This window comes from Chaetodon trifascialis, chromosome 14 (genome assembly GCF_039877785.1).
Source record: "Chaetodon trifascialis isolate fChaTrf1 chromosome 14, fChaTrf1.hap1, whole genome shotgun sequence".
NCBI classification, from domain to species: domain Eukaryota; kingdom Metazoa; phylum Chordata; class Actinopteri; order Chaetodontiformes; family Chaetodontidae; genus Chaetodon; species Chaetodon trifascialis.
Window position 1 is genome coordinate 9556232 of NC_092069.1, and position 144179 is coordinate 9700410.

The 144179-nt window shown below is 40.9% G+C and overlaps 1 protein-coding gene across 1 annotated transcript; it reads left to right on the top strand.

Annotated features, from left to right (window-relative positions):
• The first annotated feature begins 1174 nt into the window (after positions 1–1174).
• On the top strand, positions 1175–77789 carry sntg2 (syntrophin, gamma 2). Its single transcript, XM_070979139.1, has 17 exons — positions 1175–1521; positions 23500–23637; positions 23753–23809; positions 23950–24007; positions 25797–25840; positions 27595–27636; positions 28704–28791; positions 30802–30890; positions 44330–44454; positions 52655–52784; positions 54581–54619; positions 55508–55624; positions 61548–61619; positions 61920–62129; positions 75276–75368; positions 75905–76015; positions 76254–77789. The coding sequence occupies exons 1-17, from the start codon at positions 1453–1455 to the stop codon at positions 76380–76382; spliced, it is 1611 nt and encodes a 536-aa protein (XP_070835240.1). The 5' UTR covers positions 1175–1452; the 3' UTR covers positions 76383–77789.
• Positions 77790–144179: the final 66390 nt, after the last annotated feature.

A 144179-nucleotide genomic window follows, 5' to 3' on the forward strand; every position in this document is an offset into this window, starting at 1 on the left:
TTCGTGGTGCTTAGGGCTCCTCTTTTCTATTCTAGTCGAAGCAGAAACTTTATGAGTTAACACAGTTGCCTTGATTATTTTTTGAGGATGTCAGTTAAGTTTTCCTGTTGTCAGTGTATTTACTAAATGAACCTCACTATGTACAGAAAGGGTGTTTTTACCTTTGCGGCTCTAGAAACGTCAGTTTAACTTTAATTCAAGGCTGCATAGCAAATTCCACAAAGTCTGATTTATTTGCAACAGGCAACAATAAGTTGGCAGATAGATTTTGCTGCAGCCTGAAACATCATCTCATCAGGTTTCTTCAGAAAAATAAAAATTTCCAGATGCTGAGTGGGTGCCTGTCATTGAAGTGTGAAGCTAAAGCTTTCCCAACAATCACACTGTTTTCAATCCTCTGATGATACCTTTTCATGCTCTCGGATGGCGGTGCTATGTGTGTATAGTAGCAGTCCGTCATTGTTACCCTCCCAGATGCACATAAAGCTCTAATCCTAAACATAAAAAAATACAAAGTAAAAGTGCGTCACTGATTATAGGCCTGCAATCATACAAAGCACAACCACCTCTCAGGTACTGTGAGCAGTGTGCTCTTAGCTGTTTAAGAGCCTCTATTTATAACCTCCACTGCTCCTGTCAGCGTGGTGGTTAGTGGGAGAGGTATCATATTTTGGGTATAAACCTGTCCAAACCACTAAAATCCAGTATAAGTGAGATTGTGAGTTTGAGGGTTGTAGGAGTCAGATAGCACCAGCTCCCTGAGGCCAACTATGAGGAGTCAGCAGTAAGACTGGCTCACAAAATCATCTCTGACCCATCTCCCCTCCTCCAGAAAAATGCATCAAGGCCATGTCCACAGAAATTAATTTGTGCCAGTACCCATGAAGATTTTAGCATGCCTGCTGTCAAGATCCACCCCAGCACAGAGTAGATGGACTGAGCTCTGGCTTAGCCCTGTATTGATTTTCATGTTGTTGTTTCATATCTTGGTGATGTTTCTCACCAGAGGCAGCAAAATAGCCCAGTGCCACTGCTGCCACTCCTTGCACTCATGACACACGCAAAAAAATCATGAACACCCCCTTGATATATGCTGAATAAACGCCATTGCGCTCTCGGGATGAAAATGCCAGTGAATGGGTTAATGTGCTGTGGTTTTGACGCAGGAATGGTTAATAGGAGCGCAGGCAGCAGGTGGAGAGACATGCAGACTGATGAGCAGCAGAGGAGCCACTGTGCGCTGGGCTGAGCCGTCCCCCGTTCGTCCCTGCAGCAGGCACCAACTGCTCCACTTGCAGGAGAGAGGCGGCTTTTTGAAGGCATGCTCCGTCCGTCTGCCGCTGCTGTTGGACGGGACGCCGGTGAATCACGGTCGCAGTCCGTAGCTGCGTAAATGACTTGAGAAACTCTCCGTCGAAGTCAGCGGACAGAGAAAGCGGCTTTTCATGGGAAATGAATGTGACCGGGAAACAGCAACCTGAGCTGATCGAGCGACCCGCCAGTCTTTTGGTTCCAACTTCGGCAAGTAAAACCTGCTCATTTAGATTCATTTGCCTGCTCTCTCTTCCCTTGAGATGAGCGGTATGTGAGGGGATAATAACAAAAAGCGTACAAGCCGTTTTAGTCGTTGAAGTGGGAACTCCAGACTACCTTTAAAAATGCGACTGTTTACCGTTTCTTTGCTCGGAAATACTTGTGTATACTTGACAGGCTTCGAAAGAAAAATATTTTCCAAATAAATATCGATATCTGCATATATCGGCATATATTTAGCAAACTGTGGTGCCCGTACTTGAACAAACGTATAACTTTTATAAATAATGTTTCGCCTGTCATTAGCAGTCCTCCAGATGTCTCAAACGTGTTTCCAGGGCGGGAGCGACTGATTGGTGCGTAGCTAGAAGTTTGGAGCAAAATTCGTTGAAATACGGCAGGTCCTCGTTTCCAATTCATCATTATGTACATGCCGAATCCCCCAGGAGACCATGCTCATTTCTCAAAGCCCTTTAATTTTGCTCTACAAGACAGGTAATTTGAGATACATGCAAGCGCTCATTAAACTACAAGATATGTGAGTGCAGGCTGGTGTGAGGTTTCTTCTGTTTGATGTCGGCGCGTTTTGGTTAATTCTGGAGCAGTTGTGGTTTAATAGGTAACAGCAGTTGTGCAAAATAGACAGACAAACACTGAAATAGCTTCACTCCCATAACTTTCTATGATTTTGACGTTTGTTTGATGTCTGTATTGCACAAGAGATTCTTCACATCATTACAAGCAGGCCGTTATATATACATAAAACCACTTTGAATAATTGCCAGATTAATGCTTTGCCTGGTTGTTGTATAGTTGCAGAGTACTGCTTCATCAATTATGACTATTCCTGACATTATTTTTTCTTTTGCCAGACACAGGCTATATACTGAGTTGAGCTTTGTAAAGGGCTTCACATTTAATTGGGGATTGCGGTTAGGCTACTTGAACAAGAAAACAAATGATTTCTTTCATATTCTCTGGCTACTTAAAGCAAATTTCAAAACGAATGTCATCTGCTGCCTAAGATTTAACAGCACAACTTCATGAGGAACTGATATAATTCAGGTTACACACACATTACACTTGATGCTTGTGTCTTGTGTCTCCATCTTTCCATTGGTTTTCTGTACCTGTTAATGTTTTCATGTCAAGTTTTGCATACTTGCTTCTGTTGAAACATAGCGTGTATCCTCTTTGGCTAAGTATAACCCATCATTTGCTTCATGGTGTTAAGCTTTCGGCCTGTTCTTGCCTCCACTGGACACATGGCACCTTTAATTTCATCAGTCCCCGGAGTCCTGCTTTGCGGCCACTTTCCGTTCACGAAGCATTTGCTTTTAGAACTTGATACCTGGGCCTTAAGGGACACAAGTCTGCAGCTTAAATCTGCTTGGAGTGTTTTCAGTTTTCACACATTTCCCACTCTCCGTTTACCACTGACTGATGGCTAAAATTATACAGTAGGCTGACTTTTCCTGTTGCAGCAGGCTCTCCCACAAACTCAGTCATGTCTGTAAGGCTTTCACTCCATCATGCGTGTTTTTCATCACCTGTGCAGTTTCAGGGTGTTAGACATGGACTTGATTGTGCTTCAGCAGTAATTAAACTAAGGATTTGGCAGGTCCTTAAACAGTGATCGTCAGAAAGGCTGTAATGATCTAACTTTCTTTGAATTCATGTTAAAATGTGTTAAACATAAATTCTATTATTAATCTGCCACTTTACGCCAATCTTCATACGCAGGTAGAGTCAGAGCCATTGTTTCTTTTGTTCTTACGAGTGGCCTTCAGTCAAATTCATTAAGCCGAAAACAGGTCTTAAAAAAGTCTTAGAATTTGGTTTTTGGAAACATGCAGATACACTGAGACTCGTTCAGTAATTGGCAATTGGCTTGTGTTTGGCTTCCAGTCCAAACACAAGCAGGACTGCATCTACAGTATGTGCATTAGTCTGACTGTGTTTGAATTGTATGTCAGGGTATATTAGCGCTGTGACGGACAGGCAGCATTTGCAGAGTGTTTTTCTGCCTCCCCACGCTGGGAGAGACTCCATTGCTGTCTCAGTTCAAGCAGTATATTTGTCATGACTTGAAAATGCTCTCCTCCTCTCTCCTGGATTGTAAATCCTTTGAATATTAAGTACTTCCTATGTTCTGAGTAACAACTATCTAGTTTCAAACTAGTGATTTTCTAAATTGGGTTGCACAGTTCAAACTTAGTTAACAGTTGTCATGAAGTATTCCCACAGTAACTGTACCGCAGGAGTAACTGTAACCGAACTTGCTGATATACAACCTGTTTACAGCATGGAGTTGAAGTGGTAGTGCAGAGTACAGTGGACGTATCTGACCTGAAACTAGCTTTTTAAAGACAATAGAAATCTTTCGAAAAAGAAATAACACAACACACCTCAAATTGCAAAATTTTCTGACAGTAACATTTGATTGAATAATGTTAGTTTAGCATAAAGCCATGGAATAATAGAGTTTCGACACACTTTGGTCTCATTGGTTCCTTTAGCTCTCGCTCCAAATAAATCCATGCCGCATCGATAACTAGAATAACTTAGAATACACTTACGGTGTGTGTGCATTACATTTTTTCTTGTGCTTCTATGGCCATAATTATTCCCATCTTAAAGTTATCATATGTTAAGATATTCACATGAACATTGAGCAACTTTGTACCAGTAGGTAAAATGTGAGACGTCTAACTGCAGTCTTCAAGGAATCTCATTCAACCTTCTACAGGGTGAGAAAGATGGCAGAGAGCCGGCCAAGAAAGGCATACAAGTGTTCAAAATAGCCAGTGCATTCTTCCACTGGCTGCTTTTATGGCAAGTCCCTTTTCATAGGGATACTATGCTATCAGGCAAGACCAGGGCTGAAACCTGGTCATGGATGAGGTGTTTACACCTCACCCCCTCACCCACACAGCCGAGCACTCAGGTCCAGTCTGCCCCCTCCACCCATCGCCTTCCACTTGTGTTGGTATGGCTCGACCGGACCTTGCTGTCACAACTGCTGCTCACAAACCTCAGGATGGACATGCACGCACACACGCACGCACACATCATTATAATGGTTGAAATATAAAATATTCAGCACTGTTGCATCCTCATCACTTGCAGGCCAGCTGACATCTGGTTATCGTAAGTGGTGTTACTTAAGTTAGCTAACTGCAATTAGAATTTAACTAGCTATTATGTCATGATACACATCAAAGGTGACGACATAAAATACCACTAATGACTAGATTCATGAGAGGAAATGAAAATTAACTTGTTTCAATGCCAGAACGAGTCAGTGTTTGGAACTGCTGGTTGCAACACGACACACTTTGCTCCAGACCTTTCTAATGACAACAGAAGTCTGTGGAAGTGTTGCAGCTCTTCCTTGCACTGTTACTTGCTGTATGTTGCACACAGAAACAACAGGAAAACCATAAAGATATCAGTTCACCAAATCCCTCAAAGATGAGAGGAGTGAGGAGAGTCCAACACTCTGTTCTTTTGAGTGAACATCAATTTGATGGCATGCTGACAATCATCAAAGAGGATGTCAGTGAGGACAAAACAAACTTCAGAGAGTCCATCAGCGTCAAAGGCCATTTGACAGTGCTTTAACCATGTGACAGTATGTAAAATTAGATTTTTATGTGGAATTTGCAGCTTTATATTACATTATATAAGCATTTAATAAGTTAGCACCATGATAGCCAAGTCTCCTCAATCATATTTCATATAAAGATTTACATACTGTATCTAAAAATTTGGAACAGTCTGGAATCCAAAATCCTGTCCTGTTTGTTCCAAAAATTAGACTACACCCAAGTTATGGTTCGTTATATCCTAATAAACATTGAATGCAACTACTTATAAACAACTACTCACGATGGCAGCTATGACACTGAATTAAAACATTTGTGGAGGGAAATTAAACTGGTGTCCTGGGAAACCGTGAACAAAAAGCAGATTTCAAGTTTCAGGAGAGGATCGCTGCTGCCGTGGAAAGAGTTTGGCACCGGGCCTCTTCTCCCTAATGACTGTCGACTTCACGAAGAAAAATAAATGATTTTAGTGTTGACTTTGGATGTTCATTTGCGTTGCAGTTCGTTGACTCTGAATGTAATGTGGGGTGCAAATTGAACCCCTCAAAAAAAAGAGAGAGAAAAGAAAAACTGCCATCAGCGCTTTAAAATGCATGACTAGTAGCTAATGGTCAATGCGGCTCATCTGGGAGCCTGTATGAGCTCCTATTTGTAGTTATTTCTACTTTTTCTAAAGTTTCTTATGATGTTCTAGTTATGATTATATTGTTTCACTTTGTTGAAGATCACTTTTAATTGCCCCTGTAACTGATGCCCCGCCGCTCTGCACGCACACCCTCACTTTCTTATAGACAGGTGTGTAGGAGGACATATCCAAAGGCAACAGAAGACAGAACTCCCACACACCATACTTTTACTTGGAATCAACTTTATTGGAGCTAGGTTTCGATTGTCAGACCTTCGTCAGTTTTTCAAAAACCCAGTTTTAATCTCCAGTAAGGTTTATTGTCAGTAAAAGTGTGGAATTCTCTCTTCTCATAGCTCTCTGATAAAAGCTTACATCTGTTCATGAGTGAAAATGTCCGTCTCTGTCAACACAATGCGAGCAAATATGCTAAACAATGCCGACGGTAAAATATTTACAGCGATGGAATAATTATTCACGCGCAGCCTTACAGGATTGGTGGTATCGACTTGTTGGTCAATATAACCTTTACAGAGGGAACAAACAGCAAGGACGACCCAAAAGTGAGATCGCTGGAAATGGGATTAAATAGAGGCTGATGGAATATGGTTATCAGACAATCAAACCGTGGCTTGTCCCTTTCAAAAGGCATCAAGAATAAATGACATGCATGTCATATGAAATATCCAGCCCCCCCGTGGTCACACGCGTGAGGGCCTCTCTTGGCAGGAGCTGCAGAAATATAATTATACCCCAGTGGAGTGTGAAAGTCGATGCTTTAGTATTCAGGAAGTCAATCATATTTTAAACCAAATCACCCCTGTTGGAGCATGAACATGTATTCTCTTTAGCTTTTCATTTTCCCAGAGCCACTCAGGTAATTGGAAAGGACACCAAACAATCAGACGTTATATTGTAAAAATTGTAAGTCAGCTTATCAGAAAAGGTTGTATTTAGTGTCTTTCATTGCCTAAACAATATTCAATTTTCCTCCAATCACAGGAGCCGTGCTCTTCAGAATGAACAGTGTGATTTAATGACCCTAGAGAAAGAAAGAATACACGTGGCACATGCTGTTTAACTCCTTGAAGCATTTCCTCCTTATGTTGTATTAAGATTATTGTACTAGACATCTTTTCATGTCTGATGGCTGCACAGTTGTACTTTGATGTCCTTATGGCACATGAACTAATGGCAGGAACTTGAGGAACCCATGAGAGCAGTGAAATGGGCCAAAGGGCAGACTCCAGTCTTATATCATAAATTAGTCTTTTTTAAAGCTTATAATTAGTCCCTGTTGGAAGTGCAAAGATACATATATAATACAGTATTATGCACAGTCATATTCCATTATTCAACTAACTACAAAACCAGGCAGTAATTAAAGTCTTAATTAGATGGTGTTTTAATTTTTAAAATGTCAGGAGAATATGTAGTGTCATAAATCCTGATACATCAAAACAAGTTGCGCTGTCAGTTTAGGACCTTTCTTGAAATGTTTCCTTAGAAAATAAAAGGAGGCTCGTCCTCTGCATTATTAATACCCACAGCGTTTCATTAGCATTTTTATTTATATTCAAGGCAGGAAACTTATGCATTTTAATGTGCTCATTCATTTCCAAGTGAGATATAAAGAAATCTACCTTGTCCCTTAACCAGCTGATCGCGAATTGATGTGGACACTTCTCTCACCACTTCAGAGAGCTGCACTTAAAAAAGACACGAACAATAATATTTGTTTTTTGTGTTTTTTGCTCAAACGGAGATATGTCCTTGAAATGGGAATGAAAGACTTTTGGAAATATTAACAGTCCCAGATTAATTCCTCAAAACCTACACTCACCCCAAATTACTCCTCCCATAGAGGCAGCATAACACTCACTTCCCACTCATACCCAGCAGAATTCATTAGATTGAAAGTGCGTCTCTCCATCTGTATTGTGTGTACGAAAGAGAAACAGAAAACATATGCATTCAATGCTTAATATCACAAAAGCGAGGTGTAGTCTTGAGAAAATGTCCAAACCAGATGATTTGGACTAATTTCCTTCATCTAGGTCTTCATCTCTGCATGTAGTCATCTCACACACGTTGGACGTTTTTTTTTCGGGGGAAACTGTGGCTATCACACAGCCGGCCGTGCTGTTATTTGAGCAGAAGAGCTTTGTGAGGCAACCCTATTCAAACATTGAATATACAATAGAGAGGAAATACATCAAGTGGCTTTGATTCCCTACAGCGCACTCTGAGTGGAAGATTGAACAAGGATGATTGCGGAAGATATAATACCACATTTCTGTGAATTCTGTGCATGCGAGGATAGCTCAATCCTTTCCTGCAGTTATTGACCTTCCAGGATATTGACAGACAGCGCAGTGCTGCATACAGTGGATTTACCGATGCATAGCAAAATTATCTATTTAATGCATATAAGGTAATTTAAACCAGAATTTGTGATATAGAAACATCAAACAGCCATAGAGACTTCCTATATGATCACACATGTACTTGCTTTCCTGTAAATCCCTGTTGTAGTTTCTAATCTTTCTCTGCAGATGTATTACTCGATTGTTGGTGAACATGTAAAACAGCTTATAAAAATTCTGAGGAGCTGCATTGCGACATGAGAAACTCTGAAATAATATAATTCATTAGCCTTTGGTTATTTTTAGGAATGATTTACTCTGAAGGAATAACATTTTAGGAAATACACTTTTTCACTCTCTTACCAAGAGAAATGATGAGCTTGATGCCGCTTTCGTGTCTATACTGTTAACGTGACGCTTAAACCCGGCTATCTTAGCATAGCAAAAAGGTGGGAAACAGCAAATCATCATGGCTCTCTCCAAAGGTAACAAAATACAACTCGCAGCACCTCTAAAGTTTACTTATTATTATTATTAAGTGTGAAAACAAAGGTTTTGGCTTTATGAAGATACTGCACCTGTCCAACAAATGTGCACATAACTTCCATAAAACCCAACACAACCCGTAACCAACCAATCGATCGCCAACGACTCCCAAAAATGACATATATAACCAATGGAGAGCACCAGTGACAAGTGACTTTGTCATAGGTGATCCTTTGTCGTACAGGACCTCAGTCCTCATGTTAATGTTCAGAAAGTTTTAGGCAACAAAACTGCTTAGCTAAGCTAATGATATTTAGCATACGGAATGGTATCAACTCTCTCAAACCGTTTAACTCTCAGCAAGAAAGTAAGTGGTGAGCTGTTCCTCACAGTACACTGGCTCTCTTACTTTTCCTTCATCTGTTCACCTGCTCAGTCAGTACGTTTCCACTCTCACTCCCCTGCCAGCCACGCCCACCTGCTCACCCACCTGAGATTCATTTCCAGTCAGTCCAGTATTCCAACTGCTCTCCCACACTCACTCAGGGCCGGATTGTTCTTTGCGTCATGCAGCGTTCTGTATCAAACTGATCTCTTGTTACTGGACCTGGCCTGACCTTCTGTTCTCCGATAAACACCTCTGCCTTCAGTATCTGACTCAGTGTTTCATCCTGCACCTCCTGCATCTCCGTCTGTCAGTGACTGTTTGAGTTCACCAAACATTTCAAGAAACTCTCAATAGTTCTGTACGGGACATTGATCTGTACTACGGCTTATCCGTCTCTGTCACGCCTGAGATCGAAGTCAGTGAAAGCGACTTCCATGTACTGGTGGTACTGCAATTGGGCCCTCAACCCACCCCTTACAAACACTGTTTTAGAACAGCACTTTGAGTTAAATGTGTAAGACGATTTAAGGACACACAAGACTGATCTCTGCAGACAGGCTGGCCTGTTACAACAATACAACTTTATGGACCAGTGTGTAAGATAAAGGGGGATCTATTGGCAGAATAAGGCAGAAAGGGAATATAATCAAAATTATGTGTTCATTCGTTTATAATCACCTCAGAATAAGAAGCCTGTGTTTTTGCTACCTTAGAATGAGCTCTTTATATGCACAGAGGGAGTGGGTCCTCTTCAGTGGAGTCCACCATGTTTCAGCAGTCATCCAGAATGGACAAACCAAACACTGGCTCTAGAGAGACGCTCGCCTTTCCCATGTGTTTTTCATGTGTTTTATGGTCACCATCAGTTCTCCTACATGCTGAGTAAGGGAGGGGTGAGGTGACCAATATTCAGTTGGTTGCAATGTGCAACCTCACCACTACATGCCAGTAAAGCCTACACACTGCGCCTTTAATGCTATTTGAGAACAATATAACATAGTAGTGGTGGAATGTAACTAAGTACATTTACCCAACTCCTGTACTTAAGTACAAATTTGAGGTACTTGTACTACACTTGATTCTATCCATTTTATGCTAGTGAACCCTTCTACTTCGCTACACTTCAGAGGCGCTGTACTACTATTTTTCATACCTTTCCTGCATGGTGAAAACATGCATCTCCAAATTTGATTTCGAATGAAAAAATTCTGATACTAAAGGATGAAATGTTGAAGTGCAGAGTGAAAACTCATTGTCACAAAGCTAAAACCTGAGCTGTTTTTTTCTGGGATACGTGGTTGTCACAGGACACTACAAACTTATGATCTTATAGAATATGATGCATTGCTGTACATTAAACTATCCAACAGTATATAAAGTAGTTAAAATGCAGCAGAGTACTTTTACTTTTGATACTTTAAGTAGGTTTGTTTTTTCAACCTTAACCCGGTTAAGCAATACAATACTTTTTCTTGTGGAGTATTTTCACGGGCTAACATAGTACTTTTACTTAATCTGATTACTTCCTCCTCCAATGATGTAAAGTAACAAGTGAATCCTTAAGGGCATTAAAAACGTCCTAATGTTTAGCAGTATTTTCACAGCAGACGTGTGCAACAGATTTCTTGTAAAGCAGTTTAACTGTAACTTCAGTGCAAGTCAGGGAAGAGTCACACACTCTACTGTACCACAGTAAACTGCTGCAAGTTTACGCAGCATATCTGAGTCATAAGCTTCTGCTGTGTTCAAGAAATACATTAAAAACAGCTTGTGGGGACATGTTGCTGCCCTGATGAATATAATCCATCTCTGTAAATTAGATGATGGCTGACGTTTCCTTCTGCAACATTATAAAAACACAACTCTTTAATACTCATGGCAGTGGCATTTACAGTAGGTCTGTTCCGCAGTAACTGAATGTGAAGACAGTGTTTCACATTTAGTTTTGCCTCTTTGCTGAAACCAGTCTTATGTAAGTGTTACTTGATGAAAAGAAGTGAAAATGGCTCCACTAAATGCTGTAATTAGCCGTGTGGCACAGCCATGTTTGGTGAAATCACCAAAGTTGTCTCATTTAAAATGATGGATTACGTTCATCAGTGCAACTGTATCTCCAGGCTGTTATTAATGGATTTTTGGAAAATCCAATTAATATTTTTTTCACCTTTTTTATACTTTAAAGCTGCAAGGCAACTTTGCATGTTGGTATTTGCAAACAAGCAGTAATTTTGCAACAGTTTGGCATGATATCGTTTGCAACTTGGGCGAAAATGCAAGCTCTCAGTTTGTAAAATACGTGTACTTGCACTTTTGCTGTGAAAGCCAAACTTGTCTGCATATTAGCTACTGTAAATAAATGAGAATATTCCTGTTATACATCTATCTCTGATAGTTGTTATAAATACAGTAAATACTTTGTAACTTTATGATCTGAATTGTTGCACTCGGCTTGGATTTCTTTGAGGATTAATCAGTAAACTTTTGTAAAAGGAATCCCAGGCAAATTTAGATGATTAATGGACATCCTTGTAACTGTAAAACTCTACACCTATTGCTATTTCACTGCTGACACAACCCAGGGGTAGTTTTAATTGACCTCAAAAAAGAGGACAAGCAGAGGAGAGTGCTGGGTTTTGCCCTTTTTTCATCATCAAATCCTCTGTTCTCTTTAAATGCAAGGATCTTTTTAAAGGAACCAGAGAAAAGTGCTCAGCGTGATAGAAGTTGTAACTGTAACACCTGTCAACATCATCCCTTACTTGTCATTCATATAGCTCATCCACTTTATACTAAAAAGGTATGTACTGCTGCTAAGGCTGCATGAATCTCAATTTCTGGTAGAAGACCATACAGTAATAAGACCATCAGTAAAGCTACACATTATCAGTTTGCACAGTTCTTCACTGATGTTCTGAGTAGTTAACTGATTTTGACTGTTCCATGTTTTGCGGCCCTCATGCATGAAGTGGTTCTTAGTTTGATTTTTCAGTTAAGTCGATATTTCATACTCATTAAGAACCTCTGGGTTCAAATGAATGTGCTTTTATTGTAGTCAGGTCTGTAACCAGAGAGAGAAAATTGGCAGTGATGCCTGGCTACGGCCCAGAGACAGTTCCACTGATCAAAACTTATGAATCATGGCTGAGACTGTATAAAATCCACCATGAGGGGTTTGTCAATGTTAAACTGAACTGATGGAACCAAAGTGTGATTCTCTAAAGACGCCTGTAAGTGGATTAAAGCAAGGATTTCTTTGCTGCATATGCTTCTCATACTGTATGTGCAGGTTTGAAAAAATGTGTCTGATTGGATGGTGTGTGTGTGTGTGTGTGTGTGTGTGTGTGTGTGTGTGTGTGTGTGTGTGTGTGTGTGTGTGTGTGTGTGTGTGTGTGTGTGTGTGTGTGTGTGTGTGTGTGTGTGTGTGTGTGTGAGGTCTGGCTCCTGGCTATGTTTGTGTATTAGAACTGTGTGTGTGTCACTTGACAGTTGTGGTGCTTTCCAAGGTTATCAGTGTCTGGAAAGTTTCCTTCCACTGCAGCCAAAGTGAGCTCAAATGTCAAAAATCTTTACATCAGGAAGGAGACAGCGAGGGTGCAGTCATGTCTGGATTTATAAACTAAAGTGACTAATGTCACTGTGTGCTCTTAATTTTGCATAATAAATACAAGCATTTTTAGACTCTGAAATCCAATAAATAAATGACTGGTATACAATGTAAACTAATACAAACAAGCAACTGAGAAAGGCAAAATGCTTATTGTGCACTGCTCTACAGTTAATTTATCAGGATTGGTGTCAGTGACCACAATCCTTGTCATCATATCAAGTTCAACATACTGTATAAGTAAAATGCCACAGCTGCTATGAATCATTTTCGACCCCAGATGGTTGACTTTAAGTCTGATCAATAACATTTAACCTTGTCTGTGATTGCCAGATAAATACACTCGGGGAACCCTGGGGCAAAAATGAGCTGTAGGCCCCTGTGGACACCCTGCACCTCCGACACTGTCTCTCTGAGCATTGGACCTGTATTCACCTTCAAGTAAACAAATGCAACATTTTCGGCATGTGAAGGGATATAAACTGAAGTGCTAAACACATTAGAACTGCTTTCTGATACAAGGCCCTTCTACTTGAGTTGAGATCTAATAGCCAGTTCCATTTTGCATGAGATGAGATAAGTCTTTATTGGTCCCCAGAGAGGAGATCAGGTGTTAAAGCAGCACAAGGACGGGAATAAGCACAGATCAGTACAGAAAGTCAAAATGCGTGACTAAGAGTGTATAGATAAAAGAATAAGAATAAAAATAGACTCTACAAGAGCAGTCAAAAATACAATGCAATATGAGCAGGTGACCAGTGTGGAAGTTAAAATAATAGTCAGTATTAAGCAATAGAAATATGGAGTGTAATAACAGAATGGGCACTAATGAGCACGTTCCCTGTTGTACTGCATAAAAGCTCTGACACAAACAGATTTCTTATTATACTTAATCACTCCTCAACCTTTTTTATTAGAGTCATGTGCACAACATTCAGATAATGATATTGGGCTTCCCATTTTAGCCGGCGTGCACAGTCGCTTATGCGGTTGAAATAGCAAACATCAGTGGATGTATCAGCTGTAGAGTGGTGGTGAATGAATAGTTTCTATTCAAGTGTCAAACGCTCAGAGGTGCTCAGCCCACATGTGCTTACAGGACGCTGTTTACGTTTTAATACAGAGGAAAAAACCGATGCAGGAGAATCTCAGTTAAACTTATGTGCACATCATTGTGACTGCAACTGAACAGTTATTCATTAGAATCTCCCTTATTGAGAGAAAGTGCTTCATAAAATTGTGGAACATAATAATATACTCCTGTTGTCTGAACGTGTCAGACACATTTAATCAGCGTTTCATACTTAAAGCTGCTCCTCTACAGATTGTAGCTACAGGTTGTGAACATTAATTAGGCTGCCACTGGAAACTGTTTTTCCTTCTCGGATAACAAAAGCCGATTAGAGATCTAAATTGAATCTTGTTGGTTTAGTCATTTATAACTTTAGTTACCTGCGAATGAAGAAAAATTGTAATTGGACTAGATTAGGTAATGATGCAGGACCTGGTAAAAGGGTCTGCGTTCTCTGGCTGTGGAAATGTTTTAGCACTGAGGGGGAAATGCACTGTGGTCTATGATGCAGTAGTGCCTCATTTCCAGTGAACTTGGTGAAACTTACTGAAACAGTCAATCAGAATGGCTCTTTAAAGAATGTTTTAGCAAGGAAAGAATGCTTCCTGGTACTCATGGTCCAATGGGCTTATAGAATGATTTTTTTCCACTTCAATTGTGCCAAACCAAGTAAGATCTCACTCTGATTCTCTTCTTTCAACTCTGAAAAGTGCACTTTACCCCGTCCCATTGGGAGCCCGAACTGTGATACCTTTGTACAAACACCATAAACAGTTGAGATGATGGTTGAGGCTGTTTGCAGCCGCTGTCTCACACGATTTAGAGGTGCTGGTGTTTCTAAAAATCATGACAGTTCTTTTGAACTTTGCTTCCTATTGTAACCCCCCCCTCCCCCGCAGTTTGTGTTGCACTGAAGCAGGTACACTATTGATACCCCACAAAATGTGGTCAGCTGCACACAATGTAAATTATAGCGCAGAGGCCAGTAGTTTGAGTTAATTACCTTCCAGACGGGTCACCAGTCTAAGAAGTCGTAATCAACCGAGATCCAAGCAAATGCACAAATTGCTCTGCATGCCCTTTTCTGCTCAAATACTGTTGTTGGTTTTCATTAAAAGTTACAATATTGAAACTGAGTGAGGGAGAATGTGCTTGCTTTGGGGGCAGAGTAGTTTCCAGTTTATATTTTATCATTTGAATTGCTCCACTCGGTTGGCATAGCTGAGCCTTTGCTGACTGCAAGCAGCTATGATCAGAGCCGATGATGATGGCATGGTGTGAGTGGCATTTGATTCAAGAGAAAAACCCAGTAAAAGGTGTCCTGCGGCTGGTGTCAACTTTTGATATTGTTCACACTGCAGTAAGTGCTGGTTGTGTGCTCCTCTTCCTCTGCTCACCTCACTGTGGCTGTTTCTTCTTTTACCATTCTCACGTGCAACATACCAATCTGATGACTAAAACACCAAAAGGCATTTGTCTTTATATACACGTTATTGCTCAGTTTCTTGGTAGAATGAGGAACTTTTCTCTTTTTCACAAGATCCTTTTCGTACAATGACAAGATATTTTTTTTTATGTAATATAGCATCTTTTCTGGTTATTACAACATACCAAATGATTCAGTTTTCACAAGAAACTTTCCTTGTTATAACAACATATTACTTCATCTTGGTAAAACTTTTCCAGTATTTCACAAAATCAATACATCTCATTAAAACAAAGTTTCTGTCTGTGTCAGCACTGTAATAGACCGGTAACCTGTCCAGCCATGTCCTCCTGCAGCCCTTCACAGTGGGCTATATATGTACAGTCATGAACGGATGCTACTTCAGTCAGCCATGTCTCAAACATCAAATAAAACCATATTGAAACTTCCCTCTAGTTCTAGCTGATGTTGGCCACAATCTCTCAATATTCTTTTCTTAGCACCATTTGGAAGTTTCAGCAACATAGCAACTTTTACTATAACCAGTTAAGTTTGTTTTATTCTAACTTATATTTAAAATGTTGAATGCATTTGAGAGCATGCTCTCTTTTGCAAGGACACCCTGATTACAAGAGAAATCATCTGTCACACCTATATGTGTAGAGGGTGAATGATAAAACCCAGTCACTACTACTTTGGCAGTATTTTTGCCCTGACAAACACTTAACGCCAAGACCTGAAAACATTTTGACTTGGATGCAGGGGTTACAGAGACAGATGAACAGTTTGTCACAAAAATGGCAACACCACCCGTCTTCGCAGGCCAATTCCAACAAAAATCAGCATTTTTTGAAAATGGTTCGAAAACCATGTTTCAAAGAATACAGAAATGACAATAATAAGGTAAATACCAATAACAAGAAAAAGTCACATTAATAAGAAACAGATCATGAAAGGGATCATGTATAAACGAGAAGTCATTTTTACTCATGTTGCACAGACTCATTTTAAACAGAAACTGCAAATATTCTTTCATCATGGTGGCAGAAACATGCTGTCGTTTGCTCAGCTGCTAACATCAGTGACTGAATCTACAGGAAGCTGTGAGCGTTCACAATTCAAGCCCTATTGTGTGTTCAGACAGACTGCAAGGCGAATTCTAGACGTGACACTATTGCATATGAAGTTAACAGAAAAAACTGAGCTGGTGTAAAAGACAGGAATTTCCTCAAGGCAGCACAAACCCACACAAAGACACATCTGCACAAGGTGAAAATGTTTCAACTTGAATGAATTTGTGCCGATCCTGAGGCTTTACAAATCAACTTCATAAACATACAAAAACAAAAGGAAAAAGGGAGGGGGACTTGGGAAAATGGAAAGAAATGGAGTTCCTGATGAGTTCTGAGATCTGTGTGTGTGGCCTGCAGTCAGTGGGTAAGTTCACACATGAATCTGTCAAGCTTCTCAAGTTTGTGGATGATGCTACCCTCGCCGGGCTCGCCTACACGTGGCAGACTGGCTACCTGGTGATGGGGTGCGGGCGAGACAACTCATGGAGATGTTAGTCGATTTCAGTAAGAATCCAGTCCCCCCTCTCCCATCATCACCCTCTGTGACTCCCCATTTGACATTGTGTCCTCTTCCTGGGCACCATTATCACCTAGCCCCTCAAGTAGGAGTTGACCCTCAGCTCCTTCACCAAGAAGGCTCAGCAGTGGACGTACTTCCTGCGGCAGCTGAAGAAGTTCAAAGTCAGTCACAGCGCATTCCTGCACCACCGTCACAAAGTACATCCTCCATCACCATCTGGTGCACTATTGCCACTGCCAAGGTCAAGGGCGGACTGCAGTGCATCATTGGCTCTGCTGAGAAGGTTACTGGCTGCAGTATTGGCTGCAGTCTGCCACCCTTCATGACCTGCATGCCTCCAGGACTCTGAGGCAGACTCATCTCAGCAAGATGACGACCGACCGCTCTCACCGCAAACACAAACTCTGACACACTGCCCGGCCCCATCATCCATGCACAGGACCCCTGCTGACACTAACTCTTCTCCTGCACTATGGATTTGGCATGTTACAATAATGCAAAGCTTCCACATCTGACTCAAAGCATTACTTTAAAGCACATGTTCTATATTATTATCTCTTTATATTGCACATTCTTTACATAGTGAACAATGGCACATTCTTTGGTCAGTATTTTGCACATTCCAATCCCCTATCTTGCACCAAATTTCTTTTTTGTGACAACCTGCTCGCTGATAAACCTGATTCTGATACTGTTTGGGTGAATAAACAAGGACTGCACAAACAATCCAGCAGTCATATTCATGCAAATGTTGCAAGAGGAGAATTGGCTTGCAGTCTAAACACGCCTTTTACAGTGTTTGGATGATGGGAACCTGGGAAGCGGCAACAAGTGGTATGTTGCTTGATTGTAGATGAGGCTGGTGGGAGCGTAGTCAAATTTCTTGGGTTTTATTTGAGCTATTTCTAAAAAAAAAACAAAAAAAAAAACCCCAACAAAAACCCACTCCTAAGGCCCTGAAGACATGTTTTCATTTTTGTGCTCTGTGTAATGGTGTCCTACATGGGAACATTTTTGTTTTTTTCACATTACAGATCCTTTTTGTATGTTTTGTTCCCCTCACCGATTTGAAGTAAGTGGGGCTCTGTTTGGAAAAATTGTTAGCGAATGTACTGTCAATCAAATCTGATCAAACGAGAACCGTTTTAACTTGAACTTTGATTTCTCACGAGTTACTCATTAACCCTTTAAAACCAAACATTTAAGTATGTAACAAAGAGTTTGGGCTCCAGATGTCCATTTTAATAGTTTATTTAATCTTCTTTACTGTGTACGTGCATTCTGACTGGTCTCTATCATTTCGAAATGCAATTTAAAATCATTGAATCAACAGAAACACAGAAACTCAGCCTCTCCTCAGGCAGGCCATTGATGTGATCTCCACTGGTGACATGCTTATAAACACTCCTCTAGCCAGTGTGACAAATCTGGCTAATCACCAACTGTCAGGTCAAATTGAACTCCAATTTACAGAGGACTGAGAGTGTGAACCGAGTATTTTTTAGGAGAAGCTTCAGACATCAACAGAGCCCCAGCCTTGACCTTCTTCTTCAAGTACTTTAACTCATTCAATAACCCCTGCTAATATTTAAAAGTCTTATTATACTTCAATAAAACCTTCAGTCTGTCCAGTCTAGACTGGCCATGTGGACATCATGATTGTTAATAGCAAACATGTTTTTTTTTCCTGACATTTAATCAAGTTGAGATATTCTGAAAACCTTTTGTGCTCACAGTTGTTCATAATTTATATCCCTGTCTCGAACTGAATTGCAGATGTCAAGTGAGACGGTATGCAGTGTGTCTGACTGGTGTTGTGATCTCCGTTTGAATTCACTCACCTACTGTGTGTGTGTGTGTGTGTGTGTGTGTGTGTGTGTGTGTGTGTGTGTGTGTGTGTGTGTGTGTGTGTGTGTGTGTGTGTGTGTGTGTGAGATTCTCACTAACTAAAACTAATTAACTATGCATGCTCACCCTTTGGCACAAGTGCTTTCACTAGACAGTTTTCTAAAGGTATAGCTTTGATTCCCTTCACTATACTACCGTACTACTGATGATTCATTGACCTTCATTTTTCTGAAACAACTGGCCTTGAATTGATTTGGCTGATTTGATTTGGATTGTGAACTTTAGAAAACTTACCCCAAAGAAATGTGCTTTGGACAGATGTGCATTTCGGGCTTTTTATGCGTGGTTGGAATAAATGTGGTAAAGAGTTTCAGGCAACTTCAGGTACAGATCTGGTCTGTGTCTTAACGGCAGATTGTGTAGTTGTTAATTGATGTTAAGGGTGTAAGTTATGAGCCAAAAGGATGGATGAAACCTTTGGCTGTTGTCTGGTTAACATGCCACAGATCATTTGTAGGGTAAAAGAAGCATCACTCTGTAAAACCACTCCAAAATTGAGAGTGGAAGGTTTTTGGGGGTTTTTTTTGTACTTTATCAAGGTTACTGGAAAAATATCTGCTTCATGTCACTTTCAGCTAGTTAAAATTTCATTCATATCAATATTTTAAGTTGATCAGCTGACTACTTGTGAATCAGGACCTCAAGTATGAAGGGCAAGTACATAGCTCGCAAAAAGAAAAAAAACTGTCTTAGGTCAGTTCAGGTGCATATTTAACTGCCATTTCATGTCTTCTCTGATGATTTTCAGGTTTTCTATGAGTCATGATCAGTTATGCTGCCACGCAAAACTGAAGTGCTTCAGTCTATTCAGGCAACAGAAAGTACAGTTCTCACTCTGTGGCTTTGATTAGAAGCTTTAGTTAAGAATGTTCAGAGTTGAAGACAAATGGATTCAAGAAGAGAATCAAAACTAGATTCACTTCTGACAAAATTATGTAAGAGCTTAGTCCTTGTCCCAGGAATGATGCTGACACAAGTCATCATTTAGATTTTAATGCTATGAACCTGATTTAAAAGCTCTATACAAATTTACAGAAAGTCCAGGACTTGGACAGTCAACCCAAAATCTACATCTGGCCTCAAAAAAACCACATTATTGACATGTGATTGTTCTAACACACCACATGATCAGAGCAGACGACGAGTTCACTTGGATTCACTTAAGTCCTGAATAGATTGGAACTCGACTGGACCAAATTGATCAGATTGGAAGAGAAATTGGACCCGGTTCATGTTGGGTTCTTGGTCAGTTCTCGGATATTTGGAGGCAAGTGGACCTGTGAAGATGATCTAAAGTGTGGATCCGCTGACTGATTTTTAACTAAGCAGATAAAATGGCAGTATTTTTTACATAATTTCTCACTTATTTAGCTTTAACAGTGAGGCTGCCATTGAGAATATTCATCAGTCAAAGGTCCCTTCATCACAGCTCCTTGAATGTTAATGCTTGGATTTCTCTTTTTTCCTCAAACCTTTTACAAGATATGATTCATCCACATCTTCCAAACAAATACAGCCTCAAAGATAACCTTGACTTGAATCAAACCTTTCTGAGTGTCACTAAAACAACAACAACTGGACATTTTCAGCTTCACAAATAAGCTGTATTTAATACAGCATATATAGCAGAGCTTTTGTACTGGATTGGATTAGGTTGTCCGCCCCACCCCCCTCGGTTTGGCTGTTAGGTTTTAAGGGAAAAGGGAACACAATTTGGCTTTAGTCAGCAAGATGAATATGATATGCTGTCACAAGATTTTAACTCAGCTCATTTTGAATATATTACAGACGCATGTGCTTGTGCAGGAGATGTGCAGTTGGGATGTTGAAGGTGTATTTTTCATTGGATTAAAGAATTTCTGACAGACTGCCTAAGGAGAAATCCAACCAGCGTGTGATTGTTTTGTGTTCAGGAGTCCCACAAGGTGGCTTCTATCCTCGCTCTTGTTTTCAGTCTACACAAATTAGATGAGGTTGCCTGACAGCACCATGATTTCATAGTTGTTTTTTTCTTCTTTAATCAACATCAGTTTCCACTTCCCACATATTTTCCCACTCTGGGGATTTCTTTCTTGAGGGCCCCATAACTAAACTCTTGGAAATATGTTACTGCTCCATGGTCACCATTGGAAATTCCAACACCTCATACTACATTCAAATCAAAGGAGAAGGTAACTCACGGGCAATGAATCATTTTTCTATGTTGATCCAGTCGTGTGTCATTTAGGAAGCCAAGCAACGTTGTCCTTCAAATTCACATCATTATTTAAGCACCAAAGGGAGAATCAGTACTTTGGCTTTGAAGCAACTGCACCTCCACACCACAGCTACTGAACTACTACCTCAAACTGTCTGTTGCACTTTGAGCAGGTTTAAATCTGTAAATGTTTTCAGATATTTCCCAAATTTCAATTGAAAAGTGACTATGAGCCATCAGTGATTTGAGACATCTGCACCTTTACTTTTTGATCTTGTTATTTTTACACCTGGATATACTGCACACACTGACTTCTTTGCATGGATTAATTTCAAGTTCAATTTTAAGAAGGCTGATTCATGAACTCTTTAGTCAAGAGTTTTTCATTTTGTTTGCGTTCTTGTTTTTGACATAGAGTTCACACGTTTCTCATTCTCTTTTTTAGCTACAGTACAGAGGGTTTTTTTGTTCCTGCTGCAGTCAGACTCTTCAACAGAATTGTGTTGAGTTTATGGCCCTGCAAGTGTTTATGTATGTATGAATGTCGTAAGAGATTTACTGTTGACAAGCCTGGAGTCAAGAAACAGTAACCGCTACATAAAAGAGTTATCTAAAAGGCTGGGCTGTGGTAGAGTAGAAAGTAATGGGAGATGAAACTGTCACTACAGCTGGTCAGGGAGATCAGACCAATGCTGCCTTTCTGTGCCATCAAACGTTTAGAGTTGTTTTGTGTCTCCTGAATGTATCCATTGGGTTGTCCAGCAGCCAAACTTCCACAAAGGCCTGACCAGAATTTTTAATTTATACTTATTCTTCTTTAGCAGGAACAGAGCATGACCTTCATCCAAAGTCTCTTAAAAGAGATTAGTTGATCTCACTCGAACACTGATTGTCACCTTTTTCACCCACTCCTCATGAGTACATCATGTATGAAGAGGTCAGTCTTCAGCTGTTGTAGTGAAATCTAAATATTTCATCCTTCTACCTGCTTTTAGCTCAAGACAGTCCAGGCACACAATAATTTCAAGTGCATGAAAATAAATACATAACCATGCTGTCATGTTTTCAATCACTGTGGCGATCCCCCTGTTTTTTCCATGAAAATGCTTTGTGTAACGCATTGATAAAAGGCTTAAAATGGCTAGGTACTTCATATAGTGCACTACTTGTTATTAACAGTGTTGTGGGAGGCGTTTGATCATACTTCCAGCCAAAGGGAAACCGAGAGAGTCAAACTTGCTACAGTATCAAATGAAAGAGGGGGTGGACACAATAACTGAAACCCAACAGAAGCATATTGCAATAAATTCTGTCTTTGTGAAGGTTATAATGCTCATATCTGGTGAGACATGTCTGATTTAATTCTATAGTAACTTTTGAGACCATAGCTTGTGGTGGTGTATTGGACAGCGTTAAATTTGTGCTCCTTTCCTGGTCCTTGCATATGAAACCATGTTTCTAATTTACAGTCAAGTCGCTTCAGTTCTACTGGCAGCTGTCTTTCCATCAAGCATGGGCTGTTGTCCTTTCATTTGTTTATATGTTAGATCATCCATCAATCTTATTGACTCTCGTGGCTGGATTGTGATGAAGCTCGGGAAAATAATGGAACTCACCACTCCAATGTGACCAATACAGCTGGGGAGGGTTTTTGGGGTGGGGACTTAATTGTCCGTCTGTGTGATATCTTTTGCTGTGTCGGGCCAAACGTTGAGGGAATTATGCATGCCACCACTGTGTTTAGCTATTTTCAAAATTATAGAGATTGGAGCGGCTACCCTTAGAGGACAGAGCGAAATTACACATCAGGCTTCATTGTGTATGGAGACTCGTACCCCAGAGGGTACTTCTGCAGTTACCGCAGGGTACGTGGAAAGATTGTGGAGCAGCTCAGAAAATTTGAAACTAGACTAAGAGTCTACAGGAGACACTAACTGCTCTGTGAATCTGTACTACTGTTTTCAGCTCAGTGCTAATGTCAGCATGCTAACATGGACAGAATGATAAGCAGGTATAATGTTTACCTTGTCCACCATTTTAGCTTGTGTGCATGCTAACAATTGTTAATTGGCATTAAACACAAAATGCAGCTGAGAGTGATGAAAATGTTATTAGTTTTGTAGGTCATTTGTCATAAATAACCAGTTATTCCAATGCCACACGGATAAATTGCATGCCAGTCTATCCAGTTGTTGAGACAGTTCACCGGAAACAAAACCTCCTGGTGGCACTAATAAAAGCCATTGCATCACCATTAGGCTTCATCCTCCAGGGAACATGAATGCCTGTACAAATGCTGTGGTTATCCACCCCACAGTTAATAGATATTTTTGTCTGGGCCAGCTACTCAGAGCCAGTCAGAGTGTAAAGTATGATGTCTGTGCTGTGCTCTTTCATCTGAGTTGGCAGTTGTCGACATTTCTGTTCTCAAAGTCAGACAGTCTGGTGCAATTTCCTGAACTTTTGTGTATCCCTTTTTTGTAAGGTAAAGATAAATTCAAAGCATATAATCTCTTTTTTCTATTACACAAAGGTTCACGCTTTCACAACGTCAGGCAAAACCAATTAACCCAAAACTAGACTGGGAAAATGGAGTACACAAATGACACATTGAGAAAAGCGGATTAAAATGTTCATTGTGTACATAATTGCTCTGCTTGGCAAAATGTCAATGCTCTTCTCAATTCCAACAGACAAAATCTGGAATTGCTTTGCTGTACAATGAGGAGACCAACAATACCTATGATGTCTGCCTGAAATTGACCAAAGAGGTATTAACCATACAGAAGCTGGATGTGGTTTGCACAAGTGGAAGTGAATCCCAAGTAAATGTAAGTGCGCCAGAGGGCTCAAGACTTGCATTGTAATTCATGCTGCATAACTCCAGAATACTGTTTCAATGTTCACAATATCTTTTTGCCAATAAGAAACTCCCACTTTCTAAAGCACAGAACTGTTGTACTGCGAAGACAGGCGACTGGCGGTCTGGGCTTAAGCATCAAAGTAAGCAGATAAGTTTTGATCATGGAGAGACTGAATGAAAATGAAAAGTCTTTGGCTTGCAGAGTTGACGGACTGATTGGCAGCAAATTTCACAACCAAAACCCAACACTGTTCATTCTCACCTTTCTCTTGCTTTTCAGGGAGGTGCAGAGCACAACGTACCCGTGGTTATTTCAAAGATTTTCAAAGATCAAGTAGGTAAGGAAGTGTTTTATTTCATTATGGATTTGGATATGGTTTTACAGTACAGTGGTAAATGTCATCAATCAACTTGATTATAGAAATGTTAATGAAGTTAGCAGGAGACACGGGGTACTTAACAGGTGACATTTAAGTCCACAATGAAATTTTGAGTATTTTCAAACCATCACAAATGTTTATGTTTTTATTTTTTATAAACTGTATGAAGAGTAAAGAGATGGGTTATCAATTGGGGAGCCAGAGGAATAATTCACACTTTGAACATGCAAGATGCATTTGTTCCAGGAAGATGAGGTGCAGGGTTTGTCAGCATTAAAAAGGAACTCTAGTGATTTAAAGTTTGCGTTTCCTCAAAGATTGGAAAATTTGTCAAAGAGGAATTGTAAAAAGAAGCGTAAGAAAACAAAGCCACAGAGCCTATGCTCTTACATTAGACCCCCTTGACTGGTAAATGGCCGTTTCGTTCAAACCCCAGATTGTAACACAGATTTTCTCTTATAAATTTGTCTTCACCAACCCCATCATCAGGGTTATTTCCCCAGACTTTTTTTTTTCAAATCCTCGTCCAGAGCTGCAGTACTCCTCATAATGTGCCACTTTATGCTACTCTCCACCACTACGTAGCCTAGCTTAGCATAAAGACTGGAAACATGGGGAAACAGTTAGCCTGGCTGTCCCTACCAAAACCTTGAACACAGACTCAGTTAGCCAGTGCATGGCTAGATACATGTAATAGTGGTTGGTTATTGTAGTTAGCATATGAGAGTGCAAAATCTGCCATCCTTATTGACATTACTAAGATGCACACAGTCACTATGCCCAGCTGCTAAAAATAAAAGTGTGGTTGCTTTTGAATTTCTGAAGTATGAGTGAAAAACCATGAAACGTTCACAGTTTTTACCTTAAGTGTCTCATCATCATGATCATCACATGAAATATTTAAAAAAATAACCTCCATAATATTGTCACTGGCCTCAAGTGGCAAACTCGTCTGCTGGCAATAGGAAATTGCCCACTGTGTTTTCAGTCTTTATGCAAAGGCTAAACATGCCCTGATTCCAGCTCAATTACATGAAATTGGTATCGATCTCCTCCTTTGAGTCTCGTGAAGAAAGCAAATAACCTTTTTTTTTTTAATTTCAAAAAAATGTTGACATAGTCCTCTCAGTATTGCTTGGATTATTTACCATAATGTAATAATGTAACAAAACACAAGAAAGGGAAGAGTTGAAGTCTTTCCATATACAACATTTATTCTAATTATGTTAACAGTAAACACTGAAGAAGTAAAGAATTGCTGGATTGGCATACAGGTAGTAATGTTATCGTGCTGTGAGCTAGATGGAAGACAAAATACTCGAGTTATGTCTGTCAGTGAAATGGTAAGAACTGCTGACCTCTCAGTATCCTGTCAGCGTCATATGACCGAATCATTTCCCTGTAATTTGTCTTTTTGCCCACATCCCTTTTAATACCTTTTTGCATATGAGAGAATCATGTCTTCATATCCCCGGGGACGTTAAGAGCCCTTTTCACAGAGCTTTACAAATCTTTTCACAACAGAGCTTTCATTGTTTCCTCCCGTGCCGCTGCAAATGAGTTTATATCCTGATTAGTTTCAAATTTCATGCTTTCCTGTGTTCTTTCTCCAAGCTATAGGATGTCGCCAGAGATTAGTCTGACAGAGACACTGATTGCCATTTCCACCACATTACCATGTATGAAATGAGCAATTATTTTCTAATGTTTTCATTAACCTCTGACACTTGACAATTGGCGCCTGCAGCTGATCAGACCGGGAAGCTATTCGTCGGGGACGCTGTGCTGCAGGTTGGTACATCAGTTCATGACTTATTTGCTCGGAGATTGATTCAGGTCACTGCAAAGAGTGGCAACTTGTTGCATCTTAATTTCCACCCTCCTCTGTTTTGACAGTGTGTGATTTCATTTAGGAAATAGAGAGAGAATATTTTTGAAGTTTAAACTGCACCAGTTAAGTCTTTTAATGTCTCTCTGCTCTTTTGAAGGGACAATAGGGTGGCCAAATATATTCTCACTGAATCATAACAAACTTCTTTCAATTTAACCAAAAAAAAAAAAAAATCCAGATTCTCTGGTAAATTAATCACAAGGTCACCGACAAATGATTTCTGTGCATTCGAAAAATCATTAAAAACCAAAAATGTCTCATATTTAGTAATGATATTCATTTAATCTTTTAAAAAGTTAATTTGAATCTGTCTGGCAGCTTTATTGGATGTGGTGTTTATCTAGAATATCAAGTAGACTCATTGGACAGCCAAGCAAATTTAACATTCATTTTGGAAGTTATTATTAATTATATTATGAGTTGAATTGTTACTGCTTCCACCTTTGGATCACTGCTGTTTCACATTTATTTGCTATGAATTATTTATGTTGTCACACTGCTATGGCAGGAGACACAGCAAATCAGGGCTGGGTTGAGAAACTTCCTGTTCTAATATGAAATGATATAAATAAATGATGTAGCTGCTGCAGCCTACAGCCTTGGACAGATTATGAGGCAACAGGCCTCTGGATACAGACATGTAAAAGCCCTGTCCCTCCGTCATAGACTCCCATGTTCTTTGTGCTCTCTTTGCTATGCTATTGCTATGTGGTCATTTAGCATCTCTGTGAATTTCCCTTGGGGATGAATAAAGTATCTATCTATCTATCTATCTATCTATCTATCTATCTATCTATCTATCTATCTATCTATCTATCTATCTATCTATCTATCTATCTATCTATCTATCTATCTATCTATCTCTGTGTTGTCTTTTTGTGACTCTTTATGGTAGCTTGGCATCTCCTTGTGGTTGTTTTGTGTCTATGTGGTTGTTCTGCTTTCTATTGTGCTAGTAATATGGTGCTTATATTGTGTCTCTTTGTGTCTTTGGTTCTTTTGTGTGTATTTGTGGTAGTTTGTGTACCTTTATGGTTGTTTTGTGTCTCTTTGTGGTATGGGCACTTTGTGTCGTTGGTCCTTTTGTGTGCCTTTTGTGGTAGTTTAAATGTATTTGTGATAGTTTTACATCTATGTAATGTGGTCACTTTGCATCTGTTTTGTGGTCATTTTGCATGTCTTCATGGTTGTGTTATGTGTCTCTTTGGGGCCATTTTGCATCTCTTTGTTGTTGTATTGTGTGTTTTTGTGGTTGTTTGATTGTCTTTCAACATGAAGTGCTGAGTCACTTTATACACAGGTTCAGTCCAGGGGTCCTGGGCCTGCACCCAATAGGCCTGTTGAGTAACTAATCCAACTATGTAACTACCCCATCTGACAGGGGCTATTGGCAGGGATATTCTGGGCCTGCAGCAAATGGTCATAGAGTTGCTAAATTACACACTTTTTATAATTAACTCAAAACTTTACTAGGGCAGGGCGATATCACCAAAATCTTTTATCATGGTATGTGTAATTTTGCAGCTCTTGTGGTGGGGTTAGCCAAATCTCTAGCGGTGGGCACATTTCTACAGTCTCATCATATCCACCATCACATCACCTAATCCTGCACTTTACTTATTTGCTTTTCCACTCTCTCTGTCCGTTTCTTTAGGTCAATGGCATAAATGTAGAGCCTTGTACTCATGAGGAAGTTGTGAGTATATTTGTACTTAACTGTTAAAAAAACCAATCCCCTGCTCCATCTGTTCATTGCTGTTCCATCCCTCTCCCAGCTTTACCACTAAATCCCAGTGGCTATCAACACGGAGGTGCACCTCAACAATCTGAGTTGTCATCTTGGCAGGAGGCTTTTTTTTTTTTTCAGCCGGGACAAATTGAAAAGGAGCAGATCATTATCAAAAGCTGTACAGGAATTGAGGACGTTAATATTTGGCAGCATTTTTATACAATTTGGCTTCTCTCCTTTTTAAGTATTTTCACCATCCCCCATCTACCCCCCCCCCCCCCCACACACACACACACATACACACAAGCAAGCATAAACTCTTCTCATGTCTGTCATCTTGTTCTCCTTGTTCAGCCCCAAAACAGCTGTTCACTATATTCACCTCCAGAGCGTCAAAACACATAATGAGCAGTTTCTCTTCAGAACAAAATCCAGAGTTTTTAATGGCAGGCTGTCACACTGGCAGCACTGACAGATGAAGTAACAAGGGCCACCACACAATGTTTGAGAGGGTAGGGAGGAATCTGAAAGCAGATGTGCAGGCTTCGTAGAAGTGACCTTGTGTGTTAGATGTGACAGTCAAGTGTCTCATTTGCTCTTTTATTTCTCTTTTCCAGCGTGTGTGGAAGATGGACAGATTTCATGGTTTCTCATTTAAACCTAACCTTACTTGAAACAAGGGCTCGACATCTATGAGGACATATTTTATATCACTTAGACATCAGATAATCAGACATTCAGAGCGTAATTACTTTGTGGTGTCAGCTGTCACTTTGCTGCCGCCTGTCACAAGAGTTCTGCCTTTCATCATTTAAGTGACACCCCGTCTGTCTGGCTTTAGCTTATGATTACATATTTTTTCACTCATCTCCTGTTGTGTTTTGTTTGCTCAGGCTGTGTTACAGCTTGACATGAATGTGGCTTGTTTCATTTATATGAGATTAAATTTTATCTTGCTGCATGGCTTGCAATCTCTCTCTCTCTCTCTCGCTGTTTATCTCAGTCTCAATCTCTCTCCCTCTCGGTCCTGTCAGGTTCACCTCTTGCGCACTGCAGGAGATGAGGTCACTCTCACTGTTCGGTACCTCCGAGAAGTTCCATCATTTCTAAAACTGCCTCTAGGTAAGATTCCTGTAGTTTTTATGCCATGCAAGCTCACAATAAACTTTATTTCACTGAGCATTTTTGACAATAAAGGAATAAATCACATTTATGGGAGATTGTCTTTTGATGTTTTAAAGCAGTTCAATAGATGAGCATTTATTTTAAAGTAGTAGATTGTCATGCTCAGTGGCCTGAGGCAAGCAGTAATGTCAGAAACACCCAGAGCTGCAATCCCCTGCTCTGTAGTTACTTTCAGCCGCTTGAGGAGATGAAAACACAGATGCTAAAATTCTCCATGTGGAGCCGGTAAAAGGTGAAGTGAGAAGAAAATGAGAATTTGAAGTAGCTCTTAAGACAAGAAAGTAAATTGTAAATTTTGCAAAGTTTAGCGATTTTGTGGAGGACTGTTTTAAAGTAAGTGGGTCAACTTTTGTCTTTCTTTTTACATTATGTGCATGAGTGGATACCATGAAGTAGAGTCTGAGTAGAAGTTTAGCATTTTTGAATTGTCAGCAATATGATGAAAAGCACTCAATTTTGTGACAAAACAGAAACTCTTGTGCTCATGTGTGACGTCAACATAAAAACTTTTTCCTCAATGTGAACTCACCGTTTTTCTAGAGCTTTCAACTGCATCAGTCAGTGTTTTCCTCAGTGCATAGAGCTTGTTTGGAGCTGCTAACTCCATGACATCTGTTGAGGAAAACCATGAGGTGTGGTTGAAAGCTTCACTAAAAGCTAGGAACTGGACCTCAGGTTAAGATGTTTTGTTGTTAATATCAATAATTAACTTTCCACACTCAGCTGATACACTTGATTTTAAAGGAATAGTTGGAAATTGTTGAGAATTATCTGTATGCTAAATACAGCTAATTCTCCGCCAGGAGACGGATAGCTTAGTTTAGCATAAAGATTGATATTAGGGGAAACAGCTAGCTGGAGTCTGTTCAACAGCAACAACATACAGCATTTCGACAAATTAAACAAAAGCAATGCAACATGTTTAATTATGAGTTTTAGTGATGCTTATAGGCAGACTTTTAACCTACCAGCACTGAACAAAGCCAAGCTGTCTGTCTCTCAGTGTTTACAGTCTATAGGCTAAGCTAAGCTAATGTACCCTGGCTCCAGCTTCATATCAGATGGACACATATGATAGCGGTATCAATCTTATCAAACTTTTGGCAAGAAAGCGAATGAGCCTAATTCACAAAACATAAAACTACTTCTTTAGACTCTTTGTTAATAAAGAGCAAATGAGGGAACATTGTGCAGCACATGGGAACTTGTCATTCCATCTGGGGCTTGTGTTTTAGATACAAACCTCCAGACTGCTAGTAATTGTTGTCTTATGAATTAGCTGTAAGCACAAAGTGAATGAACACCACATAATGATCACTTTGTACAATTTACCTAATTATGAAAAGTACACAGATGTAGAAAAATAATTAATAATAGCAGATGGCATGAATATTTATAGCCCAGCTGATAAACGACCACATTCTCCTAAACTGAACTTGAGAGCTGAGAGAAATCCAGCGTTCATATCTTGTGGGTAAGTTAACATTCATAGGAGGGCGTCAGTGCAGAGATGCTCAGGTTTTGCTGTAGGGCTTTTGGCCGGTGAATCGTGTTTTGTTGCCTGAGAATGAAAAGTTTCAAGTCGTATTCTGGTTTCAAGTTGTCCTTTGTTTTACCATGACACAGATGACAAGCAGGAAAGGCCCGGAGCCTTACACTGAGTATGACCGAACTGAAAGCAGGTCCTCTAACACCAACCTAATATCACATCAGAGTGTTTGTCTCTTTTGGATGCTGTCCGCCACGTATAGTACACTGCATGGCTTAATGGCAGGGCATCAGAATGAAGACGAGAGTAGACCTTAAAATTTAACAATCTGAACTGGGCCATGGTGTTTGGGGATCAGGTGCAAACAATGAAATAATAATAGATGCAGCATGAATTTGGAGTAAATATTCAACAGTGATTCTTTCTGTGAAGAACATGTGTCATTCTTCCTTTTTCAGGTTCTCCAGGGCCGTCCACCGATCACAGCCGAGGATCCTCTCCCCTCTTTGACAGTGGCTTACATTTAAATGGAAATGGAAATAACGCGGTAAGAAAGATCTGTTTGATATTACATGTATAATGTTGATTGGATTGTGTTTGATGCCTCCCAATCAGTACTTATTGTATAATATCGTTATAGTTTTGCAAGTAACTGATGCCAGGAGTTATGTTCAGGTTGTAAGTTGGAAAAGGTTTAAAACACTTTTGTGCAGTATTTACAGTACAAACATCTTTATCTGAGGAGCTCATGCACTGCTATAATTGTCACCTTCTAAATAATGTGTTACTAAAATATCTTGACATACTAGTTCACTTAAAAGTTAAATACACTTTTGAATCTGCAGTCCTTTTTAAGACTGGTGCTGATTGCTAAATTGTCACTTACACCTATCACCAACTGTAGTTACAGTTTGAAAATCCCATAGCCCAACCTTTAGACATGACCCGCAGTATGCTGTGTATTTGACTTGTAATTAAATCGATGTACAGTCTATACTACTAGACTGCACATCTCTACTGGTGGTGCATTACATCAGGTATGAATCAGTTAAGACTGTCCGTGCCAATCATATTGACAAAGTATCCTCCTCCCCAATGAGCCTGTCCTACAGTGCCTACATGTACCAGAATGTGTTGTGTGTATCAAACTGGCTGAGCTTTGGGAGTATGTATTACTTTATGTTTTACATTACAAGACAACACAAAAACTGGTCTATGAGTACCTAATGTGTGGCTTCAAAGGCTCAGGTGAAGAAGCCAGTTTCTCAATCTGGCTCCTCTATGTAATGATTAGCAGCTGTGCAGCCAAGGCTGCTTAGTCATCTAAATTCAAATAGAAATGTTTTATCTGCATCTGGATCTGGATTTGCACCATTCACACTGGTGGACTATCACAAGAGAAATGTGCCAGAGTCTAATTCACTTTCCAGCTTGTGCAATGCCTCATGAGGAAATAATAACAATACAAATGATGAAAACCCTGCACATCCACACATCCTGAGTGATTCAGGCTCATTAGACCCCTGTGCTAAGGTTAAGTAGGGCGGAGGGATGCTGGGAGCTATGTGAGATCACAGAGGTCCATGTATTAATAAAAATGCTAAAGATAGAAGTTGTCCAGCCTTACAGGTGTAACAAATCTAACAGCACAGTTGCCAGAGATGCCAGAAGGCCTTTTGTCATGTCATAGCAAGAAAAGACTGCATACCATGGAGGTGAGCTAGTTTCAGTCTCCTGGTATTGTTTGTGGTGATTGACAGTCATGGCTGACTGACATACTTGATAGAACTGAGCCATCATTACTGATATTAGTAATACCTCTGCTGTTGTCATTATGACATCAATGTCTGCTTTAATTGCTGGGTTAGGGTTAGGTTTGGGTACGGTTAAGGTTAGGGCTTTTTTCAGTAAAAAGTGATGGATAGTAATTTGAAATTAGGTAATAACATTACTGTCATTAATTCCAGTAACTCTCCATTTTACTGACATTTTTGGGGGTTAGCTTGTTTGCTCTTTTAGCAGGCCATGGGTGGAGTTGAATTTGTCAGTAAGTTCAGTGGACAGTCTGGTTTGGCATGTATTAAGCAGGGAGGTGTTTAGCCTCCTAGTTACTCCATAGTTTATCCCAATCATTTACCTGTTATGTGTTGTTAGCTTGCTAGCTAAGAATTTAAGTCTAGATTCAGGAATAATGGAGTGTGAGGAGGGGGAGTGCAGCTAGCTTAGCAGCTAGCTTAGCCCTAGTAAGATGCAGGCTGACGTTTTTGTTTTGTTTTGTTTTTCTTAAATGGCAAAGTTATGTTCTCTGTTTCTACAAGTTTAAAAACAGAATATGGGACTTATGTTTTAAGACTTTTCAGGTTCTTGAAGGCACCTTTGGCAAGAGTTGTGCTGAGCAATAAAAAAATGTTACAAGTAAAATATGTCTAAGTAAAATAAGTAATGCAATTGATTTATTTTTTTTCATTGAGAAATGTGTGATGAACAACTGATTAATGTTTTAGTGTCCTTTGGACAAAGGATGTGTAAGGCCTTTAGGGACAGAAAACATGACCCATTCTTATTGTCCATGGCTGGCAATGTGCAAACACAGCTCCACGTTACCGAAATATTTATCAGCAGCCAGCAGTCCTCTTCATTAAACATCCATTGTGTTTTTGTGGTTTATTAGCGAAGAAAGTTTTGAGTACTTGTTGTCGCTCACACCCGCCCTGCCTTTCCGCTGATGTCGGTAGCAGAATCAGATAAAAACCAGCAGTTTACAATGAACCTTGCTGCATTACTGACTAAATTTCACTTGGTATTGCAGGACAGCAGGGGCAAAAATACTAGCAATCAACTCTATTCATTGGGTATAGACACTCTCTGCTTTTATCATTTCCGCTACCTCAGCAGGGCTAACCACTGGCCGGGCAGCAGCAGCACTATCAGCTGCAGCCTGAGCCTCTGCCTCTCTTTGTGGACTGTGGCTCATACAAATCCGCTTTGACTTTGACATGTTATTAAATGTGAAGTAATCCATAACGTCCTCTACGCATATATGCTAGGACGATGTTTGGTTGTCCAGAATGTGGGTCCCAACCCCGATAACTGCCTGCTGTGAAGCCGGCCCCCTGGCAGTGGGAGGAAAATTCAAGTTATCTGAGCCAAAGTCTCCCTGTTGTTCTTCCACCCTCCGCTGATGTCAAAAAGGGTCAGTAAACTGTGGCATAAGCTACACTACTACAGAGAATATTAGCAGATGTTATAGACCCCTCTTTGTAGACTGCTCCTGTGCCTGATAAGCAAGTGTAGAAAATGAGACTTTGTTGGTGAACTCCTTTCAAATAAGGTCTTTTATAAATGGCTGGGTGATAATTTAATATTAGCATTTTTTGACTCACTGTCATTTCTCATGTTTTTTTTGTGGTGTGCAAACGAATGATTGCAAATTGTGATTAGAAACTAACCCTGTTTTCATTAAAACAATTAAAAAATCAGAAGCAAATTAGTTGCATAGATTATTAGAATGCAAAAATGGGTTATTAATGTTCATCTCATGGCTACAGCCACATGATCGATGTGTGAGTCCCTGTAGAAAGTAGCAGTAAAGCAACACAAATGCCAGTTTGATCTCCTTCAAAACCACACAACAGCTCAATCAGTATCTGTGCTTTTGTTCGGTCAAAAGGAAGAACAAACAGTCAAAATAATTCATTTTGTTCCAAGGTATCCCTGCAAGGCTGTTTTTGGCTCCTCTAGCTTTCTTGATCTTAGGAGTGGTGATGGCTGAGATTACAGTGTACACTTCTGGGATGATAGGTGCTAGTAGTTTCACTGTTGTAGCAGTGGATGCCACAGGGGAATTTTACCAATCAATCTTCCCAAAGCACAATATGATACAGTCAGTTTATTCCCTGTATCAACAGGACAAATTCAGCCCTGGCTTCTGAAAACATATGGTAAGTGCCCTGTATTGCTGTGCCCATTTCAGAGGAAAGGCTCACTTAACACTCATAAAGACAAAATGAATCTCTATTAGTACATAGGTACAACTGTGTTGCTCGTGCTGCAGAAATATCAGGCAAATCGGTCTTGACGTTGCTCTAAAGCTCTTCTGGCCAAATGTTACTTGAATGTACAGGAGTGGAAAAAAAATGCAAATGTTTAATTTTTTTTCTCCCCAAAGCCAATATATCACCCATTTAATGGTAAGGCATGAGAAAATTGCATATTAATATGGTAATCTATAATGAAAGATTAACTGTGAGACTGCATCTCCTGCTCATCATTTCACATGAATTATTCAGAGAAAGCGTGAGGGACAGCAGGTGGCCACTTTAACCTTTCATAGATAATCTAGATTTAAAGTGTTTCCATTTAAAACCCTAGCAGGAGCTGGAGAAGGCGAAATATCCCTGTGCACTTGGCCTCGTCATGGTCTGCATTTCTTGCAGTTCCCAGTATGTGCATTTGGTCTATGTGAGGAAAAAAAATAGATGTGACACATGCCTACAGTATGTACCTATGAAAAAGCAAATCAGGTATGACTCATTGTGACATAATAGGTCAGCGGGCTCTCGTAGGGATCTTTACATTTGCTTCTCTAGTTAAAGATGAGGTGGCTGACAAACATAATTAGCCAGGCCGTGTCCTCGTCCCAGAAATAACATTTAAACAGTGAAAAACACAAACTAGCCAGAGCCGACCTCCAGTTAGTTTTTGCTCATGTCAAATGAGATTCTTCTTGCCTTGCAAATAAAGGCCATTATGTAAAATGTTGTTTTTGTTCTTAGAGTAATTGCTGCATTTTTTTTGTTGTTGTTGTGTTTTTTGCAGTGCAGCATAAGTCGTGGATGCACTTTAATGTTTAGAGTATAATGATAGAAAGCCTCCAGATACAGATTTTTGGGAAAGTAGGGCAATTATTTATTTTTTTCCCCCCAAAAGAAAAAAATGCCATTGCATGCCATTAAGTAATCCTGCATTGTATGAAATAGCCTGTAATGGAAAGCATCATTAAGCCTGGATTTGAGGTTGAAATAGTAAATGACCTCAGACAGTAAAAGAGATGAACAGGGTGTATTTAATTTCTTAGTCAACGCTGCTTCTATAATCTGTGTCAGAAAGTCACAACAATTTTCTATGTTGCATGATCCCTTCCAGACCCAAGGCTGTGAAGATAGTGTTTTCCTTTTGTTTTCAGCCAACATAACCTTGATGATGTGTACACAAACACTGAAAGGAGCAAAGCATCCTGAGACGTTTTAATGGTCATAAGAGCTCCAGTATTGGCAATCCTCTTTGTTTCCAAAGGCCAAATGTTACCAGAAATGTGATATTTTCAGCACAAATCAGTTAAAAAGGGTTGTTTCGTTAGGAGTCTAAACCATCAGCAGGAAATGCTTCCCTCAAAATGGAGTAAGGACTTCTCTGTAAACTTTTCATTAATGCTCAACAGTCACACGGGGAGAAATGGCAGAGAGAGTAAGAGACAGCAATTTCTCCACTGACAGCAGACCCAATAAATCCGAATGCAGTGCAGCCACAAGGGGCACAGTGGGGTGAGGAGCATGATGCTCCCATTTTCTTGACAGAAAAGACATTGCTTTTCTGAGGTTCATATTACTCCCTGTGCCTGGACATTAAGGGAGGCAAGTTGAGAGACAGTTGAATAAATTGCCATACCTCATCACAGAAGAACTCCTGCAGTGCTGCATGGCAGAAACGCCACCATTGCTTTTACTGTAATAGCGCGGTAATGGTACAATGTTTAGCCCAATAATACAGTGTAATTTGTACATTCTTACATGTGTTATCTACTAATTACCTGCACTAGATAAACACCCAGAGCTTACCTGCAATCATAATGTGAATGACAATTTAGCTAATGGCTTTGATTGGAAATACACAGTTAATTTACAGCATGTTCCTTCTTCTTTGTGTCTGTGAACAGCACATTCAGCACACGTCATTGATATTAATAGTAATTCCCAGTACATTATTTTGGGACGGTAGCGTCTTGGTCCAGACTGAAATATCTAAACCGCTATTGGTCGGATTTTACATGAGATTTTGTCCAGATTGTCATGGTCTTCAGAGGATGGAGGCTCCCCAGATATCAAAATAATCAGATTAAATTGTGTCACGCTAAATTATTGAATCATTGTTTGATGCCTGACACTGAAAGAAAAATTGAAAGAGCTCGTTATGTTCAGTGTTTCAATTTCAATAACCGACCCTGAATCAACACTAATTCATGTTGTATGCCACTACCAGGCCTTTTTCTTTCTGCAACATTTGGACAATTTATTACTCATCATGTGAATAAAGTTCAAGAAAGCTTTTGCTTTAGCAACAAAATTAAATTAGCAAAGTCATTTCCAAACGTTCGGTGACAGTAAGAACCATTTCAATTTACATAATGTTTACTACAGTAACAAGATGATTAAATGTGCCTTTGAATATTTATGAAACTATGCTTACAGATCAAATCCTGTATACAAAGTGAAGCACAATATCTCAGCCAATTAAACAGTGAGTAAAATACAGTACTTATAGTACCTAGCATAGTAATAGGTTCACTGCATGTGATTTCATACTTGTAGAAACTATCTTTCATCGTTGTCTCAGCCTCTCTCCCCAGTGCTCCTCTTTTCTGAATCACTGAAGGTCGGCTGCAGTATGTCTTGGTGTTGCAGTGCAACATTGATAGATATGAAAACCCCAACTCTATCAAAGATATGATGATGCCAACAACCCGCGGTACAGTAATACCGCAATAAAAAGGCCATGTTACAATATTCATCACAATATTTAAAAATGTTCTTTATGAAATGATAAATCTGATGTGCACAGCATTTTAATTAATGTAGAATGTGGTTTTTCCTTTTATGTTGAAGTGCTTCTGCCACAGTAGCCAGCCACGACCTAAGCATGTGCAAACAATTGACATGAATCGCTCTTGGCAATGAATGATTTAACTGTGTATGTACAATTGTAAGTACAGTGTCCCCTGCGGTAGAAAACTCTCGCTCAACACTGAGGTTGCTGGGACACAGAGATGCTTTGGCCTTGGGTGACAGCCGTGGGTGAAACCTTGCATCGTCTCTCCATCACTTGAGAGGACAGTCAGAGAGTAAAATAGGTCCCTTTGCTGTACAAGTCAATTTCAGCCTCGATCTCACTGTTGGGCCGTGCACTGTCCACCTCTTTCAGTGAAGGGTCCCCGGGGAGATCTTCCACTGCTGGTGTTTTGGAAGGAGGAGGTTGTTCCTCCTCAGCTCCACGTGGTGTGTGTGTGTGTGTGTGTGTGTGTGTGTGTGTGTGTGTGTGTGTGTGTGTGTGTGTGTGTGTGTGTGTGTGTGTGTGTGTGTGTGTGTGTGTGGGTCAGACCATCTCCAGGCTCAGGGTGTCCTGCCTGTTGCTGCTTCTTCCTTCTGTTTCATGAGGTTTCTGTTGAACAAGCAGAGCTAGAAATAACTTCCTAAAGGTCTCACCTTGATTCTTTTCACAAAAGCAGCAGAGCAAATGAGACAAGCCCTGCACACATTCATTCTATCTCTCTCTCTCTCTCATACACACAACTTAAAAGTTACAGGAACAGGTTACATGCACACACGCACAAAATATTTAAATAAATGCCTGGTTCTGCATCTACTGAAAACTTCCTCCCTCTTATGTTTAGCTGGTGCAAGCTGTGGAACTGAGGGTCCAACACTGTGCATTCTAGCAGAAGGTTGTTTCGCTCCCCGTGGTATCAGTCTATCAAGTCCTTTAGTATGGCTCCCTTCAATTTGTAATGGTGATGGAGTTGTGTTTGCATTGTGCCTGGCTCTGTTCTATCATGTTCTTGATGGGCACAGACTGGAGGTTGAGACTCATCGCCCAACATGGTGGTTGCTTCTTCAGTGATGTAAGAAGCCTTCCCATGTCCTCTACCTCTGTGCTGGGGGCTGGGTCCGGAGTGTCTGTGTCTCCTGCGTTACGCCTGACTTCATCACTCAGTAGCGCTGCAGCGACTGCTTGTTGTTGCTCCAGGCAACGCTCAAGCATGTCGAGTGAGCTGTCCTGTCGTGCAACCACATCCATGATCAGTGTGTGGACTGACAGGTTTCACATTATATTTGCTGGCCAGCACAGATGTGGCAGGCAAAGGACGCACCTGCACACCTCCCTCCACCAAGGAGACAGCTTGGCCATGGCTGTGAGGAAATGGTATGCTTTGGTTCCAGTATGTTTACTAACCTCTGAAATCCATTGTTGGTGACCACAGAGAATGGCCTAAACTCTTTGGCTAAGCATTTACTGAAACATCTCGTTATTTCTTCAGCTCTCAGAAGGTTATATGGAAGTGGGGCTCTAAATGCTTCTTCCAGAGTCCTGTAATAGGTTGTTGTTGTGGTGGCAGCGAAAGAAAATAGCAGCTGACATCTGCGACAATCACGGTAAATGTGGACTGCAGTCGGTAAAACTTTCAGGTCACCTGCCACCATGGCACATTTATCTTATTTCTAATATTAAGAGATATTATTATAAACCAAAATGCTGCCACACGTCAGCTCTAAAAGTCTAAAAGAATCCTCAATCTTCAATTAAAATTCTTCTTATCGTCGTGGGTCGCCATATTTGACGACTTGATTTGCCATTTTTCTCATTGGATCTGATCCTTTCTCCATAGAGTTGCCACTTTATCAGCACTGCACTGCAAGGATGATTGGAGTCTGTCTTCTTGACTAGTATGATTATGTCTCTCTGCAATTGAAACAAAAGCAATACAATTTTCGACAAAGGCAGATGGTGGACGCAGCTGAACTAGTAAAATAACAGTGTAATAATCTCATAATTTATCTCAATGGAGCTAAAATGGGTATTAAATCCATAAAATCCATAATTGATTGTGGCACAAACTCATATGACATGTAGTCTGTCATTACTGTCTCTTTGAAGGACCTCTTGTTTGCTTTCATTCCCCCCTGAAGAGAACGATAGACAGTAGTGTCACCTTGTCTTGTAATTTTGTGCACACAATCATGCCTGCCTCAGCATGAATGACTTTGATAATTAATTGACTTTGGCAGTCCCTTAACTTTTCATCCAGCCCCATCATCAAGTTTTGTTCAATATCACAAATATTATTCTAAACTAATTGTCTTCAGCCTCGGTTGCATTTTGTATTTGGCGCCAATTAGCAAACATTAGCTGATGTGCTGAACTATAATGTGACCTTGGTGAACATCATACCTGTTCAAAAACATCAGTATTTTAGCGTTGTCAGTGTAAAAATGTGACCATGCTGATGTTAGCTTTTACCTCAAAGTGCTGCTCTGCCTAAGAACTGCTAGCATGGCTGAAGACGCTCACACTTGTTGAATCTTCAGATTTCCACTGTGATTGTATCTTACTGAACGTGAACTGAACGCAACATGTCTTGGTTGTTGGAACAAAAGTGCAATCATGTTTTTGCATGGCATTTTTTAGCTCCAAGCACTCACAAAACTCAAGTGCCTTCTGCCACTGAAAGTGATTAGAATTCACTAAGCTTTGTCTGCACTAGGCAGACATTGAAATCACTGTCAAAGATTTCCTTTTCATTGCTTCCTAGGCCATTTACCTCCCTCATTCCTTTGCTTTGAAATAATTATGCTTGGTTCAAGTCACCTCTGAAGTATCACTATCCATGAACGAGTGTTTGACAGATGTGAAGAGCAACACTGTGGCTTTAGTTACTATTTCCTCAGTAGAGGCAGCTTTGTCAGTGTAATCCACTCTGACAGCCCGATAGTACTCTATTTCCTGCCGCCGCACCGCCTCTCTGCAGAGCTCCACTCAAGAGTTAACTAAAACATTTTGTTCTGGGTTCACATAAATGGAGCAAAGGATGATCATTTCTTTAGAAGTGTCGTAATTACTGGTGAGGAGCTGACAGGAGTTCTGCATGCGACATGTTGGTAGTTCAGCAATGATGTGCAAAGGTAGGCACTTTTTCTCTGCTGTTCACTCTTGATGGCATTCCACCCAGAGGCTATTTTAATACTCTGGTAATATGTTCAGTCATATTGAACTCAGGGGAAGGCAGGTGATTTGGTTCTTTTGTGATGAATGCACACCTACCTGTACTGTGTGTTTAATGATACAGGGTCTGCATCAGATTGTTTGGCATTGTTGGGAGGAGTTTCAGTATTTTGTGCTGGCAGATAATCTTTAGCTGCAGGAATGATACACTGTTTGATGTTGCTAATGCTTCACTCATTTAATCCCTAAGCTTGTAACTCATTTGATAATGTGTAATGCATCTGTTCTTCATTAAGTATGGTGTGATTAGCATTTAAATGTGATGCTCTTCCAGCTATCAAAGCTTTTGTCAACATATTGTGCTTCAGGACCTTTTAGAATGAATGCTATTTGATGCACTGCCATCAGTCTCAGAGGGGCCTCCTTTAAACCTTGAACCTTTTTAGAGGCATCTGAAACATGTCACAATCTGGTGTTTTGTGCGGTGAAGCAACAGTTCTGCCTTGATTCCAACAGTAATAAAAATAGAATTAATTGTTGCTTGAGTATTAATATGCTTGCAGGTTTTCTAAAGTTCTTACAAGTTCTACACTAACCACATGTGCTCTGGACACCATTCCAGGCAACCTCACAAAAGAACTGTTCAGTCTGCTGGGAAGCTGCCTTCTCAGCATCATCAATAAATCTCTCAGTTCTAGTATGGTATCCACTGCTTTTAAAACAGCTGTGGTTATTCCTTCACAGAAGAGACCTAACCTCTATACCCAAACTGTAAGCAATTACAGACTGATTTAAAATCTCATCTTCGTGTTAAAACTGTTAGAAAAGGTGGTTGTTAGCCGACTCAGCCCATCTGTCTAATAACAGCCCTCTCAATGAACTTCAGTCTGGGTTCAGATCCAAGCGCTCTGCTGCCCTGACCGGGGTAGCAAACGATTTATTAACTGTCCGCCATGGATTCTGATCTTACGTCTGTCCTGCTATTGCTAGATTTGAGTGTTGCCTTCTTATATCTCAGCTCATATCTGAGTAACAGAACACCAAGATTGTATACAATATTACTGTATCTGTACTGTATGTAGTATCTGTACTGCTCTAAGGTTAAACATGGTGTTCCATAGGGATCAGTACTTGAATCACTTTAGCTCTGTGTGTACATTCTGTCACTTTGTCACATCTTCAAAACACCAGATAAATTACCATTACTATGGTGACCGTACAACAGCTGCTATATTCCTTACAAGACTGAACATGTTTGGTCATAAACGCCTGTCTTAGATATTTTTTCATACAAACAATGGTTGATTTTAAAGCACTTCTTCTGACTTACAAGGCTTTAAATGGACTGGATCCTTCCTACATCTGCAGTCTTACTACTCTGTGTATTCCCTCACGTCCTTAATGTTGTCCAGTGTGTCAGAACAGTGCTGTTTGCTAGAGTCCTCAGTAAGTCCAGGAGTGTGGATCACACCGCTCCAGTGAGCAGCAGTCAGTCGGTTACTCTGGTTTGGAGTGTCCTTTGAGGGGAGGCCTGTTCTTATGCCTTTAAGTTCTGTTTAGGTTTACTTGTGACAGTATTTAACACTTTTTTATACCTACTTTAACTCAAGTAAACCACCCAAATACTTCTACTGTTTCTGCAGTTTTTACGCATCACATATCTGGAACAAAACTGTGGCAAAATCTGGGCTCAAGACTTTTCTCTTCTTCCCTGCATTTTATTAACTTAAATTTAATTATGTATTCATATCTTCTACAACACTATAGCTGCAATATAATTTAAATTTTGCTGCTTAGTGCCATTTTAACCCATTTTAATCTTGTATTGTACTTTGTTCAATTAAGATCCTATTTTTGCATCTTTTCATATTGCCTTGGTTTTAATTTACATCTTGTCTCTACATATCAGGATATCTTGCAAAAGAACATTTTCTTCTGTGATTGAGCCTCTCATTCAGACACAAACAGCATGAGATTTTTTTTTAATGACTTCTATGGTGCAGATTTTTCAAATCTCTGGTTTCGGTGTATATGCATGAGTCTAAAACAACAACAGTGGTGGACTACTGATTAGTGTACATTGGGTTGGCAAGGTCACATGCCAGAAAGCTGTTTAATGATGACAGTTGACTAAAAAAAATGCTACTTTTGTCTGTTTTTAGGTTTCTAAAGCCAAAGGAAAATAAGCTCACTACACATACTCAGAATGTTCTCTTTTGGTTGTTGATGTATCATTGATGTCGAGTTTATTGGCATCTTCTAGTCCAGCATGCTTGTTTAAGTGTTTGAAATGGTTTTTGTGTTCCTGCGTATGGATATGTTTTGTAAAAGGGAGGGGGAAATATCGTCTTTTTTTTTTTTTTTATCTTTATAGTTATGGCCTTAATGCAGCTTATGTGTGATGAAAAGCACATTGAATTGCCTTGTTTTGGAAAGGTGGGACAGAAACACATTTGCCTTGCCTTTATTCTGCCTTGCCTTTATTATTTGGAAAGGATGTCCTCACTGTTATGCAGCAATCATCCCTCATTTTATCTGTTTTATTTCAGTTCTAGAAAGCCTTCAAGCCATTGTCACAAAGAAAACTTCAGCACAAAAAGTTTGAATGTGAGACAGTGTTTACAAGCACAGAGATTGTTATTAATTTTCTCCACTCCTGCCTATTCTGAGCTGTAGACTGCTAATGTGGGGAAGAAGTGTTGACCATTATACTGATAGTGAATTGTTGTAAAGTGCATTCTAAAGTAATTTGATGTCCTGCCTGCTGTCATATGTATTGCCACCATCAGGATGAACCCATACCCCAGGGCACAGCTTTCAAAAACAAAGCTGTTTCCATGCCACATTAACACCTTTATTATTGCTATAAGCCAGACATCTTTAAGCTGCAATTTTAGCTTATTTATAATGCTCATTACTGCCTACGAAAAGCCTAAATGCACCAGAGTACTTGCTACAGTCAGTAGCTCATACTGCAGGCTCACCGTTTTCAAAAACCCATTAAAAAGAGTTCATACACGAATTGCTGCCGAGATGATTTGTAATCCATCAATTTAAACAGAGTGTGTTTTTCCCTACATGGCTTCATAACACCACAACACTTCCAGGTGAGATTGTATCAAAATTAGTTTAATTCTGTCATTAATGAATGTTGAGAGGCATTTTTCTGTCGGGCTGTTTTTATCCACTTTGGGTCCATTTTCTCTGCACCCACTTGTGTGTTTGTGTGTGAAGTGTGGAAATATAGCGTACTAATTTTTGCCTGTAGATGTGTCCGTTCAGCTTAAAATGCAGATTTAACATTTCCAGCAGCAAAATGAAAATGTGCATTTTATAATGCAAGATGGAAGAGCAAATGCAGTACTGTTGTCAATACATTGCAAATATCAGAACTGTTGAATTACTTTCTGTCAACCAACTAATTGATTAATCTTGTAACTGTCTTAGCACAAAAAAAATATGATGACTGATTTAACCTCTTTACAGTAGCTAGAGATCAGTTTCTATATTGAAGCCACTGAACAGTTTGCCGTCTGTGCCAATAACAGATGATGGATTGTGTTATGTAAAACACCAAATAAATAAAGTAAGGGTCCCAACTTTTTTGGAATCTGGATTGTTGACACACAGAAAAACTGCAAGTGCTGCTGTTTTAATGTACTGGAATGGAAATGGAAAGCAATTGAATGAGCTTAGGTGAGACAAGCCTGCAGTGAAAAGACGGTGAGAGCTTTTGAGCGTATACAGCAGCATGTCCAGACTTTAATTAGGCAGTAGTTGTTGAAGGTACCTGCGCCTTCCTTAGAGATTTTCTCTGTGTCAAAGGACTTAATTTTGATGTTTATGTGCTGTACAGCTGATAAGCCTGGGTGAAAAAACAGGAATTATTTGTTCATGTAGATGGTGCAAGTGTTGCATCCAGACCACATTGTCATTGATCAAAAGGACTAGGCCAGCAGGAAGCTCATCACATTGTTCATGTATTCCACGCAGGCTCCATCACCCCCTTCGCCCTCAGCTAATGAACCAAAGTATGAGAAGCGCTGGCTGGATGCCGTCTGCCTGCCCTTGTTGATGGCCAGAGTCTCCAGATACAAAGCTGGCACAGATAAATTAAGGTAAGGGTAATCCAGCATGATATAATTCACCTCTGAGATGCACAATTCACTGAGCACAGTTGTTGCCTCAGCCAGCACTTTTCATTTAGGTGGTAGGATGTTAATGCCAATATCTATGCACAGGCATAAACGGCTTAAAAGGTCACTGCAGCTGTGAGGCTCTGGCTTAGGAGGTGTGACTGTGAGAACACTGGTCGAACTTGTAAATGCATTTGATTATTGTGGCTGTCCTTTTTATATTGATTTTCATGTGTGCAGTCGTGTCACGGTTGTTTTTTCTGTGGATGGTTTTTCAGCATGTTTTATTTTCAAACTGGGACAAAAAAGGAAAACCCAATAAGGTTTTTCATCTTACAGAAATCACGAAACGTTATAGTAGCATTTGGCAGGTAATGTAGGGAACAGTGTTTGTATACAAGGCTGAATGTCATTCAATTACAAAAGCATTTATTTTTCCCACACTAACAACAATTTTGCAGCCTTGTGATTTCTAAATGCATTATGATTTTTGTATCTTTGTTTGCTTTCTGCAATTTTCCCATAGTCATCTGCTTTGTTATAGTAGGAGGTAATAGGAGTAATGGCACATAACCCCTATTTAAGTGTAGTACACTAATGACAGATATTAATTATGTAATTGTTGTTATCAAAGTCTGACAAGAGGAGATGGTAAACACCTTTACATAACTAGCAAGTTTAGTCAGATTTCTGGCCTAAATCAAAACTTTGACAGTTTATCTTTGCTTTTAAAATATACTAATAGTCAAAGTTTGGTATCATGTGCTTGTGGTGTGTGTCCCTATGAATGCAAACAGGGAGCTTAATTGAATATGTAAATTTACCTCTTTTAATTTTTTTTTTTATTTGAAATTATCAACCTCCATCAGTTTTTCCTTATCCTTTTTTGCACTTCTGCTGAACAGAGTAGTCTTTCTCTTCAGGTTGTGTGCATAATTGTAGAATTGCAGGTATATTAAGATAAATAAATAATGGAACTTTGCACTGCTGAGTTAATTAAGGCTGTTTATTAAACTTGTTTACTAGGCACCGCATGGGTGTTGTCCAGTGTTAAGCCCGAGGCAGCTGCCTAAGATCAGGAAAGATACCATACTCCTCCTGGTCATAGAGGTTAAGGTCAGTCAGCAGCTCTACTTCAGTGGTACTTCACTGGGAGGAGGAGGATTGGCGTACGTTAGTACTTAGTCGTTAGAATACAAGAGAACCCAGCAAGAGGGCAAGTGTTTGCTCACTGACAGTGGTAAAAATTATTATAATAATTATATTTATCATCATCATCCGCCATCATTATCCATTCTCCTTGATCATTGACCATTATCTACCACCTTCATCATCCATCATCACCATCCACCATCATCATCCATCCTACATTATAATTCTCCATCATCATCAGCCATATCATTATTCATCATCATCATCATCATCATCCACCATTATTCACAGTCATCATCCATCCTCCACCATCACTCTCCATCATCTTTATCATCCATCATCATCCAACAAGATGGAAATGGAGGTTTGTGGTCTAAATTAACATATAAATTTGCAATAAAAAGGATGGCACAATCGCAGATTCTCTCACTGTAATACAACAGTACTTACTGTAGATCCATAACAATCTTTCATATTGTAAAATAATCATTAAAAAACTTTATGAATTAAAAGGTTATCCATAAGGTAACATACACCAAATCAGCCCACAGTGAAACAGCTGCTATTAATCTGTGCTCTAGCTCTAGCACAGTCCACATCACCGTCTGAAGAGTGCTCACATACCTCAGTAAGCAACTCAAGGCTGTATTTATTCTTGTATTCTCTGCTTTTTTCTCAATTACAGGCTGTATTTGGATAAAGTAACAAGTAATTGAAATTTTGTGAGATGTTAAGTTCAATCAGCAGTTTAATGACTGCTTAATGCTGAGTGAAATATTGAACAAATGTATTGATGAGATTTGGAGCTAAGTCCCACTAAATCAAATAACCCAGTGCTGAATTGGGAATAGCAGAGTTCAGTCAATAAAGAGCCCTTGAGGCAAAGAGGAGCACATCAATATCAGAGTTTACTCTACAAAACATGGCTGACGTGGGTATATCCGAATACACAAACATAAATCAGATCAGTGTGGATGATAACAGGTGTAAACAGCAGATAGTGTTTGACAAGATGTTTGATTAGATAGTTCATGATAATCCTTTCTAGTACTGTTCTGATTTGTAGCCAAAAGAAATGTGTTGTGCTATCATTGACAAATGCAAAAAACAGTCATGAAAAACGACTTTATTAGAACAGAGCCATTGTGGCTTTTATACCTTAAACACAGAAAATTCTGTTTCCTTTTACATTTGCCAGATCATAGATGATTTGTTTAGATGACAAATGAGAGATGACAGCAGTGGGATTAGGGGAGAGGGTGCTGGCAAACAAAATGCAATAAATGTGCATAATCCAAACCCTAACCCGGCCAGGCACGAGTGATTCATAGTTGGCGCCCCAAATGAAGCATGCTTTTGTGAAATCATGGAATGTGTAGGAGATTTTGAAAGTCCCTGTCAGTTTGTAATACCATTATCAGTATCTTCTGATGGCAGAAGAGGTGAGTACCACCATCAGCCTTTCATGGCAAGATGTGGAAATAAACCTGTGCTGTACAAACAGTACTGTAGATCTGTTGACAAGCCTGAAGTCGTGCTCCCTCGTACCTTTTTAATCACAGATCTAATTTGTATAATATTTCTCAGCAAAATGGCAAAGGAACTGTTATTTAGTTCATATATTTTCTAAATTAATAGTAGAGATTAGATTTATTTCATCCTTTGCATTTAATTTGGTTGTTTTTCTCTCTAATTGGTTTCTAAAAACCAGTAAAAATGAGAATCTTATGCTTTTCATTCACCAACTCAAATCTTTTGCTCACACCTCATCTCACACCCATCTTTTAGATTTGTTTTGTGACAGTTTAAGCTAAGGATGAAGTATGGAAACAATAAAGTGAGGTTTTGATATCTCACATTTGGCAGATCTGTTTGAAGGAATTAATTAATTCCAATGGAATCCCCCACAATCAGGAGGAGGTAAAATTAATCTCCACAAAAGTGTCGAGGTCAACCTTGGTGACAACCAATCTTGCGCTGTAGATCAGTAGCACGATATCTTGACAATGCTGACATTTGCGGAGACTGAAACAATGGAAGCTATTGTAGCTTATTAACAGTGTTGCACCATTCAGTTTTATTTAACCTCCTCTGTGGGATTAAAAACTGTTCCACAACAGGACAGTGGTTCACAGACAGGAAATAAGAGACAGTGAGAGTTATGAATGAATCCATGAATATATTAAGAACACATTCTCCAAGCTTATCGTCTCATTAGCAACAAGCTGATTAACTAACAAATTTGCTTACTGACCAATAACAAGACCATTGTGCAATGGTGAACAAAATGAAAGAATTAAACAGAACAGTAGTAAGAAAATTGAAGCTCTGGGACTCTTGTGACTAGTGCTGGCCCCGCTGGGCAGAGTTTGAGATTAGCAAAGATCTGCATCACCAATAGTCACTACATCACCAAGGGTCACCTGTTTGGCATGGACAAGCGAGTGTCATTTTGTGTTGTGACCATTCAACGCTTGGTTAAAGTTGCTCCAGCCAGTTTTGTCTGTAAAGCTTTTCTGATTTTGGTAAAGCTTGTGTTAGAAAGTTGGAGCCATGCACATTTGCAGGAACCTGGAACAGGTTTCTTAAAGTACCTTCAAGCTTCAAGCTGTGTAATTCTGCAGTTCCAGGGTAAAGCACGAGGTGCTACTATTAGTGTTGATGGGAAAGTTAAGTTATGTTCTCATCTAAAGTTGATGCCCACTCTGCAGAACATGTTGTTATTGTGTAGAAGGTTACATAGTGTTCCAGTGATCCTTGCTTATTATGCTCTATGTTGGGATGACAAATAGTTTATCTCAGTCTTTCATTCAATTACCCGGTTTAGATCCACTACATGAGGGGAATTTGGGAGTTGTTCTTGTGTTCATGTTTAGAAAAGGAGTCTGAAAACAAGGCCACATGGATAGCTGACAGTGAAAAAGCAAAGAGCAGGCCTTGATTCCTCACTTTGTACAGATTTTCCTGGCAAGTCTGAGGTGTCAGACCAGCTCCATAGTCTGTCAGTGAGGTATTCTCAGCCTTTTATTTAAGCTGTCAAAAGGGATACATTTGAAAGGGAAGGAAATGTGCAAATTAATAGGGTTTTTCTTACCCCGCTGTGCGTTATTGGTTGGTTTCTTATCTAAAAGCAAGCAGTCGTTTGCATTCAGTATTAGCTATAGTTTCATAGAAATTGCATAATTAATATAGATAATAATTAGACTTGATGATCTGGTCCCATGTTTTTATTTCAGCTGTGTGTTCCTGGTTTGATCAGTGTCATGGATTCAGAGTTGAACTTGCATCGAAGCATTTCTTGGTTGGCAATTAAGTGCGAACACATTCCCATGATTAATTATGCAAAAAACAAAATGCCCCAAAGCCCGCCTCTTTCCCCGCCTCACAAATCAGTAGACATGGCACATTTTCCCTCTCATTGCCATTCACAGAATAACTAACAGCTGGATTCCCCTCAGAAACACCCTTTCCCCATATATCCTTCATATATCATTCTGTATGACAAGGTGATATGTCTCTGGTGTGTCTCAATGGATTTCTTTATTACTCGTCAGCAGGCAAGACACAATAGTTTACTCTGCTCAAGTCAATTTTATTTGTATAGCACCAAATAATAGCATTTTTTTTTTTCACATAGAGCAGGTCTAGACAGTACTCTTTATGACATCGTTTATAGACACACAGCAATTCCCACCGTGAGCGAGCACATGGCGTCAGAAGAACGGGAATGATGCAGATGTATGAGAGGAGCACACTCTCCCTGGATGCCATCTCTCAGTAAGGATTTCAGTCCTGCTCACTGAAAGTGGAAGGGCTTTAGCAGCTCCTTCTGTTAGGGTCGTGTTGTCCTGACAAGGATTCCCCAGCTGTTTGTTGCTTTGATTAATCTCTGCTTTTGGAGCTCTTCATTCATTGCACTTTCATCCCATCTTTCATTTCCCCAATTCCCGCACGCTCTCAGAGGCTTTGCATTAATTGAAAGGGATCTAACTGATATACTGTAGGTTCTGCGTCTTATGTCATTTCATCAGTCACTCACTTCATCTCTGCAATAAAGAGAGGTACAGATGTTTCGCTGGTTTTGCAAGACAAAGCATTTGAAAAGCAATTCTGAACATTTATATGATGCTTATAGTCCTACAAATCACAGCATAAAGCTGGGTCAGGCACACTGCCACAGATATAATTTGCACTCTTATTAAATCCAAAAACGACATTTAAGTCCAGTAAAAATCACCCCTGGAGAGCCCCTGGGTCAGTACACAGGCAGCGGAACATAAGATTTTAACAAGCCTATTGCAGATACAGTATGAAAGTCATGCTCACCAGAGGATTTGTTAGGAATGCTGACTTTGTAACATCTGACCTCAAGAAAATGCTGTGTGTGTGAGCGAGGGTGAACTGTTCATACTGTGCATTTGATACCCTCTATCGTTTTTGTGTTTATCAGCCTTCACCTCACGTACCTCTACAACATCTCCCTGCTCCTTGTGCTCCTCTAATGTTTCTTCTAGCCCCTAGAATTTTTCCCTAATGTTGCAAAAACCTCCACACGAATGAGATTGCTTACTCGTCACCCAAAACTGCCTCCATGTTTAGCGACAACTATCTCTGAGGCTAAACGTGTCAGCCGTGTGAGAATGCACTTGAAATTAGATGTCAAAAAGTATCACATTTTGCTGATGAGTGCCATCACCCTCAGATGACCTCATCAACACCCCATCTACTGAGAAATTTAATTGTGTTCGTAAAGCACTGCACTTAACTGAAGGCGCTCCAAGGCGATGACGGAATGCAAAAAAATGGACCCAGATGAAAAAAAACAAACATTTTTTTCATGTAAATAGTTTGAGAAGAGTAGCTTTATCAGCTTCAGCTGTAAGTTGTCTTATTTTGACATCTCCTGTTCTGTTTGGGGATATTATGCAGGAAACTTTCTTCAGCTCTGTTGTTAAGGAGTTTTTCAGCTCAAATTACATATACTGCATCTATCAAAAATATTAAAAAGGACATTTAAACTATGCTTTATTTTTTTTAGTGATGCTTCCTGAAATCTAATGTAATGAGTGATGCTGTTAAAGGAATAGTTTGACATCTTGGCATTCCCTCTCAGGAGCAAAGAAGAATGTTGATACCACTCTACCATCTGCCCGTTAAATATGAAAGTATAGCCAGCAGCTGGTTAGCTTAGCTTAGGTTAGCACAAAGACGGGAAACAAGGGTGAGCAGCTAGCCTGGCTCCAAAGGTAATAAAATCTGCCTACCAGCACCTCTGTGTGTCCAACTATATCATGGTCTGGCTCAGTTGCCAAGCAACCGGTGAAGACACCAGGAAGTTACTTCTCCCAGCCAAGAAATACTCCCTGCTAATTTTATACTTTGGTTTAATTTGTACAAAAACTAGATACAACACGTTTATTAGTGAGGTTTAGACATGCTCATAAGTAGATTGTGTTACATTTAGAAGGATCTGGGCTAGCTGTTTCCTCCTGTTTCCAGTCTGTATGCTAAGCTAGGCTAATCTGCTGCTGCCTGTAGCTTTATATTTCCAGACATGAGAATGGTATCAGTCCTATCTAACTCTCTTCCAGAAGACGACAAACTATTCTTGTAACTTTTTTTTTAAACTTCTGTTTATTTTTTTTTTAAAAAAAGGAAATTACTCATCTTATTGTGCAGATAATACCATATCTACATTTATTAATGCAAGGGAGAAAAACAAATCAAATATACAAAAAACTCCAAAACAGTAGCTGTCACCATTATTGAAATAGTCTCTGAAAGGTTGCCATGTCAAAAAGAACGTATTCACCTTTCCTCTCAGTGAAAATGACATTCTTGTAAATGCTTCATCACATCATCCAGCGAGGTTAAGTGAGGTTTTTCTGTTTCCAATTTAACAAAGTCAGTCTTCATGCTAACGGCGTCACAGTACATGTCATATCATGTTGGTTATTTGACAGCTCTATCATAACTGCTCTCGCTCACAAACACTGTCAGATCTGGGTCTGGTTTGAGGTGCTTCTGTGAAACCTCCCACAGAGAGAATATTTTAGTCCAATAATTAACAATGTCTGGGCAGTTTCCAACATGTGCGCTAATCAAGCCATCCACATTGATCACAGGATGCTTTTACTGTGGGAAATATCTTGGATTGTCTCAGTCTTGATAGGTGCAGTCTGTGTAGTATTTACTGTACTTTAACAATCCATATCGGGGGTATAGAGAGGAGGAATGGACATCTTTGTGTGAGATGTGTGGCTGTACAATAAGTTTGCGCCAGTGCGATGTGAATCTTTCAGCTCCTTTAGTGAAAGGGTTGGGCAAGAACAGTGTGTCCATTGTGGAACCAGGTGGCTTGTTGGGAAAGGATGGGAATGTCCTTTTTACAGAATTACAGACTTGTAATATCTGAGTACATCTATGTTAGGATTCATTACATTTTTCCTGCAGTTGATGGTGGGACAAATCTCCAGCATGCACACCTTAGATGTACCATTGTTGAAATGTGGAGGCAGAGAGTGATGTGATTGTCTGTCAGTGAGCATTTTCTCCAGCCAAAGTGTCTCTTTATCAGACCAAAGTTTGATTGAAAGTGAGAGCTCCAACTTCCAGTATACCCGTGTGCATTCCCAAACTGTTAAAACAGAGAGCTTCTGCTCATGATTCCTCTTAATTGGAGCTGTTTGCTGTGTTCTGCTCTTATCTTGCAGGGACTAGTTGTAATCTTTCCACAGAAAGGATGTGACAAGAGAAATATATTGTCACACAAATATTACTGGCATTCTCAGATATGTAAGGAGTCATGAAGTGCCTCTCCAGAGCATCTGTTTTGAAGATATTTTTCTAATTAGGTGTCACAAGCCCATCCAGCTCATAAAAGAAGCTCTTCTCTTCCTAATGCAGTACACGTCTTATCGCTTAAAGTAACTTGACAAGAGTAACGAACAGCTCCAGCTTCACTTTGTGCAATATTGCTTTCAATCTACTGCACCACTCCTGTCTAATTTTGACCTCTACGCTCCTCCAGGTCTAACTGTTTTGAAGTCTTCGCCTTGGAAGGAGCCAGCACCAATATTCTTCAATTTTGCACTGCAGCAGAAAGCACAGACTGGCTCCAAGCAATATCTACAAATATCAATGACTTGACACAGGAGAATGTAAGTCCATCTCTAAACATTAAAGACTTGGTGGGATCTTCCCATGAGTCTTTATTGAAAATGAATGTGGACAGAAAAACTGAGATTATCACATATTTGTGATCATTTTAAACATGTGAGAACTGGAATGAAGTTTTATGGCATCCAATAACTATACAGTTTACTGACATTACATTTTGTCATGCTGCTGATTTTGCAGTTTTTTTTATTTCTACTTCAACATTCATATGGTTATTTTAAGTCTAATCTAAATGAGCAGATTATTAGTTTATGAAATCACAATTACAGCCAATGAATGTGATCGTCTTCTCCACTTGTTGTCCTTTAAAGTTGATCACACCATCGTAGTAAAGAAAACACTGAAATATGTAATAATTCTGTTTTGCCCACAGTTGTTCCATTTACTTCCCCCTTTTGAGTTTTCATAGCCACGTAGTCTACAGTGTGACACGGTTTTAATAGACTCTTCCTGACAAGCACTCATTGAGTCACACTGGCACCTCTCATCCTCCACTGACAAAAAAAGAGGCTCTCTCATACCTAATTAATGACTGCTAAGTAGTCATTCGGCATGTGCACTTCTCTCACTCATTTCCTCCTATTTCACTTTGATTATCACACTGATGATGTGATGCATTTAAGGATGCAGACGTACTGTATGCCCGTGCCTGTCGCTTGCACAGCTGCCTTTTTTAAAAAGTGTGATTAATTCATGCCTGCATCACCTAATTACAGACGTGGAGTGTGATTGCTAAATGGCCAATCAGGATGTAATTGTGTGCCCGCTTTGGGAGAGAGCGGAACTTTTGTTTTAATGACCTACAACCTTTAAATAGACTCTGTGACACCCTCGGGGTCCCTCATGTGTTTTTAATGTGAATGACTGTCATCTGGTATGGTGGAGGTTTACTCGATGCTGTTTGATGTTCTTTTAGAGAGACTAAAACTGGAAAGATTGGGCAGCTTGTTAGTGCATAATAATACGAGGATTTCAGGCAATATTTTACTTTCAGTTTGCACCTGAGGTGAGGTGAGACAAGAGCAGCCGTCATGCTGAGTGTGATATGCTGACACAGCAGGCATCCGTTCAATGTGAAAATGTTTTGCACTGGTTTGCAACATTTCTCTGGCAGAACAATAATGTTTCCTTCCAGAGAAAGGTAGCCAACATTTTGAAACGGCCTTTGAAATAAGTTTGCTTGCTCCTCTCTGGGGGCTGTGTCATACCTCTTTTTTGGGCCTTTATCCTGTTTTTCTTAAATCACCAACTGATCCACATTGGAAGAGATAAAAATTATAAGACTCTACCTTTGTATTTTTGTGGAGCCTCAATGTGGCCTTCAGTGGTCCTGCATCAATAGCTTCAACACTGGTGGTTGCTGCCTCACAGATACCTGCTTCAACCTGTTTTAGGACTTCCTGGTGGCTGAATTGCCTGAGGCACTTTGCATTTTTATGTGTGACATCCTGGTATTAAATCAAATCTAATATTTGCTAGTCAGACCATCTCCAAAATATTTTTGTCTTTCTATTGACTGTGAACTGACAAATGAAGGAAAAACATTTACGTGCACACTGTGTTATACTATATCTGCTTTTCTCCATCATATGTGTGTCACTGATGAGTGAGAAGTCTACACAGCCACTGCTGGGTGCATAGATGTGTGTTTGTGTTATGACTATCTGAATAATTTAATATCTCAATGTTGTAAGGCATGAAAATACCTGTATGTAATGATACATTTAATAGCTTTTCACAATTGCATGTAATTCTTTTCTTTTTCTTTCTGTCATAGATAAAGATCATCAACAAATACTGCTCTTCAGATGACCAGGTATTCTGGCGCTGGCTGCTTGACATACCAGTCCAACATATCTATTTGAAACCAGATACATAATTGCCGCAAGCGCAGCTCTCACATATCTCTGCTGACAGTTATGAGTACACCTTGATTTGCCAGAGAGGGTAGAGATACAAACAGGAATAGCTGGGAGGGGTCAGAGTCAAAAATGCAGGGGTTTAGTATGTTATGCTGCTTAACCACTGGGGCAACCCCTGTGAAGCAGCGATCAAAGATCTGTTGGTAAGGCTGGGAAAGGCTCGTCAGAGCAGACAGGGACCTGGTTCCCTGGTTTGCACACCTGGTCAGGATCAACAGATGAAAACTACCCTCTTAACCAAATAAGACATATTTACAGTGAGGTTTATCGATATGCACTGTCCACTGTGAGAATTAAACTGAATAAATCAGTCTTCTCGGTGGAGCTGTCATCTAGCTCAGTGTTTTATACCGCACACTTGTGAGAGATGTTGATTAGATGTTTGAGTATGAGACTGCTCGGTCCAGATTAACCTACATGCCAGCAAACCGTTTGGAAGGATTTTTGAAGTCATCCGTCAGATGGGCTGCGTTGTGTTATGAGTGTGAGTAAAACCTCTTCATTCATGTAGGTGAGATGAGAGCTTACAGAAAGTGATGTACAGTGAGTGGAGCATTGAAGCAGTACATACAGGACAGACATGCTGCTGAGAGGAAAGCAAAGAAACACTCTGTCAATTGTTGCATTGCAGCTGAGATAGCAGCAGTACGGTTCAGTGAAGTATCTGTTAAGTGTATCAAGTCACTGTTCTGATCTGTTGATTGATTAAGTATTGGGTCTATTTCTTTTACTTTTTTCCTCACTGTAAAATTGCATGAATGTCATCCTCTACATCTCTACAGATTGTTCACATGGGCTGGGCTTGTGAAAGTCCAGAGGGTGGCGCCGCTGGTAAAACTTCAGCGTTCAAGTTCCTGGCCCTGAGAGGACCCTATTTTCATATCTTCAGAAACCCCCCGGTAATTAGTTTTTATCATCATTCTCCAGTTTTTAATTTCTCACTCAAACCTCTGTGAAAGCTTAGAAAGATATAACAGATCTTAATGTTAGGTTCTCTTGAAATGGGTTTTTCCCAAAATGTGAAGAATATCACATTGGACTACATCACTTCCACTCAAATAGGTGCAAATGATTAATTAGTAGCGCATATTCAGCTCAGCATGAGGATTTGTTCAGGGCCTTTTGAATTTGTTTATGAACGGGTGATGATTTTATGCTCCTGCTCACTGATCTGTGATTGCCTCCCACTGTGCTGCACGGTTTGTGTTTTTGAAACAAGTTGGCAGCATCTGTAAAGTACTGTATGCTTCGCTTCATATAATTGAATAAGAGAAGATAGGCACGCAGTAACTGGTGATGAATTTTAATTTGTTGCAATCATGTTTGACTCTTATGTGACAGTGAAATAATGGCTATACACTATTATTATTTTCATTTCTTAAACACTAAGATGTGAATGGCATCTTTCAGCATGTGTCACCATGAATGCACTCTGTTAGGAGTTAAACAAGATGTGACTTTTGCCATGTCTGAGGTTTAAATATTAAACGTTGACAATTATGCACCATTTTGACCTCAAGTTTGCAGGTTTCTATTCCAGCCAAGATATTGTCAACACACTTTTTGGCTGCACATGCATTCTGTCCTTGCTGATATTAAAAATGGTGACAGTAGTGGTCCACTATAGTAGGTGTAAGATGCAGATCATCATCAAAGTACCCAGTCACAGTAATCAATGTCCCTTAATAGGTTGAATGTGTTTTGCATGCTTTTGCCAGTATTTATATTTTCAGATTACAGCCTGTGATAGGAAGCATACAGTACATTGTCTTCACATTTGAACAATTTTGGCCAAAAAAAAAAATTCAGTGAGGACCTCACAATTTGTACTCTTGCCAGGGGTGGAAAAGCCTCTAAGCCTGCAGGTTTTGGACAATAAGACATTTAATACCTCCAATGACACATTGAATCAAATCCTCTTAGAGTTAGCTTGTCAGGAGACCTCAGAGACACAGTGTGTTACCTAAATTCAGTCTATTCTGAAAAATAAAAACAAAAACATGTTGAAATTTAAATAAATACATGCAATGAATTTCATACTTTATTGCATATTTTATGAAACATTTCCCATCTACATGTGGTCCGAGGTGAACCACAAGTGGCCGACACTGACCATTAGATGATGTTTAACACAGGTCCAGTATCATCTTAAAATGCTTCTGTTGGCTGCCAGGGCCAGTGAACAAAGGATGGAGCCTTTTTTGCTGGGTTAGTTTACAATATGACATAAGCTCTGTTCTCCCAGTTGTATAAAATACAGCGTAGGGCAAAATGTGCCCCTTTCATCTTTTTACTTCATTTGACGAGTGTTTCGGCAGGTTGGTCACGTTTACTCTCTGGACGCTGCGATTTGCAGTGCCAAGGTGGGTTGTGCACATCATGAGTTGTTCAGATCTCTGTTGGCCTGTCCTGCCTTCTTTTGGAGCTTTTGTCACCCTTTAATGCAGTTTGACAAGCTTTTGTGCCTTAAATTTTGTATTTTGAAGGTCTCCAAGCAGGTTTTGTGTGCTTATTTTCTTGTCTTCTAAAGTTTAAAGACTACAGCAGGTTTTAGATTCTGTTCAAAGCTGCACATTGAGGACAGACATCAACCTTTATGTTTGGGCACATGTTCGACTCCCATCCTGTTACTCTTTGAGAGGTTCTGTAAACTGTAAAATTGCAGAACCTTGCCTATCAAGAGGGATCTCTCATATGGTGACCGACAATGGATGCCCTGAAAGGAGTATCTCAGGGGATCTGATGCAGCTTCCACGCTTCCAGCATCTCCTTCGATGCTCGTATTAAAACATGAAACCAGACAAGGGTAACAAAGATGATTGATCCATAAAGATTTCAGACTTATTTCATGACCCCCATAATGTGCCTTTAGAGCCATCCCTGTGCAGTCTTTGCAAAACCAATCAGAATAACTTGGTAGTTTCAGGGCATGTTTAGACATTTTGTGAAATATTTTATTCATTTTTTTTGTGGAGAGTTAGATGAGAAGATCGATATCACTCTAATGTCTGCACAGTAAGGATGAAGCCATTACTTGCAGACGGATAGCTTCGTTTAGCAAAGCTGGGTAAAATAAGTCTCTGCAGTCTCCGCTGGTTGCCAGGCAACCTCATGGCAACAACAAGGCAAAGCTACTGCGCTGAGCCAAGAAATAACCTGGCACAAAACTGCCCTTAAAACCACAAATTGACGTTGGCTTTTGTACATATGAAGCAAATTAGATGTAATGTGTTTCCATTCTGCATGCTACGCTAAACTAAGCTAACCGGCTGCTGTTGCTTCATATTTACGGCATGAACACGAGTGATGTTTAACTTCTTATTTCATGCTCTGCAAGAAAAACAGGTAAGCGTATTTCCCAAATTGTCAAACTATTCCTTTAAGATCATAGTCTTCCCTCATGAGCTCTGTGACATGGAGCTAAGAGGGTCAGCAAGCTGTTTGACAGCCAACAGTCCCTTTCTTCTGGAGGATCCTGTCCTCTGACATGACACTGACACCAGCCCCTTTGGAGGAAATGAAGTGCACATCTTGCCAGGATAACAGGGATGCTTTACGGAACTCTTGCTACCACGTGTAACGTAGGTGAACATGGATTATGTGCCTGCTGTGGACCGGTGCAGTGCATCTTCAGCTCTGTATTCTCCACTTTGCTTGTCTCCAGCACTCGCTTACAGCTGACTTCCTCTGCGTGCCCGAACGGCACATATTGGCAATTCCTTCTCTACATCAATGCTGCGTGTAGGATTAAAGACGGTCACTCCAGCTGTTTGTTTCCATGGCAGGGACTCTCAAAATGAGCTTGTTGATACCATCAAACAGGCCTGTGTGGGGGCGGGCTGCCTTTCATTCTGCTAAGGGCACAGCAAAGAGAAAACTATCACTACTGTTTTCATCAGACTTGTGGGTGATGCCTGCGTTTTCTCAGGGGACTTCATGCATCAATGTTCTGCACAAAACTAACCAAGACTGTAAAATTGTGTTTAGTGCCTTTAGCTTCCACATAACTATAGCCAGGGAGCAGGTGAGAGCTGTTGTAAACTTCATCTTAATGCAGAGCTGTAGCAAAACTGACAACTGTTGATTTAGTTAATACAAGCCAATCAAATGGGACCAACAAATCATGCTGATGAGATGTTCGTGAGAGAAGTCATCAGCCATCATTTTAACAGATTGCACTAAGCATAATGGATGTATTGTGGAGTCGTTGTAATTATGGTTCCGTGAACTGAAAGCCTTACGCAGCGGGTGGGTTGTGAAATGCTACACCTGGCTGCTGGCTTTTGTTGAAATATGGCAGTAGCCAATATCCCCAAGGTAGAGAGAACTTGAATACGTACCAGGATCACTTTAGAGCGTGTGCCTTAATGAAACACACCCTGGGAAACAAAATCTACCGAGCAGCTTCCTGTCACTCTCACTTACTGTACGTACCATGTGAGAATGTGCTCACTGCTCAGTGTAGCATGCTGCACAGTTTTAGCATAGTCATATCCTGGAAGGGAGGCGTTATGGTTGAGAAAATACGGTGCCAAAGAAAGGAGCTGTCTGATTTCAAAGTAAAACACTGAAAATAATCTAAATACAACATACACTTCAAATGTTATTGATTATTTAAAGGTGGACTTTTTTTAGGTGGACGTTTTGCTGCTGACCCCCATACGATGATGAATTTTAAGTTTCCAGTCTGACCTCAGTGTTGTGGTTTTGCTGATAAATAAAATGAAAGACTGGTTTTGGTATCACGTCATAGTGATTGTTGATATAATAATGTTTGGCTCACTGTCAACCAGGTACTTCTCCATGTGTGGTGTCGTCACCTCACTCATGTCATCATGCAGGAGCTAAAGCTAGCCACTTTTTTACTGTAGAGATGTGACTCTAAAGTTGCATTAGCCATGTTGCCATGCAAAGCTGCTCATACAGGTAAATAAGAACAGTCAACTACAGTTGAGCCATGGTGATCTCAGCAGAGTTAAACTGTAGTTTTGTAAGCATGTTTTAATTCACTGGTTACCAGTAAGGCCTAGAATGGGTTTTTAAAATTGTACTCATCACCTGTAAGCACTTCATGGTTTAGCTCCTAACTATATTGCTGAATTGCTGCTCTGACGGGGCTCTGCTGGCTGTTCCTAAGTCCCGGCTCAAAACTAAAGGTGACCTGGCTTTTGCAGCCAGGGCCCCTCAGCTCTGAAATTCCCTGCCTGAAGATCTGAGGCTGCAGAATCAGTTAAATCTTTTAAACCACTTCTCAAAACTTACCTTTTTAAAAAAGCTTTTGATTTATCCCAGCACACAGTTTGATTTCTGACATGTCTGTTTTTGTATTATCATTGTTTTTCTCTTTACAGCAATGTTGCTCATTCCATTTTTGTGTTATATGAGTTAACTGATTTGATTTTCCTCAGCCTTTAAATGCTTTAGTCATTAATGATAATGATACTACTACTACTACTAATAATAATAATAATATAGATAGATAGATAGATAGATAGATAGATAGATAGATAGATAGATAGATAGATAGATAGATAGATAGATAGATAGATAGATAGATAGCATTAAAGCTCACGTAACGATATACCGGAGTGGCTATGAGCATGCTTATTTATTATTTCATCATAACGTAGTTTTCGAATCCACTCTGTCCTGCTGGTGTTACAGCCATGTCAGAACAAGCTGCAACCACTTGACTCACCTGTGAACTTGCCTTATAGGTCTTTATTACAGCAGACATTGTCATAATAGGGAAGCACAGGTGTTACTAATAGCATTAATGATGGTTCCGTGTCCCATTAAGCCATGGCAGTGTGACAGTGAGCCACCATGAATAATACCAGGACCCTGAATCTTGAGTTCAGCCATAACTTTTATTAATTAGACTGTGGCGTGTCAAAATGCGTTCAGTTACTGTAATGTCTTACTCATTATTTGAAATAATACAAATGTCAATGTGATTTTGGATAATTCATTGATTGATTTGAATCATTTTACTTCCAAAACAAAACATGGAAGTTTCAGTTTGACACAGCTCTCTATAGCCATTGGTGGAAATGGAAGTACATTTTACTTAACTAGAAACTTGAGATATATGTACTTAACAGTAACAGTAACCTACTTTACAGTTTTCTTTTCATGCCACTTTAGACTCTACTCCACCACAATTCAGAGGGAAACTTTTTCCTTCACTACACTCACTGTCTCTGACAGCTTTAGTTTCCTACTATAGTTACTTTACAGATTAATATTCTTACATGTAAAACATATGAGGAGCTTATAAGATTAGACGACTGTATGACTGTACTATGAGAACTGAAACAATTGATTATCAGCAGAATTAACAGATAGTTAATGGAAAATTACAGAACAGAAAATTAATGCCAACTATTTTGCTAATCATTGGCATCATTTTAATTATTCTGTTTTATTTTGAATCATGTTGAAGCTTGAACAAAACAAACATTGTCAAAGTGTCACAGTGTAGTTTATATGCATATGTGATGTGGGATCTTTGAATGAGTATCTCTCTCCTGGTCATGCTCTGGTTTAATGTTACTACAATATTACTGTGAGTCTATACATGTCTGTACCTGTTACCCTGGTCTTTGTGGATAGTGCAAGTGTTACTTTCTTGATGCAAATGTTCTACCTGTGCAGAGTTCAACAGGATAAATCCATTTTGATCACTGACAGTCATAAGCTACCTGCCTAGCTTTCATATGCATTTAGTATTTGGATAAGGAGGTGCTGCTAACAAGTAGAAAAAAGCTTGTTTTGATATGCTGCCTCTTCATCTCACATTCCTTGATGTTTATTTCTCAGATCAGTGCTGCCGACTGGGGACAAGCTGAAACGACATATAACCTCTATGAGGTTCTTTTCAAGGTCCACAAGGTATGTTAAGTGCAAGGTGCTGTTCAAAATTGATCACTGCAGATCATCTCAGGGTTTATTTTCTCATTTTATGCAGACAGAAAAGTGTTTGAGGGAGCCTTCTAAACAGGGAGACATTCCTGTTCTGCAAATGAGAAAATGTACACACTGAAAGTTCTTCATTTAACCTGAGAATTACAGACTGCACTCTTCATCCCACCCACTGCAATTAAGCATTACAACATTAAAAGACGGCAGAACCTATTTGCCAATATCAGTTCGGAATCGTCTGCATGTAATAATTCAAGTTTTGTGTTACAGCTGTGGATGGCAGAGGACTGCTGGCTCCAGGCAAGGCTCTACTTGGGGCTTGAGCATTCACCTGAGCAGCAAGACAATGAGTGTCTGTGCTTCAGTATTCTGGTCGGCCACGGCCAGAGCCACACCTTCAGGGTAGAGCTGGCCACTGACCTGGCTATGTGGGAGAGGTCCTTCCAAAGAGCTGTCTTCTTGGAAGTGCAGCGAATACGAGTGAGTATTTCTTTATATAACATAAAATTTTTCCCAGTTGCTAAACTAAAGAGACAACCTGTTGTAGATTTTGTCAGTTTTTACCTAATACTACTGAGATTAATGGAGAGCCTCTAACAGTAAGCATCTGACGTTCATGAAATGGCACTACATTGTTTGCTTTATGTTTGGTATTTAGAGCCAGATGGCAGACAATTAGAAGCCACAGTCCTAATGACAGATGTAGCCACTGGTGTAAATACTGCTGGTGAAGCCCAGAAGCTGTCAGGGGCTCACGCATGGTAGGACAGAGAAGAGTGGAGGATTCATTCTCTATAGCAGTTCTTATCACTACAGGTATTTTGGCAAATTTTTTTCAAGAAGCAAATTTACTCCATTGTCTGCCATCGAGCACATTTAAAACTGAATGAATCAAGCAGCACTCTGGCACATCATGTAAATAGATATCGATGAAAGGGTACAAAGAACTCCAAGATACTGCTGTGCCATTGTCATCCCAATAAGGCGGGCCGTGGATGGGGATAAGTCTCTCATGGAATGAGCCTGGATGCTGTGCAGAGGCTCCTCTCATGCTGCACTGTTGACTTGTGTGACGGCATCACACAGCCAGTGAGACACACTGTTTTGACAGAGCCACGCCTTGTGAGTGCGTTGTGTAATTAATGAACACCTGCCGTGTCTTTCTGATGTTTGCTGTGAACAAAGCACACTGAGATAAAGCGTGCACTGGGAAGAGTCAGTGAGACACTTCTTTTGCCTCATTTCTGAGGGGAAGAACCTCTCTAGGGAAATAATTCTGGACTGAATGGAGTTTGTTAGGAAGGTCAAAATGAGGGATTTGGCTGCATCTGTGCTACAGTCCCGCCTTCTCTAATAGAAAGGCAAGAAGGGCAGACTGACAGCATGCACAGGTCACTCACTCTCTAAGCCGACATTAGGGCTAGGAGGAGCGTTTTTAATGGATAACATCTTTAGAGAGATTTGGGTTATCAGCTTGAAAGGAGGACCCCCCCAGAGCAGCAGCAGGGGTAAATCCCACTGCGGTGTTGGACAGCGCACAACAGTTTTCTGTCATCTCACTCCCTTTAAAAAAAAAATCTTCACCAAAGAATGTGCGAAAACCTCTCCATAGCCTTCATGGCAGGATGAAATGGCTGCAGCATACACTTTAATCATAGATGGAGTCAAATTGTTATCTACCAATGTCTGAAGGTAGGTTAACACACAAGGCAGAGGACACAGCATGAGATCTGAGTCTCTCTCCACACACCAGCCATGTAACACACTGTTGTAAAATGGGCTGTTGTACCTCTCTGTGTCATGGTTGGGATCGAGATGTGTGTGTAGACTGGTGCCACCAGAATGACCACCAGAATTTCAAGCTGGAAAGAGATGCATCTGTATACATCGATAAGTGTGGCCTTACTCTCCTGAGGGGAACCCCCAATGACAAAATGCAGGGGGAGAACAAAACCCTGATCCCTTACCAGCACGCTTTACCAAGTTGAGTAGTGCATGTGCACGCACATCTGTGGAGCATCTTTTGACATAATTTGCAACCAGCTCATAACCTTCTCCACTACTGTGTGAAGCAGTTGCTCATTTATTACTGCCCATGGGAAAGCCATCTTGGAAGGGCCAGTACAGATCATGGTGCCGGAAATGCATGACAGCATCAGCGTTCAGGCCCTTTCAAACCCTGACTCTGAAACAGGTCATGCTGAGATATCACCACTAATTCATCCTGGAAAGTGGAAGGTTGATGATAATTCTTTACAGTCTGTTATGCACATTTGAAGTGAGGATTTATCACACATGAAAATGTGACGCCCTGAGGAGGGCTGTCATGTTTCCTTTGCTCAGCTGGTTTCATCCTGTTGCTGTTGTTTGTGAGGTGGCTTAATGGGCAGGTTTGGACAAGAGGATGTTGGGCCCTGGTTCTCATGGCAGAGCTTGTTGGGTTGCAGATGTCACCTTTGGGGAGGAGGAGGAGGAGGTGGCACCAGAGCAGGAGCATGGGGAGGTGCAGCGGCTGCAAGGTATACCATCTTGGAGGAAGCCTCACAGTGTTTTTGTTGCTGAGGGGGGCTTTGTTCCAGAACGTCAGTCTCCTCACCCTCTTTTTCGGCTGCTTCATGCAGATGAAACATGGTGCTCTCGATGAGTGGCCCAAACAGCCTGTCCAGGACACGGGACCATCTAGTAGCTCCTTCTGATGAGATGGGGAAATTGAGCCAGATGTTACTCTACATCATTGTGCAGGGAGTGATGAAGCGTCGGTATTTGACACCCTGGAAATGAGACCAGGCTGGGGTAGATGTTCCCTGATCAAGCTTTTATCACACTTGCAGAGCATTATGTATATAGCATATGTGACTTATGTAAAAATAAGTATGTAAGTAATCAGCCAATATTGTGAGTTTATGTTAAGATTTTTTAGGAATAATAATGTTGCTTATACTCTATTTAACCACTGTATGTGTGTGTAATTTCTTTGTGAATTTTTTAATCACGACTGTCCCTCTCGACCAATTTAATGCTTCATCAGTGAGAAGTGATTGCATGTGATGAAGAGTCTCTTCTGTTGACACATTCTGGGTTGTGTGCTGTTTTAACTGTTTCTTATTAAGAAATTAATTGAATTTAAAATTGAAAGTTAGGCAGCACTCTGTTTTCCATAAATGTTATTGTTACTTTAAGTGTATTTAGCTCGAGTAACCTAAAGAATTAGTCTTCACATCAATGAGCCATTAAATTGCCTCTTAAGAAAATATGTTTAAAGTGTGAAGGTAATCTTGTGGAGGCCGTATTGTTAAGCAATTCTCAGAAGCAGCTCTCACGTCCATCAAGAGGCTCAAAAATGAACACTCTTTGGAAAAATTTAAGAGACAGAGTGATGAGCCCAGACCCTGTTTTCCTCAGTTTAGCCATCCTCATGTATTCAATAGTGTTTACATTTTCGTGACTTACTTCACTATAATTCATTTACTGCCCAGTTTTAACCATATTTCCACTGAAGTTCAACAAGCCTGCATCCAACTTATGATTGCTTGATACCTGTGAGTAATGTGTCATGAGTCAGGTCGCACAAATACTCTGATGCAACTTTCAGTATACGCTACTTCTTTGAATACAACTGGAAAACACCTCCAAGCCATAGTAGCAAGTAGAATATGGTCTCCATGATGACTTACCAGACATTATTAATTTAGGAGGCATGTTAAGTCACAGCAGGGAATCCAGCAAGGTTCATTGCCCGAGATACTAAATGTTAAATCACACTAATGTGATCAATTGTGCCGAAGATGAGCAACAAGTATCTGTCGAAACTTATTTATGGTTAATTTTCACCTACATGTGAAGAACACTTGAGCTGAAGGGGTAATTGGAAATATGTTTGTAAGATTTTTCCACACAAGCACAGTAGAAAAATAGCAACCAGTAAAATAAATTTGGTGGCACGGTGGAACTGTGGTAACACTGTCGCCTCACAGCTAGAACGTCCCAGTTCGATTCCCGCTGTGAGCGCCGGGGGCGTGTCCTCCACCATGCCTTCGGTGCCTCCATAAAAATACCCCCACTAAAAACATGCAAGAAGATCACCAGCTGACCAATGGTGACGGAAAGGAACTGGGTCCCCGGGTGCTGCTGTCGGCTGGCAGCCCACCGCTCCTGATCTGCCACGGAGGAAGGACATCAGGATGGGTCAAATGCGGAGAAATAATTTCACAAAGCATGGAGTGTGCATGTAGTGTGTGGATGTTTGTGTATGAAAATAATAGTGCGTCGCTCTCTAAATAAGGATTAAGGATATGTAAGGATATTTAACTTCTGACATCCAAAATGGTGGGAATTGGGATTTGACACTGTATGTTTATTGGACAAAAGTCTCTAAAAATACTGAAGCTACACACTCATAAAGGTAGAGAGGCAGCACTTTTGAACACGGATCATTTATATTTATATTTATAATTGATATTATTTCATCAACAATACACATTTTCTTCTGTCCGCCTGTCTCACGCCGTCTCAACGGGCAAATTACACAACACATGTAAATGGATTATGGATTAATTATGCCACTTCATGTTTATTTGTGTCAATATCTAGTCCTTAATGACAAGCCAACGATTGTCAGTTCCATTATTTACAGTGAATCTAGAAACCTCCCAAGCTTCGGCACAACCTGACAGATTCATCAAGATCCTCAAACAAATGCTCCAACAAATATAATAGAAGCTTGAAAACTGTAGATACACACATGAGATTATCATAGACAAATTATAGCTGTACAAATATATATATACAGTGTGCATATTTTCCATCAATGTTTTATTGAACGGTAAATAACACAAGACAGATAAGACACCACACAGGACAGGAGTAAACTTGGAACTGCATAATTAATACATACGTAACAAGATGCACAAACTAACAGCTAAGATAGGAAGGACAAGAAAAAGAATAATATGAATAATAGTAATAATGCTACCAAAATTTAGAAATAAGGATATATGTAAGAAGAATAAATGAATAAATATACAGAAAGTTAAATATGATAGAAAATAATATATTACAGAAGGGTGACATCCACCACAGCATTGCAAAAGTCTCTTATTATGAACTTCCTCTTCCTGTTCTGACATTTCACATTTCCAGCATAACTGAAAGCACTAAAGCAAATATTATAGAAAAAAAAAAAAAAAACATCTCATTGAAGCTGCTATTCCTTGCACCACAGAACATATAGAACAAGTATTATAAGGCCAGTTATTCATTTTCCAGAGAGAATGCTGAAGAAAACAGCCTAAAGAAAAAACACTTTTATATGTTTGTGTCACATTAAATGCTGAAAATGCTGAAATGAACTGAATCATTTGAAAAAGTTTTGTGGTAACACAGAATTGTCGGTTGTCAGTCAAGGGCGAAGTATTTGCAAGACACTCCAAGTGTGAGTAGGAGAGAGCTGAACTGATGCCTGTGTGTGATCAGACCCTCCTCTGTGCGGTATTACCAAACTGATTCACTGTTTCTTTTTCTTACATTTTAAGCAAAGATTAAATGGCTTATGTTTTTTTAACAACACCTACTATAAGTAAGCTCACTCAGAAGCACAGACACAGGATTCCTTGCTTAAAGCACAACTGCAGTCATTTGCAGAATTACACCCGTGTCCTTATTATCATCAGTTTTTCTGTGAGCTTTTAAACCTTCCACACAGCACTAATCACGCTTTGTATTCAGGAATTGAGAAAGTATGCCTCATGTCAGCTCAGACTCTTCATGACATGGCTACCCCATTCCCACCCTTTCACCCCTCAAGTGCGGCCAACCAAAGATAAAGGCTAAAAATGCTGTGATGCCTGAGGGCTTTGGTGCTTGGGACCCTTAAGTAGGGACATTTATAAATATTACAAAGCAGAACACCTGTCAGAAGATATTTGAATCACTTGCAGATGGAAATCCTTTCCGGGTCAACATGGGAACCAGAAATAATTAAATGGCTTCCTATTTCACCAGTTGTCCATTGGAATAGTATATTTGAGCCTTATAACAGCAAACGGTATGGTTGACTCTGGCATAGGACACTGCCTCTTTAGCAAAACCATCTGAAGTTCTTAGGAACCGTGAATAATCCCTTTATGTTCAGAGTGCTCATGTGGTCACTGAGAGTTTAGAGTCATAACTCCAGTGCATTCATTACGGTCTCCAGTTAATTCTGTGCATGCTAAACCTAAAGCTTAAAAAACTGCTTAAGTGTAGAGGGGACCTGTGTGTTTTATAGACATCATGATATTTTTATTAGTGTCCAAGAGAAACTAAAAGCATGTAGAAATTTCTAAAATCTCTAACACTATTTGTCCATTCTGGTGGTGTTTTTCCACCACTTGAGGTCAAACTGTCTGACTGACCTTAGCAGTTTCGTAAGAGTTTGATTGAACCACCATCATCCCATGATGCATTGGTTATTTCTCTGGGTGCCATCCAGAATGCAAATGCCGCCAAAAAATACAACAGAAATTTCCCTAATCCGTACAAAGTATAAGGAAGAAATGGCCGCCTCTGGAATTGTCTCATACACTGCTTATAACATAGTAGCACATGGTTCCAAGGGAAAAGATTAAGGAGACAGCTGTGTGCTACTCTTTATTGAAGGTGGGGATGTTAAGCAGACGTGCATTTGCTCTACCACTCGGTTAGTTCTCATCAATGAAACATTTTCTTTTTCCTGTCTATGCTTGTGCACGTCCTGTGCATGTGCATCCTCATGCATGTGCATGATGGACAGACGGATGGAGTGATACAAATGAATACAAATAATACAGGGACCCACTCATAAAATAATAATGATACCACTAATGGTCAATAACTCCACACGGTACCTTTTAATGTGGCTTTTCCAAGTTTGTTTCCAAATGTGGAAGGGTCTCATCACTGCCCCTTGTGACTGATGGAGAGAGAACACCCACTGTCACTGTGTCACCAGTCATAGTATGAGAATGGTCTCTAACCGGGCCTCGAGTAAAACATGTCAGACTTGGCAGAAAATATCAGACGGCAGGGATTCCAAGCTAGAATGCAGATATTATGATTATTTATATTCCATTGTAGCCTATAGCATCCTAGCTACTTTGTAGAATTAGGCTTATGTGTGCGTTTGGTCTGTAACCAGCATTATTTGGACAAGCCATATAATGGTGAGATTTATGTGTTCTTGGAAATATTTCCATTTTTTTTTTTGTTTTTTGTCTTTTTAATTTTCAGTTTTCCAAGAGAAAGGGGCTTCAAAGAAGAGGACAAAGCAGGTGGTTTGGCTAATCTTTGTTGGGTTAATATCCGCATCTCTGAGGGCCACATGAAGCTGCTCCCCTAAGCTTTTTAAAGGGAAACATCCAGACTTGTCATCAATACACTAGAAGAGACAAATGGGGCTCAGGAGGACCCAGTGGAATGGCCATAGAAGTAAACACCCTAAATGTACTGTAATGAGTTACAAAGAAAGGATAATAATGGAAATAAATGCATTGGCCTTGCTCTGTCCTTGCATGTATGAGGAACAAATATTTTTCCAGCTCATAACCATTACTGCTCAAACTCAACAGTATCAATATTTAATTAACAAGTGTGCCTGCACTCTCCAGACGTTCACATGTGCATGGTTGGAATGAGTGAAGACAATGATGATTTAAAACACTCCACCTGTGACCACCAACATGTTGTGGTAGCATGCTGTCACTTTAACAAGAAGAATTACAGAGCGAAATATTTAATTCATGTGTTTACTTAGCAGCCACAGTTAGAAAATCAGAGCACATTGTATTTCCCTCATGCAAGGCTCTGTGGGCACTGCACTGTTCAAGCACTGCATACTGTAATTTCCCTAAGCAACTGTGCATGGCAGAAATGAACTGCTAACAAACCAACCATGGAAGGACAACAGGCTGGCTTTTTCAGAGCTGTAAATTCAGGTTTTTTTGAGTGAGCCATTCCACAATATTTTCTTCATATCTCCATATGCAGGTAATGTCAGAGTCACAGAAGGGCTTCAGAGTATCTTATATGTTGAGAATACATATCGAGTATATTTTTCTGTACATTGCATCTTAGAATTCAAAGGTACTTTGATGGAGTGAAATTATGCCAGCCCATTGTGCTGATGCTGATGATCTGTTCAATTTCAGTAATATACACTCTGTTTAAAGAGTGCCATTGTGCCTCTGTTGCCTTAATACACCACTGAAAAGAAAAGTGGAAGTGGAAAGTGGAAAGAAATGGAAAATATACAGAAATGAGCAGAGATGGTGACGTTTGCTGTTGTACATATTGTTGTAAACAGTGTATCTGCAAGTGATGAGGACTTCAAGAGAATGATTTACATCTGAGATATGAGGTAACCACAACATCAACGTTCAAGTTTAAAGAAAAAAATCACCATAATTAACCATTCAATAAACCTCTCTCCCACCTAATCATAGCTTAGCAACCGTAACGAGACCCTTGGTTTGGATTTCTCCACGTTTTTGTGAATTATTTATTTATTTATTTTTAGCCTTCCAACTTGCACAGATATCAGCACTCTGTGTAATCTCGGACTGTCATGCTCTGTTTGTTTCGCTGGGGAACGCATCAACACACATACCCAGTTGCAGAGTTGGAAACATACAAAAGTCAGCTGTGATGGCCATTACAACCAGCTAATGTTAGCTTAATTTGCTAGCTAGCTACAGCAAATAAAATCTGCCAAGGAGACTTTAGTTTGCAAAACTGATCGTTACTGGCTGGAAATGAAAGGCCTGCTTTTGTCCGCCTCTGTCTTAAATCATGGACACATTGCTTTCAGAAGTAAATCTGCCACAGTTCATCATTGTAATACGCAGACCTGTATGTGCTGGACGAGAGAGGAAAGCTTGTAATTGTAAATGCAGAGAACAATGAATAAGACATATGGGACTCCATATAGGGGGCCATTATTAATGCTTAAATGCTTATACAATTTTCATTTGCTTGTACAAAGTTGCAGTTGGGTGGTGAGCATAGCTTGCCTGCCAGACACTTGCCACTTTTCCCTAAAATAATTCAGTCTAGTGTATTATCATGAATGAGAATGTTAATGACAGATGAGTTGTTGGTGAAAGATATCATATGCAGTGCTGCCATATTAAAATTAGATTGTAAACTTGGCAGAAGAAGCTGAATGTTAATTAGATTGTCCAGGTTTTGTCTACTCTGTGCATCTTTCTGCTACATGATACAGAGGCACAGGAGCAAAGGTTTCAGCACTCACCAAGATAAGAATCTGGTTTGAAGGGTTCCCTCCTAAGTTAAAGGAAGAAAGGCAGTAAGAAAGTCTAAATGAGCTGGTTGTGCATTCACTGGACATAAACATTAACTGGTGGTGTGATTTTCCTGTGAAAACAAGCTGCAGGATAGATGAAGAATGGACATGTTACCTTCTTTGTCTTTTGCTGTAATAATGTCAAGTCCCAGTGCTGCACCTCACAACAGCAGCTTCAAAGGGGAATGACAGTATGCAGAGGTGTTTGATTTGGCAGTATCACAGTTCGCTCTTAGCCAGAGAATGGGGCTGAATTCACTATGGATGTGACATCAATGTCAAACTGTCACATTGCAAGTGATATTAAGGACAGTTTGAAATCCAGTCTGAATCACAAATGATGTTGAGATCTGATGTCAAACTAGTGTCAAACTTGAATGGAAGGTGAAACTGATTTGCACATATTTGGATTCCAGATTTAAGAATTCTGATCAATGTATAATGTGCCAAAATCTGACTTCCAGGTATATTTGAATGATTTGTGCATTACAGGTAACATGATCATGAAAGCATTGTTTAATGACTCTGTATTCCATAAGTGACTCTGCAGTGCTAAATCAGGTCAGTAAAAAAACTAATGGTATGAAATATGACAATGTAGCATTTTTTCAGTCTTTAATGATGCAAATGTGGAACACCATCCTTTGGGAAACCAACGAAAGTGATGAAGAATTTCAATTTGCTTGCAATTCTATGTTCTCCAGCCAATTAGGCCACTCTCCTGTGGCTTCTGAGGAGCACTCAGTGGAGTCCATCTTAGGACAACCTTCAAATTGACTGGATGTGCACATTACATAAACATTGCTGATATGGTAAAAGTTGGGGGTATGACTGACAAAACTGTCCAGTCTGCATTTTGCCATTGATAGAGTATCGTACCTCTCAGCAAGCAGTCAAGTTGTGTTATATTTCACTTGTGGCGCCTTCTAGTGCCTCATTTGGGAAACACACATGCAAATTTGAAATGGCATCTGTCTGGTGAAAGCAAGTGATGTCTTGAACTGTAGGCATACATAAACAGATAGGTAATTCATTAAATGACACAAGTTTATAGTTGGAATATTCAGCACCAAAAACTCTGAACTACTATTTTGCTCTTACTGCTATCCTTTTTCCTCAGTCTTGTAAAATCTGGCTATGACCCCTCTCCCTTTCCCCTTAAAATAACCAGAAGAGGACACTCTAAGCTCAGTTAACTTGTACTTTTTTCAGTGTTCATTAGACAGAAAATATGTTTCTGTTCACAAACAAGAGACAATTTTGAAAATAGTAATGAAATGACTGCTCTGTGTGTAATGTGAAAAGTATTTATTGGAGTGACAACCAACAATGACCAGCCTCTGCAGTTCCCCTCTGGTCTGCGGAGCCTAATAGAGTTTTTAGGCACACTACTGTGGTCTTAACTTTTTTACCTTTACTGTTTTGGTTCCCTCTCACTGCTTTTACTGTCGTTTGTGGCTGCATTTTTTTTTTTTTTTTTTTTTAACAGAAAAACTGCTCAATTGATCCCTGTACACTATGTGTCTGTCACACAGTGGAGCATTTGGGTGCTCAAGAGCCAGATTTTTTGCTCAGGAGTTAGTGGAGACCAGAAACAGCTAAAAGGAAGAGTGAGTATTGGACAGTTCTGCCAGGTGGCCTGAATAGGGTTCTGCACGAGCCTGAAACTGAGACTTTAATCAACCTGTGCCTTTCAGACCCAACTCAACTAAAATTGTCTGGTACTGCAGAATTTCAGACCAGTTTTTGACATCAGTTGCTCTACAGTCAGATAGCTCAACTAATACTAATTAAGCATGTGATAGAGCAGAGTACACACTGTTTTATTTTCAAACCATAAAAGTGGTATTCATGGACTGACAGAGCATCTCAAGATTCACAGGCAACTTCACAGCAACAGAATGTCTTTGGCTGGCATCCATTTCCCTAAGTTGTAGACAGGGTGTGGTTGCTGCACCTTCTCATGTGTGCTGGGTGTGGTCACACATGCGATTGATCACACAGTGATGCGGCCTGTTGTCACAGGTGTGTCAGATGGAAATTTTAAACTCAGAAGACTTCAGCTCAACATCAGACATTACAGCTTCATGTTGAGTTACTCTTTAAAAGTGATGCTTCCTTCACATGGCTGCTGCTGACTGTATCAGTGTGTGTCGCAGCTTTCTTTCTTTTTTGTGGATTTGTGACCAGTTTCAAAATATGCAGCTGTGGGTCTGTCATCCCAAATTCCTTAACTGTCTCTTTCCCTTTTATCTCCTTGCGCACTCACTGCAAATTTGGAATAGACTGATTCAGCGCATTACACATGTGTGTGTGTGTGTGTAGTGACACCTGTTTTATTATTTGTGCACACATGCCCTCACTTCTGTCAGACTTAGGTGAGGTGATTTTCTTCAAAAATATTTCATGTTGCTAATTCCCACTGAAAAAAATCCTTCCAATTAGTGAAGTGTAGTCACGGCTCACCATGTCACAACACAGCCTTATGTGTGGTGACAGGAAGAACTTAGCGGCTGGCCTGCCACTGTTTCTTTATCCCCGTCTCAGCTGAATTCACGACACCGCTAAAGACGCTGGGGCAGGCGGGGTTGAGGTCTGTGAGCAGAAAAGAGGACTGTACAGTCTCATACCATATTCACTGCACACTGCACTCTATAATTAAAATAACCATGTCCCCACTGTGGTCTCAAGTGAGGAGGAAATAAAAGGAATATATAACACAAATAGAAAATTGGAGTACATTCCTTGGGATTCCAATTGAGTGGACAACAACACAAAAATTAAGTCATGTGGCAAGAAAAGCCTTTAGAGGAATATTGCTCCACGGAAAGTAGAAAGCTTACACATCATTGCTTTCAAAAGACCTGTTAAAAGAACTGTGAGACATATGCTTGTTTGTGTTGCGGCAGAAAAAAAAGCGATTGTGAAAGATTAATGGCTTCCAAAATGGATTTCCTCTGTCATATTTCTTGACATTATCAGGAAGCCGCACAGGATGCTGCTTTTGCCAAGTGCTCATGCAGGGCAAAAAAATCTGATTTGCTCTCGTTATCAGATCTTCCAAGCCTCACATGTCAGACTGGCACTTTAACAAGGAGCTTTCCACATGTACAGCGTATATAAGGGCAAAGCAATATTGCGAGTGTAACAAAAAAAAAAAAAAAAAAAAAAGAATTTTCAGAGCACACTCACACCAAGTCAGTGTGAGGATGTTTATTAGATTACACTGGGGGGTTTCTACATATGGGTTTGCATACTGTTCTTTTGTAACAGCAGTGTTGTGTATGATGTAACCAGATCAACATGTTCCACATCAGCATCTTCAGTAGACGTCATCACCTTTTGCAAATAACACTTCTTGTTGGGTTCCTGTAGCAGTAAAACATTCAAACATCAATAATCAGAGATCCTACAACTTGCCCTGAACTTCCAGCTTCGTGGGTGAGACACTGTTCTGTTTCTGATGCGTCATTATGGAAGTACGCAAAAGCGAGGAGACAAAGGTCATTAACTTAATGAGCTCAGTGTGTTGACCCTGATTTCCAGCTCTCACTCACGTGTTTGAGTCACTGGGTGCAAGTGTTCATGTAGTCACACTCTGTGCCAAGCACACGTGTACATGAGGTAATAAGAGTTAATGATTCTGTACGACACTTTGTGTTTACATTTTTTCAATTCCTCCGTCTGTGGGAAAAGAACAGTCAAACAACAGTTTGACATTAAAATCACTGTTTTGCGCTATGCAGCTGCAAGCTTCTTTCTCTTCTCTCTACAGTGCGGTTTGCTGTTTATGACTACTGAAGATCATTTTATGAGTACCTTAATGGTAACCTTTAGTAATGGCTGCATTCCACTCTGGTGTCCCAGTTTGTGATGGCACCTTTGTGAAAGCTGCCTCAGTGACATGGCTCACTGAAAGACTTAAACACAATGGAGCCATCGCTAATAATATTAGCTACACCTGTGTTTTTTCTGCCTTGATGAGCCGGCAGGGTGAAAAGCCTCTTTTCTGACAGTAAACGAGGGCTGAGACTGAGATGTATGATGAATTTCAAGTGAATTATTTATTCATCTCCTGGTAATAGCGTGATGCCCTTACTACCACAAATGGGGGGAAAAATAAGAGGGTATCACTTATTTACATACGGTCCAGCCATACATGCCGCAAGTGACGTGCTTCTATGGTCTTCATGCATGTCTTTGATGCTCTTACAGAGAAATGTGCCACAGTACTATTTGCATGATACTGTATGTCATTAACAGAAATATGCAAATAGAAATGTTAATGGGTGTCAATTCTCTCTCAACAGTCCAAAAGCTACATGTGCAGCAGCCAGGGGAATGTGCTGTGCTTCACCATAGATTTTGGATCAGGCTTCACATGCTCAGAAGGCACTTCAAAGGTGAAGTATTACTGAGTTCACAATTGTTTCCGACATTCTCGTTCTGTGCTGTTCTTCCAGTAATAGCTCATGGGACTGCAGTTTGACTTGTTTATTTTTTGTATCGATACACTGTGGACGGACTGTCTTAGGCTTCTCTTATATTTGAAATAACCCTGAAATAGCCACAAACAAAATATAGAGAGAGCCTCTCAAATGTCACTAATTTTTTTTTTCGGGATAAAGGGGTGAATTACTGTATCCCCGAGAATGCTGTGCTGGTGTTATTAAAGGTACATTTTGAGATTATTTTGGCAGCCTTGTGTTTGTCAGCGGATAAATTTTATGTTCAGTGAATCGCTACAAGAATACTATAGCATCCATTTCCAAAGCATTAATCTTCTTTTGTTAAATTATACATTTCCTCAAAGTATCATTCCACGTTAAAATGTCAGGTCTTGATCATGCGAGTGATCTGTGTTGTCAGACATGGTATTTAAATGTGCTCATTATTGAAATCCCTGTGCCGCTGTGTTTCATAATCCTTCTCCTTATAGGCCATACTGTGGCGATATAAGTTCTCTCAACTTAAAGGCTCCTCTGATGATGGCAAAACCAGGGTAAAACTCCTTTTCAAGAATGCTGAAAGCAAACAAATAGAAATGAAGGTAATGAACCTCAACATTTTCTCTCTTTTTTTGTGCATCAAAATCAAAAATGTAGTTGGGCTCACTGATACCAATTTGCTAACAGCCAAATTTGCTAAATGTTTGGATTTTTCCTCCCTGTTGACTAGTGTTGCAAATTCACTTTTTCAAGATATCTTAAGTTTGAAGAAGTTTTTTAAAGTGTGAATGCCATGTACTGATGAATCTGTCCCTCTGTCCTTGACCCTGTGTCTTCCAGGAACTAGAGTTTGCTAATCTAACGGCCGTCCTCCACTGTATACATTCTTTTATTGCTGCCAAAGTGGCCTCCATGGACCCTCTCTTTATGTGCAGTCAAAGCTTCCCTGGAAATTACATGAACAGTTAAGAAGACACGTCCTCATCGTCATGCGCACCTCTGGCAAAATCAGCAGTATTTTATGCGCAGAGCCAATTGATATGTATATCTTGTTCTTGCTATTTTTGTATGAACTACAGAAAAAGAAATATTTGTAAAAGACTGTAGAGGTAGATGATGTATGAATTCATGTTGGAGGGAAGATGTTATTTAGGTTTTGAGACATAGAAAGAAACACGGATTCACAGTTCTTCCATTTCTTTGATGTTTTTGACTCATCACATAATGTACACTGATTCTGATTCTGATCGGAGGTTATTTGTGTGCTGTCGCTTTGAAAGGCAGCACCCGTGTTACCATATGGTGTGTAACTGACATACATTTGACAACATGACACGAATCGCCGAATATAGCAACTGCCACTGTGTTTAGCAGAGAATCTCAACTGATACTGTATCTATGAAGAACGATGATGCTGTACTTAAGTCCACTGAATAAGTACATTTTAACTGATAAAATGAGCCTGATACTGGCTTACTGTCACAGGGGAGTGCACATTTGCAACAGACCTTTGTCGGGGATTTTCTTTCCTTCACATTCACAGTGCAACAGTAGTGAAAAATGACCTTTCCCTGTTCCCACTTCCTCTGAAGTCCCCACTTCTCACTTTTTTTTTCTTTGGTCATGTCTGTGAAGTAGGACACAAACATCTTACAATGAAATGCGGTCTAACAAGCCTCCAAATAACCACTTCATTGAAGGTGGTCCCAGCTAAAATAATATAATAACATATGAAGTTTCATGAAAGAGGAGTTTACTGTACTTTATTGGCTAAGATTAAATTGTATAATGTTTGTGTTAATGTGTCCATCCTTTGTATCTAATAAAGGTGAAAGGCCTGAGTTTCTAATCACTCTGGCACTTCACTGAAAAGTTACGTGTCACCTTCAGAGCGTAGTTAAAAACCCGCTATTATCAACTCCCAGGCTAATACAGTCAAAAATACTGTATATTTTCAGTTTTTCCATGTAATAGGTGCAGTTGGGGATATTTGTTGTGTTTTCAATAAATTGCTCAAAGTACAACTGCCATCATGTGAGACATGTCATGGCTCCCTGTGGGTTTGTACATTGACTTGGAAGCATTCATCTCCTGCTAAGCTCCGTCTCAGCTGCTGAACACGAAATATAAGTTGACGTTCTTTTACAAAGGACTTCTGTACACTTGAGGTTGTCTGATTTCACTGGATGAGCCTGTCCCTGTCATTATGTGTTATTTGGTCTAAAATGAGCTAAGCTCCAGCATGACACTTAATCAATGAAGTGCTTCTTTCATCCAGATGATTTTGTCATCCCACTTGCTACATAACAGCTTACAGTTTATTTGAAAGGAATAGTTTGATATTTTTTGAAAAATACACTTATTTTCTTTCTTGTCAAGAGTTAGTCGAGTCTTTTTTCTTTTCTTTTGTATGAACATTAAGTACAACCTTGATGCCAAAAAAGTTTGGATGCTGTGTAAAACATGAATAAGAACAGAATGTAACCACAATCATGTAAGTTATCACGCTCTGTCGTATTCGTGTTTTACAGAGCGTGCTGACCTTTTTGGAAGCAGAGTTGCAGATATGAGTTTTAGAGCTGCCGGTTGGCAGATTTTCTTGGGACAGAGCCTTGCATGCTGTTTCCTTCTTTCTGCAAAGATAAACTAATACAGTATAGCTTGAATGTAGCTTCATATTTAATGGACAGATGGAAATGTATTGATATGGTATTGATCTTTCATGTCATTCCCAACAAGAAACTGTATTTCCAAAAATGTCTGACTATTAGTTTGGTATGTATTTCACAGGGCGGCACAGTGGAGCAGCAGGTAGTGCACTTGCCTCACAGCAAGAAGGTCGCCCGTTCAATCCCCAGGTCGGGCAGGGCCTTTCTGTGTGGAGTTTGCATGTTCTTCCCGTGCATGTGTGGGTTCTCTCCGGGCACTCCAGCTTCCTCCCACAGACCAAAAACATGCTCATTAGGTTAATTGGTGACTCTAAATTGTCCTTAGGTGTGAGTGTGAGCGTGAATTGTTGTCTGTCTCTATATGTTGCCCTGCGATCGGCTGGCGACCGGTCCAGGGTGTACCCCGCCTCTCGCCCAGTGACAGCTGGGATAGGCTCCAGCCCCCCACAACCCTGAAAGGGATAGGCGGCATAGAAAATGGATGGATGGGTGTATTTCACATGGGAAGCTTAATCTTAACTACTTGACAGGCAACACATTATTTAAATTGATGTCAGGGCACAGTAACACAGAAGTTTATTTTCTGTTAATTCTTTCTTTGAATTGGAACATTCCCTTTCAGATTGCCCTTTTTACTGCCAGCTCCCTGTGTTTATGGGGGTTCCTTCGATACAGGTCACCTGCTGCTTCTGGATACTGAGATGAGCCTCAGCCTGGACCTGAAGAGTCTATCGCACACAGATGTTGATGGTGACCCCTCTGGTTCCATCTCTGTATGGAACATTGGCTAAAATATCAGCAGGAAACATTATTAAATTCTCTACATTTCAAAGATAAGGCCAAATAAAGCAGGCATACCGTACAACACTGCAATTAAAATAAGGTATATTTGGCATTGTAATTGCAGGAAACGATGCCATGTTATTATGTGAAGTGGTATCAGTGATGATTTAAAGAGTTGAGAGACCATGTGCCATCATTAGTGGTGTTTTATTGCCTTCTGTCATGCACAAAAAGATTAGCCTTGAGGCTTATAAATTAGTTAAGAGATTACACAAGGATTGATCATGACTCTGGAACAATCCAACCTGACTGATGGATTCATGAATCACATCTGTTTTCCCACTGGGGCACTTCATTTTATTTTGTTGTGACGCCCTGATGGCACTGGTGTGTCAACCAAACTGTGATAATGAGAATCAGTTCACAACTTGGTATTTATTTAGATGGTGATAACAGGACAATGGTTGTCAGCTTTCATTTGGTGTGCAGATACCTTCTGGCTTGGCCTGCCTTGGGAACCTTCACCCTCCTTGGTTGTTTATCCATTGTGTTCATTGGTTCATTGTTTTGGACTTATATGTCAATGAGTCGTGGAGGACATAGGGTTATTTAGAACAAACTACAAGCTCTGAATCTGTGACCACTTCTTATCACTGAACTTGACATGAACCTAATTTTGACTTTTAAAGGACCAGTGGGTAAAATTTAGTGGTGACTAGTGGTGACATTGCAGATTTCAACCAGCTAAATACCTCTTGCCTCACCCCTCCTTTTCCAAACATGTAGGAGAACCTGTGGGGAAGTGAAATGAGAAGAAAAGTGCTCTCTAGAGCCAGTGTTTGGTTTGTCCTTTCTGGGCTACTGTAGAAACATGGCGGTGCAACATGTCTGACTCTGTTGAAGATTGCCTGCTCCCCTTGTAGATATAAAGAACTCATTCTAAGGTAAAAGAAAGACAGTGATTCTTATTTTTAGGTGGTTATACACTAATGAAAACATACTTATGTGTATTAGATTCCATTTCTGCCACATAGATGGCAAATCTAACACAATGCCCCTTTAAGGAACAAAATAAATACATAAATCTCAGTATGTTGAACATTCAGCTTTTGAAGCATGGCACTTAGATGCCTCATGTTCAATGAAGGTGAAAACATTTTCACGATATCCTCCTCCATAGTTTAATGCTTCACATGTGGTTTTATGAACAAAAAGTTTTTGTCTTGTATTTCAAAATTTGTCCGCAATTATTTTATTTTGGTCACTTTGATTAATATTTAAAAAATACTTACTTCATGAGACCTAAAATTAACTTTTGACTAACTACAGAAATAATATGTACTTTTTTTTTTCAATTTCTTCACATTTTGAGGTTCATTTGACTTAATTTATTTTTTCTGTAACTTTCTCTGCCTTCATGATTGTCTATGCCATTTCTTCACAGTGTAAATCCTTATATTGTAATTTATCTTTCTACCAAACAAACAAAATCTAAAAATGTGTAATCACGTTTAAGTGTAGAATAAAGAGTCCTCCTCAGGCTGTTTTAAAACCCTTATATTCCTAGTAACAATGCTGAGTATATAATCTTAGTGTCATCAGTGGTACAGCTATACCTGGCAAATGTTCTGTTTGTCATACCCTCATGTGTTACAAAGCAAGCCTTAAGGGCTGAATTGCCATTAACAAAATAATGCCTGTCTGAGGCGATGATTGTTATTTGAGATCACAAAGACATTAGTTCACTGGGATCCTAATATCTCACCTACAGCCCTTTGGCCCTTTGCTTCATGCCCCCCCACCCCACCCCCACCCCTTTTCAAATAAAAGCAAAAGACCAAACACAAAAACAAAATAAAACAAAAAAACAAAGCCATTAGTTCATCACTGAACATCATTAATATGATAAATTAGCAGCTCAATGACTATTATCTGATATCATCTTAGAAATAAGGAAAGACCATTACATTGATACATTTATCTTTTAATTTATGAAGTGGCTTATTGAACAAATTACCTTTCTGTCTGCAGAAGGAATACTGTGAAATCCATTATACATTATATTTATTTGTTTTGTGATGGTGTAACTGCATGAGTAATGTCATTTCACTGGCCATCTGTAACCCGTAGCTCTGATAAGCTGAATATATATTTGTGGTATGTTTCAGCTTTTACAGTCCCCATCTTGAAGTGATTTTTCAAAGACATCATTACGCAACTAAAGAGATAAAAAGAGGCCAGAGAGTTGCTGCTTATTGCTGCTTCATTTTTCTTAAACTCTACCAAATGATGTAACTTGGAAATTGTGTCATGGCAAAAAGCAGCCACAGTCAGAGAGAGACTGACTTGAACTGATTTATAGGCATTTGATGGGATATTTAAATCACAGCACAACTGTGACAGAAATGACCATAAAGCGGACTCAGTACCGCCTGAAAAAGTGGATTAGTGGATTGCACTGGTTATTTTGTCTATCCTCATACTCTAAATATTTCATAATGGTCTGCCTGACATCACGTTGAGAACAAAATATAGATAAATGTCATACTTTTTCCTTGGGCTGTCACTGGCTTCGTTCTCTACAAACTTTGAGATTCATTTGTGGAGACGTTTTGGCTGAGTTTGCGTTGAAACTTAACCAGGTACCGTGACAAGAAGAGTGCACAGAGATGATCTTTGGCCCGCTGCTGAAGTCACTGCTGACTGCTGCCACACTCACACACACACACAGCATCATGAAGTTGCATCAGCAGCACTGTGTCAAGCATGAACTTCAAGTACACTGCTCAACTATCTATGGGCCGTGAATCTCACAGATGACTCCACTGGCGGCACTGGACCCTGAAAGCTAAGTGAAGTATTTGTAATGAGAAGTTTCCAGGGCAACTTCAGGACATTGCCATACCCTTTCTCACTGTTTGCAATCCCTGTAGTCTGCATCTAAAACTTTAAAAAAATGGATGGAGGCACAGTGAAGGCAACAGGACCCATGAGCCCACTAAAAGACTGCAATGGCTGCTGCTGATACTTTCTTCTCTTGCTTTAACAATTATGTCTTTATGTCTGACGGAAAGTTAGCGAGGAGTCCCATCCAATAAATAGATACAACCCACTCAAAAGCATCATTTTTCAGAGTGAGGTTAATTATTAGAGGGTTTAAGCAAAGATCACAGTGTTCTAGTGATACTGTGTATTTAACCGTATGTTTGGTTTTTGATTGATTAGATTAATGGTGTGATTATTAAAAGGCTTCCAGTAGCATGATGCGTATCTGTGTAAAGCCTGAATGGCAGATTTGATGTGTTGACTCACTGAGAAGCCATAGCGTACTGTATATACGCCATACAGATTTCTATAGTAACGGTTGACTTTCTCTTTTGCTCGATGGTGTTTGTAGCTCTTCACATAGCTCCAGTTAGCTTCAGAGAGCTATTGTGAGTGATGAGATGAGCTTGCTATGGTCTTGTAGGCTAGTTCACCATCTAGCCTTGTAAGTAGTCCCAACCTTCTAAAACAAAATGTTCTGTGGTATTTGATTCTGAGTATTTACGACTTCAATTTTATAACAAAACTGGCATAAACTTAACAGGAAAAGGTGGACGAAAGTTGTAATTCAGTCAAATTCTTTCAACATACCAATAAATGAATAGCACAAACCTGTGACAATATATTTTGACATGTAGTGACAGAGCCACATAAGTTTAAGACCTTTAATTTCATCTCATTTTCCAAAATACTGGGACTCCCAATTTCATGGTGTACTTAGCCGACAACATTTCTATCAAAGCTGTCCGACTACAATCTCGACTGGCACCAATGATGGACACAATATGCGAGATAATGTAGACCTACTGCGTCACTGGTACATGATGGGGTTTTTTTTTTGGATTGTTACATAAAATTCCAGGATATACAAAACATCCAAGTGGCTGATGTAATGGAAGGGGGAAAAAAAAGTTATTTTTTCAAACCAGTCAACTGAGGACAAGACAAACCGTCTGTGAGTTACTCTAGTGCGGACCGGTTCACTTAACCTTCTCAATGGGCTTCCTGCTTTATCTGGATATATAACAACGTGCTTGACAGTGTGCACAGCACAGCAGTCTTTATTGTTGTGAATCTTTGAGGATTCTCTTTTAAATTGCCCACAAAAAATGGCTTGTTATTTCAATGAAACTTTCCTTGTTATGCTGCTCTGCATTATTCTGCCAAGTTTTCCAGCTGATGAAACCAGACACTTCAACTGTAAGTTAATCTTATTTTATAAATGCTTTTGCTGATCTATTTTCATCTAATATGCTTGATAACCTATGATAATAGTTGAAATCTAATGATTGGAAGCATTGATTGTAACAAGTATTAATGACAAATGACAAACAATTGTTCATGTCATCACTCACGTGCATCTGTTCAGGAAATTGAGGCAATACCCCTGGGTATTAGAGTGTCACTATATATCTTAAAAAAAAGAAGAAAGAAATTGCATTAGCTGTGAAGTCAGCGTGTTCCTCTTGTTTAGTATTTGTATGTCTGTTCTGCTGTGAAGCAAGTGTGCAGATTTACTATCCAATATGACCGAGTGAGTGAAAATGCTGCATATAAGAATGAGGAGGCTCCTGCTTTTGGTTTTGTGTATTGAAAGTGATGATGCCTCAGAGACATTAAAATAGTTATTTGCTGACATCTGAAATACTACCTGTAGCACTTGGAAGGTCTGCTGAGACAAAAGTACTGACTGTCAGTATGGTCTGATATACAGCCGGCTGACATTTTCAAATCCCGTTCTCAAGTAAAGTAATGATACAACCATGTAAAAATGTGTCATTATAAGAAAGAGTTTTTCATTCAAAATCCTGCTTGTGTAAAAGTACAGAGCTATTATCGGCAAAAGTAGTATTTTACTTTTGCAGTCAGATGAGATAGAGCTCATTTTAACTACTTACATGTACAGCATGGTAGCTTAATCCAGTTGTTCCCAGCCTAGGTGTCTCCATCCTTCTAAAGGGACGCAAGATAACTCTGAGGGGTCATGAAATGACGAATGGGAGCGGAAGGATGAAAGTATGAAGTTCTAATAGTACAAAACTGTTAATATTCCTTTTGCTTTTGGTGAAATATTGGATAATTTTAGCCTCAAATCATGTGAGAAGAGCAGAAATCACTCTTTAGAACAGCTAACACAGTCATTGGAAAAATGACAAGGGATCACAAGACAAAAAGGTCGGGAAGAGCTGGTTTAATACATGGCAATGCATTGTATTTTATTTAATGTTATGTAAAAACCTAACATGGTCCGGTTGGGATCTTAGAAACCATACTTTTTTAACATATAAAAAAACACTCCTGTAACTTTTCTTTATCTTCAGCTAATACATTACTTGTGTCAATGTATTGAGTTACTTTACACATCTGTAAACAGATGATATTCTAGTTAGAGACTGAGAATGTGTAATGCCAATTTGAACCTTAGTTTATTTTCTTACAGGACCTAGTTGGTGCAAATGGTTTATTGTTGGTCAATTTAAATGAGACGTGTCATTTCTGATTATGAATTTAAATGAACAACTGGGAAGTCTTAAATCACTACACTGAGACCTACAGTCACTTTAAACACTTCAGCAAAAGTCAGAACTGCATGGGGAGGACACAGCAGCCAGGAGTAGAGAAGAGAGATGGTTACGGGAGCTCATTTCTGAGCTCTCCTCACTTCTAGTCAGGATTGTGCTGTTTCCATTAAGGTGCAGGACTTGTATATTGCAGTGAAACTGAAACTGAGCTGCCACACTGACTGAAAATGTGAACTGCTCATTGTTTTGAAGGTTAACTGATATTCATGCTGTTATGTATATCTTCCAGCCACAATTGACAGAGAACTGCTTATCTCCTCATATCAAGAAAGCCTTCAAATTGTCCATGAAGCTTCACTTCATTCCAGGCAACAGTAGGCTAATGACCTATTTATGTCTTATCAAATTGTCTCTTTGTTTTAAACAATAACTGTCCAAGAAAGGACAAAAGAAACCAAAACTTTTATTTTATCTGCCATTTTCTGTGCCCAGGCAAAGCACACCGTCTTCCAAGCATGTGTTTACATTCCTTCGGCAAACTGAGCCTGAGACCCTGGAGATTGCCCGAGCAGCAGAGGTTTTTCAAACAACTCTGCAAGTCCTAAAGAACAGAGCAAGACAGAGACATAAAAGGAATGTCATGGCACCAGGTAGAATTGCTTTCTTTCATTAAATCCAGAGGAACTCACCTTGACAAAAAACTTTAGAGGCCAAAATGGCTTTAACACAACCAATTTTTCCATTTTAATAGTCTACCAAAAGACTGGACTATTCAAACCATGTAAACCAAATAGATCCCTAAAATTCTCATAGAGAAAATTTAATAAACACTAAAGAGAGACCTTTTCAATTATAGTGTGTGTCCTTTCAGACTTCATATGTTCTTCAAGGGAGGTGAGATTAGATTTCCTTTTTTTTTTCCTTAATTTTACTTGTGTTAACTTTACTATGTCACTATGCTAGAAATCCTTTCACGGGAGGACGTGAAGATGATTGCAGAGCTGTCTCAATGTCTTCCTGCAACACAACCAGCCATGTGTCAGCATAGTCACCACAACAAGTATCGCTCCATAACTGGCCTCTGCAATAACAGGTAGCTAACAGACTTTTTACCTTTTGATAAGTCAAAGAACCAGGACCTTATTGTAAGAAGTACAATATATTGTATACTGTATAAGAACCAGTAATGCAGGGATAGAGCCATACATTAGTTGTAGTAGGTCTAGGGTGCACATACTGCTATTTTGGTTCATGTACTGTATGTGCAGCAGCGCGAATTGTGAGACTGCCATGACCGATAATTACACTCTCAGCCAGTCACATCATTGCTCTGAAACACCTGTGCTAATCATCCCAACACATGACCACAACAGCTCATTAAATGGAAAGACGCTTCTTCATGAAATCATGTTGTTATCTGGTCGGTGCAGCGTGGTGCTATGTGAGCACCAAATCTGCAGCCAGAGTCAGATGGTGTGGGGTTTTATTTAGCTGTAATGTGATGAAAATATTGATGAAGACATTTACATGATTGCATCAATCCAATGCTATTTCAGTTTTAATTCCACTGTATCTCACATCGCACAGTCACATCATTTTTTTTGATGTGACGCAGCAGCATTTGCACTGTTATACTTTTCAAGAATTAAACATGAAACTGAACTTTTGCTTAAATGAAAGTTGGAAAGGAAGCCGTGACAGACAGGATTGGTGAGCCACTGTATTCCTGTCTCTTGCATAAGCAGCAGAATAACGAGTTATAACAGGCAGGTCTGATATGTGTAGTGGTGTGTGTGGTTATGTGATTTAATGAAGGTAAACATGGTGAATGGCTATGTGTGCTGGCACTGGACTCTGGCACTGTGCTTGTCAAATCAGAGGCTGGAGATTTATCAATAACTCCATTCTGATGCCCTCAGGTGGCTGCAGGGATTTGATGAACTGAAGGAGAAACATTTCATACTGTATAAAGCAACTTGCAGATACTACAAGAATGACTTATATTGATATAAAGATAAATGCAGACTGATTTGCCAATGTTACTGTCACTCTGTCTCTTCCTCCAGCTGTATTCCCACATCCTCAAACCCATTGTCCTCCTGTCCACAAGCCGCCTGACTTTTTCCTTCTGTCCCAGTCACCTCACTCCCACATCCAGCCATTCCCTCCTGCCCTGCAATAACCGCTTTTCCCTCCAGTTCCAGTCACCTGACCTTCCTTGCCCACCTCCACAACTGTTCCCACTTTCACTCATCAGCTCTGCAGTTGCCTGACCTTCCCCACCCACTCACTCGCTTACCATTTCCTCTAATGAGCCCAGTCATACATACAGTGGTTAATTTCTAGTAATGTGACATCATCAAAATTGCCTAATGCCTTTGCTTTCCAGCCTCCCTGTTCTTTAAATCTGAGACCTGTTTCCTTCCTGTTTTGAACCTCTGCATGATGTTTTTGACTTTGGATTTCCTGCCTGCCCCTTTGGATTTTATAAGCGTGTCTGGATTGCCTTTGTCGTGGGTGTCTGTAAGTTTAAGTACCTTCATTTGGTTGATAAATCCCTGAACTGTGTTTGTCTGCATTTGGGTCCTATCCCAGTTGCCACACACTCACTGTTACACTTAGATTACACATTAAACGTCAATTATATATGCCAATTTAAATCCGCCTTTTGATTGGAGAGGGATTCATTAAAATGATTTCTTTTTTAAGAATTTTCTTAAACATTTAATTTGTTCTTGTTGATCAAAAAACCCCAGTGGCAGCGAAGTGACAGAAACAGATGTGGCTCTGAGACGTCTATTCTCTTTGCAATTTCCACCTGTCTATCTGTCTACACCTCTCCTCCCACCTGTCCACTGTGTGCTCTGCTCCACACTGACAGGCAAAGTGAATTCAAGGTCAGAAATGTATTGAGCTGTAGAGTACTGCTCGTGCAAAAGTGGGGCTTGTGTTCTTTCTGTAGCAAGATCCAATGTAAATCCCGTTTTTTGTAAACTGTGTAAAGTGAATAAGCATTGGTTAAGAAAATTGTGAAAAGTGAGATGTGGGAAGAGCCATTTCTCACCATCTATACTATCTAGCTCCAGCCAATTCACTTTTTAAACTTTTAAATGTAGGTAGCACATCCTCTGGCAAATTGAATGTGAAGTCTATTTCACAATCAGTTTCATTTTTATTGTAGCAATACTTTGGTGTATAACCTCTGATCCATGGAGTTTGCATACAGATGTGGACATGAGGCAGAGTAGCTGAAAGCAATCTATCAGTTACTTTGTAAGAAGTTCAAAGCAAGGTTTGGCAACAGGTAGTTGGTGAGGGAAAACAAAGCAGAGAGGTGGAAGAGGAACAAAGGTTAGACTGCTAACACTGGGTAGTGCATTAGACAAGCTTGCTAATGACTGAAGAAAGAGGGCTGCTATCTGTGCAGGGGAGCTACTTATGGAAAGAGGAACAGGTGACTGGGAATGATGATTGAGGGCAACCACAGGACAGGTGGGAAATAACATGTTTACACCTGGCATTAACATGTCTCCTGGATGATCCGGAGTGGACAGTGCTAAATACAAGTGTAGACAACCACCAAAACACACTGTGATCCGATCATTCAGTAGGAAACATAATGTCGGCAGGCTAATGTTTTAATCAATAGTTTTTATTTAATAGTTTTTAATTAACTAATTAAAGTATCTGGAAAAGTCTTAAAATGTTTACACTTTGTGAAATAAGGCCAGGGAAATATAACAGACTGTTATGATGTGTAAAACATAAATAAAGCAGAATGGGATAGTTTGCTAATCCTTTTTGACATATACTCAATTGAAAACAGCACAAGGACACTACATTTAATGTTTTATCTCATCAGCTGCATCGATTTTTGTGAATATCTGCTTATTCTGAATTTGATGCAGCAACACATTTCAAACAAGTTGGGACATGAGCAACTACAGACTGGGAAAGTTGTGGAATGCTCCAGAAACACCTGTTTGGATCATTCCACAGGAAAACAGGTTCAATGGTAACAGGTGATAGTATCATGATTGGGTATGAAAGAGCCAAGTTTACAACTTTGTGAAAGGATGTCACTACATGCCTCAGGAACAGTGTTGTCAGTAAACACTGCGTTTGCAAATGCTTGCATTCAGTTTTTATTTATGTTTTACTCAGCATCCCAGATCTTTTGGAATTGAGGTCTGCATGACTTCAAGCATTTTTTTCCATACCTTAACCAAAGTCCTGTTGTTGCCTTAACCTACCACAACACTGTGTATTGTTGCAGGTATCAAAGTCGTGCTTTGTAGATCTACCATCCACTTCAACATCCTTCCTATGATTCCTGTGTGGTATTAAAGTGCGGCTCTCATAAAACAAAACAAACAAAAAAAAGGATACAAGGTTTCTTTACCATAGCCATAGACTATTTTGATTCAGTTTGGTGAGAACTTCATGAATCTTCATTTTGATTGTTTGCTCATTTGACACCTGAAAGTCAGTTGTTGGAGTCCTCTTTTAATGCACACTGAGGCTACATTACTGAGTCAACCACCGTCGCTTCTTCAGCAGCAATGATTGGCTGGAAAAAGCCCACATCAGTCACCCTGCAGCATATGGTTTCCCCAAGGATGAAGGACCCTCCCATATACATAACAGCAATAAGTATCAGTCACTGATGGAGAGAATCAAAATATTTGACAAATCCATCAATTAGTTACATTATTTAGCTAACACTGGTAAAAATGTGGCTTTCTAAAACACTTGATGACCTTTTGGACGAAAACAAATGATGTTGCTTTCAGTGATGACATATATTGTTTTGCATTGCAGTATTTTTGGACACGCTTCATGATTCTTTTTGTCAGGCAAAATCCTCTCTGGGGAGCAGCCAACACTCCCTTGGTCAGATGGCTTCCAGCTGAATATGAAGATGGAGAGAGCGAACCCAAGGGTTGGAACCGAGGACGGCTCCATAATGGATTCCAACTTCCCTCGGTAATCTACAAAATCCTGGTCTGATGGACACTAAAGTCTTGGTGGAGAAATTAGAAATGAAGCAAGCTCACCCAGCAAACCCAATTTAATGTAGCTTTCCATTTATTTTCTAACCTGTTTTACAGCCGATAACGTCCACAGCAATTTAGGAACAGCAAAAGTGTGTGTGAGATGATACAGATTACAGTTATATTTGAAAACTGCAGCCGGTGCTTTAAAATACACTATTCCCATAGCTTGAAAGCTGTCGGTTTCCAGTCATGTGGATAAATATTATTTCCTCCAAACTGCAGATGAAAATGCTGGTATTTGCATTGAATTAATTTATGCATTCATTACAAGGGGAGAGGTCCTTTAGTGGAAGAACTCATCAAATATGCATAAGTTGTATCCAGCCTGCATTCTACCTCCATATATGAGTTATGTTTTACTTACTAAAGTGTTTTACATCATTAATAATCTTTAGTCCTAACTATTCCATTTCTTATAAAAAGGGGTCAAGTAAATATCTTGGATACTTAATATATTGCATAACACATTCTTAATCAGTTGCCAAAGTCCTTTTTGTTGGAGAAATTAGGATATAAAAAGAAGCAAGAAGCTTGCCAGAACATATCACAGCCCCTTTGTTGATCTTAAGCCATTTATCTATTTATAACATAACTTAATGAATAAAAGAATGAACTAGTTCAGACAAACAAGAAAGCTGTCATCTATCATAACCCCTGACTGAGACATGATAGGCCTTCCCCAGATGATATGTTCATTTCCGTTAATGATAAGATAATAAACACACTGACTGATAAATGACAGTCAGTGCAGAGATCACTGGGGGGAAATGCAATTAAAAGGTAATACTCACTGTCATCCATTAACAAATCCTATTGTGTCAACAGCCACGGGAGGTCAGAAAGAAAATATTGAGGAGGTCTCCTAAACAGAAAGATGATGTATACTCGCAGCTGTTGGTGGAGTGGGGCCAGTACCTTGACCATGACATTACTTTCACCCCTCAAACCTCTGGCAGTACGGCTTTTTGGACTGGTGTAGACTGTTTGATTACATGTGAAAATATGCATCCATGCTTTCCCATTGAGGTAAAGTAAAAGCACAACAGTGTCATTTTGTACATCTTGCTTACCTTAAGTGACTCGTTCTTGCTCTCTTGTTAGAATTCTGTATTTCAAAGGAATAGTTCCACATTTTGGGAAGTATGCTTATGCGCTTTCTTTTGGAGATCAATTCTGTCTTACACCTGTTCGCTCAATGTGAAGCTGGATGGACCAGTCAGTTAGCCGAGTAAAGGCAGACTCCTTGGACCTCCCAACTTCCCACACAACCAGCGGAGAGTCCCGAAATTCACTGTTGTCAACCAAGAAATAGGCAGGCATGTAACCCCTCCATAAAATCTGTACAGATTAAACAAACTAGATATAACATGTTAATTTGTGAGCTTCAGAGGTGCTGCTATGTGAATTTTGTTATGTTTGGACAGAGCCAGGCAAACTCTTTCCCCTTGTTTGCAGTCTCTATGCTATCTGGCTCCAGCGTCATATTACAGCCACAGACATGAGAGTGGAGTCAATATCCTTATCTAACCTGGCAAGAAAGCAAATTCTAAGCCTATTTCACACAATCACAGAATCCATCAGCTATAGTCTGACAATGATTTACCCCCTTGGCGGAAACCTCCAATGATTTGGGCTTCTGGTGTATCCAGTAGATATTCAGGAAGAAGACATTTGGGCAAAGACGGTCATTGTTTACAATGCAATAGCCAATTGAAACAACAACGGACTCAGATTGCATTCTGGCTAGTCTCTATAAACTGATATCTGCATATGGATCCAGATAAATAAATAAATTTTAAAAAATGAAAAGCTAAATCTTTTTCAGATGATAACCAATAGATTCTAAGATTACATTGTGCTCAGTGTGTTCTGCCACTTCTGCACCCCACATGGACAGTTTACCTGCATGCAACCACCACAAACAGACTGCAAACGGAAGCCAGAACACTTTCGATACCAAATCTTGACCCTTGCCTATAGCTTCTACATTCATATGCAGATGTCTGTTTATAGATATTATATTTCCCAAAATGTGAAACAATTCTTTTAAAATTATATTTGTAAAAAAGCAAATACAGTTTAAGATGCTATTGAAGCAGCTTTTAATAAACAAATATGCCTTCTCTACAGACTGATGATATCATCTCTGGTGGCTGCATGCCTTTTTATCGCTCCACACCAGCCTGCATTGTCAATTCTGGGTCTGATATTGGACAAGCTCTGCAGCGACAACAGATGAATGCTATCACATCTTTTGTGGATGCTTCGGTTGTGTATGGCCACACTCCAAAGCTGCAGAGCTACCTCCGTGACCTCTGTGGCCTTAATGGGAAACTTGCTGTCAACACCCAATTCAAGGATCCCAAAGGAAGACCCTACCTTCCTGTCGTGGCCTCTCTACCATCAGCGTGCCACCAGGATCCACAGGGGGAGAGAGTGGAGTGTTTCAGTGCTGGAGACACTCGAGCCAATGAGGGTCTGCCCCTGGTCTCTTTGCATACTCTGTGGCTTCGGGAACACAATCGGATTGCGGAGGCACTGAAACACATCAATGGTCACTGGAGCCCAGAGACTATCTACCAAGAAACTCGCAAGATTATTGGAGCTTTGCACCAGGTATGTGACTACTGAAACTGTTTCAGTTTACCAAAACAAAAAGTAAAGGAAGGGAGAAGGGCCCATCAGTCAGGAGTCAAAGATTGTGGAGAGTTGAAGAAAGCTGAGAAGGGTTGCCACTTAAAGAACTTTCCAAAATTACCTCTCAGGGTATCACTGAGCCACTGAGTGCTGGATGGAGCTTTAATAGACTTCCAATGAAGGAGAAGATGGTGTCTAGACAGTAAAGAAGTAAAAGCTAGAATGTCAAATTGCTTAGAGGAGTATCGCTTGTAGCCCTCTGGAAGTCCTCCCTTAGAGGACTTACTCTTAGGTGCAGTATTTTTGACATTTCTGAAGTAGCCAGAAACAGGATAATAATGGACAGGAATAAAACATATGAGTTAGATTGCAGGGTGAAGCACTGCATTTGTCATAGCAGTCACTGATTTTGGAATAAATTTTTGTCAGCTGAGCTTTTGACAAGTTAATCCTAAACAGTACCTTGAACTGTATGAGAGTAAGACGAGAATTTCTTGTTTCTTGGAACCAGCAGCTGATTAGCAAAATTGTCAGTTAATATTTTTCACTCACTCGGCTAATCAACCAGTTGTTTTAGCTCTACAGTACAGTGAATAGTATGCTGATGCTGCTTAGTACTTCTAAACGACGTATTCTGCATTGCATCGTAGCCACTGCTTCTCTGTGTCTTGCCCCATGCCAAAAAAACGTAAAGTAGTTTTACATGTTAACATCTGTAATCAAAAATGAATCTGTCTTTGTCAGACACCCACAGAGCTGTCAAATTAACTGTAAATGTCACTTTTAAAAAGTGGCTTTTGGCCAGTCTTCATTTTTGCTAAAAAGCATCTCTACTGTAATTTAGTATGTCAGGTTTAAGGTGAGCACTCTCAGTACTTTTAAACAGTAACCTCTTATACTTCAGGCTCTCATTCAGTCTAGAAAGCCTCACATACAATTGTCAGAGAACATTTTTTGTTCAATAGGCTTCCTGTGTAGTCATATTCTAAGGGGCAGTGAATCAATAACTTACTCATGTATTTATGTTCTCTACATATATATTGCCGCAACTAGCTGCAGCCTGCAGTAGTTTCCTGCTGCAACCACTGAGCACTGACATCAGACCAACATCTCTTTGGGTGACATCGCAGTCATCACTCCATCTTTTTTTCATAGTGTGTCCACATGAAAATTAAACACCACACTAAGTAGAAACTAGGCAGGAAGATCACGTTTAATTGTCAATGGTGTAAATGCTTTTGAGTCAGGGTCAGGGCTGATAGGAAAGCAGAGAAAAGGAGAAATCAAATGGATTTTTTACTTTGATTGGTATGACTTCCCTCAAAAACAAGAATAGCATAATTTTGGTAGATTCAATATATGGATGAATAATATGGATAGCATGTGATCCAGATTATGAGCAATTTGTATACAATCTGGACATACAGTATTAAAGCACAATTACTGTTGCTGTTACTGTATAGTGGACAGTGTTGGTGAAGGCAAGAGACACTGTTGTGTGAGGAAAATAAAGGCTGATGTTATTCACCGCTATAAAGTTTCTATTGAGGAGGGCAAATGCTGCCTGAGGGGAAACAAACTAATACAGCTTTTATGAGTGTGGTGATTTTATCTTCTACAGATGTCAGGAGTATGAGCATGTTGCAATTACATGTTATTAACAAAGGGCAAACTGATTTGAAAGATGTAGGGAGGCGTATTATTTTCATGTATTGTTTACAAGAGATTTTTTTTTTTTCCATTATGAGAATTGCGACTCAGAGTCATTAAAGAGTTCACAGTGAACATCAAAATAAACCTTGACTGCATCGTTTGCAGTTGCTGTGATTGCAAACTGCACAGCAGTGATAGAAGTAGAGTAAGGCTTTAAAATCTGTGTGCTGACATCTGTTGAATTCATAAAGCTACCTATTCACCTAGTTTTTAACCAAAATGTTATATTACCATATGAAGGGTCACAGATTTTTTATTTCTCTTTTTTGTATGTATGTAGAAAACTGTATAGCTTAAATTCAATGGGCAGTTGTCAGTGTTAGCTTCAATGCATTCACTGAACAGCATTTTGCTGTTACTTTATGCCATCACTTGTAGCAGAGCAGCTACTAAATGGATCTGGTGATCACATCATTTCTCAATTGCTGTTTCCATGGACAAGAATGAACTTTGAACCTAAGATATTTTTAAACATTTGTTATCCTAGCTGTTGGATGTAAAATGCATTGCCTGGGTACTACAGTAAGCAAAGTTGTCAGTTTTGAGTGTATTGAACAGACACCCATAAAGATGCTGGCTAAAATGAGTGAGGAGTAACATCCAGTTTTAGTAATATTTATGTATAAGAATGACAATTGTGAGAGGAAGACAGGATAAAGATGAATCATGAAAAACTGCTTGTACTGTAAAAAGTATAATTTCTAATGATTTAATTGATTCAGTGCTTGTTTGACCCTGACGGCTGCTGTTTTAAGTCTAGTGACTGTGAGGATCGACCAGCCGTGGAATCCACTGTTTTGCTGTCATTGCAAACTCTCAGAGGATTTTTTATTTATTTATTTATTTTTTTTTTAAATCACGTCAGTGGTGAGGCTGTAGTTGGCTTCCAACTACTCCTCTAAGACCATTATTATCTAAAGCAGCTATAACCAATATTTTTATTTTAACAATGAATTACATGACTACTTGTATGTCAAATGAGCCGCTCATAGTGACAAACCCACAGAGAATTATCTCCCGGCTCTGCAGTGCCCTCAGCTCTGCTCTGTTTTAACATCTTTAATGAGGGACCATTTTGAAACGCATGGAGTTTTTCAATCAGCTAGGCAATAATTTATTCCTGCCTTGTAGTTTCTAGGTAAGGTGAATCAAATAATGGATTACATCATATATGACGTGTCTACACAGGAGCCATTTCAGCTATGTTTTTCAGTTCTGTGTCACATGTGTCTGATGGAACAGATAGACTTCCATTCTCATCACTATAGGTGTCGAGAAAGGTATCTAAATATGTATAAAGGCTAGAAGCTTTACATGCATAACTACAGTGATTGTAAATTGGTGACCTCCACTCAGTACTGTGCCTTGACATACGGAGCACTGAGGCTGAGGCTAACATTCTGCTTTCCACAAGCCATGTAACATTTTAATCCTGTGTAGACATCCTGTTAGATATCAACCTTAGCTTGCTTTCCTTTCCTTTTACTTTTCAAATCGGAAGCTGCTTCCTCAGTGGTTTCTACTTTGTGTCTTTGAATGGTCTCGTCTAATATCCATTTGAGCCAGAGTGCAGCTAATGTGGCTATGCTCTTCTCCGCTCAGTGCAAGGCCAAGACACATTTCTGTCAGGATGAAATAAGGCTCATCATAGCAGGGCAGGCATCAGAGCCAAGTGGACAAACTGTGTCAAAGATTGACAAGTCCATAATCCTTCATCATATAAACAGCCTCTGTGCAAAGAAAACACACTTTATACCAGTTAGCACAAACATGGATGTCTCTGTCCTCTGCCATTTTTTTGTTTTTTTTTGCAGTGGCCAGCGATGGATGAGAAGCAGGTTGTGCAGCTATAACTGATATGACAGAACGTTGATAGCAGCTTTAAGCTTAGAGCATTGTTGATGGTGAAGGAAAATGTTGGGTGCATACTGTCTACATGAAAAATAATGAACAGAATTTGTTTTTGATGGAAATGATTCATTGCTTCTAGTGAAGGGGACCAGTGACCCTGGTGCTAGGCCGTAAAGTTTCTAAAGCATTTTTGAGCAGAGGGAAAATAAGTCTGTAATCTTTCAGACTTTGGAGGCTGACATATGACCACAGCAGTGGATTAACCACTGCTATTTTCAGGTGACTCGGGGACAATGCCAGAGAAAAGAGATTTACAATATTAAAAAGAGATGGGCCTAATGTGGAGGGGGTTTTTTTTAAATAGTTTGTGTGGATGAAGGTTATAAAAGGCAGGTAGAGGATTTACATACTGTAGCTATAACCATGACCAGTTTGGAAAATCCCTGTATTGGAAGTGGAGTGAAATGTGAGGCACTATCTGGTCTGACCAGCCTTCAAACCGGCAGACTGTAACACTATCGATTTTTTTTTTTCATAGAGAGAAAAAAAAAAAAAAAAGCCCTGCGAGCTGAGATGAAGAATTAAAGCAGAGCTGCAGCTCCTTGTTTTTCTCTCTCAAGATTCATTCATGGAAGGATACAGAATTCAACAGAAAGTTAGTACTGTATTGTTCATCTACCACTGGGTGATTAGCACAGACCACATAGCTCCACTTTTAGCCTGATAAATGGTAGTAAACAGTCAAGAAATTCCTGTGACAAAAGGTGAAAGAGGTTTAGCAAACTCTGTACTCTATGCTGTACGAAGATAAATGAAAGCAAAATACAGTCTAACACTTTAAGGAGGATAACAGTGGATTCGCTGAACCACAGCCATCGTTTAATATGTCAGAAATCCTTTGATCCTACAGCATCAGTGACACAATCACATCTTGTTACTCTCCTGATGTCAAAAGAAGATTGTATCTTTTAGCTTCCTTTTAGCCACCTCCACTTAGTGGGGATAGGTCAGGGTCAGCTCATAGACAGGATGGTAACTGCCTTAAACCAGCATTCTTCCTAATGGCCAGCAGGGGATGACTCCACTGGTTTCAAAAAGAAAGCAGGTTGTAAGCGTATGAGAAAATGACCCTACTTCCCACTTGATTTATTACCTCAGTAAACAGTTCCCTAATTAGGTTACGGTCTCAATCGCTACTTCCAGGTCTTCTTCAATGCAGCAGGATGTTCATTTTGTATTAAATTTAATTTTATATTAAAAACTGTGAAAGGTTGCTAGTTATTCAATCCCACCTGAGGAAAAAAAGCATCCAACTCTGCAGCTCTCTGCAGCTTTCAGCTCGTGGTTTGTCTGTCTATATGGTTGAATCCCAACTGCTCCCCCCCACCCCCCATCTAAGGGGGCAGGCAGCTGTTCCCAGCAAACAAGCTCACACAGGGTGAATGAATGTAGAATGCTGTGCTTCATACAGCATTATTCTTGACAAGTCACTGTAAAAGTGTTACTTTAATGCATTAAAAGATGTGCTATTGCATTAATTACTGTAAAAAAAAAAATAGAAAAGAAATCCAGGCCAGTGAGTAATTAGCCAGGAAATGAAACATGACTGTTAAGTGTTTTAAGGCAGGTGCTATTAGGTGGATGCCTGCAGATGTGAACCTGTTTATGGCATTTGTCCAAGATACCAAACTTCTGATTGTAATACAAGACAAGGGCAGTGGGGGGTAGGGGCAAGTTTATGTTCTGTTTGGGTTTTCAGTGGTCAGGACATAGCAGGAGGATTATTGTAAAAACGCTTTAAGACTCGGCTGCTTAAGAGCATTGTATTCATTGGCTAAGCTGCAAGAAAGGTAAATTCAGTAGACAAACGATAAGTAAATATGCACACTGTGAAAGGAACAATATGAATTTGTTCTTTTCTTGGTACTCCAGCAATTCAGCAAAATGCTTAACATCAAAGCAACAGTGGGCAATATGTCCTCAATTTCAGCCCAAATAAATTCTACATGGATGCAGTCTTGGATGAGGTTTTCAAATCCGTAAGTAAAAGTTCCAATTCTACAATCTGAAAATTAAATTAAAATATTGGATTCAAAATACAAGTAAAAGTAGAGAAGCATAACATACTTAAAAGCACTGAATGTAAAAGTGCTCATGCATTAACATATCCCGAAACAGATATATTAGTGTATATCACAGTATTAGATTTTTACTGAATTGACATTTACCCTTTGAAGCTGCTAAAGGTGGAGCTAAGTCTTTCTATTTTACATAGACAGACAGTTTAGGGGTTCCCACCCATAAGCCAGGCCCCCTCCAAAGGGTCACAAGATAACTCTGATTGTTGTGAGATGATCATTGGGGTGGGAAGAAAGAACAAATATCTGCTGCACAAATTTGCACTGATATGTTGGTACTCATTTCCAACTTAAATGTAGTGGAGAATATGCAGCAGCATGAAAACACTCAACTGAAGTACAAATACTTCAAAAGTGTACTTATTGTGAGTACAGTACTTGAGTAAGTGTCCTTAGGTACTTTCCACCACTGCATGGATGACTGTACCCCTAGCTTTAAGTGGTGAGGGGAGAGACTGCTCATCTCAGAAAGACTGAGACTTCAATCTGATGACTGCCCCTTAAATGTGACCAGGATGATCTCCAGGACTGTGGCTCAGAACTGAGTCAGTCTAAACTCTATTTTCTTGTCACACTTAACATGTTGTGGTGCAACTTCAGTTCATGAACAATGCTGCACCTAACACTATACTGTGATGGTTAGTCTGCACTCAACTCAAACCCTTACTCAGACTGCAGTCTGAGATGCTTGCTGTTTAATGAGTCAGTTCTATTTGTGCAGTTAAGCTAAATCACCATTCTACCCTCTTAAAGAGACTGTCTTTACACTAAAGGCAGATCAGTCAATCAAGTTCCAGTGCTCTATTTTCCACTGAAAACAGCAAGACACCAAATACGATGTAATGTGTGTGTGTGTGTGTGTGCGCGCGTGTTGTGTGGTACGTGTTAAGATTCAGGTGGTGAACTGAGGCCTTTATAAATAGTGATGAAGACAGATGGAAATCTCTGTGGTGAACTGTGAGGGAACAAATGTGCAATCATATGTCCAAGCTCAGGATGTAATATGTAATACTCATCTCACTAGAAATCCTATGGGTATCCCTTTCAGCTGTATGCATACTCATTCAGAAGATTTTGTTAATAATTTGTCAGTTATGTTCTTATTCAAGCTGTTGTGGCCTCACAGCATGTTTGTGGTGCACGCAATCCTTACATTTGAGATTTTCTGTTTGCGTCTTTGTGACACCCCCCCCCCCTTTTTTTTTTTGACTCCCAGATCATCACCATGAGAGATTATGTTCCAAAAATTATTGGGCAGGAGTCTTTTGAACAATACATTGGACCCTATGGGGGATATGATCCAACTACAGACCCGTCAGCCTCCAATGTGTTTGCCACTGCTGCATTCAGGTTCGGCCATGCTACCATCTCTCCGATCCTCAGGAGACTGAACGAGAGCTTCCAGGAACACGAGTGCTTCTCCCACTTGAGACTGCATACCACTTTCTTCAGTCCATGGAGAATAGTCAAAGAAGGTCAGTACACTCTTATGAAGCTGCCTATTGGAAGTAATAGTGTATCCTGCAAGCAAACTAAAGACACCATAAAAGAGAGCAAAGGGAATGAGAAAATACTCTATTTAGGTCATGTTCACCATTGAATGTCTATCTGTTAGTTTAATGATTAGCTGCATGCAATTCAAGTGATTCATGGAAGTAAGACCACTGAAAAGACATATTTTTGTGAGTAAGAAAGCCTGGAGCTGTACGTCATACATAGTACATGGCATATACAGTGTGCTTGTAGTCCCAGGAGACTCATTACAGAAGGTGCAATAACCTATCTAACACACTTCAGGGATCTTATCCATTAATTGTCAGTACATTACTTATTTATTACATACTCATGTATAAGAATTCAGGAAGCTCAAACGGCAGAAAAACAACATATATTCTGGCAAGCACAAGTGCAAAGCTCCAAAGACCTTTACAAATAAACTTTAAGTCCCTGTTTAAGCTCAGTGTTTTAGCTTTACTGTGCAGAATGATGTATGTGCAGAGTCTGACGGAAGATGGCTGTTTTCACATGCATCTGCTGAAACTCACCCTAAACCTGAAACCTGAAACCTGGTTTTCAGACATTGCGTGTCCAGCAGTAAAACATTGGAACAATATTTGCATATTCATAGATCCAAAATTTTTCGATGAGGGAGAAGGAGTAGCACGCTTGTCTCACCAAAAGTAAACACAGAAATAAGCTTGCTGGATTAGCTACCATATCTAACTGCATAGAGATCTACTTCTGGGGCAACTTGCCTCAAAAGTAAAACAAACAATATTGTAAGTCAATCCTAAAAATTGTTAACAATTGTCTCAGATAATTAGTTTGTTGGGCTTTTAGTGGGACTCTGATACCAGTGTTAAGATTACAGAATAGATTTTTGCAGCCACGTGGGGGGAGGTGAAGCAACTGTTAAACACAACATTGACATATCATTATCTTTCAAGTTGATATCAGTTGCTCATTTACACATCTAGTAATTGTGGAGCAACATGTTCATTCATTAGAGTCGTCTGAAGTCCAATAGTCACTCTTTTAGCTCTGTTTTTGGTCTTCACCAACTCCTGAGGGAAATATCTGGCTCTTTAGCAGCTGAAAACTCTGCTATGTTCACTAGCTAGTTGCTAATTGTGTTAGCAACTAGCTGTTTGATGCTGAGCAGGCAGTGCACAGTGGGATTTTGGAGCTTTTCCTGAAAAACAGCTGCTTAATACAACTGAAAGTGACAAGCAGCGCAGTGACAGTGAGCCAAAACAGTTGTGGGTTGGACAGCTTAACAATGAGCTGAAACTCGCTGTAAATCTCCATGAAGCTGATGGGAGCTACAGATTCAGGTGACAATTCTTTGTAGGTCCATCGCTACAAGTGTCCCTTTCTACATTGTCACATTGTCTTTTATTACATTGTTATGATAAAGATATTTATTGTAACTCCAATAGTCATATTAAAAAAAATAAAAATACAAGCTTTTATTACAGAAACTACAAAACTTACTTACAAAACTGTATACAACCATGCTTCAATCAGTCCAAATTAGTGTGGTTGAAAAATATGATCATGTCCACACTAATTCAGAGCTCAGTGTAGAGACTAAACTTTAGCTAACCATGATATATCTGTGCAAGGTCGTCCAAAAACAAATTTATTGCAACTGGTTATTCTGCACAGAAAGCCCCAAGGTGCTTTTCCCATCCAAGGCTCCCCAGAATCACTGAGCTCCCCACTCTGTGCGACCAACACCCCTCCTGAGAAATGTCACATGGGCTGATTATGTCCTTGATTCCATTCATAAACTCACAACCATAGGTGCAGGTTAGAGAAAAGCTTAGTCTTCTCAGCTTCACAGCTCAGCTCTCACTTCATAGTCCTGCAAGCAATCACTCACACAAAAAGAGCATGCCATAAACCTAAAAAGACAGGGTTCAGTCCACTCTTTTCTGTAACAGAACGATTGGGCTGGAGGTGTCAGCAGAAAATCGCTTCAGTGTACATTGGAGGTCACAGACTAATGGACTTCATGAAAACACTATTTACACAAAAACTACAATATATTGTAACTACCCATTTCCATTGCACAGTGCTGTAAGGGTCAGCCTATTTGTCTATGCAGTGCATTTGTGCCATTTCAATACCTCAAGTGACAATGTAGCTGTCCTTGAGATTTTGAATGGGATAGGTTAAAAGCGTCAGTACATACACACCTACGCACAACGTTTCTTCTCTTTGGATGTGTTTTATATCTAAGTGAACAAAACATAAACTCCCATTTAAATGGATTACACCACTTTAAATACCAACACCAGTTATATTTTTGGCCAGTCTCCCATGGGTGAAGTTTTTACCTTGCTGATACAGAAGGATGTTTTCAGTGGTCTCACGCTGAGTACAAGGGTATTGCTTTTATGAAACTATGTGTTGTCATGATAAACAGCGTATTCAACCCCAACAGTCCTGTCATCCTGTTTGCTCAAATGAAATTGTTTGGATGCCAGTGAGCACAGGGAATGCAGCAAATCTGAGCTCAGGACTGATGCAAACCTGTTTTCTGAACAGCATAAAGAAAGCATATCATTCAGGAAAAACTGTACTCTCGAACTATGTACATTCTGTTTTACTTGTCTGTTTGAGATCAGGTATTACATGCAGCCTGGACTGGTAAAACATGAGCATGCTGTTTCCAAATTTGTGACATCAAGTCTCATAATCTCTAAGTTTCAAGTCCAAAATGTTCAAAAATTAAATGTTAACAGGGCACTCAGTATCTTGTTATGTGCACTTTGAGTATTCCTACATCCAACAGAAGAAAAAAAGAAAACTGCTGTTTTTGTGTCAAGGTGGAATTGAACCAATCCTGAGAGGTATAATTGGAACTGCAGCAGCTGTTAGCTCTGACTTTGTGATGACAGAGGAGCTAACAGAGAGGCTGGTCATCCTTAACATTCCACAGCACATGGACCTGGCTTCCCTGAACCTGCAGAGAGGACGAGATCATGCTCTCCCAGGTAAGTGCTGGGCTGAGAGTCAATGCCAGTCAGCTGAGTCTGTCAAGTCAGAGTGACAACGATCAAAGTCCAGTCAATCCTAAAAGCTTAAAAACCAGTTCCCTTGTCCATTTCTTTGTCAACACTCTTAAGCACATTTATTCATACATTTCCAATAACAAATCATCTCTCTGTCAAACTTTTCTGGACAAAGTGATGTTTTCAGGTATTATTCAGTAATTTCAGTTTCCTGCTTCTGTGCAGTGACCATGGGACCTGAACAACTGAGCAACGCTATACCAACTCTGGACAGTTTTGTAGACACCAGACTAAACTGGTTACAATAAACTTGAGAGCTTAATATGATTTTTTTTTTCTGTATGTTAGAGGTCATTTCACTTTTACGCCGCGGGCGTGGACCGAAATTGAACGAAAATCCAAATCCGCCGGCTGATTATGCCGACACCTCCCCCTACTGTGCTGCAATGCAATACCTCTGTGCTCCTCGGTTTACCAAAATACGAAGTGCTCCTTCCTGAGCTGCACGAAAATAACGAGGTGCGCAGCATGTGCCGCGCTGGCAGCGGAATAGCCCGCTCCTCATCTTTGCTTGAGGCTAGCAGCTACAGCTATAACTACATTAGCTGCTACTATTATAACACACCTGATTCTGTAGCCAAATTGATTAAGAGTGCTTTGGATCTTTTTGTTTAACTCTTGAAAAGTAAGCACAAAGTGAATGAATGTGCTCACTATTAAAGTATCTTGTGAAATTGCTTTTCAGGATACAATGATTGGAGATCATTCTGTGGACTGAAGAGAATTGAGACACTTGATGATCTCAAAGAAACTGTGAGAGATGGCAAAGTTGCTGAGAAACTGTTCGAAATATACAAACATCTGGACAATATCGATGTATGGCTTGGAGGGCTTGTTGAAAACTTGCTGCCAGGTGCAAGAACTGGTCCCCTCTTTGCTTGCCTGATCGGAAAGCAGATGAAAACGCTTCGCGATGGTGATAGGTACATTAATATTTGCTTAGGTTAAAAAAATGCTATGTATCAATAATATGAACCTCATCATGGGCTGCATGTGCCATACATGACTTCAGAGATCAATCAAGTCAATTTTTTATCTACCTTTGAAGACTTTTTCAAATGTTTGAGTATAATTGGACGGATCGACTGTTTATTTTGCAGGTTTTGGTGGGAGGCTGAAGGTATATTCAGCCAGCAACAGAAGGCTGAGATTTTAAAAGGCTCTGTGTCTCGGATCATCTGTGACAACAGTGACATCAGTGAAGTCCCTGCCGACTCTTTCATGTTCAGGAAATACCCCTCTGATTACATCTCATGTGATCATTTATCATCAATGAACCTGGAAGCTTGGAGAGAGGAGAAGAGCCAAGGTGGGCTGAGCAAACTGTCGGTCTTGTCCTAGTCCTGATGTTTGAAAAATCAGATACATTCCTTTGAATTGTATATACACATTAACATGAAAAACTTTTATCACACAATTCCAGACTTAGAACAGTGTGGAACTCCAAGAAAGATAAAGAACGGGGACTTTATTTTGTCCTCTACATCTGGCAAACTGGTCGCTGAGTACTCCTGTTACCATGGTTTCAAGTTAAAGGGCGCTGCTGCAATAGTTTGTGAGGGAAATCTTTGGAGTGATCAACCCCCACAATGTACAGGTATGCAAGCTATTTTTGCCATGTATTTGTTTTATAACATTTGTTTGTGAAGATGATGTCATCTTGTCTGTGTAGAGCAGTTTAACATGAAAGGGAGATTCCACTGTCAGCTGGTCAATAGCACATCCTCATTATATGAACTGCTGTATATTGAAACATGTACAGATCAGCCTTTGAAGAATTTGTCCATGAACCATGTGCCACAGTACATGGACATGCTTTCAGTACTGTAGTGTCCTTGTCTGACTGGAGCTTTACTGCTATCTGCTGGAATTAATGGAGAATGGGAAATGTTCCAATATTAAATATATTGGGAATACGGCTCCTTTAGGATGTGAACCATCTGCCAGTCAGCCAAAATCTCAGTGGAATTATTAAACCATATTTTTTAATCCCACATGCGGCAAAAAGTACAGAGTTGGATGCACTTTAAGTGCCACAAATATTTCATGTCGAGGTTTTGAATGAGTTTAACCACCTTTCAAGCAGCCAGTTTTGCCAAAGTGGCATTAAAATCCTTGCAGAGACCTGGGGCTCTATTTTCGATTCCGCTGCCGGCGCGGCACAGGGTGCGGACCCTGTGCAGTGGTATTGTCGTGCAGCGCAGGCAGGCGCACAGCGCACTTGGTATTTTGGTAAACTGAGGGGCACAGAGGTGCGCCAGGATGGGCATTGCGGTAGGGGGGGGTGTCGGCATAATCGGCCAGTGGATTTGGATTTTCGCTCCATTTCGGTCCACGCCGGTGGCGTAAAAGTGTGCTGAAAGCTTGCCACCCCAGACCTGGTCAACTCTGTGCGCCAGCGGTGCACAAGCAAGTTTCCACATCCATCCATCCATTTTCTATACCACCTATCCCTTTCAGGGTTGCGGGGGCCTGGAGCCTATGCCAGCTGTCAATGGGCAAGAGGCGGGGTACACCCTAAACCAGTCACTAGTCGATCACAGGGCAACACACAAGACAAACAACCATTCACACTCACACCTAGGAGCAATTTTAGAGTCACCAATTAACCTAATGAGCATGTTTTTGGTCTGTGGGAGGAAGCCGGAGTGCCCGGAGAGAACCCACAGCATGCACGGGGATCCAGAGGGGTAACATGCAAACTTCACACAGAAAGGCCCTGCCCAGGGATCGAACCAGCAACCTTCTTGCTGTGAGGCATGTGCACTACCTGCTGTCCCACCGTGCCGCCCCAAGTTTCCACAGTTAGCAACAGCCACTATCTGAGTCAGCACATACAGTCAGACCTAAATTTATATATTTTGATCAGTATCTCATCTGGGAACATCGCAAGCTCAAATTGCCTGGTGACGAACATGTATGCCACATGTCGGCACATGACACATGGCGAATTCTAGCATCCCTACAGTCTTTTAGGGGGACACCCCTCTTGATGGGTAGCTGCTAGGTGATAACGGCTATCCACTGAAAACATGGTGGATGACGCCATATATCACACCATCAACAAGACAGCAGCGTGGTTTTAACAGTGTTTTCAGCAGTGCTCAGTCAGTCATCGAACGCACACTGCGATCAATAATTAGCAACAGCCACGATTCAGTGCAACTATCTGAGTCAGCACATACAGTCAGACCGACATTTTGAGCAGTATCTCATCTGACCACATCTCAAGTGCATTCGGCACGTGCAATGGTCATTCACCCTGACCGAATGTACACAGGTGAAACAGGGATGCGAACTAATCAATTAATGTTGCTGTGCCAACCAGAAACAGCCGTGGCATCCTACAGAGCATATATACTGCATCTATCTCAGAGCAGTCGAGAGACAGAGAGAGACAGACACATGGAAAAAATGTAAGTGATGATCGTTGTCCGCTATTACCCACGTCATTTCATTCCAAATACAAATGTTATCATTGTAATGCTTAACGTTATCTACAAAGATGGAGTACATCATTGCTTTGAGGAGAAGGAGGAGGAGGAGGAGAAGGAGGATTTACCATCTAAGGACCTCACATTTAGACATGAGTGACGTCAGTTTGGGTGTCGGACAGTTTCCTGCGTGGGCTCAGTCATCCTCGAAACATGCCATGCGCCACGCCAGCGGCGTTTTTATAGGTGAGGCGAGGAGCTGCTGTGATTGGTGAAGATTTGACTCAAACCCACTCCACGCCTTCTCCCCTCCCTCCTTCTGAGTTGCGCCGCTGGGTGGGACTGAGATGAGAAGGGGGAGGAGATGTGCCGGCAGTGCAGTGCACGAAAATACCAAAGTCTGCGCCGCCATGCCCCATCGGTGAAGCCGACCTGACTTTGTGCTGTGCCTGCGCCACGCCGGAGGCAGAATTGAAAATAGAGCCCCTGGAGACTGGAGTTGGGTCAGGGCGGCATGGTGGTGCAAGCAGGTAGTGTGCGGGCCTCACAGCAAGAAGATTGCCGGTTCGATCCCCGGGCGGGGCCTTTCTGTGTGAAGTTTGCATGTTCTTCCTGTGCATGCGTGGGTTCTCTCCGGGTACTCCGGCTTCCTCCCACAGACCAAAAACATGCTCATTAGGTTGATTGGTGACTCTAAATAGCCCCTAGGTGTGAGTGTGAATGGTTGGCTGTCTTTGCATGTTGCCCTGCAATCAGCTGGCGACCGGTTCAGGGTGTACCCCGCCTCTCGCCCGTTGAAGATGGGATATTCTACAGCCCCCCCGCAACCCTGAAAGGGATAGGCGGTATAAAAGATGGATGGATGGAGTTGGGTCATTTATCACAATGAACAGAATGTCTTCTCAAATTTTGTAAAGTTTGATGACTGAGCAGCAATGCAGCTAAGAGCATAGACTATTTTGAAAATGTTCTTAATGGTGTGTTCAGGTAAACTACGTGAGAAAACAAATAAAAAATGCTTTCTTTTAATATTGATTTCCATCTTTCATATTTTTGACTAGGCAATCTGAGAATACAGAAGGTTTCCCATTATTATGAGTAAATAATGAGATATATGTTGTTATGAGATTTCAAATGATTTATCTATGATACATTGGTGAGAAAAGAAAAACAAGCAATGTTGACTATCATTCCAAAGATCTCATTATCTTGAAATTGCTCCTTTGCCAAGGTGTCATTGAAGACTGATTGGCACTTGATGACACCGAGAAATGTAGGTAACTCTCCAAGATGTTTTCATAATGCTGAGTTTCTCACAGAGATGAGATATGGTTGACTGCCTTTGACTGTGATGTTAAAATAACCATGTTGTTTGTTTACAGGGAATAATTGCTGCGCTGCTGACAATGCAGATGATCCAGAAATGCTTCATAGTTTTATATTCAAGCTCAGGGAAACATTCCTATCTTTGCTCTCTTTATATTTCATGATTTTGTTGATTGGGAGTGTATTTTTTAAAACATGGAACAAGACACTTTTCTCAATGAAACTTTGTTTTAAATGTTCACAATCTGTAATCTGCTTAACATTTGGTAAACTTTGATTCTGTTTCATGGGTTAATTGTATTTGTTCAATAAAAATATATGCACACATAAACCTGTAAGTCAAGCACTTTTTTTTGTCATGCTTCCATCACTTTGCACAATTTTTTGAGACTTTATTTGAAATAACTTTTTCCGCAGAGCTTTTACCACTGAATATGACGATAGTTTTCTTGATGAAACAGGGATATAAGCTTGAGAAAATGTCAAACAACCTGCACCAACAGATGAATGAACCACTTTGAAACTGTGATAATTCTCAACTTATGAACAATATAATTTATGTTTACTAAAAAAAAAAAGAGATATTTCTAACAAAGTAAAACAAAGACATGAGCTGTAAGTTAATCTGTAGCAATAAAAAAAATTGCTTTCCTTTTTGAAATCTGGCCAAATGAGTCATACATGCCACCACGCTGCAGAGGATGACTGACTCACCACTAACTGAGGCAACACTAAGCTTTTAGGCAGTACATCTGATTCAAATTACACTAGAACATCAAGGAGCCTTATGAATTAAACGTAGGAACTAAGTCACTAACAAAAGATCATTTTGCACATTCTTGTTAGCATTTCCATCCATTCCATTGCAGTATATGCAAAACATTCCAGTGAACATACACGTATGTGTGTTTCTGCATGCACCAGAAAAGTACTAAAAGGGCCATGTCAGGGTGCTTTCACACCTGTAGTTTGGTTTGTTTGGTCTAGGTTATACATTGTTGAATTTTAGTTCTGATCTGGTCTTTTTTCCAAACTAACCCAGAGGAGTAAACATGAAGTCATACTGACAGCCTGGTCTGACAGGTAAGTCATTGATTGGATGGTTTCAGCGACTGTCATCCTGCATCATCAGGACCCATGAGGGGAAATCAAATTTCTTATGTTTCTAGTTTTACCAGCCACTCAAAGCACTTCACCACGCAAGCTAACATCCACCCATTCGCACACATACTTTTGTCCCCACAAGTAAGGCAAGTCCCCACCACGTGAGTAATACATAGGCACACACACAAAGGTTCATACACTGGTGGCAACGTGCCACCTGCTCATTAAAGCAAGTATGCACTTCAGCATTGCTCCTGCACGTGTTGAAGTCACTGTAACGCCCTACATGACAGGGAGATTTACTGTTTGTAATAAGAACAGTTTGAAAATGCAGTGGAGCAAATTTCAAGAAATTCAATTCAATTCAATTCAATTCAATTCGATTCAATTCAATTCAATTCAATTCAATTTTATTTGTATAGGGCCAAATCACAACAAAAGTTGTCTCAGGACACTTTCCATACAGAGCTGGTGTGGGCGGCCATCTGCCTTGACCGGTTGGGTCAGAGAGTGAGAGCAAGAGAGAGAGAGTGAGACAGACAGAGAGACAGACAGAAATGCAGTCAGAGAGAGAGAGAGAGAGAGAGAGAGAGAGAGAAAGAGAGAGAGAGAGAGAGAGAGACAGAGACAGACAGACAGACAGACAGACAGACAGACAGACAGACAGACAGACAGACAGACAGACAGACATGCAGTCACAGTAAATAAATTGCTATGTGGATCAAAGAAAAGGGTACCAACATTACACTGTTACAGTCATTGAAGAATTTTGCAATAATCACTCTCAACTTTATTTACTGTTCAAAACAGAAGTTACAGTATACTCAAAGGATGGAGGGCGACAACAGTCTACCAAGAGAAAATTAAACGATATGTAAATTAAAGAGAGAACACGATGCAGCTCTGAAAGGGGCCTTGAAATCAAGATTAGAAATGAATTGGAAAAGACTGTAAAAGCAAAAAGAACTTAAAAGTAAGAATATGATAATGAGTCACATAATCCAAATAAAAGGGCAGCTTTCTAGTTGATGTAAGTTTTTTTTGGCGTGATGAATGTCATTAGGGCAAATTCCTGTACCTGTCTGAGTCCAGATAGAATTAACTACTGTTTAAACTGTTTAAAATGTCTATAATTAAAACAATGGCACCTATATACTAATGAATCTTTGGAGCTTTGAGCCCCACCCAACAGTCAAAACTCAAGGTAAGTTCCCGAGTTGTTTCGAAGCTGGGTTTGGTAACACCCTTTTAAAAAAGCAAAGATCAAATGACACATGAAAATGCATCACAAGGCTCCTCCAAGGTTTCACTTTAGAGTCTTGATTATTTAATCTATGATCTGCCATCTACTGTATTTTTCATGCAAATGATCACAAATGATTTGTGTATCAATATGAAAACAATATTCAAATCGCTGATGCAATAATTGCAGTAAGGTGACTTGAATTTTATTTGTGGTGCTCATAACATTGTAACAGTTTAACAGGTTTAATAGGGTTATTTCTTCTGTTGAAGTAGGTTCAACATTGTTTACAGCATTGGTTTAATACTTCACTTTATAATATGTGCTGGTCCAACATTTTTTTTGAATCATGGACACCACAAGCAGTCATTATACCAGACATGAGTCAGTGTGACCACATTATTTCTAATGCTGGTTTGCTTTATTAAACTCATTCAAGCCAACCTTTTCACAATAAGCTCTGATTTCTTTTTAGGCCATCTTATCAGGGTGCTTGCTTGAAGTCTGAATCCATGCCATACAAAAGTTAGCAGTTTAGAACCCTTTGCTATGACCAATGTTCAGTTTTACAAAGTATGCTCAATTGTCCTTTTTAGGACGACAAAAGTTAGAGCCCAGAATATTTCTGGATTCCAAAAAACGTTCATGTGGTGGAAAAATGACAGCCCTGCACACAAACGATGAAGATGGTGAGAAGGTCTGTGTGCTCCTCCTACGTTATGCATGTTATGTTCACTTTGTACATGTTGTTTGGTGGTCTGTTTTAGAACATTGTCTGCGTCATGACATTCCTGGCACACCTATTTTTGCCATTTAAATTGTACCAGGGCAACCAAATTTATGAGTCATCTTGGAGAGCCCAACAATGGCACAGTCCTCGCTGCAGAGGTGCTTGTCTTTGGTCTCACTTTAGATTCAGTGATGAACATAGGGGTTTATTTGAAACCCAAAGAAAAAGGCCCAGATGCTGAAACAGACTGTAAGGGGATTCAGTGATTCAGTTACAATTTAGGATTCAGTGTATTTTCTCTTAAGATTCTTAAAATTCCCTTCAGACATGCAGCCCTTTCCATTAATCTTCAAGTTATGTAAGTCTCATGTCCGAATAATAACCCTGGTCACTATTACATAAAAGGCACACTGGCAAGCTCGCTTAATTGACTTAGTAACATTTCTGTATCATTTGGCAGAAGGCTGAATTGAATGCTATCAGATAAGCATAAAGGCTGCAGCAGCACAAAGCAGATTAAATGCATGATACTACCTGCTAAGATCACTGTAAAAAAATGTATAATCTCAATCATCATGTATTGTGCATAAAATCAGGTTATGGATGAATAAATAAATATCCAGCAGAATGCTTTACATACAGCATGTAAGCAAACTTAGTATCCTGTCGTTCTTTTTGCCACTCATTTATATGTGTAGTGCTGATGAATACTAGGATCATCTTCCAATGCCTAATAAAAAACAGCAGTGTAGTATCCTCTGAAAAATGCAAAATAAATGTATTTGGAATATCAGTTTTCCAATCATCTGTATAAATTGTCAAGATGAGCTCACACAATGCTGGGGTGCTCCTGAGTTAGTAAGAAAGTGAGTTTGTTTGATTAAGTTGAACTATTTGTAAAAAAAAAAAAAAAAAAAAAAAAAAAGAATGGTACCACTGAGTCAGATGAAGATTAACCTCTAGTTTAGCCATCTTTACCAATAAGAGCTCTGGCTGAATCATATTGAATGCATATTGAACATATCACTTATTTTTCCAACTTTTATTATATATGAAAATGTCTTTATTTCCTTTCTGTAGCTCTTGTTTCTCATTGATGTTTCAGGCCAGAGATCTGGCACAACGAAATGTTGGCTAACTTAGTCATCATCCAACTGTAACTGCACCTGTAAAACAATAGCTGTGGTTTGACTTCAGACTGCAGGGGTGTGACAGATTTACAAGCATCAAGAAGGTGGGACCACAGTGGAATGCCAATAGGTGTAATAAGTGTTGATGGGCAGGTTAGCCTTCTCTTCATTTACTGTGTTGAAAAACTGAATCTCACGTTCATAAAGTGCTTCTTTTATATCAACTGATGTCATGAAATTGTTCTTGCATTGTGTTTTAAAGCACTGTTAAAATAACATGCTGGAACTTGTACTGTACATGTAGTTAAAATACATGGTTGGGACCACTGTTTTGTCTTTTGTGTCGAAAATGCTAATATATTTTAGATAAAGTCAAAATCTGTTTCTTCTGACACATGGTTCAATCGCATAACAGATATTTGATGGCTGATCAAAAACTTGGATGTTTTCCAAGTTTCAGAGGTTGCTTTTCACACATCCTAGCACCTGGGAAAGTCTCTGCCGATATCTACATCCAACCTTTTATCTATTGGTCTCTAATGTTTATTGTTTCTCTAATGATATAGTGCACATGCGCCGACCATGCATGCAGCCTGTTGCAGTCGCTCCTGTTTGTTTTCTTAATTTTACAAATTTTTTGAAACAATTTCCCCCAGGGATCAATAAAGTATATCTGATTCTGATCCTGATTCTGTTTATCTGTTCAGGTAGGACATGTGCCTCCTTAAACTTCGAGCCTGTTTTAGAGTTACAAACATGACAGCTACTGCTACTACTGAACTGTAGTCTGAGCCGAGTGATGCTCTCTGTAGACAAAGACACTTATTCTCACAGATGCAGAGAGACACTGAAACTCATCACCCTGGTTCTACTAGTGTATCCTGTACCACATGGCCTTGGGGTTGATTTCTTGCTGCATGTTCCATTTAGGTAAATGAATTGCAAAAGCTCACACCCAGTGAAAACAGGGCAGGGACTGTGACAGTCAATCAATGTTATTTTTAACCTCTCATGCTATGGCTCATCAAAGTCATTGACCCTAATTAATTGGCTGAGGTTATGGATGCAATGGGAGTGGATTGCCTTTGTCTTAGACCTTAATGCATTTTGGTATCTAAGTTATAATCTATACATGTCATCTTAATGAGTTTATTACAATTGATCAGTGCCAAGCATTTGGGGATCTTGAGTTTCTACTGTACACTGATGCTTACAGTAAATATAATGGGACTAAATGGGCCTCAGTAAGATATAATGGACTTAGATTGAGAAAATCATCAAATTATGTCTTAAATATACATGTACCACACACCAACACAAAGCTGGCTTATGCCTTCTGCTCTGCTTGCAGCAAAGGACAAACTGTACTTCCTACTTGTAAACATTGTGCATTGCATAAATGGTCAAAATAAGCAGACAGGGCTGACTCAGGTGTGCCTTTGTACGAATGAACACATCTCAATATTTATTTGTGTTTGGTTTACAAAACTGCAACATTAAGCAACAAGTCAGCAGGACAACAGCAGCTGCAGTCCTCCTTTAGTGTCTAAATATTAGCCAGCCAGTGATGTACACATTGTAATAGTAATACAGTCAAATGTACGCTCTTACATGTGTAAGTTGGAAGAAAACAGACTGGAAGCCAAAGAAAAACACTACAGGTGGCATCTAAAGTGCCAAGTGCCAGCTAATGCAGACAGCTGCACTGATGGACGCTGGAAATTCTGTTCAAGGCCCATCAGTTCTGTGCATTGTATTGCATTGCATCTAATGTTATGTATTAATTGTATTTATCTAATTTTCACACTGAATGACTTTCAGAATGGTGTGATTTCATCTGAATGGAATTTTCTACCTTGTTGCAGAACATTTTGAGCCTCATGTGTACTGTATGCTTTGATTTCAGCTTCATTGCTGGTGTTCAGCATTGATGTCTTTGCCCCACCCAGAGTATACCTGCTTATCCTCTAATAGCAATCCTCACTTTTCTCTGACAGAGCAACGGAGAGAGGTGAGCTCAACTTGTCTACATCTTTCTATGGCTTATCTGATTGTCTGAAATAAAATAGTGATGACAATGTCATATTTTCTTTATGATAACACAGTATAAGAGTGAAAGGTGGTGTAGATTTTGTCAGTGGTGTGATCAACCTTGTAAAACATTTCTTGATATTACTTTGACCTTGTGTGAAGTGTGTATTTTAAATAGGTACTGTACAGAAAAAAAGATTATGGTATTTTGCTACCTTCATTTTTAGTTTCCTACTTAAAATAAAACTCCAAAGTAAACGTTAAAACTAAGATGTGAAACATTTGCAACTGAAAATAGGAGAAGCGCTGCCATTTTGAATGAAATGCAGAAAGGCATGCTTAGATTAAAATTTGGTTCTTTTTAAAATTTATAATTAAATTGCTTATGTTGGACTGCATTACTTTTCTCTCACAACAGAGATCTTTTTCCTAGTATTCTTTTTCCACCAAAATTTGGATAAACAAACTGAAGAGAACTTAAGGTATACAGATAAAAAGGTGAGCAGAATACCGTGCTCACAATGGGTGGCCCAAGAACTTTGGTGCAGGCTCCGCTGCTCTCAGCTGTTCGTAAGTGTCACCTTTTCTATTGCATGCTTCCAAAATTCAGGGATCACTCACTTTTTCACAGTGCACGTGATACTTATTTAAAATGAAATGTGTCATTGTCTTTTTTTCCCTCAGTGTGCATATCAGCACTTGTGTCTGCCATTGTAAGTCTGTTTAATTACAGCACTCACAGAGAGTCTTACATATCTCATCTGTACAAAATACTGAATAAATGTCCTTTAATTTTGTTTTTCAGCCAAATATGACATCAGGTAAGGAGAGACTTTTACTTAGTCAAGTTAATAAGTACTTGTGAAATTAAGTGTGTAATCAGACTGTTAATTTCATGTAATCATTTATATTTCGATATTTGTAGGTCCCGGTCCAGTGATATCTGAAAACGGGTTAGCATGCAAATTCTTAATAAAACTGTAATTTAATCTAGCTCGTTCATGTACCAATTTTATTTCATGTTCAATGTAATGTTCAGTGTTTTTCTTTCTTTTTTCTTCTGTTTAATTTCATTCGGAAAGTAATGCTGTTGCTCCAAGCAATGGTTTCCAGGAAACTTGCCAAACAGTAAATCTCAGAGATGCCAGTCAAAGAGTAAGTCAGAATTCACATGCGTAGTACACCCAATAAATTGCCGAACTGTTGAGTCACCACCAAGCAGTGTTGATAAATGATACCCCCTTGTATTCAATTGCAGACACTAACACATCTGTGCACATGTCCCTGATCTTTTTTTATTTTATCAGATTTATCTGGTTTTTGTTCTCTTTAGATATCTGTTGCAGTGGACACACTGGCAGGGGAGCTATCCTGTCAAAGGGCTAGAAATGAAAGCTTACCGGAAGACAAATCCAGGGAGCTGGAACAAAACCTCAGACAGATTGTGAAGTCTACTTTAAAAGTCTTTTTTGACCTGGTATATATCACTTTTCTTATATTCTATTCTATTCTTATATATATTTCCACACGTTGCAGATGTATTGTGTTTTTGTTTTTTTTATTCAATTTGATGTATTTACTGACAGAATAAGCCCTTGGTGACCAACAGGCCCATCCTTTGAAACAAGATTAAAATTTGTCAAGCTAGTAAATATATTAAAAGATGACAAAAGCAGGCATGAACTAATGAATGCGGAACTATTAAATAACATGCTCATGTTCATTTTATCTGAGTGTTGAGTTGACCCATGTTAAACATGTTATGTTATACTTTGGGGTATACTACATTCATAAGTGAGAAATTTTACATTTGGATGGAAAGATCTGCATTTTACATATCTGAAAATTTAAGCCTTCCTATGGGTTTGCAAACAAGATGACTTTAGCTCACTATGTTATCAAGTGAATGACAGCGTCAGAAAATATTGATAACTCGAATTGATGTAGTGTGGCGCCCTCTACAGCGTGACACTAAATATACCAATCTATCAATCAATTTGGGAGTGATAGCAACTTCTGCTTCTCTGTTTTAATGTTTGATGGTGAGTTCCACTATTGTTTAACAAATATTAATCTGAACACTTTAATATAATAACATTCGAAACATGTTGATATGATAAATGTATGTAATACAGCTTTTATCAACAGCTGTGAAACGTTTTTTAACAGGGCACCAATCAGTCTGGATTCAATGTTCTGGATATATTTGGCCTCCTGGACAGTCTAAGTCTGGGTAACCACAGTGACCCAAAATTCATCAGGCTGTGGTTCTCACTGAAGATGGCTCCTCTTTTGCCCCATGTTGATGAAAACTTCCTGATCCAGCTGAGCAGTCAGAACTTCACTTGTAGTTCTTACCAACAATTGTAAGTAAATTCATTCCATTTTACTGATACATACAGATGAATGCAGACCTCTACCTGTTATTATCGCTGAGTAAATGAACTGGATTGTTGTAATTGTAGCTAAAATAATAAATAATTGCAAGAATATATACTTTTAAGTAAGCTGTAGAATATGACATGCACTGGATACATATGCTCATATAGTCACAGCCCTCTTTTTATGAACCCTTGTCCTGTTGTAACTAAATTGGATTGGCTCACATTGATGTGACTATCAGATGCTTGGCAAGAATGTTAGTCCACTCACTGTGACAGCAGAGGGCGCACTGGCAACCCAAAAAGACATTGCTTTAAAAAGAGTCAAATATCAGAACAGAAGTGTATCATGGTCCAGCAACAGTCATGGATGATAAAACCGACTTGTTTCACTCTCTCTGAAAGTCAGAACAGTCTCATACTGTATCTGCACTTACCAATGACCTTTTTACTGTAATATGTTCTTTATTTAATTATGATTTAATTATATTAAATTAAATCAGTTACTTATATATTATTTTGATTGCGTTTCTAGGTATGTGTATTTCATTTAATCAAGTGAACTTGGTTGTTTCAAATGTTGCCCTCAATCCATTTCTGTATACATCATTAACTAAAATGCCACTGCTACTGCCAAAAACTGTGAGGCCATAGTTTAATTACTACAATTTAATCATGTCATAAAATGACTCATGATTATCTACATTAATCCTGTACATACTTTCAGTATGCAGAGACATATGTTTAAATATGAGGACTTGTTTCCTGTCCTTCAACTTTCAACTACTGTATGACTAAAGCAAATGAATTGTGTCTATGGTCACATGAGCAGCATTCCTTTTGGGCTGGCAATGTTTTTTGTTTGGTCTGTCCGTCGCTGAATTCAAAGATGACTTTGGTGATCCTCTGACTTTTCCTTTAGCACCATCAACAGGTTGGTGTGTCTGGTTCAGAGTGAAATGCCTTGACAACTATTGGATGACCATGCAGTTTGTTGCAGACATTAATGTTCTCTCTTGGTTTTGCCATCCACTGACTTTTCAAAATGTATACAGTTCTGGGCTATTATCCTGAATTTGTGCTGTACATTTGAATCTGCAGTAGGATGATTATTACCATAAAATTTCACTCACCAGTAAGTATCATTCCAAATGAGAACAGTGATACTGAGCCTTGGACTGTACTGAAGAATTGCTGCCAGGTCAGTTGAAAGAGGTTGAAGAGGTGACTGTCAATAACTCTGGACCTCTTGATTGGTGTCATAAAATGGATGCTCATGCGAATGAATGTAATGTATGTAGATACAAATAAACCGAGCTTCCTTTTGGCATGGCGCATGAACTTTTCTAAACCCCTGTAGAACACTGACAGTGGGAGTTGCTGATGGCAACTTAATAGAGTATAATTACATTGCATTGCAATAAGTTCCAACTGCACGTCCTCCTGTACTTTTGTACATCTGAGAATAGGTTGATGTCCTTCTCAATGGCAGCGAAATCTTGAATGCAGTGGTTACATTCCATGATCGGTGATGAGAGCATGGTAACATATTTCCCCATTTTCAAAGAAATGTTGGTGTTTGAGAAGCAAGAGATAATTTCCCTCAAAGTTGGGAAGAGTTTAGCATTGTCGTCACTGATTTGCCTCTCAAAAAGCTGAAAGCTCAGCCAACCACTCAAGGATGTTGACTTCATCAAAACTTTCAAAAACAGTCAATTTCAGATCTCAGAGAATAGAACAGCTCCAGAACTGTCCATCAACTAAGCCACTTTACATCTGAGTGGTGGATCACATCTCTGTATTGCACATCAGTTTCTGACATGAAACTCAAATCAGTTAAGCATTGATATGCTCATATGTTGATAGTGACACCTAGTGTTCACAAAAGGAACTGCATTTTAATACAGCCAACAGGCCAAATAATCAGGTCATAAATTCAGATGTCAGGCCACACATGGCCCCTGGCCTGTAGTTTGGACACCCCTAGTTTAGACCAAAATGCCTTCAAAAATAATGCCATTCCCATCAAAAAAGACTATACTTTGTGTTTAGTGCCATGTTGAATTGATGTAAAAAAAAAATAAAAATTAGCAAGGCTGGCTCTGTCCAGTGGTAACAAATCCACCGACCATATCATATATGATATAGTATCATATCATATATGATATGGTTATATATTCTTGAAAGTGCTTGTTTGATGACTAATGATCTAGATTTTTGTTGTTGAAAGAGAAAGATTAATGAAAATGTATTTTTAAGGACCAAGGCATTGAGTGATGAACTGGACACTCGTCAAGGAATGGAGATGAGACTAATCTATACACACTTCAATCGTGTCTACCTATCAAGAAAGAACTTACCAGGTAAAAGAATAGGAATATGGGCAAAATGTGTGGGAGAAAATCAATCATATATGTAGTCATATAAAATGAGATAAAAACTAAGTAAATCAACAACAGCTATGAAAATCAATAATTACAACTGTATCCACATTTATAACTCCTGATCAAGAATATCTAAAATGAAAGAATTCTCAGCACTAGTGATAAATGACCTTGTTGGCATTACAGTGGTTCGTTGTGCTGTGTTTTTAATCTTCAATTTTAAAAAATAATTGACAGAGCCAGGGTGCACACAAAATGTGAATGGAAGTGTGGAATGGCTGAAGAGAAACCTTGGAAATCTCTCAATTTTTGCAAGTCTACAGGACCTTGAAAGAATGAACAGCAATTTCTCTGCAGTGAGTAAAATATTACTGCATAAATTCAGAAAAACAGATTAAAAACAATGAAATGTTGAAATTGTTTTGTCTGAAAAAATTGCATATGATTGAAAAAAAATTCTGTTGTCATAGGTAGAGGCCTTAAAAGAACTATCTTCGAACCAGAAGGCTGAGCTAATCCTTGATCCAGACATTTCTGACGATGAGGCCATCGTGAGGGAGGTGTTTGCAATCTTGACAGAGTCCCCTGATGATGAGCAGCTCAGCCAGTTTTTCCAGACTTTTGCAAACATCTGCAAGCAGGTGAATGCTTAACTCAATGCTTAACATATATTCACGCAGAGAGAGCTAACAACGGGCCATGTGAATCTTGAAAGGGACATGATGTATTTTTCTATTCATGCCCCTGATTGGCTCAAGCACACGGACATGTCACCAAGCTTACTTTCATTTCTGAAATGATTTCAGGAGGGTAAAACATGCCTCTGAACTGAACGATGAATCTTTTTCATTTCCAGAGAAACATCACCGTCATCAGCAATCCAGATGTACGAGACACCATCTTGAACCTGACCTTGACAGCCCTTGCTCCTCAACTTGTAGACTTTGAGCCTGAAGACTTTCAGCTGTGGTTCCAGGACTATTTGGCTCCTGTGATGGCAAGCCTCCATCCTGGCAGCTTGGTGGTGATTCCCAGTGACATCAGCTGTCGATCCTACGCAGCTATGTAAGAGATGAGATTAGACATTTTCTGGCTTGCACAATGTCAAAGTGTGGCTCCAGACAAATCACAGCCATTGTCGTTTTCTTCCGTCAGAATCACTGGTCTTCGGCAAAGTTTGACATCCCTGCCGCTGCACCTTTCACACAGCGTGAGGTCGAGTATAGAGTCTTTCAAGGAGACATTCCCACGTAAGTGGCAAAACGTTCTGCTGACAAAACTTTTTCAGAAAAGCCAACTGCCGCTACTGTGAAGAAAGCTGTATTGATGCCATGCATTCAATTGGATTCTCTCTCATACAGGTTGCTCAGTTCCAGATTCCTTCAAGGTAAGTTCATCTCTATTGCTGTATGACATGGACTATACGATGTTTGATCAAACTTTACATGACAAAAGTCTGGGACGTGAACTTCCTTAAGTAGGCCACGTTGAGCTATTCTAACTTCAAGTAGCTTGTGCCAGTAGACTAACAATCATGCTTTGCTCGTCTCCAGTGCAAGCAGACCCCGGTTGATGGTAAGTCTGTAAAATGCCAGGCATTTCAACATTGATGACAAAAACGCATTCTGAAGGTACAAAACCTGATACATGAATGTTGTCTTTCCACAGAGGACCTCATCTGTGCTGCCAGCAATAGGTAGGTCAATTACTGTCATGTCCAGTGCTGAATTTGCGTAGGTAAAGTTCTTTTACACAAAAGCAAAATGAGCTGACAATGATTTTCTCCCTGACGTTGTCCTCAGATCACAGCTCGAACAAACCCTGCAAGTTGACAGTCCTTCTGAAGCCCTGTGCAGTTTTACTATCACTGACCACGCCTGTTCCTCGGTAAGATTGGTTTATGTCAGCTGTGAATCGCAGAGAAAGATTTGCCTTTTGCCTCATTAGCATCCTGAGACAAATCTCCACATGCTCTGAGTCTTTGCGTTATTTCTTGTCTAATTTTACGCAAGGTGAGACACCTCACACCCAGCAACTTGCTCACACTGCTGAAATGCTCCGTGGAAAGCCAAGGGGCGACTCCAGTCGAGGTCTGGAAGCTTCTCTTCCAAAAAACTGCTGCTGCACTAGACCAGGCTCTCGAGTCATTCGCCAACCTGGTAAATCCAAGCCCACAGCTTCATGAACTTGGTGTTTCCTTGTGTGAACTCTGTACCAAACCAAATTGATTTTTCCAATTCTAGAACCCCGACAACAGCAACCCATCCTTGCCACATGCTCTTGAGGCTCTCGGAGAGGTGGTTTTTGCCAAATTCAGCCAGGCCCAGCTGCAGAGTGATGACTTTGTCAGCAGCTGGTTCCAGACGAAGATTCGTCCGTTTTTGGCCTCTTCATCAACCAACTTCCTCTTCTGCCTTAGCACCAAGGACTTCAGCTGCCAGACGTACCAGATTGTGTAAGTAAATATGTGATATAATGCTCCACTGTGATAAAGATTCTAGAGGCACCCGCAGTTTTCTCGCTGTTTGGATGTTAAAAGCCTTCTCTTCATTTTTAGCATCCAGGCATTCAGCAGTCAAAGGCCTTCCATGAGCAGAGAAAGTCAGCAAGCAGTCTTCACTCACTTCATCAAACCATTCCTTTCAAAAAATGACTCACCAGGTAAAGGCAGGCACTCAGGCTCAGTTTGGTAAAGGCTTGAAAGACTCTGGTGCTCATGGCCTGCCGATGTCTTTGTTTCTGTCTTCTTTGCAGATCCTGGCTGTGTCTCATCTAGCACAGGTAGTGAAGAGTGGCTACAGGCAAACCTTGCCAGCTTCTCTGGTTTTGCCAACCTGCGGGACTTGCAAGCGCTCAATCCCGACTTCTCCGCTGTAAGTGGCATCTGCAGTTGTAGTATTCTTCTCCCAAAGCGAAATGTCTTGCCTTTGGGGGTTACAATCACTGCTGTTTGACTTCATATCGATTCCCTCTCGTAGGACGAATTGTTGTCAGTGCTCACTCCTACTCAGATGGCACAGCTCACACTGAGCTCAGAGGCCTCGAATGACACAGACCAAATCGACCGTGTGTTTGAGCAGCTTGAGAAGGGCAATGCTCTGGAAAATGTGAATGACTTCCTGACAGGGCTGACAGCAAATGAACAGGTAGGCTACTCTTTTACACCGGGGGAAGGATGGACAATCTTGGTTCTTTAAACAAACACGCTCAGTCCTTATGTATGTACCTAAGCCTCTTAGTTGTAGGGGACTCATTCATGATCTATTATTTCATCACATCCTTCCTAGCCTCCTGTATGGTATACTTACAACATGTAACCTGTGCGGCCTTTAAATCCTCTCCCGTCATAATTTGACAGGTCCCCGATTTAGATCCTGTTGTGAGAGACCGTGTAATGAACAGGACCTTCACCATCATCGGGCCCCATTTCCCGCGCTTCACGCAAGACGACTGGTTTCTTTGGTTCCATGTGATACTGGTTCCTGTCCTCCCAAGTTTCAATCCAATGATGCTGAAGAATGCAACCTCAAACACAAACTGCGCAAACTACCATGTCGTGTGAGTAGCATTTTGTTGAACAAGCAAGACTGGACTGGACTGGACCAAAGTACAAAATGGTAATGAGGGACTTTGTAAGAATGTTTCTTTTGGATATTTGCAGCGTGAGCGGGATGGCCAAAGCATTCCCTGCAATCAAGTTGCAAAGACGACAAGAAATCACAGATATCCTGCTGGCCTTCCTGACAAGCTTGAGCGGTGCCGTCAATGAGGAGAGAGGTAAGGCTGGTGCAGTGAACTGCACCATGTGGTTGATTGTGTGAGCTTGCCCATGGACTTGAAATTGAGAAAGAATATGCTGAATTGGTATGAAGAAGACAACTGGCACTTGATTTGTTCCATGTGTATCAAATGAAAGCTAATGCTTGCTACATGGTACGTGTGCTAACATCCATCTTGGTGGCTCAGCTTGCAGGCAGGCAAGTCAGAGTGATGTGGAGTGGCTTGAAGCAAACTTGGGTCCATTTTCCCAATACGCTTCATACTCTGAGCTCCAAACCTTCGACCTCTCCGAGGTAAGTCATGCATATCACTGCCAGTCTTCCTTGAAAACCGCAGCACAACATTAAGAACTTGAAAAGTCCGCATGCAGGGCTGGTTCGGCCATGTCAAAGAGAAAGGCAGTTCTTTTACCTTCTTTCTCCTTGTCATCAGGTGGCAATTGTGGACTCCCTCTCACCAATCCAGAGGGCAGAGCTGATCCTTGATCCAAACAGCCTCGCTTCTGAGGATGAGGCCATCGTGAGGGAGGTGTTTGCAAACTTGACAGAGTCCCCTGATGATGGACAGCTTGATCAGTTTTTCCAGACTTTTGCAGACATCTGCAAGCAGGTGACTGCTCAACTCTATGCTTAACAAACAATATATTCATGCAAAGATGACTGACAACAGGCCAGGTGAAACCGTACTGGCTTCCATGGATTTTTGCAAACGTTAATAAGGGGCCACGATTGGACTCAGAATGATACATTTCTGATATTGCTCTTGAAAGAAATGCCACCGATGATACCTTGACTCATGCCCCTGATTGGCTCAAGCACACGGACATGTCACCAAGCTTACGTTCATTTCTGAAATGATTTCAGGAGGGTAAAACGTGCCTCTGAACTGAACGATGAATCTTTTTCATTTCCAGAGAAACATCACCGTCCTCAGCAATCCAGATGTACGAGACACCATCTTGAACCTGACCTTGACAGCCCTTGCTCCTCAACTTGTAGACTTTGAGCCTGAAGACTTTCAGCTGTGGTTCCAGGACTATTTGGCTCCTGTGATGGCAAGCCTCCATCCTGGCAGCTTGGTGGTGATTCCCAGTGACATCAGCTGTCGATCCTACGCAGCTATGTAAGAGATGAGATTAGACATTTTCTGGCTTGCACAATGTCAAAGTGTGGCTCCAGACAAATCACAGCCATTGTCGTTTTCTTCCGTCAGAATCACTGGTCTTCGGCAAAGTTTGACATCCCTGCCGCTGCACCTTTCACACAGCGTGAGGTCGAGTATAGAGTCTTTCAAGGAGACATTCCCAGGTAAGTGGCAAAACGTTCTGCTGACAAACTTTTTCAGAAAAGCCAACTGCCGCTACTGTGAAGAAAGCTGTATTGATGCCATGCATTCATTTCGATTTTCTCTCATACAGGTTGCTCAATTCCAGATTCCTTCAGGGTAAGTTCATCTCTACTGCTGTATGACATGGACTATACGATGTTTGATCAAACTTTACATGACAAAAGTCTGGGACGTGAACTTCCTTAAGGAGGCCACGTTGAGCTATTTTAACTTCAAGTAGCTTGTGCCAGTAGACTAACAATCATGCTTTGCTCGTCTCCAGTGCAAGCAGACCCCGGTTGATGGTAAGTCTATAAAATGCCAGACATTTCAACAATGATGACAAAATCACATTCTGAAGGTACAAAACCTGATACACGAATGTTGTCTTTCCACAGAGGACCTCATCTGCGCTGCCAGCAATAGGTAGGTCAATTACTGTTATTTCCAGTGCTGAATTTGCGTAGGTAAAGTTCTTTTACACAAAAGCAAAATGAGCTGACAATGATTTTCTCCCTGACCTTGTCCTCAGATCACAGCTCGAACAAACCCTGCAAGTTGACAGTCCTTCTGAAGCCCTGTGCAGTTTTACTATCACTGACCACGCCTGTTCCTCGGTAAGATTGGTTTATGTCAGCTGTGAATCGCAGAGAAAGATTTGCCTTTTGCCTCATTAGCATCCTGAGACAAATCTCCACATGCTCTGAGTCTTTGCGTTATTTCTTGTCTAATTTTACGCAAGGTGAGACACCTCACACCCAGCAACTTGCTCACACTGCTGAAATGCTCCGTGGAAAGCCAAGGGGCGACTCCAGTCGAGGTCTGGAAGCTTCTCTTCCAAAAAACTGCTGCTGCACTAGACCAGGCTCTCGAGTCATTCGCCAACCTGGTAAATCCAAGCCCACAGCTTCATGAACTTGGTGTTTCCTTGTGTGAACTCCGTACCAAACCAAATTGATTTTTCCAATTCTAGACCCCCAACAACAGCAACCCATCCATGGCACATGCTCTTGAGGCTCTCGGAGAGGTGGTTTTTGCCAAATTCAGCCAGGCCCAGCTGCAGAGTGATGACTTTGTCAGCAGCTGGTTCCAGACGAAGATTCGTCCGTTTTTGGCCTCTTCATCAACCAACTTCCTCTTCTGCCTTAGCACCAAGGACTTCAGCTGCCAGACGTACCAGACTGTGTAAGTAAATATGTGATATAATGCTCCACTGTGATAAAGATTCTAGAGGCACCCGCAGTTTTCTCGCTGTTTGGATGTTAAAAGCCTTCTCTTCATTTTTAGCATCCAGGCATTCAGCAGTCAAAGGCCTTCCATGAGCAGAGAAAGTCAGCAAGCAGTCTTCACTCACTTCATCAAACCATTCCTTTCAAAAAATGACTCACCAGGTAAAGGCAGGCACTCAGGCTCAGTTTGGTAAAGGCTTGAAAGACTCTGGTGCTCATGGCCTGCCGATGTCTTTGTTTCTGTCTTCTTTGCAGATCCTGGCTGTGTCTCATCTAGCACAGGTAGTGAAGAGTGGCTACAGGCAAACCTTGCCAGCTTCTCTGGTTTTGCCAGCCTGCAGGACTTGCAAGCGCTATATCCCGACTTCTCCGCTGTAAGTGGCAACTGCAGTTGTAGTATTCTTCTCCCAAAGCGAAATGTCTTGCCTTTGGGGGTTACAATCACTGCTGTTTGACTTCATATCGATTCCCTCTCGTAGGACGAATCGTTGTCAGTGCTCACTCCTACTCAGATGGCACAGCTCACACTGAGCTCGGAGGCCCCGAATGACGCGGACCAAATCGACCGTGTGTTTGAGCAGCTTGAGAAGGGCGATGCTCTGGAAAATGTGAATGACTTCCTGACAGGGCTGACAGCAAATGAACAGGTAGGCTACTCTTTTACACCGGGGGAAGGATGGACAATCTTGGTCCTTTAAACAAACACGCTCAGTCCTTATGTATGTAGCTAAGCCTCTTAGTTGTAGGGGACTCATTCATGATCTATTATTTCACCACATCCTTCCTAGCCTCCTGTACGGTATACTTACAACATGTAACCTGTGCGGCCTTTAAATCCTCTCCCCTCATAATTTGACAGGTCCCCGATTTAGATCCTGTTGTGAGAGACCGTGTAATGAACAGGACCTTCACCATCATCGGGCCCCATTTCCCGCGCTTCACGCAAGACGACTGGTTTCTTTGGTTCCATGTGATACTGGTTCCTGTCCTGCCAAGTTTCAATGCAATGATGCTGAGGAATGCAACCTCAAACACAAACTGCGCAAACTACCATGTCGTGTGAGTAGCATTTTGTTGAACAAGCAAGACTGGACTGGACTGGACCAAAGTACAAAATGGTAATGAGGGACTTTGTAAGAATGTTTCTTTTGGATATTTGCAGCGTGAGCGGGATGGCCAAAGCATTCCCTGCAATCAAGTTGCAAAGACGACAAGAAATCACAGATATCCTGCTGGCCTTCCTGACAAGCTTGAGCGGTGCCGTCAATGAGGAGAGAGGTAAGGCTGGTGCAGTGAACTGCACCATGTGGTTGATTGTGTGAGCTTGCCCATGGACTTGAAATTGAGAAAGAATATGCTGAATTGGTATGAAGAAGACAACTGGCACTTGATTTGTTCCATGTGTATCAAATGAAAGCTAATGCTTGCTACATGGTACGTGTGCTAACATCCATCTTGGTGGCTCAGCTTGCAGGCAGGCAAGTCAGAGTGATGTGGAGTGGCTTGAAGCAAACTTGGGTCCATTTTCCCAATACGCTTCATACTCTGAGCTCCAAACCTTCGACCTCTCCGAGGTAAGTCATGCATATCACTGCCAGTCTTCCTTGAAAACCGCAGCACAACATTAAGAACTTGAAAAGTCCGCATGCAGGGCTGGTTCGGCCATGTCAAAGAGAAAGGCAGTTCTTTTACCTTCTTTCTCCTTGTCATCAGGTGGCAATTGTGGACTCCCTCTCACCAATCCAGAGGGCAGAGCTGATCCTTGATCCAAACAGCCTCGCTTCTGAGGATGAGGCCATCGTGAGGGAGGTGTTTGCAAACTTGACAGAGTCCCCTGATGATGGACAGCTTGATCAGTTTTTCCAGACTTTTGCAGACATCTGCAAGCAGGTGACTGCTCAACTCTATGCTTAACAAACAATATATTCACGCAAAGATGACTGACAACAGGCCAGGTGAAACCGTACTGGCTTCCATGGATTTTTGCAAACGCTAATAAGGGGCCATGACTGGACTCAGAATGATACATTTCTGATATTGCTCTTGAAAGAAATGCCACCGATGATACCTTGACTCATGCCCCTGATTGGCTCAAGCACACGGACATGTCACCAAGCTTACGTTCATTTCTGAAATGATTTCAGGAGGGTAAAACGTGCCTCTGAACTGAACGATGAATCTTTTTCATTTCCAGAGAAACATCACCGTCCTCAGCAATCCAGATGTACGAGACACCATCTTGAACCTGACCTTGACAGCCCTTGCTCCTCAACTTGTAGACTTTGAGCCTGAAGACTTTCAGCTGTGGTTCCAGGACTATTTGGCTCCTGTGATGGCAAGCCTCCATCCTGGCAGCTTGGTGGTGATTCCCAGTGACATCAGCTGTCGATCCTACGCAGCTATGTAAGAGATGAGATTAGACATTTTCTGGCTTGCACAATGTCAAAGTGTGGCTCCAGACAAATCACAGCCATTGTCGTTTTCTTCCGTCAGAATCACTGGTCTTCGGCAAAGTTTGACATCCCTGCCGCTGCACCTTTCACACAGCGTGAGGTCGAGTATAGAGTCTTTCAAGGAGACATTCCCAGGTAAGTGGCAAAACGTTCTGCTGACAAACTTTTTCAGAAAAGCCAACTGCCGCTACTGTGAAGAAAGCTGTATTGATGCCATGCATTCATTTCGATTTTCTCTCATACAGGTTGCTCAATTCCAGATTCCTTCAGGGTAAGTTCATCTCTACTGCTGTATGACATGGACTATACGATGTTTGATCAAACTTTACATGACAAAAGTCTGGGACGTGAACTTCCTTAAGGAGGCCACGTTGAGCTATTTTAACTTCAAGTAGCTTGTGCCAGTAGACTAACAATCATGCTTTGCTCGTCTCCAGTGCAAGCAGACCCCGGTTGATGGTAAGTCTATAAAATGCCAGACATTTCAACAATGATGACAAAATCACATTCTGAAGGTACAAAACCTGATACACGAATGTTGTCTTTCCACAGAGGACCTCATCTGCGCTGCCAGCAATAGGTAGGTCAATTACTGTTATTTCCAGTGCTGAATTTGCGTAGGTAAAGTTCTTTTACACAAAAGCAAAATGAGCTGACAATGATTTTCTCCCTGACCTTGTCCTCAGATCACAGCTCGAACAAACCCTGCAAGTTGACAGTCCTTCTGAAGCCCTGTGCAGTTTTACTATCACTGACCACGCCTGTTCCTCGGTAAGATTGGTTTATGTCAGCTGTGAATCGCAGAGAAAGATTTGCCTTTTGCCTCATTAGCATCCTGAGACAAATCTCCACATGCTCTGAGTCTTTGCGTTATTTCTTGTCTAATTTTACGCAAGGTGAGACACCTCACACCCAGCAACTTGCTCACACTGCTGAAATGCTCCGTGGAAAGCCAAGGGGCGACTCCAGTCGAGGTCTGGAAGCTTCTCTTCCAAAAAACTGCTGCTGCACTAGACCAGGCTCTCGAGTCATTCGCCAACCTGGTAAATCCAAGCCCACAGCTTCATGAACTTGGTGTTTCCTTGTGTGAACTCCGTACCAAACCAAATTGATTTTTCCAATTCTAGACCCCCAACAACAGCAACCCATCCATGGCACATGCTCTTGAGGCTCTCGGAGAGGTGGTTTTTGCCAAATTCAGCCAGGCCCAGCTGCAGAGTGATGACTTTGTCAGCAGCTGGTTCCAGACGAAGATTCGTCCGTTTTTGGCCTCTTCATCAACCAACTTCCTCTTCTGCCTTAGCACCAAGGACTTCAGCTGCCAGACGTACCAGACTGTGTAAGTAAATATGTGATATAATGCTCCACTGTGATAAAGATTCTAGAGGCACCCGCAGTTTTCTCGCTGTTTGGATGTTAAAAGCCTTCTCTTCATTTTTAGCATCCAGGCATTCAGCAGTCAAAGGCCTTCCATGAGCAGAGAAAGTCAGCAAGCAGTCTTCACTCACTTCATCAAACCATTCCTTTCAAAAAATGACTCACCAGGTAAAGGCAGGCACTCAGGCTCAGTTTGGTAAAGGCTTGAAAGACTCTGGTGCTCATGGCCTGCCGATGTCTTTGTTTCTGTCTTCTTTGCAGATCCTGGCTGTGTCTCATCTAGCACAGGTAGTGAAGAGTGGCTACAGGCAAACCTTGCCAGCTTCTCTGGTTTTGCCAGCCTGCAGGACTTGCAAGCGCTATATCCCGACTTCTCCGCTGTAAGTGGCAACTGCAGTTGTAGTATTCTTCTCCCAAAGCGAAATGTCTTGCCTTTGGGGGTTACAATCACTGCTGTTTGACTTCATATCGATTCCCTCTCGTAGGACGAATCGTTGTCAGTGCTCACTCCTACTCAGATGGCACAGCTCACACTGAGCTCGGAGGCCCCGAATGACGCGGACCAAATCGACCGTGTGTTTGAGCAGCTTGAGAAGGGCGATGCTCTGGAAAATGTGAATGACTTCCTGACAGGGCTGACAGCAAATGAACAGGTAGGCTACTCTTTTACACCGGGGGAAGGATGGACAATCTTGGTCCTTTAAACAAACACGCTCAGTCCTTATGTATGTAGCTAAGCCTCTTAGTTGTAGGGGACTCATTCATGATCTATTATTTCACCACATCCTTCCTAGCCTCCTGTACGGTATACTTACAACATGTAACCTGTGCGGCCTTTAAATCCTCTCCCCTCATAATTTGACAGGTCCCCGATTTAGATCCTGTTGTGAGAGACCGTGTAATGAACAGGACCTTCACCATCATCGGGCCCCATTTCCCGCGCTTCACGCAAGACGACTGGTTTCTTTGGTTCCATGTGATACTGGTTCCTGTCCTGCCAAGTTTCAATGCAATGATGCTGAGGAATGCAACCTCAAACACAAACTGCGCAAACTACCATGTCGTGTGAGTAGCATTTTGTTGAACAAGCAAGACTGGACTGGACTGGACCAAAGTACAAAATGGTAATGAGGGACTTTGTAAGAATGTTTCTTTTGGATATTTGCAGCGTGAGCGGGATGGCCAAAGCATTCCCTGCAATCAAGTTGCAAAGACGACAAGAAATCACAGATATCCTGCTGGCCTTCCTGACAAGCTTGAGCGGTGCCGTCAATGAGGAGAGAGGTAAGGCTGGTGCAGTGAACTGCACCATGTGGTTGATTGTGTGAGCTTGCCCATGGACTTGAAATTGAGAAAGAATATGCTGAATTGGTATGAAGAAGACAACTGGCACTTGATTTGTTCCATGTGTATCAAATGAAAGCTAATGCTTGCTACATGGTACGTGTGCTAACATCCATCTTGGTGGCTCAGCTTGCAGGCAGGCAAGTCAGAGTGATGTGGAGTGGCTTGAAGCAAACTTGGGTCCATTTTCCCAATACGCTTCATACTCTGAGCTCCAAACCTTCGACCTCTCCGAGGTAAGTCATGCATATCACTGCCAGTCTTCCTTGAAAACCGCAGCACAACATTAAGAACTTGAAAAGTCCGCATGCAGGGCTGGTTCGGCCATGTCAAAGAGAAAGGCAGTTCTTTTACCTTCTTTCTCCTTGTCATCAGGTGGCAATTGTGGACTCCCTCTCACCAATCCAGAGGGCAGAGCTGATCCTTGATCCAAACAGCCTCGCTTCTGAGGATGAGGCCATCGTGAGGGAGGTGTTTGCAAACTTGACAGAGTCCCCTGATGATGGACAGCTTGATCAGTTTTTCCAGACTTTTGCAGACATCTGCAAGCAGGTGACTGCTCAACTCTATGCTTAACAAACAATATATTCACGCAAAGATGACTGACAACAGGCCAGGTGAAACCGTACTGGCTTCCATGGATTTTTGCAAACGCTAATAAGGGGCCATGACTGGACTCAGAATGATACATTTCTGATATTGCTCTTGAAAGAAATGCCACCGATGATACCTTGACTCATGCCCCTGATTGGCTCAAGCACACGGACATGTCACCAAGCTTACGTTCATTTCTGAAATGATTTCAGGAGGGTAAAACGTGCCTCTGAACTGAACGATGAATCTTTTTCATTTCCAGAGAAACATCACCGTCCTCAGCAATCCAGATGTACGAGACACCATCTTGAACCTGACCTTGACAGCCCTTGCTCCTCAACTTGTAGACTTTGAGCCTGAAGACTTTCAGCTGTGGTTCCAGGACTATTTGGCTCCTGTGATGGCAAGCCTCCATCCTGGCAGCTTGGTGGTGATTCCCAGTGACATCAGCTGTCGATCCTACGCAGCTATGTAAGAGATGAGATTAGACATTTTCTGGCTTGCACAATGTCAAAGTGTGGCTCCAGACAAATCACAGCCATTGTCGTTTTCTTCCGTCAGAATCACTGGTCTTCGGCAAAGTTTGACATCCCTGCCGCTGCACCTTTCACACAGCGTGAGGTCGAGTATAGAGTCTTTCAAGGAGACATTCCCAGGTAAGTGGCAAAACGTTCTGCTGACAAACTTTTTCAGAAAAGCCAACTGCCGCTACTGTGAAGAAAGCTGTATTGATGCCATGCATTCATTTCGATTTTCTCTCATACAGGTTGCTCAATTCCAGATTCCTTCAGGGTAAGTTCATCTCTACTGCTGTATGACATGGACTATACGATGTTTGATCAAACTTTACATGACAAAAGTCTGGGACGTGAACTTCCTTAAGGAGGCCACGTTGAGCTATTTTAACTTCAAGTAGCTTGTGCCAGTAGACTAACAATCATGCTTTGCTCGTCTCCAGTGCAAGCAGACCCCGGTTGATGGTAAGTCTATAAAATGCCAGACATTTCAACAATGATGACAAAATCACATTCTGAAGGTACAAAACCTGATACACGAATGTTGTCTTTCCACAGAGGACCTCATCTGCGCTGCCAGCAATAGGTAGGTCAATTACTGTTATTTCCAGTGCTGAATTTGCGTAGGTAAAGTTCTTTTACACAAAAGCAAAATGAGCTGACAATGATTTTCTCCCTGACCTTGTCCTCAGATCACAGCTCGAACAAACCCTGCAAGTTGACAGTCCTTCTGAAGCCCTGTGCAGTTTTACTATCACTGACCACGCCTGTTCCTCGGTAAGATTGGTTTATGTCAGCTGTGAATCGCAGAGAAAGATTTGCCTTTTGCCTCATTAGCATCCTGAGACAAATCTCCACATGCTCTGAGTCTTTGCGTTATTTCTTGTCTAATTTTACGCAAGGTGAGACACCTCACACCCAGCAACTTGCTCACACTGCTGAAATGCTCCGTGGAAAGCCAAGGGGCGACTCCAGTCGAGGTCTGGAAGCTTCTCTTCCAAAAAACTGCTGCTGCACTAGACCAGGCTCTCGAGTCATTCGCCAACCTGGTAAATCCAAGCCCACAGCTTCATGAACTTGGTGTTTCCTTGTGTGAACTCCGTACCAAACCAAATTGATTTTTCCAATTCTAGACCCCCAACAACAGCAACCCATCCATGGCACATGCTCTTGAGGCTCTCGGAGAGGTGGTTTTTGCCAAATTCAGCCAGGCCCAGCTGCAGAGTGATGACTTTGTCAGCAGCTGGTTCCAGACGAAGATTCGTCCGTTTTTGGCCTCTTCATCAACCAACTTCCTCTTCTGCCTTAGCACCAAGGACTTCAGCTGCCAGACGTACCAGACTGTGTAAGTAAATATGTGATATAATGCTCCACTGTGATAAAGATTCTAGAGGCACCCGCAGTTTTCTCGCTGTTTGGATGTTAAAAGCCTTCTCTTCATTTTTAGCATCCAGGCATTCAGCAGTCAAAGGCCTTCCATGAGCAGAGAAAGTCAGCAAGCAGTCTTCACTCACTTCATCAAACCATTCCTTTCAAAAAATGACTCACCAGGTAAAGGCAGGCACTCAGGCTCAGTTTGGTAAAGGCTTGAAAGACTCTGGTGCTCATGGCCTGCCGATGTCTTTGTTTCTGTCTTCTTTGCAGATCCTGGCTGTGTCTCATCTAGCACAGGTAGTGAAGAGTGGCTACAGGCAAACCTTGCCAGCTTCTCTGGTTTTGCCAGCCTGCAGGACTTGCAAGCGCTATATCCCGACTTCTCCGCTGTAAGTGGCAACTGCAGTTGTAGTATTCTTCTCCCAAAGCGAAATGTCTTGCCTTTGGGGGTTACAATCACTGCTGTTTGACTTCATATCGATTCCCTCTCGTAGGACGAATCGTTGTCAGTGCTCACTCCTACTCAGATGGCACAGCTCACACTGAGCTCGGAGGCCCCGAATGACGCGGACCAAATCGACCGTGTGTTTGAGCAGCTTGAGAAGGGCGATGCTCTGGAAAATGTGAATGACTTCCTGACAGGGCTGACAGCAAATGAACAGGTAGGCTACTCTTTTACACCGGGGGAAGGATGGACAATCTTGGTCCTTTAAACAAACACGCTCAGTCCTTATGTATGTAGCTAAGCCTCTTAGTTGTAGGGGACTCATTCATGATCTATTATTTCACCACATCCTTCCTAGCCTCCTGTACGGTATACTTACAACATGTAACCTGTGCGGCCTTTAAATCCTCTCCCCTCATAATTTGACAGGTCCCCGATTTAGATCCTGTTGTGAGAGACCGTGTAATGAACAGGACCTTCACCATCATCGGGCCCCATTTCCCGCGCTTCACGCAAGACGACTGGTTTCTTTGGTTCCATGTGATACTGGTTCCTGTCCTGCCAAGTTTCAATGCAATGATGCTGAGGAATGCAACCTCAAACACAAACTGCGCAAACTACCATGTCGTGTGAGTAGCATTTTGTTGAACAAGCAAGACTGGACTGGACTGGACCAAAGTACAAAATGGTAATGAGGGACTTTGTAAGAATGTTTCTTTTGGATATTTGCAGCGTGAGCGGGATGGCCAAAGCATTCCCTGCAATCAAGTTGCAAAGACGACAAGAAATCACAGATATCCTGCTGGCCTTCCTGACAAGCTTGAGCGGTGCCGTCAATGAGGAGAGAGGTAAGGCTGGTGCAGTGAACTGCACCATGTGGTTGATTGTGTGAGCTTGCCCATGGACTTGAAATTGAGAAAGAATATGCTGAATTGGTATGAAGAAGACAACTGGCACTTGATTTGTTCCATGTGTATCAAATGAAAGCTAATGCTTGCTACATGGTACGTGTGCTAACATCCATCTTGGTGGCTCAGCTTGCAGGCAGGCAAGTCAGAGTGATGTGGAGTGGCTTGAAGCAAACTTGGGTCCATTTTCCCAATACGCTTCATACTCTGAGCTCCAAACCTTCGACCTCTCCGAGGTAAGTCATGCATATCACTGCCAGTCTTCCTTGAAAACCGCAGCACAACATTAAGAACTTGAAAAGTCCGCATGCAGGGCTGGTTCGGCCATGTCAAAGAGAAAGGCAGTTCTTTTACCTTCTTTCTCCTTGTCATCAGGTGGCAATTGTGGACTCCCTCTCACCAATCCAGAGGGCAGAGCTGATCCTTGATCCAAACAGCCTCGCTTCTGAGGATGAGGCCATCGTGAGGGAGGTGTTTGCAAACTTGACAGAGTCCCCTGATGATGGACAGCTTGATCAGTTTTTCCAGACTTTTGCAGACATCTGCAAGCAGGTGACTGCTCAACTCTATGCTTAACAAACAATATATTCACGCAAAGATGACTGACAACAGGCCAGGTGAAACCGTACTGGCTTCCATGGATTTTTGCAAACGCTAATAAGGGGCCATGACTGGACTCAGAATGATACATTTCTGATATTGCTCTTGAAAGAAATGCCACCGATGATACCTTGACTCATGCCCCTGATTGGCTCAAGCACACGGACATGTCACCAAGCTTACGTTCATTTCTGAAATGATTTCAGGAGGGTAAAACGTGCCTCTGAACTGAACGATGAATCTTTTTCATTTCCAGAGAAACATCACCGTCCTCAGCAATCCAGATGTACGAGACACCATCTTGAACCTGACCTTGACAGCCCTTGCTCCTCAACTTGTAGACTTTGAGCCTGAAGACTTTCAGCTGTGGTTCCAGGACTATTTGGCTCCTGTGATGGCAAGCCTCCATCCTGGCAGCTTGGTGGTGATTCCCAGTGACATCAGCTGTCGATCCTACGCAGCTATGTAAGAGATGAGATTAGACATTTTCTGGCTTGCACAATGTCAAAGTGTGGCTCCAGACAAATCACAGCCATTGTCGTTTTCTTCCGTCAGAATCACTGGTCTTCGGCAAAGTTTGACATCCCTGCCGCTGCACCTTTCACACAGCGTGAGGTCGAGTATAGAGTCTTTCAAGGAGACATTCCCAGGTAAGTGGCAAAACGTTCTGCTGACAAACTTTTTCAGAAAAGCCAACTGCCGCTACTGTGAAGAAAGCTGTATTGATGCCATGCATTCATTTCGATTTTCTCTCATACAGGTTGCTCAATTCCAGATTCCTTCAGGGTAAGTTCATCTCTACTGCTGTATGACATGGACTATACGATGTTTGATCAAACTTTACATGACAAAAGTCTGGGACGTGAACTTCCTTAAGGAGGCCACGTTGAGCTATTTTAACTTCAAGTAGCTTGTGCCAGTAGACTAACAATCATGCTTTGCTCGTCTCCAGTGCAAGCAGACCCCGGTTGATGGTAAGTCTATAAAATGCCAGACATTTCAACAATGATGACAAAATCACATTCTGAAGGTACAAAACCTGATACACGAATGTTGTCTTTCCACAGAGGACCTCATCTGCGCTGCCAGCAATAGGTAGGTCAATTACTGTTATTTCCAGTGCTGAATTTGCGTAGGTAAAGTTCTTTTACACAAAAGCAAAATGAGCTGACAATGATTTTCTCCCTGACCTTGTCCTCAGATCACAGCTCGAACAAACCCTGCAAGTTGACAGTCCTTCTGAAGCCCTGTGCAGTTTTACTATCACTGACCACGCCTGTTCCTCGGTAAGATTGGTTTATGTCAGCTGTGAATCGCAGAGAAAGATTTGCCTTTTGCCTCATTAGCATCCTGAGACAAATCTCCACATGCTCTGAGTCTTTGCGTTATTTCTTGTCTAATTTTACGCAAGGTGAGACACCTCACACCCAGCAACTTGCTCACACTGCTGAAATGCTCCGTGGAAAGCCAAGGGGCGACTCCAGTCGAGGTCTGGAAGCTTCTCTTCCAAAAAACTGCTGCTGCACTAGACCAGGCTCTCGAGTCATTCGCCAACCTGGTAAATCCAAGCCCACAGCTTCATGAACTTGGTGTTTCCTTGTGTGAACTCCATACCAAACCAAATTGATTTTTCCAATTCTAGACCCCCAACAACAGCAACCCATCCATGGCACATGCTCTTGAGGCTCTCGGAGAGGTGGTTTTTGCCAAATTCAGCCAGGCCCAGCTGCAGAGTGATAACTTTGTCAGCAGCTGGTTCCAGACGAAGATTCGTCCGTTTTTGGCCTCTTCATCAACCAACTTCCTCTTCTGCCTTAGCACCAAGGACTTCAGCTGCCAGACGTACCAGATTGTGTAAGTAAATATGTGATATAATGCTCCACTGTGATAAAGATTCTAGAGGCACCCGCAGTTTTCTTGCTGTTTGGATGTTAAAAGCCTTCTCTTCATTTTTAGCATCCAGGCATTCAGCAGTCAAAGGCCTTCCATGAGCAGAGAAAGTCAGCAAGCAGTCTTCACTCACTTCATCAAACCATTCCTTTCAAAAAATGACTCACCAGGTAAAGGCAGGCACTCAGGCTCAGTTTGGTAAAGGCTTGACAGACTCTGGTGCTCATGGCCTGCCGATGTCTTTGTTTCTGTCTTCTTTGCAGATCCTGGCTGTGTCTCATCTAGCACAGGTAGTGAAGAGTGGCTACAGGCAAACCTTGCCAGCTTCTCTGGTTTTGCCAGCCTGCAGGACTTGCAAGCGCTATATCCCGACTTCTCCGCTGTAAGTGGCAACTGCAGTTGTAGTATTCTTCTCCCAAAGCGAAATGTCTTGCCTTTGGGGGTTACAATCACTGCTGTTTGACTTCATATCGATTCCCTCTCGTAGGACGAATCGTTGTCAGTGCTCACTCCTACTCAGATGGCACAGCTCACACTGAGCTCGGAGGCCCCGAATGACGCGGACCAAATCGACCGTGTGTTTGAGCAGCTTGAGAAGGGCGATGCTCTGGAAAATGTGAATGACTTCCTGACAGGGCTGACAGCAAATGAACAGGTAGGCTACTCTTTTACACCGGGGGAAGGATGGACAATCTTGGTCCTTTAAACAAACACGCTCAGTCCTTATGTATGTAGCTAAGCCTCTTAGTTGTAGGGGACTCATTCATGATCTATTATTTCATCACATCCTTCCTAGCCTCCTGTACGGTATACTTACAACATGTAACCTGTGCGGCCTTTAAATCCTCTCCCCTCATAATTTGACAGGTCCCCGATTTGGATCCTGTTGTGAGAGACCGTGTAATGAACAGGACCTTCACCATCATCGGGCCCCATTTCCCGCGCTTCACGCAAGACGACTGGTTTCTTTGGTTCCATGTGATACTGGTTCCTGTCCTGCCAAGTTTCAATGCAATGATGCTGAGGAATGCAACCTCAAACACAAACTGCGCAAACTACCATGTCGTGTGAGTAGCATTTTGTTGAACAAGCAAGACTGGACTGGACTGGACCAAAGTACAAAATGGTAATGAGGGACTTTGTAAGAATGTTTCTTTTGGATATTTGCAGCGTGAGCGGGATGGCCAAAGCATTCCCTGCAATCAAGTTGCAAAGACGACAAGAAATCACAGATATCCTGCTGGCCTTCCTGACAAGCTTGAGCGGTGCCGTCAATGAGGAGAGAGGTAAGGCTGGTGCAGTGAACTGCACCATGTGGTTGATTGTGTGAGCTTGCCCATGGACTTGAAATTGAGAAAGAATATGCTGAATTGGTATGAAGAAGACAACTGGCACTTGATTTGTTCCATGTGTATCAAATGAAAGCTAATGCTTGCTACATGGTACGTGTGCTAACATCCATCATGGTGGCTCAGCTTGCAGGCAGGCAAGTCAGAGTGATGTGGAGTGGCTTGAAGCAAACTTGGGTCCATTTTCCCAATACGCTTCATACTCTGAGCTCCAAACCTTCGACCTCTCCGAGGTAAGTCATGCATATCACTGCCAGTCTTCCTTGAAAACCGCAGCACAACATTAAGAACTTGAAAAGTCCGCATGCAGGGCTGGTTCGGCCATGTCAAAGAGAAAGGCAGTTCTTTTACCTTCTTTCTCCTTGTCATCAGGTGGCAATTGTGGACTCCCTCTCACCAATCCAGAGGGCAGAGCTGATCCTTGATCCAAACAGCCTCGCTTCTGAGGATGAGGCCATCGTGAGGGAGGTGTTTGCAAACTTGACAGAGTCCCCTGATGATGGACAGCTTGATCAGTTTTTCCAGACTTTTGCAGACATCTGCAAGCAGGTGACTGCTCAACTCTATGCTTAACAAACAATATATTCACGCAAAGATGACTGACAACAGGCCAGGTGAAACCGTACTGGCTTCCATGGATTTTTGCAAACGCTAATAAGGGGCCATGACTGGACTCAGAATGATACATTTCTGATATTGCTCTTGAAAGAAATGCCACCGATGATACCTTGACTCATGCCCCTGATTGGCTCAAGCACACGGACATGTCACCAAGCTTACGTTCATTTCTGAAATGATTTCAGGAGGGTAAAACGTGCCTCTGAACTGAACGATGAATCTTTTTCATTTCCAGAGAAACATCACCGTCCTCAGCAATCCAGATGTACGAGACACCATCTTGAACCTGACCTTGACAGCCCTTGCTCCTCAACTTGTAGACTTTGAGCCTGAAGACTTTCAGCTGTGGTTCCAGGACTATTTGGCTCCTGTGATGGCAAGCCTCCATCCTGGCAGCTTGGTGGTGATTCCCAGTGACATCAGCTGTCGATCCTACGCAGCTATGTAAGAGATGAGATTAGACATTTTCTGGCTTGCACAATGTCAAAGTGTGGCTCCAGACAAATCACAGCCATTGTCGTTTTCTTCCGTCAGAATCACTGGTCTTCGGCAAAGTTTGACATCCCTGCCGCTGCACCTTTCACACAGCGTGAGGTCGAGTATAGAGTCTTTCAAGGAGACATTCCCAGGTAAGTGGCAAAACGTTCTGCTGACAAACTTTTTCAGAAAAGCCAACTGCCGCTACTGTGAAGAAAGCTGTATTGATGCCATGCATTCATTTCGATTTTCTCTCATACAGGTTGCTCAATTCCAGATTCCTTCAGGGTAAGTTCATCTCTACTGCTGTATGACATGGACTATACGATGTTTGATCAAACTTTACATGACAAAAGTCTGGGACGTGAACTTCCTTAAGGAGGCCACGTTGAGCTATTTTAACTTCAAGTAGCTTGTGCCAGTAGACTAACAATCATGCTTTGCTCGTCTCCAGTGCAAGCAGACCCCGGTTGATGGTAAGTCTATAAAATGCCAGACATTTCAACAATGATGACAAAATCACATTCTGAAGGTACAAAACCTGATACACGAATGTTGTCTTTCCACAGAGGACCTCATCTGCGCTGCCAGCAATAGGTAGGTCAATTACTGTTATTTCCAGTGCTGAATTTGCGTAGGTAAAGTTCTTTTACACAAAAGCAAAATGAGCTGACAATGATTTTCTCCCTGACCTTGTCCTCAGATCACAGCTCGAACAAACCCTGCAAGTTGACAGTCCTTCTGAAGCCCTGTGCAGTTTTACTATCACTGACCACGCCTGTTCCTCGGTAAGATTGGTTTATGTCAGCTGTGAATCGCAGAGAAAGATTTGCCTTTTGCCTCATTAGCATCCTGAGACAAATCTCCACATGCTCTGAGTCTTTGCGTTATTTCTTGTCTAATTTTACGCAAGGTGAGACACCTCACACCCAGCAACTTGCTCACACTGCTGAAATGCTCCGTGGAAAGCCAAGGGGCGACTCCAGTCGAGGTCTGGAAGCTTCTCTTCCAAAAAACTGCTGCTGCACTAGACCAGGCTCTCGAGTCATTCGCCAACCTGGTAAATCCAAGCCCACAGCTTCATGAACTTGGTGTTTCCTTGTGTGAACTCCGTACCAAACCAAATTGATTTTTCCAATTCTAGACCCCCAACAACAGCAACCCATCCATGGCACATGCTCTTGAGGCTCTCGGAGAGGTGGTTTTTGCCAAATTCAGCCAGGCCCAGCTGCAGAGTGATGACTTTGTCAGCAGCTGGTTCCAGACGAAGATTCGTCCGTTTTTGGCCTCTTCATCAACCAACTTCCTCTTCTGCCTTAGCACCAAGGACTTCAGCTGCCAGACGTACCAGACTGTGTAAGTAAATATGTGATATAATGCTCCACTGTGATAAAGATTCTAGAGGCACCCGCAGTTTTCTCGCTGTTTGGATGTTAAAAGCCTTCTCTTCATTTTTAGCATCCAGGCATTCAGCAGTCAAAGGCCTTCCATGAGCAGAGAAAGTCAGCAAGCAGTCTTCACTCACTTCATCAAACCATTCCTTTCAAAAAATGACTCACCAGGTAAAGGCAGGCACTCAGGCTCAGTTTGGTAAAGGCTTGAAAGACTCTGGTGCTCATGGCCTGCCGATGTCTTTGTTTCTGTCTTCTTTGCAGATCCTGGCTGTGTCTCATCTAGCACAGGTAGTGAAGAGTGGCTACAGGCAAACCTTGCCAGCTTCTCTGGTTTTGCCAGCCTGCAGGACTTGCAAGCGCTATATCCCGACTTCTCCGCTGTAAGTGGCAACTGCAGTTGTAGTATTCTTCTCCCAAAGCGAAATGTCTTGCCTTTGGGGGTTACAATCACTGCTGTTTGACTTCATATCGATTCCCTCTCGTAGGACGAATCGTTGTCAGTGCTCACTCCTACTCAGATGGCACAGCTCACACTGAGCTCGGAGGCCCCGAATGACGCGGACCAAATCGACCGTGTGTTTGAGCAGCTTGAGAAGGGCGATGCTCTGGAAAATGTGAATGACTTCCTGACAGGGCTGACAGCAAATGAACAGGTAGGCTACTCTTTTACACCGGGGGAAGGATGGACAATCTTGGTCCTTTAAACAAACACGCTCAGTCCTTATGTATGTAGCTAAGCCTCTTAGTTGTAGGGGACTCATTCATGATCTATTATTTCACCACATCCTTCCTAGCCTCCTGTACGGTATACTTACAACATGTAACCTGTGCGGCCTTTAAATCCTCTCCCCTCATAATTTGACAGGTCCCCGATTTAGATCCTGTTGTGAGAGACCGTGTAATGAACAGGACCTTCACCATCATCGGGCCCCATTTCCCGCGCTTCACGCAAGACGACTGGTTTCTTTGGTTCCATGTGATACTGGTTCCTGTCCTGCCAAGTTTCAATGCAATGATGCTGAGGAATGCAACCTCAAACACAAACTGCGCAAACTACCATGTCGTGTGAGTAGCATTTTGTTGAACAAGCAAGACTGGACTGGACTGGACCAAAGTACAAAATGGTAATGAGGGACTTTGTAAGAATGTTTCTTTTGGATATTTGCAGCGTGAGCGGGATGGCCAAAGCATTCCCTGCAATCAAGTTGCAAAGACGACAAGAAATCACAGATATCCTGCTGGCCTTCCTGACAAGCTTGAGCGGTGCCGTCAATGAGGAGAGAGGTAAGGCTGGTGCAGTGAACTGCACCATGTGGTTGATTGTGTGAGCTTGCCCATGGACTTGAAATTGAGAAAGAATATGCTGAATTGGTATGAAGAAGACAACTGGCACTTGATTTGTTCCATGTGTATCAAATGAAAGCTAATGCTTGCTACATGGTACGTGTGCTAACATCCATCTTGGTGGCTCAGCTTGCAGGCAGGCAAGTCAGAGTGATGTGGAGTGGCTTGAAGCAAACTTGGGTCCATTTTCCCAATACGCTTCATACTCTGAGCTCCAAACCTTCGACCTCTCCGAGGTAAGTCATGCATATCACTGCCAGTCTTCCTTGAAAACCGCAGCACAACATTAAGAACTTGAAAAGTCCGCATGCAGGGCTGGTTCGGCCATGTCAAAGAGAAAGGCAGTTCTTTTACCTTCTTTCTCCTTGTCATCAGGTGGCAATTGTGGACTCCCTCTCACCAATCCAGAGGGCAGAGCTGATCCTTGATCCAAACAGCCTCGCTTCTGAGGATGAGGCCATCGTGAGGGAGGTGTTTGCAAACTTGACAGAGTCCCCTGATGATGGACAGCTTGATCAGTTTTTCCAGACTTTTGCAGACATCTGCAAGCAGGTGACTGCTCAACTCTATGCTTAACAAACAATATATTCACGCAAAGATGACTGACAACAGGCCAGGTGAAACCGTACTGGCTTCCATGGATTTTTGCAAACGCTAATAAGGGGCCATGACTGGACTCAGAATGATACATTTCTGATATTGCTCTTGAAAGAAATGCCACCGATGATACCTTGACTCATGCCCCTGATTGGCTCAAGCACACGGACATGTCACCAAGCTTACGTTCATTTCTGAAATGATTTCAGGAGGGTAAAACGTGCCTCTGAACTGAACGATGAATCTTTTTCATTTCCAGAGAAACATCACCGTCCTCAGCAATCCAGATGTACGAGACACCATCTTGAACCTGACCTTGACAGCCCTTGCTCCTCAACTTGTAGACTTTGAGCCTGAAGACTTTCAGCTGTGGTTCCAGGACTATTTGGCTCCTGTGATGGCAAGCCTCCATCCTGGCAGCTTGGTGGTGATTCCCAGTGACATCAGCTGTCGATCCTACGCAGCTATGTAAGAGATGAGATTAGACATTTTCTGGCTTGCACAATGTCAAAGTGTGGCTCCAGACAAATCACAGCCATTGTCGTTTTCTTCCGTCAGAATCACTGGTCTTCGGCAAAGTTTGACATCCCTGCCGCTGCACCTTTCACACAGCGTGAGGTCGAGTATAGAGTCTTTCAAGGAGACATTCCCAGGTAAGTGGCAAAACGTTCTGCTGACAAACTTTTTCAGAAAAGCCAACTGCCGCTACTGTGAAGAAAGCTGTATTGATGCCATGCATTCATTTCGATTTTCTCTCATACAGGTTGCTCAATTCCAGATTCCTTCAGGGTAAGTTCATCTCTACTGCTGTATGACATGGACTATACGATGTTTGATCAAACTTTACATGACAAAAGTCTGGGACGTGAACTTCCTTAAGGAGGCCACGTTGAGCTATTTTAACTTCAAGTAGCTTGTGCCAGTAGACTAACAATCATGCTTTGCTCGTCTCCAGTGCAAGCAGACCCCGGTTGATGGTAAGTCTATAAAATGCCAGACATTTCAACAATGATGACAAAATCACATTCTGAAGGTACAAAACCTGATACACGAATGTTGTCTTTCCACAGAGGACCTCATCTGCGCTGCCAGCAATAGGTAGGTCAATTACTGTTATTTCCAGTGCTGAATTTGCGTAGGTAAAGTTCTTTTACACAAAAGCAAAATGAGCTGACAATGATTTTCTCCCTGACCTTGTCCTCAGATCACAGCTCGAACAAACCCTGCAAGTTGACAGTCCTTCTGAAGCCCTGTGCAGTTTTACTATCACTGACCACGCCTGTTCCTCGGTAAGATTGGTTTATGTCAGCTGTGAATCGCAGAGAAAGATTTGCCTTTTGCCTCATTAGCATCCTGAGACAAATCTCCACATGCTCTGAGTCTTTGCGTTATTTCTTGTCTAATTTTACGCAAGGTGAGACACCTCACACCCAGCAACTTGCTCACACTGCTGAAATGCTCCGTGGAAAGCCAAGGGGCGACTCCAGTCGAGGTCTGGAAGCTTCTCTTCCAAAAAACTGCTGCTGCACTAGACCAGGCTCTCGAGTCATTCGCCAACCTGGTAAATCCAAGCCCACAGCTTCATGAACTTGGTGTTTCCTTGTGTGAACTCCGTACCAAACCAAATTGATTTTTCCAATTCTAGACCCCCAACAACAGCAACCCATCCATGGCACATGCTCTTGAGGCTCTCGGAGAGGTGGTTTTTGCCAAATTCAGCCAGGCCCAGCTGCAGAGTGATGACTTTGTCAGCAGCTGGTTCCAGACGAAGATTCGTCCGTTTTTGGCCTCTTCATCAACCAACTTCCTCTTCTGCCTTAGCACCAAGGACTTCAGCTGCCAGACGTACCAGACTGTGTAAGTAAATATGTGATATAATGCTCCACTGTGATAAAGATTCTAGAGGCACCCGCAGTTTTCTCGCTGTTTGGATGTTAAAAGCCTTCTCTTCATTTTTAGCATCCAGGCATTCAGCAGTCAAAGGCCTTCCATGAGCAGAGAAAGTCAGCAAGCAGTCTTCACTCACTTCATCAAACCATTCCTTTCAAAAAATGACTCACCAGGTAAAGGCAGGCACTCAGGCTCAGTTTGGTAAAGGCTTGAAAGACTCTGGTGCTCATGGCCTGCCGATGTCTTTGTTTCTGTCTTCTTTGCAGATCCTGGCTGTGTCTCATCTAGCACAGGTAGTGAAGAGTGGCTACAGGCAAACCTTGCCAGCTTCTCTGGTTTTGCCAGCCTGCAGGACTTGCAAGCGCTATATCCCGACTTCTCCGCTGTAAGTGGCAACTGCAGTTGTAGTATTCTTCTCCCAAAGCGAAATGTCTTGCCTTTGGGGGTTACAATCACTGCTGTTTGACTTCATATCGATTCCCTCTCGTAGGACGAATCGTTGTC

Coding starts and splice junctions, on each gene's coding strand:
- sntg2 (XM_070979139.1), top strand. CDS start 1,453: ATGAATGTGACCGGGAAACAGCAACCTGAGCTGATCGAGCGACCCGCC. Junction 23,810..23,949: donor GTCTGGGCTTAAGCATCAAA/GTAAGCAGATAA, acceptor CTTGCTTTTCAG/GGAGGTGCAGAGCACAACGT. Junction 44,455..52,654: donor GCTGGCACAGATAAATTAAG/GTAAGGGTAATC, acceptor ACGCTCCTCCAG/GTCTAACTGTTTTGAAGTCT.